The 142,140-nt window shown below is 43.3% G+C and overlaps 8 protein-coding genes across 11 annotated transcripts; 4 read left to right on the top strand and 4 right to left on the bottom strand.

Moving 5' to 3' along the window:
• Positions 1-1,507: 1,507 nt before the first annotated feature.
• Positions 1,508-12,878, bottom strand: LOC137877221 (serine/threonine-protein kinase 38-like). Its single transcript, XM_068716974.1, has 14 exons — positions 12,529-12,878; positions 9,526-9,665; positions 9,372-9,423; positions 9,141-9,263; positions 8,935-9,018; positions 8,719-8,842; positions 8,430-8,584; positions 8,242-8,344; positions 8,039-8,100; positions 7,750-7,867; positions 7,028-7,151; positions 6,777-6,872; positions 5,677-5,768; positions 1,508-5,429 (listed from the first exon to the last, which is right to left on the bottom strand). The coding sequence occupies exons 2-14, from the start codon at positions 9,651-9,653 to the stop codon at positions 5,305-5,307; spliced, it is 1,386 nt and encodes a 461-aa protein (XP_068573075.1). The 5' UTR covers positions 9,654-9,665; positions 12,529-12,878; the 3' UTR covers positions 1,508-5,304.
• A 1,927-nt stretch (positions 12,879-14,805) lies between these two features.
• Positions 14,806-18,199, bottom strand: med21 (mediator complex subunit 21). Its single transcript, XM_068717257.1, has 4 exons — positions 18,152-18,199; positions 17,656-17,770; positions 17,192-17,292; positions 14,806-15,512 (listed from the first exon to the last, which is right to left on the bottom strand). The coding sequence occupies exons 1-4, from the start codon at positions 18,191-18,193 to the stop codon at positions 15,333-15,335; spliced, it is 438 nt and encodes a 145-aa protein (XP_068573358.1). The 5' UTR covers positions 18,194-18,199; the 3' UTR covers positions 14,806-15,332.
• Positions 18,200-18,267: 68 nt separating this feature from the next.
• Positions 18,268-21,239, top strand: fgfr1op2 (FGFR1 oncogene partner 2). Its single transcript, XM_068716973.1, has 6 exons — positions 18,268-18,566; positions 19,470-19,606; positions 19,785-19,902; positions 20,084-20,226; positions 20,393-20,506; positions 20,763-21,239. The coding sequence occupies exons 1-6, from the start codon at positions 18,542-18,544 to the stop codon at positions 20,898-20,900; spliced, it is 675 nt and encodes a 224-aa protein (XP_068573074.1). The 5' UTR covers positions 18,268-18,541; the 3' UTR covers positions 20,901-21,239.
• A 557-nt stretch (positions 21,240-21,796) lies between these two features.
• On the top strand, positions 21,797-35,080 carry tm7sf3 (transmembrane 7 superfamily member 3). Of its 2 annotated transcripts, XM_068716971.1 has the most exons (12): positions 21,800-22,071; positions 23,655-23,809; positions 28,902-29,052; positions 29,395-29,515; positions 30,376-30,547; positions 30,657-30,834; positions 31,389-31,475; positions 32,668-32,748; positions 32,895-33,047; positions 33,132-33,232; positions 33,739-33,901; positions 33,980-35,080. In XM_068716971.1, the coding sequence occupies exons 1-12, from the start codon at positions 21,822-21,824 to the stop codon at positions 34,231-34,233; spliced, it is 1,866 nt and encodes a 621-aa protein (XP_068573072.1). In that variant the 5' UTR covers positions 21,800-21,821; the 3' UTR covers positions 34,234-35,080. The 2 variants fall into 2 exon arrangements, with proteins under 2 accessions (XP_068573073.1, XP_068573072.1); XM_068716972.1 differs by lacking the exons at positions 32,668-32,748; positions 32,895-33,047; positions 33,132-33,232 and having other exon boundaries at positions 21,797-22,071.
• Positions 35,081-36,813: 1,733 nt separating this feature from the next.
• On the bottom strand, positions 36,814-60,196 carry gas2l3 (growth arrest-specific 2 like 3). 2 transcript variants are annotated; one of them, XM_068716960.1, is made up of 9 exons: positions 60,077-60,196; positions 48,284-48,339; positions 43,539-43,734; positions 42,438-42,556; positions 42,178-42,319; positions 41,306-41,369; positions 41,080-41,221; positions 40,020-40,124; positions 36,814-39,343 (listed from the first exon to the last, which is right to left on the bottom strand). In XM_068716960.1, exons 2-9 carry the CDS (start codon positions 48,317-48,319, stop codon positions 37,991-37,993), a joined length of 2,157 nt encoding a protein of 718 aa, XP_068573061.1. In that variant the 5' UTR covers positions 48,320-48,339; positions 60,077-60,196; the 3' UTR covers positions 36,814-37,990. The 2 variants fall into 2 exon arrangements, with proteins under 2 accessions (XP_068573061.1, XP_068573060.1); XM_068716959.1 differs by lacking the exon at positions 60,077-60,196 and adding an exon at positions 50,652-50,804.
• A 7,635-nt stretch (positions 60,197-67,831) lies between these two features.
• On the top strand, positions 67,832-97,557 carry arid2 (AT-rich interactive domain 2). 2 transcript variants are annotated; one of them, XM_068716956.1, is made up of 21 exons: positions 67,832-68,298; positions 68,422-68,515; positions 69,461-69,558; positions 78,460-78,593; positions 82,424-82,642; positions 83,049-83,116; positions 84,204-84,273; positions 84,613-84,863; positions 86,302-86,398; positions 86,488-86,697; positions 86,894-87,058; positions 88,445-88,523; positions 88,631-88,765; positions 88,959-89,170; positions 89,721-92,023; positions 94,395-94,546; positions 94,634-94,772; positions 94,897-94,982; positions 95,131-95,254; positions 95,652-95,743; positions 95,983-97,557. In XM_068716956.1, the coding sequence occupies exons 1-21, from the start codon at positions 68,207-68,209 to the stop codon at positions 96,092-96,094; spliced, it is 4,932 nt and encodes a 1,643-aa protein (XP_068573057.1). In that variant the 5' UTR covers positions 67,832-68,206; the 3' UTR covers positions 96,095-97,557. The 2 variants fall into 2 exon arrangements, with proteins under 2 accessions (XP_068573057.1, XP_068573056.1); XM_068716955.1 differs by having other exon boundaries at positions 84,601-84,863.
• Positions 97,558-101,417: 3,860 nt separating this feature from the next.
• On the top strand, positions 101,418-112,304 carry scaf11 (SR-related CTD-associated factor 11). Its single transcript, XM_068716957.1, has 15 exons — positions 101,418-101,586; positions 103,785-103,830; positions 104,054-104,199; positions 104,663-104,746; positions 105,352-105,431; positions 105,645-105,724; positions 105,816-105,853; positions 105,968-106,038; positions 106,588-106,713; positions 107,183-107,268; positions 107,426-109,759; positions 110,300-110,622; positions 110,736-110,900; positions 110,986-111,105; positions 111,449-112,304. The coding sequence occupies exons 2-15, from the start codon at positions 103,812-103,814 to the stop codon at positions 111,542-111,544; spliced, it is 3,768 nt and encodes a 1,255-aa protein (XP_068573058.1). The 5' UTR covers positions 101,418-101,586; positions 103,785-103,811; the 3' UTR covers positions 111,545-112,304.
• A 2,112-nt stretch (positions 112,305-114,416) lies between these two features.
• On the bottom strand, positions 114,417-124,728 carry slc38a2 (solute carrier family 38 member 2). The gene is made up of 16 exons (XM_068716966.1): positions 124,376-124,728; positions 122,993-123,124; positions 122,790-122,871; positions 122,568-122,683; positions 121,066-121,139; positions 120,874-120,966; positions 120,429-120,504; positions 119,466-119,548; positions 119,237-119,295; positions 118,624-118,797; positions 118,433-118,512; positions 118,195-118,295; positions 117,016-117,140; positions 116,775-116,919; positions 116,580-116,677; positions 114,417-116,246 (listed from the first exon to the last, which is right to left on the bottom strand). The coding sequence occupies exons 2-16, from the start codon at positions 123,121-123,123 to the stop codon at positions 116,130-116,132; spliced, it is 1,554 nt and encodes a 517-aa protein (XP_068573067.1). The 5' UTR covers position 123,124; positions 124,376-124,728; the 3' UTR covers positions 114,417-116,129.
• Positions 124,729-142,140: the final 17,412 nt, after the last annotated feature.

The raw sequence follows: 142,140 nt of genomic DNA, 5'->3' as shown, positions 1-142,140 counted from the left end.
AGCCTGTTTGTTTAAAGGGGGTTGGTGGGTCTGGAATGTCCACCTCCAGGTGTAACTACCTATGCCTTCGGGTCTTCGTGTCGTCCCACCTGTGACCTCAGCTCCGCCCAAACATCCTCTCATAATTATAGGTCTACTACAACTAGGGCTAGGTCTGACGCCACCTGTACACTATACAGGTTTTGTCATCTTACTGACTGCTAATATTCAAATTAAAGGCAGTAGACTGAGTCGACCTCACACTCCAGTCCAAGTCTGTTTAAATAGCATGTCTGTGTAAGCAAACACAGCCTGATAACATCTCAACGTCAAGTGAAAACAGCAGAGCCCACGTGTGTATTTGACATACTATTTAAAGAGCAGGCTGCCAAAGGGTTCATTAGGAGCTGTAGTCAATAAGTGAAAGAAAATTAACTTATCTTTCATGTTGGTGCGTCCTTGTTTCTAGAATAAACGAATAAAACTGAAATGAATGAGTACAAATTATTTTCCACAGCCAAACATCAGACTCATATTCACAAAGAAGGTAAGTGAGGCTGGAAGTTCAAATGCTCTGACAGCATTACACAACCGAATTATATTTGTATAAGAGTGTGCGACAATAAACATCTAGAAATATAATGTATGAATATTAGGCTTGTTGTTATTGCTGTCAAATTCATTTTAGGAATGAATAAAAACGGCAATGTTTTTCACTGCAGCAGCATTTGATCCTTTATTATAAAACCATCAACCGACCTCGGAGATAGCAGGTTGTTGCTTTGACAACACTTGGAACAGCTGTGAGCCTCAGCGTTCATTCATAAGATCCCGACCAGCTGCACTCCTGTGCATCAGGAGCTCTCTCTAGCGGCCTCAGTAGGTCACAGCAAGACGCTGTGCTGCTTTAAAAACTCTTCTTTTCTCATTTATTTGTTTAATCAGTTTTGGAAATCCTTACTTTTTGTTCAAAGCCTTTCCCAAACTTAATTTTTTTTGTCATATATATTTTTCTCTTCCGTGTTTTTGCCTCTTTAGTCGATAGTCAGCAGTGTGGAGATAAACAGGAAACATCTGTATGAAAATACAACGCATCAGTTTGATCAGATCACCACAACACCGGATATGTTTATCACAGAATTAGGTAGAATTAGTTATTGTTGCATTTCAAAATAACATTGTTACAGAATATTTTTAAGTTACACACTCTGCAACAGAAATGAGACACAGTGACTCTTTATTGAATACGCTATATTATTTTAAACTCAATCAAGTGTCAGACTTAAGAGTAAATTGTGAGAGTGTTTTGTTGCATCAGTGTACTTTTTCTGTTTTGACTCTGCATACCAAACCTTAGATATTGGATTAATTAGTTTAGGACTGAAATGTGCTGTAAAAGACTGCTGAGTTAACACTTTCAAAGCTTTTTCCAGGCCTCCACACTCCCACGTGTTTATGGGACATGCAGTCTTAAGTTCATGAACCACTCCACAATATCCCCAACAACAAGAAAAAAGACTCTAAAGTGTTAAATTTCTATTGTTTTAAGCATTTTATCAAGATGAAAACTGATGAATGAGAATGAATATATTAATGAGCATTTCCTCCGTCACTCCACAGTCAGTTTCCTTCAAGTGTCTACAACAATATGTACACAGCGTTACACAAAATACCTCACGACACAGTCCTGTGGAGTTTTTCTTTTAAACCTTACACTTGAGAATCTTGAGACTGAATTGTTGCTTTAACAAAGGGGGGGGGGGGGTTTACAAATTATTAGCCAAGTCCCTGGGCGCTGAGGTTTCCGAGGCAGAGACCACTTCCATCTAAAACTAGACTCCATAGATGTGAATGGGCGTTTAATCTGCTTTTATCCTTTAAGTCTGAGTGAACTGCTTTTCTAAAAGGATAAATACACCTTTCCCTGCTGTCAGACGGACTTCTCCAAACATTAATCATGAAATAATGGACACTGTTCTGATCAACAACACAAAGGGTGAATTAAAAAGCTTGTTTGGTCCGTCAGAAATGAATTGTCCGGCTTAACTTGAACATTTCCTGAACTCTTCTCGACCTGGCGGAGAAATTAAGTCACAATAATTTAGCCCCCTTTAGATAAAGTGCCACAGTAATGATCTCAAGTCATCTCGAGCATATGCTGAATTGTATGGATGCCAAATGCAGTATTTACCCTCCAGTTTTCTTCTAATGTTGAAAGGAAAAAAATAAAAATAAAACTTCTCTATAACACAGACCACGAGTTTGACATTGAACAAGGTCACACATCACCTCACAACGACAACAAAAAGCACCGAAATCTACGTGGTGAAAATGTCCTCCTCGTCCCGAGACAGCAGCACTCATACACGCACACTCAGTCACACACACTCACTCGTTCCTCACGAACAATTGTAAAGTGTTTGGCTGTGAAACAGGACGCTATGAACACAGCGGTTTGGCCTCTCCCAGGGCGAGTTGTTGTGTTCCAGTGATTAGACACAACCGGGGAATCTGCAGCTGCAGCCATCAGCAAAACCCCCATCATGCATCTGTCGTGCTCCAGTAGGACCACATCTTCTAGACTGGTCTCAGCTTTGATTTGTATTTGCGTCAGAATTATACATTTGGATGTTTATTTTGTGTGTGTGTGTGTGTGTGTGTGTGTCTCTGTCTGTCTGTCTGTCTGTCTGTCTGTCTGTCTGTCTGTCTGTCTGTCTATCTGATATGATGTGTTGTGTGACCGTTTGCATTTAAAAGGGACACTCCACGCCTTTTCACATCAAAGTCAGTTCACTGAAGTTCGCTATCAAGTTGCATTGTGGGAAGTGGAGGATTCACTGTTTTGGGAACATACTAGGGACTAAAAGTCAACCATTCTTTTTAAAACATCTCTGGCTTTAACGAGGTGCAACACTAAAACACCGGAGTGCCCCTTTAAATCTGATATGAAAATCATCCAATTTAAATGCACTCAATATTAGGACAAAATCTCATCCATAAACCAACATGAAAAATAATAAATAATGCAGAAATAACCCTAATTTGTAGGTTGCTTTTTTTCAAACAAACAATGCAAGTCCTCATGGATAGAAATGGAAATGGCAAATTATTCCGTAGCCAAGTTTATCTCTCGTGGAACGGTGTTTTATTCAAAAGGTAGTTTAACGTTAGTGCAGTAAGCGACAGCTACATCTGAATGTGCGTTCAGACCGACGACGTGTGATGATCAGAGTTCTTTGGTTACTATATTTAGCGCTGTGTCCAGTGACAGTCACAACTCTGAGCAGACGTGGTGGTTAAGTGGCTCATTTTGTTGAGTAAAACAGGTCTGACGTTAGCTTTTTAGGGGGAAGGGGGTGAAAAATAACATTAAATACATCTAGAGCCTAACGTACATGTGTCTAACATAGCCACAATGTTAATCTAGTCTTATTTTATTTCTAGTTTAGCTTAATGTTCAACAAACACACTTTGTTTGTTGTGTTTGCCTTGAGGCATCGTTTTTATGAGCCCCTTGTTTAATTATCTAACCTGTACTGCCTTTGTTTCATCCCTGTTTTATCACCTTTATCACTTCACATGTGTTATCACTCTGCAGACACTAAATATAAGTGACACATCAGAGCTCTCTTTTTGCTTTCAGAGAAAATTGTTGCTTACTATGAAGCTAAGAATGTTTCCCTTTTCCTTTTCCCTCCTTCAAACAGCTTTCACATTTCTAAAAGTAATTGACACCCTATGATTAATCTCTGATAACATCGCCAACACATCTGGTTAAATATTTATCTGCTATTTTAAAAGGCACTTTGCATGTTTTGTCCATCTAAGAAGGAACAAGTCGGCCCTCTGGCTCGCTAGAAATAAGATCAGGGGAAATAACTACTGCAGCACAAACAAACACAACTGGCTCTGAAGGCTAGTGACCCACTCGGCATGCACGTGAATGGCCAACGCTCGGCGCCAACGGATATCAAGCACGGGGCAAACTTCTTATTCACGAGTTTCCTGGCAACAGGTTTTGCCTCCGCGAGAAAAGCGTAAGAGTTGTCCTAAAGAGCCGACACAGAGTCACACTGTGAGGGTTAAAGGAGGGTTCCAGCATAATTTGAGTTTTATTTCCTCTCCCTTTAATGTTAATTGTTACTGAAAACAGAGACACGTCCAATTCAAACTCCCCCATTACAGGCCAAAATAATTATACTACTGTTACAATAAAAATATTTACACTTAAAAAATTCCCAACCTGTTTTTTCTGTAAATAGATTGTTACATTTTAGCTAAAAGCTAACATTAGCATACTAACATCCACAGACACTGCTAACATGTTGATGTTAACCAGGTTTCCCATGTTCGCCATCTTAGTTTAGCGTGTTAGCATCGTTTGCTCGTTAGCACTAGTACGGCTGATGCTGATGGGAAAGTCAGCTGTTAGCTTTAGAAATATATTTGGTCATAAAAAATAATGTAAAAATAAAATATCGGACAAACTATTTTTGACCTGATGACGGCGCTGGAGGAAAAGTTAAGGGATCACAGAAGTTATGACACTTCATCTGATAGCAATAACTACGCCGCTAGCAGGGCTAACAAGCCTGTAAACCTAAGGTCTATAAAAACAATGTAGCTACCCTCTCAACATTCCTATTTGTCCCAGACTAATTTGATGCTAACTGACCTATTGGGATCCACTAGCATTTTGCTAACTACCACCACCACAAAGAGAAGATGTTTCACACTTGACCCTTTTTTAAAATGGATGCCACCTTTGTTAGTGGGAGTAACTCCTAAATACAAAGCAGAGAGTGAGCCAAAACCCTTGAAATCATGCTGGAACTTTCCTTTCAAATCCAGTAGGTATAACAGTACGGGCGAGAACAAGTGAGAGGTGTACCTGTTCTCACTAACTTATCATTCTGACTACAGCGAATAGAGCTCGTCTTGAGTATTAGAAATGGCGCGAAGAGTAGAAACTATCGCTGTGAAGATGTCCAAGCAGTTAATTCTCGGTCCCACTGTCGCCTCTGGGCAGTGAAGCGCCCTCTCCGGACTGTACATGCAGATATGCTGATTTAGTGTCCTAGTTAGTGAGCTGGCCTGAGAGCTGTGGCTAAAGACGGCACGAGTATACGATATAAACAACCGAGGTAATGCGGTAACGCTCCTTCATTTCAGAGCTCTTGGCGTTCTTGTGGCGGCTGAGCAGACCTAAATGACTTGTGATGAGGGTTAAATGTATACCGAGAGGCCCAACGGCGCAGCCTTTCAGCACCAGCGGGGCTCGGTGGCCCGACCCTGTGTCCGTAAACGTCTGTCTGTCTCCCCCTGTCAGGCCTTCCCTGCCTTCATGTATGTGGGGATGGTGCCTCGCTGAGTCAGACCCTCAAAGCGTTTGTACGTGTAGTTGAGGAACACCCAATCCTTCGATTTGAAGTCCGGCTCTGTCGCGTTGGCTGTTGATGAACACAGAACAAGAGGTGGTGTTATTATTTTTGCCACTTGAAGGGCACTGCATCATGTAAATGAAAAGGCCCCTTTAAAGTTTAAAGCCGTTATAGTGTAAAGAGAGTAATCATCGTTTAGAATCCGCTTCAGTCATCTGTCATGACTCATGTATAATCATGCTCTGTCTGAATCAAACCCCGGGCTAATGTTTCCTGGCTATCCTGCAGTGCTAGCGGAGGATTTCACTGGACAAACCTGGCTGAAGGATGTCCGATTCGGGGAAGTCGTCAAAGTTTGAGGTGTCGTCGATGCTCTTGATTTCGATGGAGATGGCTGCGGGACGCTCCCTGTGGAGGCAAGACGGGGAAAATGGTGAATGGCCACAGAAATAAGGAATGCTAAAACGTGTGCACCTTTTTATTTGAGCTAGATAATGGCCTCTATCCAGAACCTGCTCTGTGCATAAGCAGGGTTACCTTTCATGCAAGCGGAGTACGCAATGGTGCTGGCTTCATCTCTGTGTTAAAGTTAGGGGTGTCCCCGGCTAAGAATTTGCATAGTCAAATCTGATTGGTCAAGTCTTGCCTATATTGTCGACTGATCTTCAAATCATGTTTTTTTTTTTGTTATTTGCTCATTGATGGACGCTGTTTGAGCGGAGATCGATAGATTTTACCCATTATAGCAATTCATAAACAGAAGGGTGGTAACCACACACACACACACACACACACACACACACACACACACACACACACACACACACACACACACACACACACCTAAATACATTTAGTGCTACGTTGCTATGCGAGTGCTCTGATTAATACATGTATTCTTTAATTTTGAAATAGTTGTCATATGTTGTTGTATTTTTATTAATAGTTATATTATGTAGAAACGTACATTCTGTCCAGATATTAAAAAAAAAAAACATGGATGACTGAATTAGTTTCATATGAACTATGACTTAGCTAGAGTCAGTGATTAGGGAACTTTATCTCTCTTTGCATTTCTAGATGTATATTTTGGTTGTTCTGAATATGTGCATATATGTGTGTAATTATTCCAGGTCTTTGGATATCTTGCTACTAAAGCTAATAATATTCAAAGATATAAAAACTTTAATAACAAATACATTTGAATTAATAGGCTGATATCTAAAATCACTGAAGATATACATCATGATTTATTCGGAGAAAGAGCAATTCTGTGTAAAATCAGACATTCAGCACCCCCATACAGCCCCATTTAGACATCCTTCTTGGCTGTTGAATTAAAAGTGAATAGCGGTTATTCAGACATGTTGAATTGCCACCACATTAATGTCTGACAGGGGCTCAGAGTTCATGTACCTGATGTGCTCCCAGTCCACCGACTCAAAAAACTGATGACTCTTGATCTCCTCCACGCTCACAGCTCCAACCCTGTTCTCTGCATCAGTGCAATACCTGGAACACACAAACAGTGAACCTTCATTCAGTAGTTGGACAATCATTCACTGTCCACACCAACATGTTTAGCACACTGCTGTCGCGTGAGCTCGTAAAAAAAAAATAAAAAATAAAAGAAGAGAAAACTGAATTAAAAATGCATCTTCACATACTTTAATATCAGGTCTTTGGCCCTCTCTGAGATGGGGACTTCGGGTGGGAAGACGAGGGTTTCCTTCCAGTTCATCACCTTCCTGTACGTCTCCTGAGGCGTCTCAGAGCAGAAGGGTGGGTAACCTGAACACAGCCAACGAGCATTCAAACGTACGGCAGGACAACCTGCAGAAGTCCACTGACAGCAGTGGACTTCATGTGTCAATCATACATGCAACATGTAAGATGGCAAGTAATCTGCTGTCATTGTTCCTGTGTACAGCAAATATTAAGGGACAGTAGAGTGATGTACTGCTGGTCTACCGGTAGACCAGCAACTTCTGTGTTCTGACATGTAAAACTACATATTTTGTCAAAAGGAGTCCGGTGGCTTTGAAGAGAGCAGAGATAACGTTCAGTAAAGTTGTGAAAATATTCTAAATATAGCATACTTTTTTTTTTTTTTTTTAAATAGGTGGCAAAACACGTTTTTTTTTCTGCTGGTCCACAGCAGTACGTTGCTTTGCTCCTGTGCCAGTACTCCCCCCACTTCAAATAAGGCAAACCATCCCTTTAAGACATTTCACACATCATTTAATTTGTGACACCTGCAATGTTTTCAATATTTCTAAATCTTTTACACATTTAAACAATTATGCAAAATATCTGTGATTTCTATTTTCCAGCTTTATTTTCTTCACCTCTCGGTGTCTGTCTTACACACAGACAGATGCGTGCTTACCGATGAGCATTTCGTACATGATGACACCCAGAGACCACCAGTCACACAGCTTGTTGTATCCCGTCTGCATGAAGACTTCAGGAGCAATGTAGTCCGGCGTTCCCACAGTAGAATACGCCTGAAAGTCACAGAAAGATAGAAGGTGAGGGTTCTGGGTTGGAATATATTTATTATAAATAATTAAAATCAACATGTTCCAGTTGATTATTGATTACCAGGAAGCAAAATTTTAGATTTTTCTTTTCTTTTTGCCAGTATGACCACAATACAATTTAGTAAAAGGGCTTACCAGCTGTCTCCGGTTCTTCTTCCAGGTTTCTGCTTTCCTCTTGGAGTTCATATTTTGAAAGGCTGCGAGAGTAAAGCGAGGAAAAGCAAATGATCACGTAACAGTTACAGTATATGTTACCACTTACACTATTATAGTGCACATTGATATGCATCTATTTTCATCAATGCTTGGCTTTTTCTTGTTATTTCTAGTGAACTCACAGAAATCACTGGGCGGGTTGTGTGTCAGGTTCCTGTAGAATTCTGTGCGATGAGCCTTCTTCAGTCCCGTACACAGGCCAAAATCAGACAGCTTCACGTGTCCCTGTGAGGAAACACAAAAACATTCAATAAGTCTCCACATTGTGTGTGCGTTTACCGACAGTCAGTGAAGCGTGTGGGTGTCTCACCCTGGAGTCCAGCAGCAGGTTGTCTGGTTTGATGTCTCTGTGGATGAAGCCCAGCTGGTGGATGGAGTCGATGGCCAGGACCGTCTCCGCGATATAGAACTGGGTGGCCTCTTCGGACAGAGTGTCCTTCTTCATCAGCAGGGTCATCATGTCGCCTATCAACAAGGGCAGAGGTCGGCACAACATGCATGTCTGTCTGATTCATCCTGTTCAGTAAATTTCAGTTTTAAACACTCAACATACTAAATGACCACAAATGCTAGGGTCAAACAAATGGATCGGTGCAAACCTCCAGGCAGGAACTCCATGATGAGGTAGAGGTTCCTCTTGTCCTGGAAGCTGTAGAACATCTTGACCACCCAGGCGCCATCCGCCTCCACCAGAATATCCCTCTCCGCCCGGATATGGGCGACCTGCAGGGAGACAGAAGACAGCGTGAGACGCCTGAATGCAGCAGCAGCTTAAACAGCGCGTCTTCAACATTCTTAAGAACTGTGGTGCCGACCTGTTCTTTCTCCAGCATGTCGGCCTTTCTCAAAATCTTCATGGCGTAAATGTGCCCCGTGTCTTTCTTCTGCACCAAACGGACCTGAGGGAGACGACATCACAGTTGAGTTCATAAGGAGAGCAAATGGGATTAGCTGTGATAAAAATGGTTTTATTTCTAATAAAGATTTACAAGAGCTTTGGCACGCCTTTCTTCCACCGTACCTCTCCAAAAGCCCCCCGTCCGATAACTTTAAGGGACTCAAAGTCATCCAAGCCAAGTCGCGTCCGCTTCAGTCGCAAGAACTCCGTCTCCTTCCGGGCGTGCTGTGAGCGGCGCATTACTTTCTGCAAAACATGGACAGATAGACAGGGAGTCAACTGAGGAATTCGAAGAGAAAGATAAAAAAGAAAATCTTTTGTGGTACATAAACAAGACGACAGAGCGGACTGTACCTCCTCATCTGGCAAACCCTCCTCGTCCATGGCCTTCTCCAGCTTCTTCTGCCTGTGAACAATGCAACGTATTACACACAACGCAAATCTGAACGAGAAAACACCGTACGTCTAGTTGCTTTACAATATACAAATCACTTCTTCCTCTTCTCACCTCATCTCACGCTCCTCGTGCTGGGTGAGCAGGGTGCTGTAGAAGTTCTCCAGCGTCAGCTTGGCCACGGTCACCCTCTCTCGGGTGTGGTTGCTCATGGGAAGGGTGGCTGCAGTCCCTCCCGTCATGGCCACACTATCCTGCAAGACGATAGAAAATCAATTCAGTCCTCCATGAAGGATTCTCACCCGTCAGAGAGGAGTTTTACGGCTATGTGGTGTCTAATAAGTTATCCCCTGTACAGTAGCTGATGTAGGGCTGCATGATGTGTATCGTTTCAGCATCAACATTGCGATGTGCGCATGCGCAATAGTCACATCACAGGACGTGCAATGTCAAGTAAAGCAAATTAACTCAAACGCGTAATACTTTTGCAACTTTATTTTTGCTGCTTGATACGAAAGGAAAACTGTCATGGGTGTCATTTTCCATGACTAATCTACAAGAGAAGTCGGTTTGATATTACCTTGTGTGTGTCAAGCTCCAAAAACGCTGAATCCTACACTTCCCATAATGCAATTTCATAGCGTCTTTCACTCCATGCAAATACCTCTGTCATTCAAAGATAATATAAAAGTGCCATTCAGAAACATTACTACAACTGTTTTTACAGGCTGAGCAGTACCATGTATGTATGATGAATTAACTGATCTTAACGTGTGAAATCAGTTGAGTTCCCCTTAAATATAATATTAACGAAGTCCTTTAGACTTTCAGATTGAACATATTATCTAATGCTACAAGGTAACAGAGTGCTATCCATTTTTACATTTCAATGAGAACAGCTCTGGAGCAGATCCCCGGTACTAAAATATTCTTGTGACCCCCAGAGCAGGGACAGGGAATCATGTGCTGGCTGACTCGCGGTCTGCATTCCAGGAACTAATCAGTGAACTCTCCACTGATCTTTCTCAGTATGCACTCCTATGCATCGTTACTGTTCTCTGATATCATCAAAATGACAAAGAACAATTGTAGAACAAAAGTCACCTGAGGAGGACTGTCATTGTTTCTCGTTCATTCATGCGAACCACTTTCTCTAGAAGGGCACATATTGACATCTTCTCAGACCTCGTGTGGGTGGAATTAAAAACCCCAGAGAGCAGACGAAACAAGAAGCAAGAGGTTGTTTGAATAAAAACTAGATTCGTCAAAAGATTTCAGCAGAACGCCATTAGACAGAATTGATTAGCTTAGGCAGAGATAAAACAGCCCTGCAACTCAGAGACAAGACCCATGTTTTGTCTGGTCTCCGGTCCTTTTCCCGTCCCGGCCGCAACAACAAGATGCTTCCTGACTGCTGCCTGGTTTGGGAGGTTTTCGTTAGGAGACACTGGCAAACAAAACTGTTGTTGAGTTACTGAGGCCGGCGCAGATGAGTGCAACATTCTTCAAAAGCTCAGCGTAAAAGGGAGACTGGTAATCACCGATAGAGTGACAATCTCGATCAAACGCAAAGCGGCACAAGCAGGCTAATCGCAGTTCTTGTGGTCTCACTCAAGTAGCCATGTAGGCGCTATGAGAGGTTCACATTTCTGAGAAGGACTGGTGGTATTTTGGTCAACGAGAATGGTAGAAAATTTGACATATGGCATTGTTGACAGCTGTAGTAAATTCATACACTTTTTAGCACTCTAGCTTTTGGATTTGGGAGAGAGTTGTTCATGTTTATTGACATTTTGGGATTATTTTAGACCATAGGAATGACGTATATGAATATTAATTCATGGTAAAGCTCTTTAATGTTCACACCTAATTGCTTGGATGTGTTTTGTGCTTGTTTCCCCAGCTAGGTGGAAAACGTCAAGGCTCAGTCTGAAGGGATTCAGCTTGGACTGAAGTCCTCCAGATCCACCCCTGAGCTAAACAAACAAGGCTACACCGCTCAGGCACTTATAAGGAAGGCACTATAAAAGCAAGCTAAAGGATCTGTTGGGCCAAAACTATAATCTACAAATAAAAGTAAAAGATTTGGTCACAATGAATACAAAACGGTTTTAAAGCTCAGTGTGTGTGTATTTCCATACATCTGGAAGTACACACACACACACACACACACACTCCACCCTACAAGTATTGTAAGTGACTGAACAGGAAACCCTTTCCGTCCTGAATGAAAAGACTCAGTCATGACGCCAGAGAAAGGAATGGGACGCTCACATACACACACACACACACACACACACACACACACACACACACACACACACACACACACACACACACACACACACACACACGCACACACACACACACACACACACCTATAACAAAAATAACATATAGTCCCAAACGTTCCGTTTCTCAAGCTTAACGGCCATTTATGTTTTTAAAAGTCACCTTAACATTCTTTTAATGGGAACTTAATGGTGTGTAACATGTATCCCAAACATTGTGCAGTATAATTTTACACATAATAAGGAAATATTATATATATATATATATATATATATATATATATATTACATATTACTTCGGAATATGCTTCAGAATTGGAAAGAAAACGCCAAAAAAAGATTAATTTCAAATATATTGACAGGTGTGTTTTGTCAATGTTATTTCAAAGCTAAAGTGGGCAAAATAAATGTCAACGTTTGACTTATTTGTTTTGCACGTAACTGTAATGCTTTTAATTCAATGTGCTAAATTAAACGTCCTTCGTCCACCTGCGGAGATGGCGCGTTTACCTGCACGAGCTGCGGACACACATTAACGGTTTTACTCACCTCAAATTAAACTTTTAGTGCCCCCCTGTCACAACCTCTATCTGCCACCGCTGCTGCCTGGCACATGATGGCTGACACTATTTAATATTCTTTATTTTTTTTAAATACTAATACGTTTAATAATATCAGGTCACTTCATACAGACAGTCAGTTTCTTGCTGTGTTGTGTTAGCTAGCTAACGATCCGCTTTATTTCCTTTGCTCTGTCTGGCAGGTTCTATGAAAAAACGACAGCATTCAAATAAAGAGCCTTCTGTGGGAAATATGTTTCACTTACCTCCGTGTCCTGCTCCAGAGTCAATTATTGGCTTGCCGCCACCCCACGATATAACAGAAATATACTGTTTTTTCTGCCTGATATTGAGGCAGTGGTCGGCTCGAGACTCCAGAGATTGGCCACCCTTCAGAGGAACTTATCAGGCTGCACAGTAAACATCGCCGATATCAACGCCAAATAATAACAAATGTGCGCTGACGTTGACAGCAAGCTAACCTGAAATAATTTTAAATTATTTTGCTTTTTCCATTTGTGCTCCCTGTCCTCGAATTTCAGCGCTTAACCGCCTTTATTGCTAAAAAAATATATATGAAATGAGCAGCTGGGCTTCCTGGGACCGTCGGACTCATCTGACGCTCCGGCCACGTAACGGCGTAGCATTTGATTGACGTCGTCAAGAACCAATCAGCGATGAAGAAAGGGACCCGTGGTTTCCGCTGGCCAATCATATATGCAAAATTTATGAGAATGACATGCGTGTCAGCCAATGAGAATATCTAAACCGCCCCGCGAGGGTTTTGTTCCAGGACGCAGGTTCATTTGGCTAGGAAGCATCTGCAGCTATGAAAAGCTGGTCTGTGGCTACAGTAGTTGTAAGCGTTGTTACATAATTGTATTGGTTATGCTCAGTGCAAACCATTGAAACAATAACTAATATTATTATGATGCTATTTTAGAATCATGTGAATTAATTAGTTTCTTCACACTTAAATAGCAAATGCCATGTTAACTACAAGAGGCTATCTAAGGTCAATAAAAGGTCACGTTGTGATCAGACTACAAATTGCTGCTTTTTCATTAAACAGTAGTTGAAAACAAACGTATAGCAATGATTAATAATACAATTTCACTCCAATACAAATACAAAACTGTAATCAGTACCCATAAATATTTCATAGGACTAATTTTGTTTCACAATAAAATCATGGTAGATATTTCTATTAAGGCAAGATCTGAGAATTTTGGTAGAACATTTCAAGATGACTGCAGCTTGTTTGGCAAAACATGTGTAAAACACACTCGCTGTTACAACTAGACAGTGCAGATTATGTTTTCACGCTTCAAAGTGCCATCTAGAAATTCCATAGGAAACTGGCTTGTTTCCTGCAATCATCCCAGCAAGGACGCTTGGAAATGCATTTACCCTAATCTTTGATTTCCTATTAGTCAATAGGACAAAGAAGATGTGTATGTAGTAAATCAAAATAAAACTTATTACAGCAGAAAAAAAAAGATGAAAACAAAACACCAACAGGAAACTTGTGTTGACAGTTCAGGCCATGAATGTCCTCATTTGGACGGGTTGAGTGTTTTTACTGTAAGAGTCATGATGTCAACATGCACAGATGTGGGTGTGCCCTGCCAACACGTCTGGGTGTGGTGTCCAGCAGACAAGGCTGTTTTTATATTCCTCACATCAGTGGGGCCCACTGAGCTGTGACACAGCACCTATATTTAGATTTGGGCTATTAACTCTCTGGCCCGGAGCCTGGACTCAGACCACTGAGACACTTTTTGATTTGAGTGAAATTAAGGCCACACTGTTGTGTGAACAAATAGTTAGAGCTTGATTTTTAAACATTAACAGTTCAACCAAGTATCTTTTTTTTTCTTTTCAGACAGAATGGCTATTTTAATCAAATTTAAAAAGGAATTACATCAATAAACAGTTAACTAGTGAGGCATTATGTATTTTTCTATTCAATAGATGAGTTTGGGAGCACCCAGGTCCTTCAGCCCACTGGAGCTTTAGAAAACAGATACTTACAAAAAGATATTTTTCCACATTTTATAGACGTTTTAACTGTGCAGCACCAGCATATAAGGAAGCAGGAGTGTGCTCATGGAGAAAATTATATAATTTCAATAAGATTCAACGGAAGCAATGAGTGCATCATTCATCATATCATTTGTAGACTTCATACTTTCTGCCACATCATGATTTATCATCGTTTGTTTGCTTCTTTGATGAAATATGTGACGCTATATTAGCGTGATAAACAAACATCAATATAGGACAGAGACTGTCCAATAAGGCACCATAACTGTTTATGATTAAGGACTATAATGTAAAAATGTTGCATACATTTGGGATATAAATTGAGTAATTTATGATTTGTGGCAGGGAAACATCGCTTGTAGGGGGCACATTCAACAATAAACATCTTTCGTGTTCTGGAGATAAAAACACTTCCTCTATATTTTTCCCCAAAAACAATTCTGTGACCAAAAAAAAAAAATCAGTTTTAAAGATAGAAAAAGTTCTGAAATCTCCAGTGTTTGTTCAAGCTTTATTTAAAAAAAACAAAAAAACTTCAGAGTTACAGTGAGCTGAGTGAGTTTGTTAACTGGTCTGAAGAGTGCCGAGAGGCTTTTCAGTGGAGATGCTCCAAATTCATAAATATCTACAAAAACAGACTTGATCAACATACAACACAAACATGGTGACCATTCACACATTCAGACCAGTCTTTTGGAGAAATATTTTTGTACCAGCAGAAAGGTCCTTCAGCAAAATAGTGTGTACGTGAGGACACATTTTTCTGTATGACAACAGCATTGCTAAGCAACATCGACCGCACGCCGCCTCACATTTCCTTTACAGACATATTCTTTGAGTGTTTTGAAGCTTGCAGCTGATGTCTGAGGGTGAAAATAAAGAGTCAGATTGAGAATTGTCCAAGACTGCATTATCCACACACACACACACACACACACACACACACACACACACACACACACACACACACACACACACACACACACACACACACACACACACACACACACACACACACAGCAGGTCAGGATTCGGCCGGCGAGGGCTGGCTCGGTGCACCGTTGCGCGTGCGGAGCTGAGACTGGGCGATGTCAGCCAGCGCGCTCTGGATCTTCTCCAACAGCACATCGCCGCGGTAAACCACCTCCTCCAGACGAGCTGCTGCGTCATGGTTCTCCTCCTCCAGCTGCCGCAGACTGGCCGCCTGACGAGAGGGAACATGTCATTTACAATGATGGGGGGGGGGGCGGGGCTTTCTGTTTATCAAATGACTGATGGGAGAGTGTAAATCTTTTCTTTATATCTATCTATCTATCTATCTATCTATCTATCTATCTATCTATCTATCTATCTATATATATACTCTTGTACATTTAGGCTACTCAAGTACAGTTTTGAGGTACTTGTACTTCTCTTTTATATCGGATGACATATGAAGTCTCGTCACCAAACACCATATCGTGTCACGCTTTCATGCCACACAACACAAGTGTACATAGATTCACTCACTGTACAGCTATTTCCAGCACTCATGTAAGCAACTCCAATTAAGCACCTTTCTATGGCAACACAAGACAATATGCAGAACCAATAACACCTGCAAGCATGTTCAGAATATTACCAGGTACTACCTTTGTATATACTTAGAGTCATTGCATGGGATAGTTTAAAATTAGATTCATTTATGTTCTTAATAATGTTATTTTCTACTTCTTTGAGTCTCCTTTGGTTGTTTGTTTTGGATGTCATTACATAGTCTGTGTATTTCAGCTGTTGTAGACTAACTGGTGTAACTTTGAATCTATAATGATAAACCTCAGTGCTCCAATAGGACGCCGTGGTCAGCTGAGATTCATTCAGCTATCCTTATAGTCATTCCAGATACACATCGGGTACTCACTCGTATCACTTGCATTACTTTAAAACCTGCAAGGATGATTGCTTTCATCCAATATAACCGTCTATCTTTAGGACAGGAATCAACAGCAGCAACTTTTCCTCTTTATTTCCTTTGTAGAGAAAATAGGAAATTAACTTAAAAGGCTCCTTATTAAAACTCAGTGACCCTGGATAAACACATTACATATTGTTGCATCTGATCAGAGTCTAATTAAATCAGGGGGTCTCAAACTGTTTTTCATTTGAGGCCCACTTCTGATATTTATTAATGTTCCGAGGACCACCTTACCGAATAAATGAGAAAAAAACAAAACATAAAATGCCAAAAAGTGAAGAAAAAAAACTGGGATGTCAATAAATGTTCTGCCACCATCAGCTGTAATGACCTAAATAAATATTCTGATACCCTCACCGATGACTGCCTGTCATAATTTATCCAAATGTTATGTGTTCAGGGTTTTATTTATGTGAAATAATTTAGCAGTACCTCTGCGGCTCACTAAATGATGCTCTGACTGAGTGGTTGAGAATAGCCACTTTAACTGATCAAACTTTAAACTATCATACATACAAATTGTGTGTAACAATGTCGTAAAGAGATATATATATATATACACACACACACACACACACACACACACACACACACACACACACACACACACACACACACACACACACACACACACCGATTGATTAGTGTGTATGTGTCGAATCAAAAAAAAATTCTTCCAGCAGAATATTAATAACCTCTATGATTCATACAATTAGTAACTAGAAGAGATCCCTGAAAACTGACTGCAATCATTTGGTTATTTATTTTAAATCCATGAGCATACATCATTTTCTTTTAAATTGAAGAAAGCAGCTGTACAAGCGATCACTTGGCTCTCTCTGCTGACTAAAAGCTAGAAACACTAGCGGGGCTTTTCTATGCGTTTATCATGGACTCTGTAACCGAAAGTTAATTGTGCACGTGCTGACCTGCAGAGCTGCCGTGGACTCCTCACTGGGCAGGGAGTCAATTAGTACATCCACATCTTTGGCTGTTCTGGCGATCAGAGCTGCAAACAGCTGTGCATATTCTGGGTAGAGATAAAAATAATAGTAACAGAAATAATGTAATCTTAATGTTAACATTAAATCCTGTAAGTTGTGAACAAACAGTTAAGACAGATAACATTAATTGGGGAAGAAGACGGTGTTCAGTAATAGTGAAATTAAATTGTGTTGTTGCAAATTATGCCAATAGCATTTTATGCGTTATGGATCAATGTTGATCCCATCTGGCAATACCCCATCAATTTGATAAGTTCAACAGTTGACTGGTGTATTAATGGTCAAGAGGCAAAATATATATATATATATATATATATATATATATATATTAATGAGAAGACAAGGAAGTCACTAATGATGATAAAATAGGGAGAAAACAAATGATTCACCTTCGGTTGGGTTCGCTGGCTGATCTTTATTGATAGCTGTCTGGATGTTGCTGAAGGAGGCAGGAGGCGCACATTGCTGCAGGACGCCGATGGCATTACAGAACTGATCTGCGAGCTGGACACAAAACAACACCATTTGGACCTTACTTTCATTCAAGCAGGAAGCTTTACCGTTATTCATTAATAAGCCTAGCAATAGACCGTGCCAGTCAGCTACCCGTTGGCGTTTTAGTGACATTGCATCACTTTGAGACTCCAACACTGTGCCATCTGTGTCTGACTGTGTGCAATATAACCTGAAGCTAAACTTGTTCGTGGTAACGTACCAGGCCCTTGGTCGTTAGCTACCCAGTGATGTAGCCATGTTTACAAAGTTACTGAACATAATGGATATACTAGACACCACCTACCACCTTCAAATGACATGACAAGTCAAAACAGAGTTATTTTTCTTTAGCTAACGTTAAATACTCTAAATACTATAAATGTGTCCTACCGAGTTGACAGCGTCCTGGAGTTGCGTTAGCCTGTCCGCCATGTTTTCTGTAATTTAACAAAGTCCCGCTGTTAGTGTCGCGAGAATGTCCTGATATCAAAAAGCCTCGCGGGATTTTGACGGGATTTAGAAGCGTTGGTTGTCATATTATCGTTTAGGTTTAGTTGTAGCCACTTAAATCACAGCAAGACTGACTTTACAGCGTGTCCAGTGTTGAAATCAAGTGCATAGTTCATGTCTGCTGACATATCGTCGTGTTTTAAAAAGGAATAGCGCTGCATCGTCACCTCTAACCCTACTTGTTGCCTCTTGATGGGACTAATGTTAGCCTGTAGCTAACATTAGCTACTAAACATCAACAGGAAGTAACGGCAAACTAGCTAAAATCAAATGTCTTGCACTTTGAGTTCCCCAGGTACGATACTTTCTTCTTCAACTACATCTCTAAAGTTAATAAGGAAGACCTGTTTTTAATGTCAGTCGACTAGTTATAACATGTTTATTATACCAACCTGAAGTGGATTTGTATGACAGCTGAAGTGTGGGTTGTACGTCGGCTAATACGTTAGCAAAGACGTTGTGTTTGTGCTGATGGTTAAATGTTAACGTTACTCAGTCAGTTAACTGAAGCAGAACAACTTTGCGTAGTTGCCATGATGTTTACTACAGCTACAATAAATATGGCGTACATTAACTAAATATAACATTTATAGCAAGGCAGTGTTAGCTTGAGCGAATTAGCTGACACACAGCTGACGTCAGGGTTAGCGACGAGTTAAGAAACATGCTGTTTTGGTTAGTTCTTTGATAAGTCATGTCTTTTTACTTTATTCTGGACATTGTACTGAGCAATGAATTCTAGTTTCATTAACTTTAGTGACTCTAATCTGATCATAGTCAATCAAAAGGTGACGTAATGAAGAGCATGATGAGGCATAGTGTGCTTTATCGGCCCCAATCTATCTTTATCTGAGATAAAAGCCCGATTAAAATACAAAGTACAGACTTTGAAATGCCGATAATGAAGGCTGGGCAAGTCATATTAGATATAGATATATTTCTATGCAATAATTTTGAACCAATCATTAGGTATATGCATTCATTGAGACAGAGGGAAAGAGATCACAGTAGCCCAGCACACAATGATTTTATTGATCACAAAATGGATTAGTCATTGAGCTTATCTGGTATTTATAACACTGAAATACATCCCACCTCTTAATGGCAACATTACCCTATTATAAAGTAAGGAATCCACTCTTTTCTGTGGCCATTAAACCTTCGTAGTTCCTAGTAATGATGAGTTTTATTTCCTCAGGCATGAACTGCACCTTAGAAAAGGTTCTGTCGGATGCCAAATCATTGGTGGAGAGGCTTCGTAACCATGACAACGCGGCTGAGATGTTAATCGAACAGACGACCTCGCTTAACAAGCGAGTGGAGGCCATGCAACAGGTATGGTATCACATTATGTTGGTGCCAATTAAATAGGAGTGTTCTTTTTATACTAAAAATCTATTGACAATGAGTGTAAGGCAGCGACGTAAATCACTGTTAATTATGGGCTGTCTAAAATTGTAGACTGAAATCTTCCAGTTGTCTAATCTAATGGGGGGGGGGTTCTTGTTGGCAGTACCAGGAGGAGATTGACTCGTTGAACCAGGTAGCGCGACATCGTCCCCGTTCTAGTCTGGTCCTAGGAATCCAACAGGAAAACCGTCAGATCAGAGAGCTCCAGCAGGAAAACAAAGGTAGGCTTTTCATTTGTAATGTTACTCTTACTGTGGCTTGGCTGCTTTGTGGTCAGTTTCGGACTGGACTCCTGTTTGTCACAAACACAGAGATGGCTAAACACAGCAGGGCAACGTGAAGTTCTTGTGGAGGTTTTCTGCAGTGATGTCTCCTTAAAGCCTGTGTTTACCCTTCCTGCAGAGCTACGGACGTCGCTAGATGAACACCAGTCCGCGTTAGAGCTCATCATGACCAAATACCGGGAGCAGGTGTTCAGGCTTGTCATGGCCAGCAAGAGAGACGACCCCACCATCGTGACACAGCTGAAGGAGCAGCACACCACGGTCAGTGAGGCCCACTTAATCCTCCTTTCAGGGCCTGCTTATTGTGGGGGATTACTTGTGAAACTTGATCATAAACTGCAAAAAAATGTGACAGCTGATTACTAAAGACCCACTTTCCCAACTTCCACTGCCTTTTATTTATGTGTTTTGTTTTTCATCTCTGTAGGAAATGCAAGCACACATAGACAAGATCAATGAGATGGCCTCTGTGATGAGGAAGGCGATAGAGGTGGATGAGGGACGAATATGTGAAGATGAGGAGAGGATTAAACAGCTAGAGGTAAAAGAAAATGCCCCGATCTGTTCCACGTGTACTTCCAACAGTTGTCCAAAATAAAGTGATGGTGCAGGGTAGGGACTCAAATCCAAACTTGAGAGAAAAATCCTACGCCTATTCTTTTCAACCACGTGACACACTTTCTTTCAAATAATGGAAAAAATTTGGAGCCACCAACGTGCAAATATCCATTGATTGACATTGTGGTATTATTTCATCTGAATGCATGTCTGTACATCTTCTGTTTTGTGCATCTCAGCTAGAGAACAGCGGCCTCCGAGAGCTGCTGGGAATCAGTCGCGAGGCTTTCCTGGTTCTGAAGAGAGAAGACGCATCAGAGAACACGTCACTGTCACCGCTGCTGACCAGCGCCGACATCAGCTTACGAAAGAATTAAGAGAGTCCACAAGGGGCCGCCCAGCCGCCCTCCCCCCTGCTACTGCTGCCACTATTGTGTACAGTGTCTTGCCACATACCACTTCATCTTTCGCCCTACAGATTCTGTATTCTCTCCCTTCTCCTGGAGCATTTACAGCACGATTCTGCAGAGCTGCATCCCCGTCTGGTGATTCAGACGCAAGCAGTGTGAAAGATGCGTCTCATTTTTTGTTTGTTCGTACTTCTGTTGTGTTCGATCGGTTTGCCAGCATGCATGAGTCTTTGGTGCCTGCAAGGTTTTAATGTATGAATGGGTAAGAGAAGGGCTTGAGTTGAAATAAATCTATAAACATGTAAATTGTCTCTGTTTTTAGTTCTGTGTGGTGGCCTGAGCAGGAACTTGATTACTCGCTTTCACTATATGCGTTGTTGTGGCATTTTTTTCATCAGCAGCTTAAAGCAGGAATAGAATCATCATCCAACACACAGGATCTGCTGTAACGTCCAACTTCCCCTTCTGCTGCGGAAATGCAACGAGCATTCCTCCAACATTCCAGTGTTTATTTCAAGAATATTTCTGTAACTCAAGAACAGCAGTTTTTTTTTTTTTTTTTTTTTTTTTTTACTGCTTTCCATTAATTTTGTGCACATAAAATTGTGCTTGTTGTCAGCATAAATTACTTTGACGTTCTGATTAGCTATGGTCCGGGAATATGATGAGCTGCCACTTTTTCCAAGATCCACAAACATCCTTTTAAATGCCGTTAATAAACCCAACCCAACGTTTATGAACGGACTTCAACACACGGATATAAACGAAGTAAGACGCTCCAAGATAATGTTTTATGTAAATCACATTCAGTCGCTGCTTGTTTTAAAAGCTGTCTGGACAGGGAGGTGGAGCTATCGCGTGACCCGAGTGCGCGAGTCTCGCGGAAGCATGGTTCCAGCCGTCAGAGCGGCAGAGGGAGAAGGCTTGTCCCGCGAAACCCCTCAGTCCAATCAAGCATGTCGCTTCTGCAGAGACTTCTGCTCCCCAAACACCGGAGGCTGCGAGGTTACCAATGATTTCACCGAGCGGCGGATAGAAGCGCATTTGTCGAAGCAAAGGAAAATGTCTCGTTGGACTCGGTGCCCGCTGCTGCTGCTCTGTCTTCTCCTGGCTTGTGAAGTTCAAGCGCAAGTGGAAAGTGAGTTACTAGACAGCAATTTAATGTAACAGCTACTTTCACTTTTAGCGACGTATTTTATCTTTCTCAATCTTTAAATCCGACAAGTATTGAGTTATATAGTAGCTAATGTTAACAATGTACAACAGGTAACGTGTTAAGTTAGGTTAAATGCCGTTTAGTGACTCCTTGATACTGCATGTAAATCACTGGAGTGTCACTCGGTTGAACTTGTTATTGCTGTGTAGCTTTAGCTAACGTTAGCTAGCTGTGAAATGTCACATTTTCTCACAAACATACTCGGGGTCATGTTTATTAAGTCCAGTTTAACCCCCTAACAATTAAAAAAGTGAATTTAATTTAGTTATATAGGGGTTTTGAGAACGGGTGTATGTTTTACATGTTTTAACAGGCTATATGTCAGTGTAAGGAGATGTTGTGGGGGTCATCACAGAGCAATTCTAACAAGAATAGTGTGTGGTATTCCTGTGATATTCATATTGGGATGTTAATAGAATATCAATAACATGCCTACTGGACGCTCCAATGTCTCTGCTGGAGGGTGAAGTCACAGATGATGGCTTTGAGGCTCAAGTAACTGGTGATTTATGTCACTTTCTGCAACTAATTTCCATTTAGTCAGGGTGAAAAAAGCCTCTCTCAAACTTTTTGAGGCCCGCTGAAATCAATCAAAGTGAGATGAGGAAGTGTCACAGTGATGAGTGGAAGAAGCTGCTTTGGTGAAGTCTGATGTTTGTTTGACAGATGTTTAAGTCAGTTTAATATATATATGGTCAAACTACATGTGCGTCGTCCACGAGTGGACGGTTGCTGTTGCAGCATGATCATCTGAAGTGGTCATGGTACAGTGTTATGTGCTTTTCTGCACATTCCCACTTCAGATAGACGGTTAATGGTTACTTAAGAGTGAGTACATCCATAGTGGATTCATTATTACTGTTTGATCTGAATAGAGAGAAAAAAACAAAAAACAGCATTGACGTAAGCACATGATTAGAGGATGATGGGCTCCACTAATACTGGCCAATCCAAAGGTTTTTAGATAAAAGTGGAAGATAACGTCGAAAATCACAGAGGACTGACAAATGATTTTAGTTATGTTACTGAATGTCACAATGGTAATATAGGTTTGTATATATTTTGAAGTGTTTTTGACAACAAACCTCCTAAATGAACAGCTGACATGTTCTTTAAAGGCAAGCAGTTTTGTAGGCCAGAATTAAACATTTTAAATAATTGTAGCCCACTGCAATCTGGACGTTGAAGAAGTTTATACAGCAGTGTTAGATTCCTGTCAAGCTGTGAAACAACTACCTCGTTACTCAACACAGAGCGTACTTCTCCATTCAGCTCTTTTCTTCTTCTGTAACATCCTCCTTGATGGGCTGCTGACCTGTTTTCAGGTCACCTTCTTGGCAAAGCACCAGCTGCCATCTGTGACCTCAGGCAATAAACAGTTTACTCGATGTTGCCTGGTGTTGTCGCTCGGAATCACTGGAGCAGGTTTATAGGCAGCACGCTCCAACCAATTTGCCACAATAACGCCATGTGACCAATCAGACTTTTCCCCTTCTCTGTCGCAGACCGGGTGATTTTCCTGCCGGGAACCTTCCAGAACGTGAACGTCTCCCGCAACGAGACGGTGCAGGCCGTGGTGTCCCGGATCGCCTTGGACGTGGCCTACGTCACCCTGCAGTTCCACACGCAGCACCGCAACGCGACGCTCTCCTACACCAGGGTGAGAAAGTGCTGACAGACACTTTTTTTTTTTTAGCTCCTACTGTTGCGGTAGCACCTGTGACAGACGACTGACGGACATGTCTCTCATCTGAAATAGTATTTGCTTTCTTGCCAAGAGTTATGGGAGAAGATCGATATCACTCCCTTGTCTGTACACTAAATATGAAGCTACAGCTGGTTAGCTTAGCTTAGCAGAAATCCTTTAAATAAAAGGAGACAGATAAGGTCCCCCTGCATAGATAAAATAAAAAAAATAGCAACATAATGTGACTCTGTTCTTTTCTTACATGATAATTCCTTTATTTAAGAAACAATTAGGCTCTATCTTTTACCCGTCTACCATGATAACGAGCAAGACGGCTTTTATTTTAGTGAGCTGCTGGAGGTAAATATTTGGTCATCTGGAGGCAGGTGCATTGTAGTGCTGAACTGAATGTGATGGTAAATCATCTCATTGTTTTCAACCAGCCGCACCTTTTCAGTCGCGTTACCACTAGCTTAGCACCACTGGTCTGAAAGCACACACTGCTGGCTGGCATGTTCTTCATGGTGCAGAGATTGCACTGAGCATGACATTGCTCTAAAAGTGGATGAAAGCTCAGTGGTGTTAAGAGTATCAAATGTTTAATGTTCTGTTAAATCAGCAAATCAAAACGCCTCATCATTTTTCTAGAGTTTCTCCACAGCCTCAATCGAGTGATTCTTTTAGTGGTAACAGTTATAAAAAAAGCAAAGTAAACTGAGAAATTGGAGGTATGCTTCGTGTAGGAGCAGGCAGTTAGTTCTACCTCTGATGGATGAATGAGGCTTTGTGAGCGAGGTCGTCTGGCCCACTGAGAGGACTGGCAATCAGCTGATGTGCAGTCCACTGGTCATGAGCGGCAGACAGGGCGGCCCTGAGGGGGAAACCTGCTGGCGTCGGTCCCACAAGTCTCAGGGGACAGCTCGGTGTGAGTCCACGCTGCACAGACTAAATTAGTTTAGCTTTATTTTGTTTTCCTCTGGTGATGGAAACGTTGGAAAACAAGAGAAAGCCAAACAGTGGCAGAAAATGTCTCCTGCTGACGCAAATGGACGTCAATGCTTGAGATGGAGCCGATCAAAACGACCCAAATCTAAAGGACGTTCACAGAGAAAAAGAGGAAGTGAGTTTTCAAACAGAAACAGACGGCGTTTAATGAGTGAACGTGCACTCTATTCACTTTCCTTTTACATTGTTATCTCCATTTCACTTGTTTCCTTTTCCCTTTTATTCTTTTATCGCTCCCGCTCACTGCAAGTGGTAAACCACAAGATCCTTTTAGTGTTTGATGTTATTTGGTTTATTGTTGCTCATGACCATCCATTTTTACTTCCAGGTAACAAACTAGATGCATAAAACTCTACCAGATAAACGTCAGTATGTTTTAGATGGATATTATATGTGGCTTCATACTACATACAGTTGTGGTCAAAAGTTTACATACACTTGTAAAGAACATAATGTCATGGCTCTCTTGAGTTTCCCCGTTATTTCTACAACTCTGATTTTTCTCTGATAGAGTGATTGGAACAGATACTTCTTTGTCACAAAAAACATTCATGAAGTTTGGTTCTTTCATGACTTTATTATGGGTTAACAGAAAAAGTGATCAAATCTGCTGGGTCAAAAATATACATACAGCAGTGCTAATATTTGGTTACATGTCCCTTGGCCATTTTCACTTTAATTAGGCGCTTTTGGTAGCCATCCACAAGCTTCTGGCAAGCTTCTCGTTGAATCTTTGACCACTCCTCTTGACAGAATTGGTGCAGTTCAGTTAAATGTGATGGCTTTCTGACATGGACTTGTTTCTTCAGCATTGTCCACATGTTCTCAATGGGATTTAAGTCAGGACTTTGGGAAGGCCATTCTAAAACCCTAATTCTAGCCTGATTTAGCCATTCCATTACCACTTTTGATGCGTGTTTGGCGTCATTGTCCTGTTGGAACACCCAACTGCGCCCAAGACCCAACCTTCGGGCTGATGATTTTAGGTTATCTTGAAGAATTTGAAGGTAATCCTCCTTCTTCATTATCCCATTTACTCTCTGTAAAGCACCAGTTCCATTGGCAGCAAAACAGCCCCACAGCATAATACTACCACCACCGTGCTTGACGGTAGGCATGGTGTTCTTGGGGTTAAAGGCCTCACCTTTTCTCCTCCAAACATATTGCTGGGCATTGTGGCCAAACAGCTCGATTTTTGTTTCGTCTGACCACAGAACTTTCCTCCAGAAGGTCTTATCTTTGTCCATGTGATCAGCAGCAAACTTCAGTCGAGCATTAAGGTGCCGCTTTTGGAGCAAGGGCTTCCTTCTTGCACGGCAGCCTCTCAGTCCATGGAGATGCAAAACACGCTTGACTGTGGACACTGACACCTGTGTTCCAGCAGCTTCTAATTCTTGGCAGATCTGCTTTTTGGTGGTTCTCGGTTGACTCTTCACCCTCCTGACCAATTTTCTCTCAGCAGCAGGTGATAGCTTGCGTTTTCTTCCTGATCGTGGCAGTGACAAAACAGTGCCATGCACTTTATACTTACAAACAATTGTTTGCACTGTTGCTCTTGGGACCTGCAGCTGCTTTGAAATGGCTCCAAGTGACTTTCCTGACTTGTTCAAGTCAATGATTCCCTTTTTCAGATCCATGCTGAGCTCCTTTGACTTTCCCATTGTAGCGTTTGTGGGCGTTTGTATCCAATGAGCCCTATTTAAATGGCCTCAGAGAAGTCACCAGCTGTAGTCACTCATAATCACTCACAAGAAGTTAAGAGGCCATGCTATGAAGCTCATTTCATTGACACAACTTTCTAAGTCACCAAAATTGCTAATTCATGTTGCTGTATGTATATTTTTGACCCAGCAGATTTTGTCACTTTTTCTGTTAACCCATAATAAAGTCATGAAAGAACCAAACTTCATGAATGTTTTTTGTGACAAAGAAGTATCTGTTCCAATCACTCTATCAGAGAAAAATCAGAGTTGTAGAAATAACTGGAAACTCAAGAGAGCCATGACATTATGTTCTTTACAAGTGTATGTAAACTTTTGACCACAACTGTATAACTGGACATTCAGAATGCGGATCACCGACTATGTTTGCATATTAAAAATATTCATTTTTTTTGCCCTTATGACAACAAGAAAGGCGATAGAGTAACCGATGGGTTTACAGACAAGAGGCCGTGTGTCGCACTCTGCTGACTGCGCTGCATACATGTCCAAAGAATGCTCCTGAAACCTGGATGATATCGGCCTATCACACACGACTCGATCGTAAAAAGGCTCCATTCGAATAGGATTAAGGCCTAACTGTAATATCCAAACAGAATAAGCTGTTTACAAGAATCAGATTCTGAATATTGCCATACTCTGAATAACGGTGGAATGTTAGTGTGCATGTAAACGTAATCACTGTGGTATGCGTTTCCTGGTCATACTGCTGTTTTGCAGTTTCTCTCTGTGGCGTTTTTTTAAAAACAATCAGTGTAAAACCACAGCAAATGGAGTGTCACTACCCACTGCAGCGCTGTCTGACGACAACAACAACACGAGCTTCACACAATGGAGTTACTGTATGAGGGGTTGGACTGAGAGTCGTACTGTGTGTGTGTGTGCACAGTGCTTTCAGTGTCACATAACATGTAAGTCAGCTCATGCTCGCTGCAAAATATATGATTTGATCCTCGAAAATGATACCTAGCCCTCTGCTGTCTGTCACAAATATCACAGTTCCTTTGATACCAGTCATTTCAACCATTTTGTTTTTACATTAGGTAACACACATCCTATTGTCAGAGAGCTAGTTCATGTGAGCTGAGAGTTTACCAGTTCAGGATGTGGTGGACTGCGTCATACGCTTCAGACACACACAAACCCATTTGGTTAAATTGCTGATAATTAATAAGGTATGGCTTTAAATTAGCACTGTAATTTGCAAAACATTTTAAAAAACAATTTATTATATTTATAAATTGAAACAACTAATTTGTTTTGGAAGTTTCGTAACCCAATTTATTAGCATATTACAGTTGTTTATAGACATCTGGTATCAGTCCGATAACGACTCAAATATGTGAATCAGCAATCTGTGACAATGGTATTTAAAATAAATAAAAATTCTGCACATTTATATATCTATGTATTTCTTCTGGGTTTTTTTTTTTTTTTTTGAAGGGGTCTATTTTCAGCTGCAGATTAATACACCTTTGGTTACTAGCAAAAAAATACGTTCATCATGATAAAAGGAACATGTCACCCAATGCAACAGTGTGGCTCATAGACGTGTTTTCATAGTTTTTGAATAGCGATGGAGCTTTGTGTCACACAGGAAGAAGACACACCAGACTTATTGTTTGTTTTTCATGGGATTTGTTGACAACAGTCAACATCAGGTCAACTGATCTGTGAGCTCAACCCTTGGACTTATTTGAACTTCTTACTCGCTTTGCCAGTGAAAAGAATTAATCCACTTTATTAGCAACTAATACAATTTTTTCTGAATAAGATTCCATTTATTTTAGAGAGTGTTGAAGACGCAAACAGTCTAAAGTATGTTGTTGACTTTTTGGTCAGCAGAGTCTATTATTAATCAGTTATCATAAACTCAGCCGTTATAAAAACGTCACTGCCTTTAGGAGTGCAGTCTGCTGTGAGTGAGGTGTACTACGAGTTGATTACACAGTAATCAACCCTGGCTAGCAGGAGATTGTCTCAACCCCTTGCCATGAACTTTTGTACCGATACCCTTTAGTTACATTCATGTCCCCCTGAGGATGAATTGTAATGTCCTTAATCTTTCCTCAGGCACCATCGTCAGGTCAGAAATTGGTTGGTTTCTGACCAAATACTTGCAAAACAAGTGTGATGTTCCCATCAGCCTCGGCTGTACTTTGAGCCAACCAAAAACCCTTAAAAAAAAACCTGCTGACTTTGAGACGATGGTTCCTGCAGAACTCTATGGCCCAGGTCTAGCTGTACGCCGCCTTGTTTTTAAAGTGATTTTGCTTGTACTGTTTATTTGCTTTTGCATTTTTCCGCTGACGAGGTGTCGATGTGTCCGTGTGGTTCAGGTGCCGGGCCCGGGTACGTCTCTGACAGCGGTGGACTCGGGGCTCCTGTCGGCCCTCCAGCCGAGCCAGGCGTCCCTCTCCTTGTTTCTTTCTTCTCCCGATGAGGACACTGTGGCGGGCACCGGGGTCATCCTGCCGTACAGCAATAGCGGTACGTCTTCTGAAACACTGGATCATGCTAAGCTCCTCTTCTGATTTGTGCCACTCTATCCGAGTCTCGTGTGAGAAGTCAGAAAAAACAAGGAAGTTGCAGCTAGAAAAAGTTACAAAAAGACACTCAGTTGGTGGTTAACTTTTGACTTAAGGGAAGCTCGTGCAGACCATGAGTGAACGCTGGCATTGATTGAGCGTGGTGGCTCATATGCCGTCCAAACAACAAGTCATCCTGATATAGCAGGGCACCACTAAACCCTCAGGAGTGGTTGTTTTTTTGTCTTCTCTTGGCCTCACATGCCCGACGCAGCAACTAATAATGAATTTGATCTCTTTTCAGATCCAGTCCCTGGAGCTTGTAACACGGAATTCGACCTGGACATTGACCCAAACGTCTATATCCTCTACAACCTCTACGAGACCACCATCTGCTTTGCACCGGCGAACTTAGGATACGAGAGGTAACGCAATATTATGTGCTCAACTTCCTGTTAGGCTTGTTTAACCCTGTCCAAAAAAAACAGTACCTGTAGCCAAACCGCCTCGCTGTTTATTTGCTTTGAAATGATCTCGTGCTCTCTCTTCCTCCTCCTTCTCTGCGGCTCATAGTACTCGCTTCATTTTCTCAAGAACGTCTGTTATGTGTCACAAAGCCGTCTTGGTGCAGATAAACAAGAGGACTCGTTCACTCGTTGAACCATTTCCTGTTGTGTCATTCATTACCTGCCAGTGTTCAGCAGCACAGACTCCACTCTTGTTAAAACTCTCGTGAGGTTTGGTTTATCTGAATGACTACGGTTGAATGACTGCTTCCCTGGAGGAAACGGGTTTCTGATTTCTTGCTTGTTGGGGTTTGTGGAGGGAATATCTTGCCGTGGAACAATTTGAAAATGCCAAACCGCGTGCATAAATGTGTCAAATTTAGTTTTCGGCTCATTACCAACAGTGGTGTGGACAAATACTAGGCTCTTTGTTTGTTTTGTTAAGCAGTCGGTTCACTTCAGTTAAAGCTCGACTTGTTTGGCGAGTCTGACGGCAGAAATCTGCAATTAAATCAGGTGAGGAGTCCACATGATGACCACGACTACCACGCTTCCTCAATTCCCAACCCGAGCCGTTAGTCATTACAAAGCTTAACGTGGTTTTGAGAATCAGTCATATGTTCACGCTGAAAAGTGCACATGAGCAAGGCACTGAGCCTTTCCCTCATTGTAAATCATACTAGAGGAGAGCCTCAGACAAGAAAGTACATAATATACAATAACATAATGAGTTATTATAATAACTGAAGGCAATGTGATTTGTTCTGGCTCTCCATCAGGGGAGAAACTCCTCCGGCCTGCGACCAATCGACAGAGACCAACACGCGCTGGCGGCTGCGGTACGACGTCTACCAGTACTTCCTGCCTGAGAACGACCTATCAGAGCGCAGCCTGTTCAGTGGTATTCAGGCTGTGGCGGACATCCAGGGCATGACGGAGAACGGCAAACGGGTGGGACACCACGAACACCATCGTTTTTCTAGTTTAATGAAAGTAATGACAAGGGACAGAAGCACAACAGCCGACGTGCTGCTCGCTGACCCCCCTCGTCTCCCTGCAGGTCATGACGCTGTCGTCCTCAGACATGAGCACGGCGGTGTTCAACTCCATCCCCGGTCAAGGCGTCATCTACTCGGTGGTGGTCAGAGACCCGCTGATGAACACCTCGGCCTCCTACGTGCCCGTCCACACCTACGCCTGCAGCTTTGCTTCCACTCTGGACGGCTGTCAAACACTCGGTGAGCCCCCGCGTGTTCCACATCCCGGATGTGTTGCTCACTGGTTTATTATTCCAACGCTTGTGATCTTACATTTTCAGATTAATTCATTGTTTTTGCTATCATCACGCCCGAAACAAAAAATAGAAACAAGAAACAATCTGCCAAACGTTAGCAGCAGCTCAGCTCGCAGCCCCTCCGAACAGCATCAGAGAAACAGAATTCAGCAGTTTCACGTTAAAAATCAGAGTGTTTTCAGGTTTTAATCACCAGGTCTGTTTGTTTTAGAGAGGAAGAGACCTCTGCTGATAATTCGGCTCCCGTTAAAAACCTCCTGTACGATAAACACTGAAGAAATCCTAACTGGGAGAAGCTGACTGCAATGGTGGTGAAGACATCTCCCATGACCCCACACTACTTCAAACCGACTCTCTAGTTGATTGATTGATTGAGAGACCCCATGAGCTGAAATACAGAAAATCAGGAAGCTTTCTGCAGAGGTTAAGGAATGCTGTGAGAGAAGGTTTGACCTTTAGCTACTCAGTTAATGATTTATTTTATTATTTTGTTTTTAGGAAAGATCTCTACAAAGATTTTCTTCACCATCGCTGGCTTTGCAGGCCTGTTTGTCTGTTTCTTTGGTCATCGATTCTTTAAGTGTGGTGAGTAGCATCTCTTTGTGTCTTTATTGTTATCAATAACAATATGGTGGCTGATTATGAATAAGCCATTTGCCCATTCGTACATCCATTATCCGGGTCGTGGGCTTAGCAAGGTGATCTAGACGTCCCTCACCTCAGTAGCACTTTCGAGGCGATCCCAGCCCAGACGAGATCTAGAACCCTTCCTGCGTGTTCTGGGTCTGCCCGGGGGCCTCTGGGTCGACTCTGGGGGCCTCTTAAAAAGGAGGCATCCAGGAGGCATCTCCAAAGGCAGAGGGGTCCCAGGGGAGGGGCTGGACCAATAGCGATCCACAGACCCTTTATAAAATCGTCTAGAAAACAGTTGTAGCGAAACTGGGGCCCCCTTCTGGAACCAGACCTGGGAAAGGGAGCTAGGTGGTGAATCTCTGGTGGCTGGGTCTTATTAAATGGAGTGCCGCCCTGTGGGCCCACTACTCGTACGTATAGGCATTGGGATCAGGTGTATTGCTGGCATCACAGACTGGCACTCGGGATTTAATCCAGAGTGAGTTCTAATCTTGGTGATTTTAGCTGTATTTATGTGTGTTGTAGTTTACGTTTTCATCTAACAAAGCATGGAGGCAGCAGTGGAATCTATAAAGGACAGTTCAGCCAGTTCATTATTTTGTCAATGAGATTCAAGACTTAAGAATCCAGCACTGTGTTCTTAAGTCTGAGAAAACAGAGCTCCCTATTTTTACTCCGACTGAAGCAGTTATGTTTTGGCTTTTTCCCAGACACAGTTCACTTCAGGGTCAACAGAATAGATGAGTGGGAGTCAGATAGTCAGATGTCATGTTTGTGAGTCTTGAAGTTCCCCATAGGGCCGCAAAAAAAATTACTCGAATAGAAGCAAAGCTTTGGTGTGGACGCTGTTACTTAATCTCTGTAGTTTTCATCTGCAAGTATGTGTAGCTAGAATGAATATCAGGAGCGGCGCTGGCCTGCCTCTCATGTGGTCTCCCTCTCATGTGACGCCGAAACGTTTTTGCTCTGTGAACCCATGACTGTGATCTGCTGCCGCCGCTGCTGCTGCCAGTGGTTCTGGAGGATGCGGTGGGTTTATTCTGTGCAGACTGATCAGAGACATGTCTGTCCTGGTTCTACTGTGACGTGTGAAGCCACTGCATTTAGTTTACTCTCTCTCTGTTTCTGCCTCTCTGTCATGCAGAGCTGTTTTGCATGGGATTCAGCTTCGGGACGTTTTTTTTCTTTGTGCTGATCACAAGGACCACAGAACTGGACTATGACAGTGAGTCGTCCCACACACACACGCACGCACGCACGCACGCACGCACGCACGCACGCACGCACGCACGCACACTTTGATCAGTCTCAAAGCTTTCTGTCGGTTGGCATGATTAAAGCCAGTATGTGAGAGTCTGTGTCTCTCTGCAGTCTGTCTGGCCGTGTCGGCGGTGATCGGTGTGGTGGGCGGAGTTCTGCTGGTGATGAGCTGGTGGCGGTGGGGTTCCGTCATGGCCTGCGTCGTCGTGGTTGGACTGATGCTCGGCTTTCTCGTCGCCTCCATGGTCCTCTTCACTCCTCTCGGTAGGAAAAAGCTGCTGCAGTGACTTCAGCGTCTCTTCAACACTGTTGTGTACGATACATACCGAGTGCGTGTCTGTGTTCCAGGTGACCTCGATCTGTTCAGACAGTCGGATGCCGTTTTCTGGGTGACTTTCTGCTGCATCATGGTCGCCGTTCCGCTGTTTTTCGTGCGTTGGCCCAGAGAGGTAACTGATCTGAGAACAGTTCAGAACGGAGACGGCCCGCTGAGAGTCAGTGCTGTGTGATTTTAACATTTTACGCAAGACTGTTGTGCAATGGTTTAATCTAAAAACATATCTTGTGTGGTTTATAATAATGTTATTATTACAGCACATAAAGCTCAGTGAAACAAGACAGACAGAGTCACACACATTTCCACGTATATGTTCAAACAAATATAAATAAGTAGGTTACAGATCAAATCTAACAGGATGTAACCATCTCTGTGACTTCCTGTGTGTTTTTTAAAAGGCTGCAGAAAAGCTGTCTGACTTTTTGTCATGGCCGCCCCCTCACAGCCCATCTCCAACGAGCCCAAAACCGTTTCAAACCACTGAGGAGCTTGTGGTTGTGATTTTTTTTCATGCTTTACAGTCAACCGAATCCCTCCATCTAAATAAAAACGTAAGAATGAAGGAATGTTTCTCCTTTATCTTGACCAGTGATGTTTTTTGTGTTTCTTTGACATCAGGGAAACATCGTCACGTGCGGCGCCGTCGGTGCTTACGCCGTGATTCTGGCCATCAACGCCTACGTCTACACCAGCCTGTCCTTCATCACGCTGAACATCCTCAAGCGCTTCCTCAACAACAACTTCAGTGCCGTGTTCACCGACGTGCCCTTCCAAGCCATCGGTGAGTTTACAACTCGAAAAAATCTCAGTAACTGTTTGGTCTCAATCTCAACACCATCTCCTCCTCCCGTCGTTCCAGACTACGCCATGATCACGGTGTGGGTGGTGCTCGGCGTCGGCGGCGTCGTCCTGCAGCTGTACCGCGAGCGCACCCGCCCGTTCTTCCCGCCCAGCCCGTACCTCATGTGGCTGCAGGAACACGAGCGCCGCAAGACCAACGTCCTCGACCCGAGCCACCACTTCCCCCCGCTGCCCAACCGCCTCCTGGCCAGAGCGCGGCAGCTCACCAAGAGGATGGAGCCGGCCGGAGAGCACACGCCTCTGCTCCTGTAAGTCGTCTCTGGGGGTAAAGAGATCCCTGTGCTGCATATTGTACTGGAGAGTTCTGGGTGATCTGGAGGAATGTTGTCCCTCATAACCGGTGCTGGGACTTTAAACCCCAGATCAGCTGACTGAAAGACGGTCCCAGTAGGAATGCATCATAAATAACACGGAGAGGTTATACCACTGACACTCTGCTGGTGGATTTTTAAAATCCCAAAAAAGTTTTTTTGTACAAAGACTCTGACCTTTTGTTTTTATTTAACACTTAAAATGACATTTGAACAAATCACTGAAACTGTTCAAGAAGATGGTTAAACTTTTAACAGGTGAAAGTGTATGTGACGATTTTATGTTTTAGACTAAACTCTAAATGTGCCGTTTAGCCCTGAAAGTCCTACAGTAGTCACACAGGTCAGTAAACTGAGGATGCGCCTCACAAACAAGCCACAAAAGAAAAACTGACAAAGTGAATAAATATTGCACAGTTTTTACACGTTTGCCTTTACACAGAACAATGAACACACTAGGTCATTCACTGTGTGAGAATAGTTAGTTTTCCCCTCTTGCTCTCATGAGTGTCTTTGTTTGGACTGAACTTTGCAGTCTGGTCAGTCTTATTGTTATTTGCACACTGGATTTTAACGTACCGGCTGTGACGGTGCTGATTGAACGTCTTTAAACTGCCTGCGTGCCGTGACTTCTCAGGGTTTCACGCTCAGCTTTTAGACCACAATGCATCAAGACCAGACTCTGTCTTCAAGCCTGTAAGTATTTTATTTGTTTTTTTTTTTCTTTCTTTTTTTGTTTGTGGACTTTTTGAAATAAAAAAAAAAAATAAAGACATGTTTATGAAAAACACAGCCTATAGTTCTTTCCTTCAGAAAAAACTAATAATTAGGTCTTGTTTCTTTCGTTAGTTATCACAGGGATGAATAAAAAGGTTTGGCTCATGTGGTTTGCATTTTATGCAAGAGTGCATTTATTCCTCTCTTGCCTTCTATAATCCAATAGATTTATATTTATGCTCTGTTATTTTATTGTACTGTATATATTGTGCATTTCCATACGTAATATTTTATATTTTATTTTACTCTGTAAATTGCTACAACAACAAACTAATTTCCCCCTGGGGATGAATAAAGTTTATATCTATCTATAAAATCACAACGTTCATCCACCCGAACTAACTCAACCCTGGTGTAGTGTTTCTTTAACACCACTGGGGGGCAGCAGAGCACAACAGGCGACTATTGGAGGCCTGCACAAAATCACAGGTGATTTCACTTGTCCTGATTACTCAGCGCTCTTTGGAGATGTGGGTTCACTGGACTCGCATGTACAAACAAATCAATAAGTTATTTTACTGAGTCGTTCAGATTTTTTTGTCTGTAACTTCAACTTTAAGAGTAACGAGTAACTTTCTAAGTAAATTTTATAAACAAACAAAATGAGCAACTAGGTATCGCTCTACTAACCTCAGAGGCTGAAAATCTCCTAACGTACGTGAATTGTTTTATTTACTTTTCATGTTATATTGTCACTTTAACACCGAAGATATTTCTACTCCCGTTTGTTTTTGCACGGGTTTGCAATACAAACACGAGTGTGCACACGTCCACACAGTCCTGAGGTCCAATTAGCCTGAATTCAAATCACCTGTGAGGTTTCTCTATGGGTAGTTCAGGGCTCACTTTTTGTCTGCATATACAAGCAAACATTAGCTCCAGTCACTAGTGTTAAAGGGACTATACCAGACAAGCAGCACCACAGAAACATTTCATACACATTAAAACAAATAGCAGCGCCAGCGTGCTCGCGGCGTCAACAGTATTCAAGTATTTGACTGATTCATACAAATAATGCCAACAAATGTCTTATAATTCCAATTATCCGGTTCCACTTCTCAAACTGAGTAACAGCAGTGCTCATCTCCTATACACCACTTCTCATGTGCGTCAGACAGACACGTGAAATGTGCGCAAGCAAGTTCCTTCCATGAGGACTAAAGGCACATATAGCTTACCTTTTCACCCGCAGCCTCTTCTCTTTAGTTGTGCTAGCTAGCCGCTGCTAGTGGACTCTTAGTTCGGTGTTACCGGAAATGAAGGATTGAGTTAGTTTTTGCTCCTTCAGACTCTTTTGCCATTCATAGAATTACAATAATTCATGTTGTGTAAACATATTAAAGTGTTTCAGTTTTTTTAAATTTCTTTTCTCAAAGATAATTGAACTTGGGGTCAACAGGCCAGGCTGCCATTGGCTCGTGAGAGCTGGGGGCGGGATCAGGAGGCGGCTGCGTGATTGAAACATTCCTTAGCAATTAGTTGTAACACCGCGAGACTGCAGTTACTGCTATTGGCTACGCAATGTTGCTCCTTACTAATTGGCCCAAAATAATGTGAGGCATAATTACCTTAGTTTCTTTGACTTTTTTTTTTTTTTTTTCCTTTTCCTCTCCACAGTCTGAATCTGGAGGAATGTGTTGGGTATCCAGGCTAAGACCGTTTTGGGGTTTTAGAGGGGGAACAAATCCTCAAAAACACTTGGTGCAATAATGTGTTAAATAAGACAAATGCGACACACTTTAGATAGTCTTTAAAACACTTGTCCATTTATTAATCAAAATGACAAAAAGGTAGCCGGAACAAGAGACAGAATCATCATTCAAATTCTGACAAACATGGCGGTTCCTGTAAAGTGCCAAACAAGGAAAAAGAACACACACACACACACACACACACACACACACACACACACACACACACACACACACACACACACACACACACACACACACACACACACACACACACACACACACAAACATTAGAAACCATATAAAAACACATCTATATGCCAAGTAGATTCTGGAGTGTTTTCTGTTAAAAAGAATAGAGGCGTTTGATCAGTAGTTCATCTGCGACTCAGGCTTTTCTCCGAGAAACCGACGTCATGAGTGCTCGTACACACTGTGCAATTTTCATCAGTAAAAACCATTAAACCCCTCCCCCCAATCTAATACATTCTAATGCCGCTCAGAAACGAGACATTTCTGATGAAGGCACACGAGAGGAAGAGCCGTTCCTGATAACGCTTTGTCCGGCGCCATCGAGACGAACCTCCCACTTAGATATCAGACAAGTATTATGTCTGAATATCCACCAGTGGACAGTATGTTCTCACTGAGGAGCAACAATAAATCACCAGAAACCATGAATTATGTTCCAGTTTTGTCACTGACCTCCAGAAATGTCACAACTTTGGTAACCTGGAGAAAAAATTATCCGTTTACCTGCAAAACGTTCCCCGAAGTGCCTTTTACTAAACCATGGCTGTTTCCTGTGATGATGTAATGAGCTAAAATAAGCTTTGAGGTTAGTGTTCTATAAAATGATATCCTTTGTTCTGCTAAAGTCAGCCAACAAGTCATTTGTAAAGGCTTTACATGTAACGAGTGAAAATGTAAACAAGTTTTAGTGTTGACTAAGTTAGCTGACCGCCCGAAAAAAGACCACTCAATCACCACGGAGACAAGACGTACAAAGCATGACACCTTTGACCCCGGATTAAAAAAAAATATATATTAAAAAATAAAAGGCGATTAAATAACATACAAAAACAAAAATAAATTTGAAGACAAGAACAATGGACAACAATGAGAAGCTTTTTGAGGAGGGTTAGTGACGAGAAGAGTCTGAGTTCCAACAAGTGCTGCTGTGTGATCACCAGCCTGCTGACTTCGGCGAAGTCTTCGGACGCCGTTGGCTTACGTCCTCTGCCTCCTCCGACTGTTCATTTCAAAATAAGGGTCCTCGCTTTTGCCCTTGATCTTCTTGCAGACGCCGGGCTCCGTCTTTACAGCTCTGACGTTGGGGCTGGTTTTCCTCGGGGCCAGGGCGAGTCCTGGAGCCGCATCAGGTTTTAGGGTTGACTTCCCGTTGATGGGGTTGGTGGCGGCTGCTGCTTGCTTTCGCCCCACCCTCTGTGCTGTGGCTGGTGTTTTCTGATTGGCTTTGGTGTTGCTCCCAAGGACCCGCCCGGAGACGGCAGCAATGCCACGTGGTGGGGCAGCGGTGCCGCGTGGTGGGGCAGCGGTGCCGCGTGGTGGGGCAGCGGTGCCGCGTGGTGGGGCAGCGGTGCCGCGTGGTGGGGCAGCGGTGCCGCGTGGTGGGGCAGCGGTGCCCCGTGGGGGGGCAGCAGCCACCTTGTTCGGGGCCGGCCCCTTGGCTTTGACTGCGACCTCTTTGCTCTTCGGCAGGGAGCAGGTAGGCTTCGGCGGCGCCGGGGAGGCCGTCCGTGAACTGAGGGTGGGGGTCTGGGGAGCTGACGTCGCTGCACCTCTTGTGGCCGTCCGCACCCGCCTGGCGGCCTCTAGACAGAGGCGCGAGGCCGGGGAGCCCGGACGGTGCTGCGCAAGGAGCCGTGAGCGTTGGATGGCACCCGTTGGGGGCCAGGCATCTTTAGGGGCGGGGACCCGTGCTGGCGCGGTGACGGGGTGGGGCGCAGAGGCGGCGATGGGAGAGGTGCAGGGGCTGGAGGGTTTGGGGAATTTGGAAGACGGCTCGGGGCAGACGGGGCTCCTGGGATGAGAGGCGGGGCCGCGCGGTAACGGTCTGAGCTTCAGTTTGGAGGCGGGGTTCGGATCTGCAGGGCCACGCGATGAAGCTTTGGTGGTGGTGGGCAGGGGCAGCTGGGTGGGCTTCCTGGGGGAGGAAGGTATCGCCTGCAGGTTCTTCTTGGGCGCTGAGGCGGCGCCCTTTCTGGGCAACGTGGGAGTGCAGGCTGGGGAGGCGGTGTACGAGCGACACGCGGTGGTCCCAGACGCCGGCTTACAGGCCGAGCCGGAGGAGGAAGATGACGATGAGGCGGAAGAGGAAGAGGAGGACGAGGACGAGATGAGGTCGTTGACGGCGGCGAGGGGGTCCATGTCGGGTGGAGGGGGTGGAGCTGCATTGCCATGGTGACCTCCCAGGCCGGGGGGGCCTTTCTGAAAGGCCAGGATCTTCTGCTCCAGAGTGGTGAACTGCAGCACTCTCAGAGGGTCGTACTTCATCAGGAAGCCTCGCAGCGTGTCCCAGCCGCCACCGACGCGCACCATCACGTGTTTCCCATGAAGCATCTGTGTGGGGAAATACAAATCAGCTGGTAAATACGTTTCCCCCTCAAAAGACACGTTTGGTTGATCTTTGCAGGCAGTCAAACATCCACAGTGACGCATTCCTTCCCAAAATAACTGCTGCGGATCTATAAATGAGAGTCTGTCCTGAGGCTTGGCAGTGCGGACAGCAGCAGAGTAATTATGATGTAATCGTCTAACGCTATCCGCCACTACCGAGTAACAAGCTTACATGCGTCCAATCACAGCCTCCAGAGATGTGGTGAAGACTGCTGCACCTCTGCCCACACACACACACACACACACACACACACACACACACACACACACACACACACACACACACACACACACACACACACACACACACACACACACACACACACACACACACACACACACACACACACACACACTATCCTACCACGTATCTTAATAGGATGTAAACACAGTATTTATGGTTGTACTACACAGTACACAAATTGACAATTACAACTTTTGGCTGCATCTTTATTTATCTTTTCTGTATTTTCAGGATGGAACTAAATTCTAAATGTACTGCTACAATAGATATTAATATAACTTAAATACATTAATACTATATCAGTGTATTTCAAAAGCTCAACAACTCAGCGACTGACTAAATGATCTGGATCACTGACGTGAAGAGAGCACTCACCCGAATAAAGAGGGTCTTGTCTCCCAGTCGGTAGCGTCCCTCAGACAGGTACTCAATGGAGACTCTGTTGGCACAGTTGCAGGGTGGGTCGTCCATGCCGTGCTCCTACAAGACACACAAAAGGCTCATAAGGCAGCCATGTTGGCAGAAATACTGGAATCTCTTTGTAAACAAGTATGATTATTTTAAAACCCAACAGGAAAACAAAGCAAACATTTAAGGTTCTCCAGTTTTTTGCAATAACGCAATTGAACCCACTGAAGCGAGTAGTGACCCGTCTAATTAAAGCATTTTTTAAAATGCACCTCCCAAGAGGAGACACGAGTGACGAAGACATGAAGACACAGCAGACTAAAATAACTGGCAGCGTTTGCTACAAGCTGCGGCTCACAAACTGCTCATTTGAATGTGTAAAAGGAAATATGCATCTGGGAACAAATACACTAGTTGGATGCATTTAACCAAACCGCCTTCCACTTGAATAAGTTCAGTTATTTTTAGCCCAGCTGTCTCCTCTGGGAATAACCCCCCCCCCCCCCCCCCCAAAACATTGATGGTATTAGAGCCTCGTTTCAGGGAATGAACCCACCCCACACTGGCGGTGTTAGGATCACAACTTATATCAGCCATGATTTAGAAAAGTGTTGATGGAGGAGGCCCTGCTCTGTGAGAGAGCGGCACGTGAACAGTTCCTCCCTTGTGTGTACTCGAGGCTGTGTGTGCGTCACGGTGGCTGGCTGGTCTGAGCGTCACGTGGTCAGCTGCGATGTGTCACACCCCGCGGGGCGCCAATGAGCCGACCTAAAATGGGTCGCACGTGGACCGCCGCCGTGATCAGCTAGCTGTGGGGCCCTACAGACGTTCGCTTTTTGCTCGTTTTGTGCGCGGCCTACTGTGAATCCCGTCGTGTAGACCGAGGTTAGGCGACGGCTCGCCAATATTGCAAGCGTTCGGCGACAATGGTAGCAGCTAGGTAAAGATGACGGAGGCCGTTCTACTGCCGGTTAAAAAATAAAATAAAGTATGGTGTTTTAGCTTCCGTTCATGGGTCAGAACTCACCCCGGGCTGGTAGAGGCCGCCATGCTGGCAGCACACGCTGAAGGTTTTGACAGCCGGAGGCGGCTCCTCCGTCAGCAGCAGAGTCTCCTCCAGCTCAATCTCCTTCTCCAGCTTCACCAGCACAGGAGGCTCCACGCCGTACCTGAGGGACACACAGCAGAGTTCACAGCGTCTACCTTTAGCACCTTCACTACTTCTTCTCTTTCTTCTGCATTCAAACACTCACTTGGAGACGATGCGGCCGATCTCCAGGAGGCAGAGGCAGACTTGCCGAGGCTCCTTGTGCAGCACTGAGGCAGAAAACGCAACAGTTTAGGGTCAGATAACGTGAAGCAGCAGCTGCCATCTCAAGCTTTCTTCAGCAGAACGCGACCGAAATCGCAAACGAGGGGGATGAGGTGTGATAAAAAAATAAATCACGTGCTACATTCCGGAAACGTGACACTGCGAGCACGTAAGATAAAGTTAGTCGTTCCCTGAGGGGTGGTCGGGTGATTCATGCAGAAGAGGACAGAGCTTTGGGGAGGGGGCACAACTTTAAAAGTCGCACAAGGACGGTCGTTAAACATAAAGCATGTAGTATAATCACAGCAGATGTATGGCCTTTCTAAAATCGCCCCGATCCGTTCTTTTGGAGAGCCATTACTTGTAATGAAGTGATCCCTCGTACAGAGTACTCAGGGCGATTGCTCTCCACAACAGATCCTATCAAACCATTAAGAAGTGAGGCTTAAAGCACAGAGCTCTGAAAGGAGCTTACAGCCGCAGTCTAGTCTGTTAACATCCTCCACAACACTGTGTTAACCCGTAATAGGAGTTAGCCATGTTCATGTTAGCTGGTGTTCTTACTGGACAGATCAAGTCATCATCTGCTCTTGCATATGACTGCACAAGGCCTCTTATTTTTATTACTTGGTCTCAACTTCCTTTTGGCGTCTTGGACTCAAAAAAGGCAACAGGAGTTTAAGTAGAAAAAGTTCATTTTAAAAAAAAAAAACAAACGGAGATGGCAGGCTAATTTAAAAATGATGATACACACAGAACGGAGAATGGATGAAGGAAGTCGATAGTTTCGTTGACATCTGCTGCAGCTCTTACCGAGGCCCTCCGACTCAAACAGGTAGGTCTCCTCCACGCCGACGTGGCGGCACCAGGCCAAGAAGTTGGCGGTGTTGTCGCGAGCGAAGAAGGAACCTGGAGAGGCGTCCCGTTTGCAGGCGATCTTCCTCGTGGTGAACAGCTGCGAGGGAGATCATGATTAACGACACCAGGAATCTCACGTGTGCTGCTGACTGCACTGCATATGAATTGTGATTTGTCTGTTCCATGACCCCCCCCCCCCCCCCCCCCCAACTCACCTTGCAGAGCACAGAGGGGCAGCTCTGGGCGATCTTCGTCTGCAGCACGCCGATAAGCTGGCACAGCTTCACGCCGTTGTTCAGCTCCTCCATGAAGAACTCAGCTCTCACCTCCTCGCCTGCAAAAAGTGAAGAGACGCGCAATTAAAATTGACAGTACAATGCAACTTTATAAAAAGATGAGATTTGTCTGGCTTTGTAGGTCCAAACCACATCTCCAATACAAAATAATTACAGCCCAGATTTAATACAAAATTAGTCTTTTTCCCCGCTACAGTCTTTTGTTTTCCACACAGGACTCCCCTACGCACTCCTCTTATGGTGCTCCCACGACCCCTTGTTGTAAATCACCGCCCTAGGAAACTCAACAAAGGCCATGGGAACTGAATTGACATTGGGGACAAAATCCCCCCCCCAAAAAAAGCCATAACAAGCGACAAAAGAAGCATTTTTCTCCCCGCTACAACAGCCAGGCCTCAAGGCTTGAAACTCCATCCGCTGCACGCCACCAGTTTCTGCAGCATCCGGCCTCACGGGATCAACGATCAGATCGCTTTTAAAAAGTCGAAAAGGAAATGTGGGGTGCAGGTCATGGAGGTCACGGTACCAATAGCTAATGCTGAGTGTTTGGTACCTGCCCACATTCCTCATGAGGAAAAAAAAACTGCTTCTTGAAAAACAGTTTCACTGGTCAACAATGGAGTCAGTTTCCAGTCGGCTTCAGTATCCTCACTGCTCCATTGTATCATCGGGTACAATAGACGTCAGTATAATAGTAGAGGCGGATGAAATGAGGGATTTCGCTACACTCCCCGTTTCTGTTGTTTGCTGAGGCGCTGTTGGAAATGGCAGCATCCAAATCCAATTACATGGGAGTCGATTGCGCGTCGGTATTTTTCCTAGCCAGGAGGGGGAAACTGGAAGCATGCAACCGCCCAGTGTTGATTCACACATCAGGACTTAACAGTATGGGCTGCCAGGTCGTCACTGGCAATCATTTTGAGAAGCCAATCCTTGGCTTTTGGTTGTCATCAGTGGCAAGAGAGACACAATGAGAAAAAAACAAAACTCTGAAAGCTGTAGTCGACATGCAGCTCTTACCCAGCATGCCGCTGAGCCAGATGGCCAGATCCTCCTGCATGGGCACCAGGGTGGCTTCGTGTCGCACCGCCAGCCACTGGTCGTACTGGAAGACGTCTGCGAGACCGGGGCCGTGCCGCTGAGCCAGCGGGCTGCGAGGGCTCCTGGGGCTCCTCGGGCTCAGCAACGGGGCATCGAACTTCTCGCCGAACCACACCTGGAGACGAGAGGAGGGAATAGAGGACGGGAGATTACCAACCATTTATGCACACAAAGAAAAATCTATGCGTTAGCTGATCCGAGTGCTGTTCTGTCCGTTAGTCGTGTTTTTAAGACATTACACTTTTAAAGAAATGCAGAACCAATTCTCTCTCCTCATGGGGAGATGAGTCCGGGCAAATCCTTCACACTGTACAACAGAAACACGTCGTTATGGATGGCTTTTTAAACCCTGGATATAGGTTAGCCGGTTCTCCACGTCCAACACATTATCATACTCCAGTTACCATTCAGCCTCGCTCTGTGAGAACATCAGAGGATGTTTAGGGGACACATCCGTGCAGAGAGGACGCGTCATGGACGCCATCAAACAGCGCTTCACTTCTATGCTCTACTGCAGTACGCTCCGAGTAAAAACCACAACCTCAGCTGTATCTCCAACCACAGAAATGTTTGTTTTCTTGAACGTCTTTCATTGTGCGCCGAAAGGCAACCCATTTCTTTTATTTTGCTGCAAATCTAAAAAGGGAGAACAGAGACGACTGAATGCCGTCGCACTTGACTGCTTAAATGGGTGTCTCCCACTGGTTCACGGTCCAGGGCTCGGTGCCCGAAGCGGGTGTCCCATCACATCCATGTCTCTATTCCATGTCCTCTCTCGTCTTTTACACACAGGACTCCACCAAGTCTTCCATATGAACGGAGAGATGGAAAATGATCCCGTCTAGCGCCACGTAGTTTAGTGAAAATATCATCAAATAAAACATATTTTTAGGGGGAACGTAGAGACAAAAGGAGGACAAATTATGCAGGATTTTAAAACCAAAATTGTTGTAAATACCTTAAATTATTCAAAGAGGTATAGAACGACAAAGCTTCTGTTCCTCACAAACAGCATGATGTTATGCACATGTTTTGTCTCAACTTTTTAATTGTTCCCAGGGAACAGGAGGGGCCATCTAGAAACAAGCAGCAGATGTGCACTATGACGACTTGTCCAGACATTACATAACCCCCCCCTCCATTCTGTTGACATCTGTTTGAGATACAGCCTGTAATCTTTGTGTCCATCACATGTTGTCGAGCAATAACGAGAAACAGTGCGTCCGCTGTAGTGAATGGGTTATTGTGATTAAAACAAGGCCCCGGTCTTGTTGGGGCCTCGAGTTCATCGTGTTTTGTTCGGCCTACAAACAGGAAACCTTCTGGCCACTCCAACAGAGAGGCCATTATACAGTGATGTACTGCTGAAGCCTCGACAGCACTGCTTACGATACTTTTGACTGTGTGCGATGTAGCTTTAATGAAGCTTTAGACCAAGAGGTTTAAAATCTCTTTGCTTACTGGGACTATGTAAAGGGAACTGGGCATGGAACAGCAGGACTAAATCTCATAATGCTAAGTAGAAAAGATTACGACTAATTAGCAGAGCAACAATAAGTCTCAATTCATTATGACTGCTTAAGATTTGGCCATAACGCTCAACCTTGAACCTAAACTTGTCAGCCTAATGAGGGGATTTTTTTTTTTTATCCTAAAAGAAAAAGGAAAACTTAAATCTTTCATGTAAGATTTGCAACTGCAAACTGCAAACATTTTAACTTCTTGGTGCAGTGATTTAATATCACACCCTCGTATAATTGGGGGAATTTCAAGCGACAGATTGAAAAACAAATTGAAATCGAGGAAGCAGAAGTCAAGATATGCTGACTTTTGGGTGTGGGTCAATCCTACAATTCCCATGATGCAACTCAACAGCATCTTTCTTAGATCTACCTGCATCCAAAGTGACCACTCCTTCCAAACCCCACACTCCAGTTTGCAACGCAGGCTTTACCGAGACCCAAGCAGACATAACCCTGGTGACATCATCAGGGTTATTTTTTTATTTTACTAGTGGCAAAAACACCTGATGTTCCAAACTGCAAAAAGGTTACCTCACTTCAAAGGGGATGAGCACACACACACACACACACACACACACACACACACACACACACACACACACACACACACACACACACACACACACACACACACACACACACACACACACACACACACACACACACACACACACACACACACACACGGCGCGCTGTAGGTTCACAACAGCATATGCGCCTTTTCTCCACATCCAGCTAATTAGAAAATAAAGCAGCGTAGTGTAGCGTTTAGAAGTTACGCAAAAGACGATGGGACAGAGAAGTAATGCAGCATGGCACTATGTCACCTGACTGAGTGCAGGTTCACAGAGCGCATTAGGCTTTTACAGCAGCCTAGTGTTGTGAACTACAATCTGCATTGTCCATAGAAGGTTAATCTGTTTTTCTTTCATCGCTTCTGGAATGCGGGTTGGTAATCCTGCTACGAAATGCAGCAAGATGCCTGTATGTTATTATTTACGTGGAAGGGGCTTATCAGATGCTCTTAACCTGAGCCACTTATACCAAGAGCTCTGAAACAATAGCCAATAGCAGCGAGGTCAAAGGGAACAGTGGGAAGTAGCAATGAATTAAAAATCATCATGTAAATCTGGTGTTGATGTTCAAAATGATGTTCATGATCCTTTGTCATGATTGTGATGTTCTCTAGCTAGCAAAAGATTCTGTCTCATTACATAAGCTGCTCTCATGACTGCATCATCTGTTCATATCATTACAAAAACCTATTCTCCACGTCATGCGTCAACGATTCATGTATATGAAGCCCGCAAGCAAGTGGGAGACATGAAAAACCTCACTGTTCTTTTCTCACGGTCGCTTTGTCCGATGTTCAGCGACAACAAGTTACATTTTGATCAAATTAAATACTACCGTTTCCCCATCTATGCAATGGGACATTTGCATAGATTTATATTGACTTCCCAAACTTCCCATGGCCTGGTTGTTGACCTTTGCCCTCATGAAAATCACAGCTAAACCCAGAGCTGTTTGGTTGGACTGAACTAACGGGGTCATGTTGCTCTTTTCAAATACTTGGAGAGCATTCTGCTTGGTGAGTGAGTGAGTGAGTGAGTGAGTGAGATCCCAGGGTTGAAATGAAGGATTATGTGTTGAGAGATTCAAAAACCCCATCAAGTAACCTCAGAGGTGGCAAGTTTTTAGCCCCTGGGCGACTATTTGTAGCCATGACAGAAGATGTCTGCTGTTTGCTCAGACATCCGAGGCACGACACCAAAACCTGCAGACATTATCGTTTGCAATTGCTGTTGCATCAATAGATCAACGTATGCTACTTTAACTCCCATGAGTGCATGCGTTTTCAGCACGGATGAACAGGGCAGTCAAGAGTGTGACCAGTTATCGAATGTGACCGTGCTCTACATGAGCAGTGAAGCTCCGAGCTGAGCTCTATGAGCAGTCACAGTCTCTGCAGAGTCACCGCGGCCTGAGATGGATCAATACCCTCACAGGGTGCCTTCGATTACACCCAAAACTCACCCGCTTTGTTCTAAATCTACTCTCCTGTTTAAGCAGGCTTTACCAAAACATGTCTGCACCGTGACAGACAATCGAGAGACTGTTTTATTGCATTTGCTCTGTATCTTTCAGACAATGCCAATTATACACATATTCTCTCCGAGGCATAAGAAAAAACAGGAATTGTTGTTGAAGGGTTATTCATATATATGTTAAACTAGCTGTAGTCACGTTTTAGACAAAGTAAGGCAGCGTACAACCAGTCAAACTTTCTACTGGCACAGACCAACCCTTTAATTAACACCATCTTTTTAGTGCATCTGAAGCAAGAGCATCAACAACTTCACAACCTTGTCAACACGTTGGCATCCGCCCGAGACGTTTCCCACCACATGTTGTGCGCACAGCACTGGGATGCATATTTTTGAATATTCACAGTCCAAGACGGGGCGAGCCGAACTATTCCAAACCAGATGACACACAGAGACAGAGAGAGAGAGAGAGAGAGAGAGAAACGCCTTTTCTCAGCGAGGTGCTTGCCATGTGACAAATCTGTAACACGATACGTTTGTTGTTTTGGGATGGCTGACATTTCGTTGCTGGGAGGGAAAGTGGAAAAAAAAAAAAAGAACATTCCACCCACTAAAAAAAAAATTAAAAATGTGCGGAGAAGCTCCTCAGGGTCCAAGCAGTGGAACGTCTGACATGCACAACAACAACAACAACAACAACAACAAGACGGCGTGCTGAAAACACAGGTGGGCTCGCCGCAGTTGTCGAGAGGGAGACAGATGTCTGCACTTCTTTATTTAACCGGAATAACTACAGTCTGTGAAAACTTTCCCCCTAAAGTGACACACATATGTGACTCACTGCTTGGACACTAACAATGATACTGATTGACCCAAAGAGGGCGGTATGTTAACGTCAAGTCAATGTAGATATTTGAAACTGATCCATTTATGTGTTAAAACTTAAAGAAAATACAGCCATGTGACATTTTCTTCTTCCTCCATCTCCAAACTGTACCACTATCCACAAGGGACTTAAAAAGGACTAAATGTCTCTACCGGGCCAATAAAAGTGCCCCTAATACAATCTAGATGATGATGATGATGAGCCTACCTGGATGCCAGTCTGGACAGCCATGACTGCAATCATGGATGCGTCACTTCTTCATTCTGTGGAGAGATAAGACAGAGGCTTGGGTAAAAAAAAAAATTATATATATATATATATATATATATATATATATATATATATATATATATATATATATAAAAAGGCATGTTGTACATCAATCACATTACAGTTCAGAGTGTGAATGAGGAGGTTCAGATAATCGCCGGAAACAGTTTGATATTTTAACAAACATCCTCTCTAAGAGTTCAATGAGAAGACACCATCATGTCTGTGTGTCAAACTGAGCCACGATAGGATGAGCTGCATAGCTTATTCTAAAGGCTAAATGCAGGATATTTATTACATACTGCAACTATTTATTGGTGAACAGCAGCTTGGAGCCGGGACGCCCAGGAGTCTTGTTGTCACCTTGGAGTTGCCGGACAACCAGCAGAAATGCTGCGCGATCAGATAAACTGAAAGTCCCACCACCGTAACTCTCCAAGGCCGCAAAATATTTTTTTTAAGATTTCCATCAATGTACAAACTAAAACAAAGAGACACAGCGTGTGAATAAGCTGGTGGACAGATTGAGAGACATGAGAAGGACATGAGAAAACCCTCTGAATGACCCACAACTGGTTCCACATGCAAGAACATTCTCTTACTCAGATCTTAACCGTCTCTTGTTTTGCTTTCATACGGTGGACCCCTGCGAGTGTGCCACAACAGATTCTGCTCCTAAATTCAGATAACGACCAGCAATAAACATGGCGAATGGCACCTGTGCATAAATGAGCGAGCTGTCATTAGAATGGAAATCAGCAACCCCCAATACTACTATATAAGGCTACGCGTCCTGCACCATACATCCTATATTGAAGTCCTGCATTCAGAGATCCATAAATCATTTTAACAGCGTCAATCAAAGGACCTGCTAAAGTCAAGGGATGGGGAACAGTAAGTGAATAGCGTGTCACCTGAATGTCACACTGAAATAAAGAAGAAATGGTTCCATGTGACAATCGTCTCACCACAGCGAGGCCATTGATGACTGCTACGGGAGGGGGGGTCAAATAATTTAAGATGTACATAGTAATATTGGAGCGTTTTACAATAGCATCATCTAAATGAATGGTGATGTCGTTAGGCTATATGAATACTTTTACAATCATATTGGCCTATAATTCAAATCGCAGATTCAAACAGGATAAAAGTCAATGGAATTATTAAGCGTAATCTATGTAATTTTCAATCTCAGATTTGCAATCAAATACACAAATCATTAGCTGGATGAGCGAATGTGGCAAGTTATCACTCGTACAAGACGCTTAAGAACAAATCTGTTGTTAGAAGTGGTTCTTGCGTGAGGCCCAATGACTTTTAAGCTCCATACAGAACATACTCCGATTATCCCATCTAGTACGAGCAGTTCTTTGTACCATCTTCAGACATGTGGCTCTTCCACCTACTGTACACCTTCATTGTCATAATGATTCCTCTGCAAAAAGCCTCAGTTATCAAGAAGGAAGACAAACACTACCGTCTTCCTGTTTTCACTCCGTAATCAGTGTGTCATCTTTGCAAGACAGTAAATATAAAATTCCCAAGGCGTCCCGATGAATCAGCTGGAAGAGTAGAATACCATGTAGCTACCATGTAGTGCCGAGTAGTGTGATAAAGCAGTAACGGAGGAACGTTAGAAAGGACAGTTGAACATTGATAGAAGCCGCAAACGAACACTCAGGATGCTGCGAACGACCCTCTGGGTAAAAAGCGGCCGGGATGTTGTTGTTTTTCCCCGACTCGCAGCGAGTTTCAGAGGATTGGACTTTCTCACGAAGAAGTGATGAGGTTAGTCCCACACAGGATGTGAAGGATTACCCCGACGCTCAACTGTCCCCGAGGGTGTGCATTTGACAAAGAGAGGCAGCGGGTGGGGGGGCAAAAGCAATCACAAGTAAGTAGATCCTAATAACATTGATAATTTGGTCAACACAGCTGAGGCAATAGTCTCCTACCACCACCACCACCATCCCCCCCCCTTCATGCTCCGCAGACACACAAACATCACCTCACATAAACCCGACAGTGTACACCAAGATGGGTTTGTGAAACTTCTAGCCGCATGGTGTTTTATACACATGTCATCCCGCACAGAGTGATGACATTTACATAAGAAGCAAAAAAAACAACTCCTGCATCCTCATCTAGAAACGCATTAAGAACCATTAAGATCACATCCTCTGTTGTTCATCCTGCCTCAGAGTGCTGCGTACCGTCATCAGACACCAAAAGCTGCAGCTCGGGGAGAGAAGATGCAAAGTCAGCGGCCGAGGACGGGACAGGACGACAACGCAAGATAACTCACCTCAGGACAAAAAATTAAAAATAAACAGCGGTACGTTTGCCGAGCGAGGTAGCTCTGCCGAATAACTGCGATCAGCCTCAAACGCACATCCTCGTCGTTGCCGAGTCAAAACCCCTTTGCGCTGCGCTCGTTGCTGACCTGCCAGAGCGTCTCTCTTCCCTCTGTGGCTCCGCGAGTGAGCGACGAAGGAGAGGCGGCGAGAGAATGACAGGGAGGGAGGAAGCATGGGAGGAGGAGGTGCAAACAGAGAGCCCTGACTAATGAAGTGGCGACGCTTCGCTAAGCCCTGGCTGCCCACCCCCCCCCAACAATCCTGTCACGGCGGGACCCTCTCACAAAGCCTCCATTGTTTTCTTTGCTTGCCACACTCCCCACCACACACACCTCCTTCTCATCTACAAGCCAGCAGCCAAACCAGGAACTCCCCAACCAGGACGGATGAAACTGAACGAGATGGGATGGTGAGGTGTGTGTGTGTGTGTGTGTGTGTGTGTGTGTGTGTGTGTGTGTGTGTGTGTGTGTGTGTGTGTGTGTGTGTCTCAAGAGAGAGGACAGCTGCACCATTAACGAGGCCCGCTCTGTGAACGCACCGTGATGGATATTACGTCAGGTGTCCCGGGGCACCGGATCTCACACACAAGACTGAATACCCAGGTACATGGAAAGAAGTGAATTCTTCATTGACGTTTGGTCAAACGAAGGCAGTCAATGGAAGTCTTTAGAATCTGAAACTCTCGAGCATAGAAATATTAAATTAGAAAAGATGTATGGCAACGGACAAATTTGCTAAACTATCCGCAAACGCGGAAAAAGTTTGCTTGAGGTGTTTTTTTTCATCTAGAACGAGCCTGAGAGGATTTCAAAAGGGTCAGTGAAGTCTTTTAAAGAAACGTCCTCAAGGCCTCAAAGGGGAATAACCAGAAACAGTGACCGAATGGTGACACTTAGGATTTGAAAAGAGAGAAACAATCCAGAATGTCTCTGCTTCTTTTCAGCACGCAGGCGTGCGAGAAGGCTCCCTCTGAACAACACGGGACAAAAAGGGCAAATCTTTGGCTCGGGACTCCAGTTGTGTGCATCTGGACACACACACACACACACACACACACACACACACACACACACACACACACACACACACACACACACACACACACACACACACACACACACACACACACACACACACACACACACACACACACACACACACACACACACACACACACACACACACACACGAGAATCTGAGCCAAAAAAAAAGAAAGAAGGGGAGGCGAAGACAAAACACGTTTTATAATGGTGGTGAACTTGGGAGTAGCACGCTGGAAAGGGCAGGGCGCGACACGGTGACACCGAGCACGACCACGCACATTCCCCAAACAGTTGCCAGGAGACAAGTCGGACAGTGCCGGCACTCTTCTGTCAAACGTTTCCTCTGCCGCCTCCCCGAAAGCAAGATGTTAGCATTCCAGGAGATTTGGCAGTTTTTCAGACTACGTTCTTAGATTTCTATGCAGCTGTTACTCCATCATCGCTTGGCCGTTCTAAGAAAGGCCCGTCCACACAACAAGAAGGGAATTCACAACTTTCCGAGAAGCCCAATTCCCCATTCGGTTTGCTCAAACATTAGCGCTTGTTCCGGTGCACATGTGAGCCATTCCTGTATTTCTAAAGACACGTTGGGATTAACTGAGTCAAAGAGGCACAGAAACCCAGTATACAAAAGACCCTGGTCAGGTTTGGGTTGATCAACCTGTATTTCTCGTTATGAGCAAAATAAAAAGCCTTGTTGTGGGTTTCATCCCCTCAGGAAAAAGCACCATTTCCACATGGAATGGACTCAACCACCTTTTAAAGGATCAACTTCAGATAATGTTTCCAGATGTTTGTGTAAAAAAAAAGAAAGAAAGAAAGCAAAAGCATTGCGATGTTACACATGTACAGTATGCAATTAAATAAACTGCAGATTAGTTATGCAATATTCAGATTTGATACAGATCATAACTGCATTTCCACTAGTGGCAATTAAACTTCAAAGTTGATGTGGTACCAGATCTGCAGTGCAGAATGTAATGACGACAATTTGTCGCAGTGCATCCACAAATTTTAAAAAGGGATGTATCAATGTAAACAAAGTGGCCCAACTAATTTAGCTAACCTTCCTCATTAAGAAGCCAGCTTTCTCCTTAAAGTGCTCAATACACAATCCCCTTCCTCCTGAATAAATGAAAGGAATTGCCTTTGTCCCAGTACAAATGAGCAATATAATAGACTGGGAGTCCATTAAAAAGGGAAGGGATCTCGTATGAGCTTCCCTTTAGTCTGAAACTAAACATAGATGCTGTGTGTTTTGTTGAGGGTGGGGGTGAGACATCTGTCCGCATGCTGCCCACGCAGGTCGCCGCCCCCCCCCCCCTCTGGTCGCAGCTAGTAATCATTTAAGAGGATCAGCACTATTCCAGACAGCAGAGTAGCATCCACCTCCACGACGCTCCGTCGTCACAACACACACAGCACGTGGCGCACGCATGCAGCCCCGCGGTGCTCCGGCAGTGCATGCGAGCACCCGTGCATAAGTGCAAATAAAAAAAATAAATTAAAAAAAAGAACGCATTATGTAATGAGTTAAAAGTAGAATGTTCGGGCACTGATGTCCTTTTGATTTTCCACTACATGGTACTGTGCATTTGTCAGGGGAGACATGATGAGCAAAAAAAGCCATGTGCAGTTTTAAGAACATTCAGTGGTCCCTCAGGGGAAAAAAATATTGTTTTATTTCATCATTTAATTCTCTAGAATTAAAGCATGGCTTACAGATGAGTTGTTTGTATACCTAACCAGTAGCTCTGGGCATGGAGGTTTGAACACCTAAAGGGACTTTAAGATAGAAAAACTTTTCTATACGCACGTTTCTCATGATATCCTTCAACTAATTTTACCTGTAAGCTTTTTTTCTTGAATAGTTAGCAGCTCTCTTTAATAACTCAAAAAGAACTTCTTAAAAAAAATAAAAGGAAAATTGGCTCTACTGTACATGTGATGGAGTCTTGCCAGATCATCGGGCAAGCTCCTGGACACAATCTTTTTTTTTTAGGTTTTCGGCACGAAGAAGAGGCCCTATTTCTAGGCCTTTCATTTGATAACTTGAGCAGACAGAAACGGATGAGTAATACCTTTGTGTACCCAGTACCCGTGGTGTGAAGTGGCCAGTGAACCTCCTGCGCCCTTCCCACTTCGCTGTAGTCCAAAAAGGGTTCTGCTGGGCCAACCATCCCCCCCAGAGCATACCAACTCCTCCTCTATTAAACTCCTTCCTGCTGAGCCCTTTGTGTCTGGACTTAATTACCCTGTCGATGGATCATTTCATTTGTAGCCTCGGCTTCCCCCCTTTTCATTGCAGATGGGGCCTGGCTGCAAGAGGGGAATTCATTCAGTTGAGCAGAATGAAAAAGTAAATATACGGCAATGGAGCACATCTTCAATGAAACTTTACTTTCTAAAGCGATTCAGTCCACCTGGGCCTGTATCAGCTTGCTCATCACGGTGTTCCATGCTAAAACACCCCCCCCCCCCTTCAAGCAGGATTAAAACATTTCTTGACGTCCTTCCTCTCGTCCTTGTTGGAGCGGTCTTTCCTTAGAGGTGAGACACGGTGACTAAAGTCCATCTTAAAGGCTTGAATGAGTGGGAGCCACCTGCCAATCCCATTTTGATTTGTGTGATGCTAATCCACAGCTCAGTAACGCCACCGGGGTCATCACCGGGATTTCAAAGCCCCTCGCTGCTGACTCGGGATCAGGCTCCCTGCCCTGCCTTCAATTACCTTCGCCAGTGAAGGAACCGACACGAGCTGATTCAGGATCAGTACAAACAGGACAATCAGCTTGCATGTGAGCCGCCACACAAGACTGTCCTCGGGTCAAACAGAAGATACAATCAGACACGTCTGTATCCAAAACATGTCTGTCCATTGACTAGCCCCTTTAAAAACTCTTGTTGCTATTCAAAGGACATCTTTATCCAATTGAATCTTAACGTCTGTCCTGCAGCCTTAGAAACTAGAAACATGTTCATCGTCCCTCAGCAGAAGATACAAGAAGCTAACTGAACACAACATCTAAGATGAGCGGATATGACAAAGATTCCTCACAACATTTCAAACCTTATATAAATAATACTTGCCAGTTTAGGAGAAGACATCCAAACGGTGCCTCCAATGTTTAACAGTAGCTTTACGAGGTGCTCTATGCTTTATATTTTGCCGTTCATGAAAACATGAATGAATGGGGGCTGTGTGATGCAGTCAGGTGACACATCATATGCACTGGTTTGCATGAAACATGCAGAGGCTGGCGATAGCGTGTCTCTGTCACTGCTTCCCACTGATCCATGTTTGGAGACACTTCCTAACTTTAACTGAAAACATTACATCATGGAGCTACGGCCAAACCACAACTCGTCCGTTTCCCAACCACCACGGCACCAGTCTCTGCCAACTGCAAAGCATGAACCTACAGTTTGAAACTTTACATTTCCACAGTCATCTTCCTCATTCTTAAATACCCCCACACACGATGTCAGCAGTCAGTTGGTTGAGTCAATCAGCAGTGTCCAACACAGGCAGGCACAGCATCCTTTCAGCTGCAGCAGGCCTGGCAAGATCTGAGCCAATTCTGCCACACACACACACACACACACACACACACACACACACACACACACACACACACACACACACACACACACACACACACACACACACACACACACACACACACACACACACACACACACACACACACACACACTTCAGTTGCAGCGCAGGCATCAAGCAGGCCAGCGGTTTGAAATACCTGAGCTCACTAGCGTGCCAACATGACCGTTGCTCTTTCCTCTTCTGATATTTTCAAAAGTTTTGCAACTGACGGTCATCCCATAATGAACCTTGCATCACACCATGTGTTCATTTAAACGCACCGAGACATGAAACTGTTGACAGAGAGGCGTAGCAGGAGGGAACAAACAGTCTTAGGGACATTTTCATTGCAAACGTCACTCCGCCAGGCCAGCACAATGGATGTCCATTACTTTAAACCTACCGCTGTTTTCGGGCTCTTCCTTTTTGGTCAACATTAGTTAATCATGTGAACACTTCCTTTACGGATAACACCTCAAGTGGGATATTTTAGATTCAGTCAAACCAAATGATGTTTGTCTTTGTGAGCCTATTTTTAGGCCTCAGCTCAAAAAAAGCAAACCCATACAAAAATGAGTGTAGCATTGCAACTGTAAGGGCTATTTTAATACTTTTTACTGGTTAAGAGCATATTAAGATGGCAAACAGCACAAAATTTAAAATTCTAACTCTCGCTTGAAAAAAACAGCAATTTCAGGATTTTTTTTTTGAAATTATGGAAATCCAAGATTTCAATTTGTCCCAGCTCTTAGAACTATATATTGAGGGTCTCTATACACATGTATACATAGATACAGTGAATCATTCATAAGCTAGAGAGGATACAGTGAAAAAAATTCAAGCAAATATTCCAATATTTGCTTAAATACACATTTTGTAAACTAAAGAAAACTATATATCACTTGCATATATCACTAATGATGTTCAATAAATCTAAAGACAGCAGTTTGGGCTTTATTTGAGGGTTTTAAGCCCTTTCTAAGCCCTTTTGTGTTCATTCAACTGTTTCAGATTCAGCCCACTCTCTGTTTAGGGCTGTATCTCAGCCCCCCTTTCTCCAATTTTCGCCATTGAGCCCTCCTTCGAACCGTAGAAGCCAATATAATTGCATGGAATTGAAAGTTAGATGATTGACAGCACTATTAGCCAATGGGAATGAAAAACGTCCCATCTGATGTCAGATCTGAAATCTAATTTGCTGAGCTTCCATCCCTCCCAAGAAGCCAAGGAGTGTCGGAGAGACGCGAATCGAACGGATTCACACACACAGCACATGTAGCTGGACACACAGACGTGGAAGTACGGAGATATTTAATTTTTCTGCTGAGATTTGACCAAAAGTGAGTACAATATTCGATAAAGCTGTGTGACTTTTTGTGTTCGAAGCTGAATATCTCTGCGATGGTTTACCGGGGAGAGAAATGGCGCATATGTCCGTAATCTCCGTCAAGCGGACATGCTTTTTCATGCTGCATGTTCGCAGCTGTTTTCTCCGGTCTTTTCCAGTCATATTGAGTTATGATATTTTGTTATTTGTTTGCTTGGCTGATGGGAGACGCGTTTGTCTCATGTAGAAGTGACCTAGTTCATGTTGTTGCCAGGTCGCTGAGGTTTCTCCAGAACTATAACATCATTATATTCGTTCTTCGTGGGTTCTCTGGCAGTTACTTTTAACACAAAACTCTCTACATTTTTATGTACAAGGTCCCCCAATTGGGGGACGCTCGGGCTTATATAAGCCTCACCAGTGCTAAGACATGGTGGGAGAAACATGTGCACCCTTTGATCTTCAGTGAGCAGAAACACAATCACGCTTTCCATGAAGTGGAGAATTACTCACTGGCTGTCATCGGCCAGTTTGTAAAACGTCCCATCAGCGCCAAATAATCATCAAAAATGATAAAGCAGTCGGTCTCTAAATTACAACCCCATACACACAGAGAGGTTAAAGCACGTCTTTGGAAGTGACACTAAAATGGAAACTATGGAAAAATAAAATAAAATATGACAGACTGAGGATATGATGATGAAAACTACTGAATTTGTGATTTTAATGTCAGGAAATCTGACTTAAATCAACCTACTAGACATTTTTCACCAGCCTCCAGATGAGGATTTTAGTTCTAAAATGTAAAAATATGACTGTATCCACATTAGGACGCTGATTAATCAGTTATCTTACATCGTAGAAATGTTTCTATGTCTATTTCTAGGCTTTACTCTGCAACTATTTACAGTATCCACACACAAAATAACAACACCCCATTTTCTCACACACACACACACACACACACACACACACACACACACACACACACACACACACACACACACACACACACACACACACACACACACACACACACACACACACACACACACACACACACACACACACACACACACACACACACTGTAATCCAAGATTTCATTATCATCTCCATTGTGTCCACACACGCAGCCCATATGTGGCCATGTGCATTTTTAACTCATTAAGCTTCCTTGGGAGCCCTGGCAGGCCCAAACCGCGAGGCCTGATGCCAAAGATCAAGCAGATGGTCGTTATGAAGATAAAGTTGGAATTGGGGCTACTACTCATTCACTGAGAGCTGAGCAGTGACAGCTTGGTCTGAAACAGAGGGCCATGCTGTATCTACAGTGATCTGCCGACAGATCGTTGTTCAGTCTGAAGGACGACTTCATCACGACGAACTCCGGTAAACAAGCGTTACAAAAAAAACAACAAAAAAACCCGGCAAATTATACATTCATTCATGTGCAATATCAGTATCAATATATGTACAGTATGTGCAATATAAAGAACCTGTGCAATAGAAACACTTTACTTTTTACAAAGTAGCTGATTTATCGGATACTTTTAGTGAACACTTCCTGCCCACAATCAAACAAAACAGTCACGCTGGTTAAGTTCAAATGAATGAACGCACCCGCAGGATCTACAAAGACCTGTATTATTGTACTGCTTTCATCATATGGTCCTACAGAATATGAAATAAAAGCTGCACTAGGGTAGTTTAGATACTGCACGTTGTATGACTGCTTGAAACATTTGATCATCAACTTCCATTCATGTTTTGGCCACTTGGGGGCAGCTTTCCCATTACAAACAGTGATTGTTTCCATTGTTCAAGGTAAAAATATCAATATGTAGCTTTAAATATTGTTAGCTCACAGAAATTCACCAGACGAAACTAAACAGACAATAAAAATTAACAAAAATTAAAAAAACGCTGGGAGATTGTTCACTAAGAAAAAAAAAAAAGTTAATTTTGACTCGTGACTTCCCGTGGTTGGAGTAGAGACTGACAGCAGGATCTTCTTCGGCAAATAGCAATAATAACTAAATTAGCTGTTAACGCGGGAGCACATTCAACCTCAACATCTCAACAGCTGAGCAAGTGAAAGCCAGCAGAGCTGATTGCCATTTGGGATCAATAGTGGAAACTATTGGACGGTGTGCTGATTAGTCACATAAGTGTGGGATAATGTTGTCGTCATGTTCTGTGTAATGGTGTAAAAGGTAACATCCAATGAACAAGTGGAAATATTATGTGGAAATATTAATTTATCCGTCTGGTTCAAGAACCCCCGACAACACTGCATCTCCTACTTACTAAGCGATTATATACAGTATTGTTCTAGATATGTATAGAACGAATGCAGTGAAAGGATCATCAAGCTAAACCACAAGGCCGTGCACAGAAATATTGCTGTGGTGAGGACAAAAAGTGCATGGCCAGTGTGAATAGCAATTCCCTGGTGTGACCCTTCTTTGCAGGAAGCACCTGCAGAGCATTTACTTCCTCCTCTTTTCTCAGACAGGAAACAAGGATTGTCACATGTTAATGTATCCCTCTTTATTGTGCTGACACACAATAGGAAAAACCCCTGCAGGGTAAAGCAGTGCGTGTCTGCTTTCATTCCATAAACAACAGCTTAAAAGGGGGAATCTATTTCACCCTCCGTGTCTTCCTAATGCAATCACCACAAACACTCACTTAATCCCACGATCAGCCACACATTATTACCATGCAACAACTCAGAGACCACCTCACACATCTGCACCTGCAAACTACTGATCCTCTTACCTGTTTATTCCCACCTGTCAATCAAAGGCAACCGCGTACAGGTCTGTTTCACACACACCAGAAGCACTCTCAGACCCGTCAATGTCAATTAAGTGGCATTACGTAAGAGTGGAATCGGTATAGGGTAGTGTTGTGACTTTAAACTGCAGCCCTGTCGCTTGAAATGGGGATTGTGTCTCGCGCATCGGTTTTTTATTACATTTGAGCCACAAACAGAACCACCGCCTTTAGATGATAGTGACGTGACCGTCACTGAAGAAACTCGCTAGCTAGCCGCGTATTCGATTTTTAGATCAAAAAAGCAACAACAAAAATATATATATATGACGCATACTTAACGTCCATTATACGTCAAATACTGCGTTTGTCTGAGTTCCTGGCAGCTTGCCAAGACAAGTATCTATAAATGAATGGGACGTAATAGCTTAGAAACACACTGGTAAACAAAATAACGGTATTTTCAGCATTTTTGCTCGCAGCTTCCACGAGGCTCCCTCATGGGTTTTTGGGGAGAAACGGAAGGAAACCTTTTTTTTCTCTCCTCACAGGGCGAAAACTTTTCGGACAAACTTAACCCGTTTATTTCCACGGAAATTAAGCAAAAGTTTGAGACTTACCAGCAGCACTGAAGAGTGTGGAGTTTTCAAGAAGACAGTCTGAACAGTTTGTGTTAATTCAAAGCCTTTTTCTTTCTCCTTGTGGAAGTCTTGAGTTGACTGAACTGGAGTACCATCCAGTTGTCGGGAGTTACTCGTGCTCTCCGCTGCTGTGTTGTTGGCAGCGCTGTTCGAATCAGCCAATCAGAGCGCCCGGTCCACCGGGGGCGGGACACGAGCTCACCTGAGTGACATTTTACTGATGACGAAAACCCACTCATGTAAATGAAATATAAGTGCCTAAATAAAACTATGAAAGCATCCTAAATCTTAGAATAAGATTGCTATACGAATTACGAGTGAGATAGAGATTTTAAGTTTTTTTCCCCCCTTTTTCACGTTGTTTTTATGTACTCATTTACTTCTCAGCTCCTCCCTCATCTGTTTTAGAAATCCAACCACTTTCTACTATCACTGTGTGCTCTTCACTTGTTTGGTTTGTGTGCAGTAAAAACGCACTCCCATACAAAAACCGATGACTGTCATTTCTAGCCCATCCAACATAAACATTTAGAGTGACCTTATTTGGCGCAATAACAATGCTTTATACTAATTTTATGTATGTTGTCACCTTTGACGAATGTGCAAGTTCAGTTTGTGTCAAAGGAAAAAGTTGCTACATCCCAAAAGAAACCAAATATTTGATGAAAAATAAGATATTATTCTTGGCTTTAAAGCACAAGGGTTGATTTAGGTATCAGCCCACTGCCTTTTGACAGGATTGTTGTCCAAGTGCAACATAGGTTCATGGGGACAACCACCATGCTTTAAAGAAGATGGACAGTTGGGAAAGAAGGAGACATATATGTAGAAAAGCAATGTATAAAGACCAAGTGTGAAATGGAAAAATTATATTAAATTCTATAAAATAAAATTAGGGTGAGGGTGAGGCATGGCTTTTTGTGGACTTCTGGCTGTTTTTCGGGTATGTAATAATTCAGGGACACCATGACGGCTGGTTGAATTTAAACCAGTATCACCTTGACTGTCGTAAAGGCCCCTTGTTGCTTGGGGACCTCTGATAATAGTAACTGACAGGAATGTAATGATGTTGACGTCCACAGCTTCGCCACACAAACATTACTGACCCCTCGTCTCCAAACACACAGGCCTGCTTCATGTTTACAAATGAGGAGGATGAGAACCTTTGCAGCCAGCTATCTCTTCAGGGGCTGTCCACAGCTGCTTCGTCCCATGAGGGGGGAAGGACAGGTTCGTGTTGAGTTTCAGCCGCACCCTTTGCCATTGTGGTGTGAAACCATGGCAGCCTCCGCTTCAACCTTTTTATTTAAAAACCTTATTTTAAAAACCTTATTTTTGTCATAAATACTTCAGGAAACAGCCAGTCTTCCAGCTGCCTCCCTGCTAGTTGACCCCTTTTAAACTCCCTGACACTGGATATAGTAGTAGATGACGATTAACAGAAACTTTAATTGTGAAGAATCTAAACTCAAACTTCGTTGGCATACTGTGTTGGTGTGCAGATTAAACATTCCCCTTGTGTGCCTGAGCTCACTGAACTGCAGGTTTTCTTCTAAACACAGTGTTCAACCTCACTGACCTGATAAGCTGCTAATAAGTAACTGTATGGAAGATAAATAGTGCATTTTTAACAAAGGACTCTGGTTGGATTCTTGATTGAAAAAAAATGCTGCTGGCAAATCATAAAAATTAACCACATATGAAGATTATTCAAGTCTTTCTTTATCATTTAAGTGCATGGATTTAGTCAACATTTTAATTAAATTTAACTCACTGTCTTTACTCATATAGATGAAAATAATCAACATGGCTAGCTAATGTAAGAGTGAGACACATGTTATGAGTGAGATATTGTCAGTGCATTTTTTTTTCAATAGTCACACAACCAACTCTGAACGCAGCATTACAAACTACACATCTTTCATATGGTCTTTATTTCACAGCAGACATTTTGACTGGTTTAGGTGTTACACAGGTGTTCATAATAACACTAACGAACATTTCATGTGTTGGTTTCCAGAAACCCTGTTTGACATATTTTGACTCACTTTTTGGTTAATAAATCACTTTGTTTGTTAATTATTCCCGTTTTTTGCCACAGTTTTGGAGCCGGGGCTGTGACAGTCATGACAGTGTGAGCCAGAACGCACCCAAACCTGGACCCTGAAACTGGAACAGACAATTGGAATTCAGCCATCGTTAATTCTATTTTCTACACCTGTGCTTTTCCTACTGCGACCCGTCATCCTGAAACACAGAATCCACTCTGGCCTGTAAACCAGAAAGGTTCACTGATAGACACTGAGACTGTGTTATATCAACTGTGGAGTCAGCTTGAAGACATTACAGAACTGTGGTACCATTAAAGGTGGAAGTAAAACCACTTGAGTGCATTGAACTAAAAGTGGCATTAACTTATCAAAGTATGCCGTTTAGTTAAAATCCTTTGGTGCGTGAATTCACATATGGCCAAATCTCTGGGCAATTGCAGTTGTCATGTTACCATAGAGTACGTTTTTTGAAAAGCATGTAAGTTTATGATGTATATATGGGCTGGATCACTACATGTAAACCCCAATGTGGTAAATAAAAAAGTCAGTAATTACATTAAAAGTAATGCCAGTAAAAGCCATATTTCATGAGCAACAGCCTTGCTCATCTAGCTCCCAACCTTTAAACACAACTGCCACCTAGTGATGAAAAGCACACACAGAAGACCTTATGACACATCAACATAGGACAATCACAAGTTTAAATATATTCAGGAGTAATAAAATCAATGATGGCTACTACTTATAAGGCAGGTCCACTTAATTAAAAAGGTGGTGAAAATTAATATTTCAAGCAATCAGCAGAATTATCAATCAATTTTACATTCATACACATAGTACAAACAATTAAAACAACAATCTTATATTTCTGAATCGGCTCATTCATTCTTTTTGCAATCACAACTAATTAACTAAAAATTCTGCTTTTTTTAAATACTTCTTTTTAATGATCCTGGTTCAATGATTTATTTATTTATCTATTTATTGAAAGACAAAAGTCCAGTAGTAACTGAACTGACTTCACTGACTTCTCATGAGGGACAGTTTGATTTAAGGCTGTCCTCTCTTTAACAGCACTGGTATACTGTTATACGTCTCTTACTGAGAAACTGCTGTTTGAGACGAGCTCAGGGCAACGAGCTCCAGTTAACTCACCAGGCATGAAGCATTATCTCTGATTCTGCAACAGTGATACGGACAAGATAGGATCTACATTGGGGAAATAGTTGTTTTACACTTAATAGAAAGGAAATACAGAAACAGAGCACAAGTTCCTAAAAAAGCACACATCTGTACGCTTGACAGCACAGTTCAAAATGTGATCATGTAGATTATTTTACTGTAATTTATCAATTTGAGATGAAGATTACAATGATTCGTTATTCTGTGGCATTTATGAGAGGCATTTGTGTCTCCTTGCATGCTAACAATAGCAAACTATTTTTAAAAAACAGCATAACTGAAAGGGGCAAACAATGTTGTACATTATTATTAGTATTGTGGCATTTCAAATAATTGTTGGCTGTCAAATATCAATCATTCAGCTCCAAGCGCAATTTTTATGAAGAGGCATTTTGCTGTTTCTCATGAATAATCTTGCACTTGTCATTGAGTCATAATTTCATTGCATCCTTGTTTGTGTTTTGTGCTGTTTTGTATTTATACTGAGTTTTGTGTATTTTCATAGCGGACAGTATTGCTTTTGTGGTAAAGTAAACATAAAATACATATATTTAATGCATGGCAAAATTGTATTCATTTAATTTATTTATCAATATTGAATCCACAAAAATCTTAAGCAAATAATATAAATTAAAAAAAAGTTCCAGCACTCAAAAAAAAGTTTTAAATGACATCACCAAGTGTACTGTACTGCTGTATTAGGATCACCCACTGCTCCCTCCCCTCATCTCCCAGCATGCATCTGTTACTGTAACCAGTTTGAAAAAAAATCTCTCAACTGATCCCTCCAAGTACAATGTGTTCCGAACGCAGAGAGGCGGACCCGTCCCATCACTCAGGACGTGTTTCCCGCGCCCGCCAGAAGATGGAGCCATTTCCCACCAAATGACTCGACGTCGGGGTGGGGGGGGGGGGGGGGGGGGGGGGGGGGGGGGGGGGGGGGCAATCACTTCAGAGAGACACCGACCATCGGGCGTGGAGGAGACCGCAGGGGAGCTGGGAGGTGTAAGGACGTTACACGCACTTAGCGTCCCACTGGGATCTTTTTGTCCGGGTGCGTGGAGGCAGCTTGGGCTTACTGGCCCCGTTTGCGCCATATGCCACGAGAGGCCGGGCTGTCACATCCGATGAGGACGTCTGCGTGATGGCATAACTGACCGTGCGGCTTTACAAGTGCACACTCACAGTCACCGCACAGCATTCGTCACTTTAAAATAAAAAAGAAGCGGTTTAACTGGGTGGTGTCAGTGATGGAACTGAAGTTAAAGCTGCTTTTTGTTTGCATATTTTAAGGCGTACATTTCCGGTTAATGTGTACCTTTATGGCATTAGTTCGTATTATAGGTGTATGACTGTCATATTAATGTAACATATATGATATTTTAAGGATAAGTGCATTGACTAATGCCTCTGAAAACATATCTAATTCTTTATAGATATGGACAGGATGATAATTTGCTGGAAGTCAGTTAATACACCTGTTCATTCCCTACATACTAAGATTATTGATTTCAAGGCCTTCTGTGAAACTGTTTGAGCATTTCTACATGAAAAGGTCAGACTGCTGTGCATTAAGGCATTCATCTAACACTTGAGATCTCATATGGGAATTTTATTGCTCGCAACATTTCCATGTTTTTGCCCCTGCAATATGCCTCATATACAGCATCTTCATTGTATCCGTGTGCATGGAGCAAAGGGGTTTTGCTGTACAATGCAACATCACCCCATTACATATTACATTCAATCCAGACAGAAATTCCTTTAAAATATGTCAACAAGTTTAAATTCACAAGCTGGAATTAAATGTAATGTTTTTTTTAATGTAATCTAGGGCCCAAACGGTAAATAATTCAAGACAATAGAGATGTAAATCGTCATAAATGCATTTTCATCACTTGCTATACATCATTACTACATTGAATACTTTAAATGTATATACATATGTCAACTCAAGACATTCACAATCACACAATTGATGCAAAACTGAATAGCTGCATTGAAATAATTTAATAATCCCCAACTGCACCTTATGGCTGCTACAGGAAATGCCTTTATGTATGAGGTAGGCCATTTTATAGCAAAGCATAAATGATATTATCAGTGTTTCCCATTGTTGCTTTAACTATTACTGTATTCTATTCAACCAACCGAAGTCCTACTTATTAGTGTAGCGATGTTATAGCGAATGTGTACGTAGTCAAGAGTGGCAAGTAATAAAATAGGAGAGGTGAATAAACAGAAACGATGAATGTCTCCGTATGGCAATATTAATATCTGTGAAGCAGCCTATACAAAGATGGGTTTCACATAAAGCACGCCATCGTCCGACTTGTACAGCGTCACATACAATACAAAGGTTACACCGACAGAAGTAGCAGAGACGCACAATGCAGAGTGCTTATATCTTTTTACGACCTAGCGAGAAGTCACATCATTATTAAACAGCGTGGACTGTTTAAAAAAAAACTAACAACTGGAAGTGCAAAGCGAATATACGTCCACGTTACGCACATACACGGTGGCTAACCACCTTGTTAGCTAACTACAACACCAGCGTGCCTTAAACGATTTTAACGCCAAACCAACGTTCAATTAATTGGCAGTAGTATCTTGTAATGTTCAGCATTTGATGCTACATATAGCTAAATGACGACAACTGCAACATTATGTTTACTGTGGGAGCTTCTATGTGAGCTACACGTATCCGGAGGTAACCTACTTAGCAATATTAGCAGTGTTAATAAGGGACTGTAATCTGACATGCTAATGTGAGGCGTACAGCTAGCGCCCAAACGATACGCCTAGACTACGCCAATAAGGCGCTAATAATATTGACTAGTACCGACACGAATCAGTAGAAACGCTGTTTGTTAACGTGCTATGCTAGTGGATAAGTGGATTAAAACAAACTGCTGAGAACAGGTTCGTCGTAATGTTGCTAAGTTAGCTAACGTGTGCTAAGCTAACAGGCTAGCGCACCACCGACTCATTAGCCCAGAGTTCGGTTTGACGGGTGGGGGAGTCCAAACAGGCGCGAGGTGAACTCGCGTTTGCCGCAGTTTGTTTGCAAAAAAACGGATCAGTATTTTGAAAACCACACGCAAGGACACGCACTTTTCCGCTGTCTAATGTCAATTCCTCAAAATGGGGTCTGCTAACGTACGTCTCCGCCATTTTGTGACAGGTTTTTCATTGAGCAAAGGGGTACGTGTAATGGTTGAATGTAACCCCATCAAGGAGATATCCGCCTGGCAGTTACAGGAGGGATCAGGAGTAATTTTCAACCACCCTGTGAGATAAAAGTCGTGTTGAGGTGGTCAGCCGGGGGATAGCTGCTGCTTACCGCAGCGTTACATAGTTTACAGCGAGAAAAATACAAAAAAAACACCACGTTTGAGACCACATGTAAACCACCAGTAATGTTGACAACAAACAACTATAAATAAATTATTTGACAGATAGTGATCACAATGTGTAGTGGAAGTATACATTTTGAATTGACATCATAATGTAGCCTTTTTATCGCCTAGGATTTCCAAAATCAAGAAGATTGCAACACAAGTGGCACTTGATGTAGAAACATCCCAAATCAAGCTCGAAGGGTAATTACAATTGACGTCACGTTTTCAATTAAGAGTTCAAACCCCGGTTGCACTGAATTACTGTTTAATATGGCACGAGACACAGATATATCTGATTATTTAAGTCACTTAATAAAATATTTATGGAGTAAGTAAGACAGTCATAATGCACATGACAGCCTATGCAAGAATATACATATAATTTCCGAAAATGGAAATGCATGAATGTCAAGATATATTCAGTGTAGTGGTAAATTAGCCTTTAGACGATCATTAAAAAAACACAAGTAAACAATCATTACTCATGCTCATAGAAGTACTTTGCAGTTGTCCCCTTCTTAAATATATGAAGGATGTATTTATTTTGGAAGTCATTTTTCCCTTATATATCATACATTTTTTGTTGTAGAATAGTGGATTGAAAATATAATATGTCAACAGACTATGCTATTATTCTCCAGTGCTGGTTTTAAGTGGCTGCATGGTATTTTTAAATATTGCTGTGGAGTATGAAATTGTTTGTTTCCTATTGGAAATACTCTGTTGTCGTTCAACTAACAGGCTAGTGCGGCAAAGGCCAGTTATACAAAGGCTTTAAGTCAGCCTTGGAAAAGTAATATTTTACAGATAAAAAAAAAAAGTAGGGTTGCCCTCTATTACACGCCTGGTTGGGATAACAAGGGAGCTATGTTAATTAGTGTTATCCCCTCCCCCCACGGGACATTTCCAAGTACCTCCTGACCCGTTTTCCAAACAGAGAAACGAGTTGTCAGACGGTCCCTAAAAAAGAAAACAGTCTCTATTGTTCCAGCACCCGCTCTCCGCTCTGGAGGATGCAGTGCCGCCTGTGGCCGCAGAGGGCGCTGCACGCATGGCAGTCCGGGCTCCTCGGCCTCCACATCTTTTTGTCTGAGAACTGCATCCCTCTGCCGCTCTACAGTGTGCGATAGCCTCGGAGCTGCGTCCGTAACACACTGTCAAACCACTCCAAACGAATACAACCGCGACCAAAAGCATTCATTCTACACATTCGGCAATGGCGTCTGCAGTCTGCCGGTGAATCGGTCGTATTTGTGACTGTTCGTCGGAACTTAGTCCGGGGTTGAATTCGGGCTCGCTTTCTGTGTGCATCAGTCTTTATTAGCGAGCTGCCGCTCTTCTTGCTACCAGCTATTTCTTTAACTTTTTAAACACTCAGCTTCGCGAATGACTGAGCGCCGGCGGAGTATGGGATCCTTGGTGTCTTAAGAAGCGTCTGAAGTGGGGTTTAACCGTTTTTGCATGCAAAAACAATGGCAAATTCGACGGGGAAAAATCTACTTGATCAGCGAAGGAAAGGACAGGCTTTCCTGGACGAGCTGCGGCAATTTCACCAAAGCAGAGGGTGAGATTGGGGCGTCTTTATTTCCAAGAAATGCAACTTTAAATCTTAATTGCATTCGGCGGAGAGTTAGCCCAAACTGTTATTTAAACATGTATGCCTTTATTTCTTGTGTTATCCCCTCAGATCGCCGTTCAGGAAGATTCCTATCGTGGGTGGGAAAGAGCTGGACCTGAATGCTCTCTATGTCAGAGTCGTCGCTTTAGGTGGATTTGCTAAGGTGAGTGGGAACTAAAAGTGGATTTCTCTCCACACTCTGCGTGGACTCCCCGGTGGACGACTCTACAACTCGGTCGCGAGAAGCCCGGGACAAGTGTAAACCCTCCACACAAACGATAGTGGGTCTGCGTTGGCCTTGTGCTAGTTCTCCATGTATCTCTATGCAATGTGGTGGCTTGTGTTGTTGTGTGCTTTGAATCGAGAGTCCCGACCGCTCGGCAGTCAGAGTGCAGTCGGAGCGGACTCAAAATTAGCGGGCACGTTTAACATCGATTATCGGCACGGAGCCCGGCCCCGGGAAACACCGCTTAGCACGCGGCGCCTCGCCCGGGGTTTTTTACCGGTAGTTTCCACCCGGGAGGAAGCTTGATAGCGCTTTCTCGCCATAGCCATCTTTCTTTCGGCTTCATGGCTGATCACAAAATGTAGGCCTCACAGGCCCGTGTAGTGAACACGGTAAACGGTGCAAAAACCCGCTCCGACAACCGAACGGCTCTCCGCACTCCAAAGCGTTCGTGTTTAGGCGGAGGCGGCTGGTTTGAGTTTAGCCTCGGTCGGTTTTAACGCAATTTTTAAAAAAAAAAGTCAAGTTAGCTTGTTAGCTACGGTGCTAACTAGCCTCAATAGTAATGATACTATCCTAAAGGGAGTCAGTTGTGCTCATTGATGTGACAAATGTAAATATGTTAGGATAACGGGTATATTAGCAGCGAATTTAACGATATTCTACCAAATGCGAGCCACTGCTGGATAATTTAAAAGCCACTATTTTTTAAAGCTATTTTCAGCAGTTGGAGGAAGTTATTGATTAATGATTGGCCTCATTGGGGGGAACCTGTAGCCGACCAGATGGTTACAGTGAAACCGCTCTTTTTGTGTTGTTGTTGCCGCTGTAAGTGCTTGTTATCGCCCTAACGGACTCGTTTGCCCCCCTCTCTCCATCCAGGTCTCTGACAAAAACCAATGGATCGAACTCGGGGACGAGTTCAACTTTCCGAGGAGTTGCTCCAACGCTGCATTTGCTTTAAAACAGTACTACCTTCGGTAAGTTGCATGGCCACGCAGCTCTCCTCCTCCCAGGTAGCATGTGGGGAGTGTTTACAAAACGAGGAGATGCAGCCAGCAGGATCTCGAGCCTCTACTAGGAAGCAGCATGAGCGCGATATTATGACGTGCAATTAAAGCAGGGGCCATAATAGTGTGTGTGTATTTGTCATGACATGGTGGATTACTACCTCTGTGGCCAACACTCTGATCCATCTTTTATGAAAAATATAAGTGTATGGCCAAATGTTTTCTTCTGTAATTTAAGTCTGGAACAGAGTTTTGAAGAACACCTTTAAGGAGCATCTGTCCGGGACGACCCTACACCAAACACTAATGGCGGTTATTCCTTTCTGAAAACGCTGTAGCCCCAGGGTGCCTGGGTACGATACAGCTACTACGGACCGAGCAGCTCCGGGCTCTTTAACCTGTGTAACATTCAGGCTCCCTTAAAGTCTCCACACAGTCAGCTGCCGGTGATGGGAGTCGGGAGGAAATGCAGCTCTCCTCAACAGCTGGCATTTGTGGCTTTTTTTGGGCAGTCGCTGCCGTCTTCATACTCTCCTTTTTTCTCCTCCTCCCCTCTACCTCATGCAACAATTGTTCCCATCACTAGCACCTGCCTGCCTGGGAATTGCACCCCTGTAGCAGCCTCTCATGGATGTGTTACAGGCAACTGCAGGTTGCTGGTTGATATACAAGTAATCAGTGTATTTTTTTTTTACTAAGTTGGTGCGAGCTGTTGGGAGCGTAGCAGCTCGTTTGATTGCCAACTGGACGCGCAACAAAATTAAACATCAGCATGGTTGCAGGGGGGCTGAGCAACTCGGGCACATGTAGGGCATGCGATGCTGCTGAAGTTGGTGGAGGTCTTTCTGAGGACCATAATGGACACACACACACACACACACACACACACACACACACACACACACACACACACACACACACACACACACACACCACTATTTACCTGCCACATATTTAGTGTAAAGGACGGAATACTTAACAAAGCGTTTTTTTCTCTAAAGCAGAGGATTATGTAATAGTCTGCTTTGACGTCCGGACGGCTGACTAGACGGTTGTTTAGGTCTGTTCTCCGAGCGGAAGTAGCTGCAGTGCCATGGTGTTGAGTTTCTGTGATCTGATTCAATGTGTGAACTTACCTTCAACGGCTCAGTAAAACACTGATGTTAAGATATCCGTCTTTGTCTGACAGGCTTAGTTTTGTCAAAAGTCGCAGGAAGTCAACTGCTTTGTTGAACCTTTACAGTACTTAAAAAGTTGGACACAGTTCGGCCGCCTAATGCGTCGTTTATCTGACAGCCGAGACGACCGACACGCTGGATATTACCGATGAGCCGCCGGAGCTTCTCTGTAGGGTTTATCTGAGGCAGTGCGGTGGATGTCAGAGAACTAAGGCGAATAAATAGACTGTCCTCGCCTCCCCCATGCTGCTTTTTTTGCTGACAGAGAGAAATTAGGTGTTTCTTTTTCCCTCCAGTTTTTCTATGCATAAGCAGGCTAATAATGTGATCACTGTGGGGGGGGGGGGGGGGGGGGGGTCAGAGGTCAGCGGTCATAGCCAGTTCTGAGGTATATATGCGCTCAGGTTCAGATTCATGGTGTTGCTCAAGGACACTTAAGACAGGTGGATGTTTGCTAATATCATGTGTTAATCTTGATCAGCCTGCCGAATGACCATCTGGAACCGGGCTTTTTATTTATTTATTTTAAAGCTGTGTGTGCAAATTTGTAAGACTTTGTACTGCCAACCGAAATAATTATAGATGATGAGATCTCTTGAAAGCAGCATCGCGTTACATTTAATGAGATCGTATTTTGGCTCTGTTTTTTGGAATCTGGAATTTCAAGTTGACAATTTTATTTTTATTTATTTTAAAAAAAAAAAATTTAAACTGAGTGATTAAAATAAGGTAGCAGGAAGGACTGAAGGATACTCCCTTGCTGCAGGGATGCCTTTTCTGATGCGGGACGGTCTGTCTGTGGACCATGTCTCCCTGTCTGAATGGATCGGACGGTCACCTCCCACTCAGTGCAGAGTAGAAAGCAGCACCGGGGTTACGTGCCAGCTCCCGCTGCCGTCTACTTGATATCTGAATGTCACCCGGTAATAAGTGTGGGGCACTTGCCAGAAAATATTATTCCCAGCTCGTTTTCAACCTGTGGAAATGCTGCTCGGACACCAGTCCCACCAACGGAGCCGGTTTCACTTCCAGCTCCGGAGGGAGGAAGGGTTCAGAGTGTCGGCATCAAATCACGCCGACGCACTAAGGGCATGGTTTAAAGGCAGCTCTGTTTTTTGTTTTTGTGGCTTTAGCAAGATAGAAGTAAAAGATATACATTTAAATGAGAGGCTTTCAGGTGCGAGAGAGAGAAAATTGTCCATTTTAAAGGGGTATGTGTTAGATATAATAGTGGCCAGAACTTCCACTGGCCATGAACATGCTTTAAGGTTGGAAGAATTGAGGAAAAATGTAAATGGTTTTACAACACAGAACCCACACTATAATAGTCTGTAATGTTCAGGGACTGACCTGTTTCCCCCAGATCTATTCCTGTGACTCTAGAGAACCTTTTTTACATTTCCATAAGTCGACATACATTTATGTTCTACATCTGCACTCCGTTTCCACGGATTGGGTTAGAGTTACCGGCGGCTCCACTAATTTGGATGATTTTCAGTCGGTACTGTTTCACATCTCCACGCCTTTCCCTCCTCTATTAGTCGTTTCATATGATTTGGGGCACTGAGCTCTCAACCCACGTGGAGCAACGAGAGTCCTGTTTGTTTTTTTTCTCATTTTTTCCTCACGTTTGGCAACGAGGCCTCTGGTGTTGCTACAGTCTCTGACTTCTTTTTCCAAACTGCAGCACTCTTAAAAAAAAACACAAAAAAAAAAACAGAAGCCAATGCTCCACCTTGTTTACCCTCTTCGCTGCGTTCACATCGGGAGGAAATCAAGCCCAAGGAGGCACCGACATCTAGGAAACACGCCGACTTTATTCTGGTAGCTCAAATTGCCGTGACGAGATTTGAACACGCGGTCGGAAAATGTGCGGGAGACAAAACGGTTTGTTTTACCGTGTTTTAACAATTTAAATCTGGGCGATTTGTTGCTCTGTGATGTCTTGTTTTATAGCATCTGTTGTGAGGAATAACATTGGCATGAACTGAACTGATTTGATGAGGGCATGTAGCAGTGATCTATTCAAGGTGTTTTGATTCATCGGTGTTAGGGTGCAGGAGTACAGTACAGATCCGGTTTCCCCGTTTTAACCCTGCGCTGTAATCTGAGCAAGCAAGGCTTCCAGCTCTGCAGCCCAGGACTGTTTCTACTGTCCACAGTGATTACAGGAAAAAAACAAACCACCCTTTTGACTCTTTCTGCTGAATCAACCACTGCCAACCAAGTAATGTGGGGTTTTTTTCAGAGTAGAACATGCTGCTTCCTATACAGTGAAGTAATCACACCACACTTTTGTCTGTCATCCTAACTGTTTGCGGTATAGTGAAGCCGATGCAATCACATTCACGGGTTTACTCATTGCAGGCGATATTTGAATCTTTCACTTTGTTGACGTTAACGCTGGACTAGAAGCCCGAGTGTTTCTCTACCGCTTCTACCACTTTTAGGTCCCCCAAATTCTCACGACCCCGGCAATTAGGCGGTATTTTAGTTGCCACGTGATTTTGAGCATGACGTACTTTTCCCTCTTTATTTTCCCATCAGCTGCAAGTAGATTATAATTAATAGTATTTCAAACTTCTTGTGAAAAGAAAAAAGCCAAATAAGTATAATTATATAAATTTTAAAGATCTCCTGTGACCCCGTCCTCGTACCACACAATGACTCCAGAACTACAGATCGAGACACTCTGGTTGAACATTGAGGCTGCAGAGAAACAAGTTCAAATGCAAAGTGAACGTTTTAGTTAAGAGTGAGAGACACAAGGCAATCACTGAAAATGTATCTCAAGCATTGGAAATCATTCATAGGCCACTGTATCTATTAATGTGTCCACATCTATTTTCGTGCCAAAGTAGCACTTGAAGTGGACTGTGCAGGTGCAGCGTCAAAAGTCTCGCTTTTCAGATAACGTACTTTTACACCTGATTTGGTGGAAGACGACATGCAATATCGCTGTTTCTACTGGCAAGAAGAAAAAAAACCAAAACATTGAACTATTGCCCAGCCCGACGCCGCAGACACACTCTGCTACCTTTTTCTGATCAGCCGGTGTTAATTCTCACACCCGGCTCTGAGATTATTCCTGCCGGTCCCTCTCTGCTTCCCGTGTGCGCCGGTAGACTGTGTATGTCCCCCCCCCCCCCCCCCCGGCTGAAACATCTGGACGAAGTGGCCTTTGATCTGGCTCGCATTAGCCGTGTCTGTAGTCCTCCCCGCCTCGTCCGAGCTGCTGCTCAGACTTCAGAGATGCTCCGATGACGGATAGTTGTGGATAAAGACGGGGCTGTGTGGCCCAGCATGTGTCTGAGTCTGCCTTTTTTTTAATGCAGCAAAATAAGAGACCTTTCAACAAAATAAGAGCGCGAGAGCAAACTTGCTGTCAAAGTTAACATCTCTTGAGACTTGTGTTTTTTTCGGCCCGTCTGTAATCCGACCTGCCCTCCAGCAGCGTGGGCCCCCGCTGATAGTCTAATCTGCTTCTCTCAGTTTCCTTGTTAACCAGCAGATTGCTACATCCGCCTCGTGCTTGTCGGTGGGCCTAGAATCCGGCTCTACCGTTTCATTACGTGGATGATATGGTTAAAATGTTTGCTGTGGGTGTAATGTAAGCTCCAGCTCTTCAGTAGAAGAGGAGTCGCTTCATTTTCTAAGTGCATTTGACACATACCTGGAGTTTGTTCTGTCTGTTTAGTCTGTCCTAAGTAACAGGAAACGTTCTCTGCCAATCTGGTGATTGGACACATACTATATATGTGATTGGCTGAGTCCAGGAGCATCAGGGTTTTTTGGACACCGTCCTGTCCGCTACCACCACTCACCTTGTCGTCAAACCCAGAACGCCGAACGTTGTGGTCTTTTTTTAAATATTTTTTGTTTTCCCTATTCTCCTCACATGGGTGCATCCTGCTAAAATCACTTAATAGCTGGAGCTAGCTCGCCACCTGGAGCCGTGACATTCCCATAAAGTGTCACCATTAACGTCACAGTTTACAGGACCGTAGTGACTCAACACAACAGATGTAGGCAGCTATCGTCAACTTTTTTTGTCATGACACCTTGCACAAAAACAAAGTGATGGATCAGTCGCACAAAAAGGGAAATGGTGAAATCAACACACTAAACAGCAGCTGCAGATGGGCGGTATCGGCCTTAAATGTCGTCTGAGCACGCTGTCATGTCAGGAATGATATTTGTGAGGAATTAAGGTGGATTCGCTCCCCTAATATATCTTCTCCTAATATATAAAACGGATAGTCAAGGTTAGAATATACATCGAGGCTTATTTCCAAGGAGCGGGCGTACGTTCACGCTGAATAACGGTCGCACAAAAGTCCGGCTGGCACAAAGGAAAGCATCTTTTCCTTGTCGCGTGTCGGCGGTGTTGTGGAGGAACTTGTTCCTCTAGTTTGTACCCAGGATGTGCTGCTAACCACTGAGCCAGCGTGCCCTCCAGATTGACACGGCTGATAACTGGACTGGAAGCGCCTGTTAAAAGGGTCGAGTTGTATTGCAAGGGGCTTATTTTTTTATATTCATTTATTTTTCCGCGATCATGCATGCATTTGCCACATGAGTGATACAGACTACATGAGTCACAGGGATACCATCAGAGCACAGAGATAGTATTGCAGTCACTTCCTTCACACTGCACTCTGGTGTGACTTTTAAGTCTGCTTCCAGGCAACAAACGGTCTCTTCTGTCAGGGATCCGGCTTTTACAGTGTTTTCCTCCACTGGCTCTGCCTTCGGCAAACGGCCCCGTGATTATTGACAAATCCCAGCAAACATTTCTGCCCAGAAATTGGCGCGTGTGTGCATGCCTGTGTCCATGTCCAGCAGGGGGCAATGGACTCCCACACACCGAGGGCATTTGGGCAGCAATGGAAGCTGGGAGTACAACTGCTAGGCAGTAAGGACAGTGACTGTATGCAAATGCCCCCCCCCCCCCCCCGCACTTGTATTATTTTGGAGGGAAAACGTGCCTCAGTGTTGGCGATGGTGGTTTCTGTTGGTGGGTAGTTGCATGCTACTCAAGGTGTGTGTGTGTGTGTGGGGGGGGGGGGGGAATTGATGTTCCTCTCTTCATGCCTGTGTGAAAAAGGGGAAGTGCAGACATGAGCAGCTGCAGTCAAACACCCCCTCCCCCCAGGCCCCCACCTGTCTTTACCCGCAGCCTTTTTCTCTTGCTTGTGCCCAGACAGCGGTTGATGACGCTGCAGTCGGGGCTGGGGCCTCTTTCTCTCACACACCCCCCCCCTCTCACACTCACTCTCTATGAACAAATGAAGGCTGGGTGTATTTATAGTCTAGCGTGTCACCCGGCAGCCAGCGCACGGGGGATTACCTCGGCCACTATGAACAAGCGGAGCATCATTCAGTAACAGGCACTCGCTCTGTGACTCACGGCCACACAGGCAGGGTTCACCACGCTGAGGTATCTCTAGTGTGTTTTTGTTTGTGTGTCTCTCTCTCTGCATTGTTATGGGGTGTTTATAAAGAATCCAAGAGAGCGTGCTCAAGGAGAATAAGTGCAAACTTGTCAAGCATGTGGGCACGATGGCCGTTTAAGATGAGTTCTCTGCTCAATGTCGGCGCTGCAGTCGGTTCACTTGTTTATTCAACAACCCCCCCCCCCCCCCTTCCCCTCGTTTTACATAATTATATTCAAAGTGGCTTGAACTAACCCGGGCTCTTGCACCTCCATGACAAGCCAAACTGACCACAGCTGTAAACGTCTGAAAGATGTTGAATTTTTATTATTTACATGCATGAAAATCTGCTCTCTGTTTTGTGGCGGGTGACTCATGCCAACGACCAACGCTGCCGTGTGTGTGTGTGTGTGTGTGTGTGTGTGTGTGTGTGTGTGTGCGTGTGCGTGCGTGTGCGCGCAGCGACACTCTGTCATGCAAAGACCTGCTTATCTCATGCTGTGCGGTGCTCTTTTTTTTTGGCCTCACTTTCTGTGTGGATCATGCTTCACTTCACACCTTTGAGCCCTTGAAAGCACCGCGGGCTCGCTGCAAGTGATTTTCCATGGGCTTTGTCGCGCTAAAAAAAGCTTGTAAAGCGAGGTGAAAGCTCACCGTTGCAGCTATCGAATTGCATTTTTACAATGAAACTCCTGAGCTGTGTAATTTGCACTGGATGTGATGGTGTCGCTCTTGTGTAGTAGATTTGTGTTTTTACCTCGACTTAAAGGTGTACTTTTGTAGTTCCTAGTTTGACTGGGTTACCGTGGAATTGGTTAAATTCCTTCAGCTGATAAGTCTGTTAACATTTGTGCTTCTTATTGAATCATAAGCGGTACAGGAAGGGCTTTTTGACCTGCGGTGCCGGTGTCACGCCGAGTGTTCGTTGACGTCGGGCTAATGTGCGGCAGCAGAGTCTTTGTGACGGAGCTTTCTATAGAAAGAGGTGACACTCGGGTTGAGTATATTCTGGTTGTTTTTCCCTCCACTGCTGGGTGGGACATGTAATGTTCTTTGTTAGTGGTGGGACACAGTGGGTGCGCGGTGTGGCTTTTGTCCAGCTTTGTGAATTCAAACGTGTTTCTATTCTGTAGCTTTTAAATCACAGTGAGAAGGTTGGAGTTTGTTAAAGAACAACGCAAAATTAGCTTAACGCAGGGCGCACGATTTATTGTTGTATATTATTTACCATATAACGGTCAGTTTAATTTTAAATAAACAGAGTTAAATGTTATATGTGCTCTGTATCTGTATCTAGTACTTTGACATTTTGTGTTTCATGTTGCCGTGCTAGAGCAATAATGAATGTATTCTATCTCGGAGTAAACATGTTCTAGTCCAGATTCTAATAGAAATACACCAATTGCAATCTTATTGGCCAATTTTATAAAAGTCTGATCTGACATTTCCGATTTTCTTTCTGTCTAAGAACTATGATTGACAGTGTATGCAAACTGTTCTTTCATGGCAAATTCAATTGTACGTCCATAATAAGACATTGACTATTATTCTGTCTGTCACTCAGACATATCTCAAAATAAAAGTGCTCCAGGTGTCTGCACAAATGAAATGCAAGCTTTTGTCTTTTTCACTCATGCTGAAGAGATTACACACACGCACGTGCGCGGCTGTGACGTCATGGTCTATGTGCATGGTCTATGTGTTGGAAAAGGAAATGTACTTATGACTTCTGGTGACTAGTAGTTCTTTTGATTACCAATGTTGAATGCACTTATTGTAAGTCGCTTTGGATAAAAGCGTCTGCTAAATGACTGTAATGTAATGTAATGTACGGCGTAAAACCCGCCACGCTGCACACGTGTGTAAATCTGACCGGATACAGTCTGTTTCACAGTCGTAAACAATCCAAATGTGTCCCCGTTTGTTTCCTGTTGCAGTGAATGAGACGAGCTGACAGGAAGTAAACACTCAACCAAGCTGTTGCCTAGCAATGGAAAGCCGTTGAAACGGTCTATATAGGACCGACAACCAGCCAAAGCTTTCTAATTCTTAGTGTCTAGTTTATAGAAGCCATCGCCAATTTCAAAATGCTCTGACTGTCAGTGGGTTGTTTCAGGGATTGTAGTCAACATCACAGAGAAATGACGCTCCATCAACTTCAAAAGAAGGGAAATGTGTCGGCATAATTAAAAACAACAACATCTTAAGTTTTGGAAAGAAAGTCTGGGCTCATCGTCTGTTTCTTTTTTCCTCTGCAGATACTTGGAGAAGTATGAGAAAGTCCACCACTTCGGCGAGGACGATGAAGAAGCGCAGCCGGGGAATCCCAAAGCCTCTCTTCCAATCGGTGCAATTCCCAGCTCTTACAACTACCAGCAACACATCGTATCAGGTGGGCAGAGACTCTCTGTGTGCTTTTAGTATTCACAAACTCTCTCGTATTCTCTCTGTGTTCACCAGTTCACTCTGTCTGGGTCACGTCTGCACCGGGTTCACGGGTTCACTTTCTATTTGCATCCTTTCTGGATTTCTGTCTTGCTGCTCCTTCTTTGAAGCTCATCCCGTCTCTCTCTCTGTCTCTCCCTGTCTGTCTGTCTGTCTGTCTATCCACTGCTGTGTGTTAATGACAACATGTCAGGTCTCAGTGTGCTTTTTGTTGCTCTGACGTAACGTCTCATGAAATGTTGAGTTGTCCTCTTACTCTTTCGGTTTCTAATCTCTTGAACTGTAACGTGTTAATCGGTGAACTTTGGAGGAGCTTGTAGGAGGACTTTGGTACCTTTGGACTGAGCTGAGCCACCAGGCTTCATGTTTACTGAAGGGCTGGTGGCTCCAAATTAGTGGCTCCAAATTAGGGCTAAAATCTCACAACTGTTTTTATAAGCGAGTAATATGTTGATTGTTTCTTTGATGACGGGATACAAAAACAGATTTTATTTCCATCCTTTATATTAAAAAAAAACAATGTTATTCCAAATTCACAGTATTTACACAACAGACCTAAATGTGTGCTATACATCATGTGCAAATGACATGCTTATTCTTTTAAATGCAGTGCACAGAAAAGGGTTTTTTATTTGGCTTGAACAAACCTGAGCTGTAAAAAATGTTTTTAATTAATTACTAATATAAAAAGGCAAACGCGAAACACAAGAAACAGACAGTTTAAGTATGAATAATATAACAATTTACTTACTTAGTTTACAAAATAAACCCAACAGATCGACGATGAAATTCGTTGCAAATGAATTTCATCAAATGGTTGGTCCCCAAAACTGTTTCTTCAACAGGTTTAGATTGATGCTGTTAACAGTTCAAACTAGTATGAATAACTGCATCATCTGGAAGCCGTAAAATGTCCAAGGCTTTATCTATAATGTGTTGGTACAGATCCTTTATTCTTGCCTTTTGCTCTGGTCCTTTCTAACTTCTCTAAAAGTCCATGGGTATTTGTTTCTTGGCGCGTAATCGCCGCGGTGCTCTTTATTCATGACACACTGAGGCGCTCACATTACTCTGCAACACCAACTGTTGAACGTCCCACTCCCCTCATCATTACACTTTACTAACCAGGCCGAGGACCCCCGCCACAGCTGAGTATTCAGCCGTTTGCCCTCCTGTACTTCCACATTCATCACTTCTGTTACACCGCGACTCGCTTCATTCAGCTGAGCGCCGCTGTGTTTGAATCAAGGCTGTGAAATGCATTGTTTATGCCTTTTCTTTCTTCTCTGAAGTTGCCTACGCACACCCAAGTATTGACTACCGGTTAGAACTTTTGAAACCTAAGCAAAGAACTGCCTCTGAGGAACCGCATTATATTTCAAAACCTTAAAGTTTTGCTCGCCGAGGCCTCGACCTCTTGTCCGACGCCCGAGCTGTCCGTTAGCCGCCGAGTGCCGAGCCGCTCCTCTGAGGTGATCGACCGTTATTGATGAAAGGAAAGGAGGGAAGCACTTGTTGGCTTCCCCTCAGAGCCTCCAGACTTTTTTTTTTTTAGTCGAATAAACCATCCGTCTGCCGGCTGAGCAGAGGGCTGGGAAAGGACACGCGACAAACAGCGGTGAGCTTTTGTCTGTGAATGTTTTTTTTCTCTCATTCACTACCCAGATGAGTCGGACTTTGAAGAACACAATGGAGTTTTTTTTTTTCCCTCGTGCAGTTGAGTCTGCAACTCTTTTTGAAAGCTGGTTACTGTAGTTGGAGTGGCGGTGCTTGAGTAATGCTTTGCTTGTAGGAGCGCTGGAGGGGACCTTTTTTTTTCTTTTTGTGATTTTACAGTTTTTGCAGACAAGCTCAGGTGACACACACACACACTGCTGTATTATGGCTGAAATCATTACTTTAGTAATCTGAGGAATACAAACTGTAAAGCTGCTATAATCAGTGTTTTTACCCTCAACTACTTTTTACCGTTTGTGTTTATAAAGTGTTGAACAAATACTTCAGTATGCCCTCGTGGTACAGCTTGTTTTATTTAGTAAACATCATTTATAATAGCAACCAGAATCTTTTTGGGGTTTTTGACCAAAAAGCATCAAATCCCCGTATTTTAGAAGCATGAAACGGGAATATTTGACTTTTTTTTGGTCAGCTCATCGATTAATCCACTAGTCGTTGGGCTCTGATTGGAGTATTTACAGGATAAATAACCAGGTGTTCCTTTTAAAAGTTGGTGGGGACCAAAAGCGGAGCTTTTACCTGAAACCTAGCTTAGCATTTCTGTATATTTTCTTGTCACTCATCTTAAAGATGCATTGATATCGATACATCGACAGGAAGCTAATATTGGCTGATACATCTGCCTGGCTGATTTTCTTTTTTATTGGACTATTCCGGTTTCATAACTCACGTCTTTGTCTGCACCCCCCGGCTCTGAGTGTAAATGTCACTGCAACGTAGTCGGACAGCCAGGCTGGAATGTCTTTGAAAAGTTGGTCTGCAAATGTCTCCCACTGAGCTTTGGTGCTCACCGTTGTCTCGTCACATTTCAGATCGTAGGCTCGCGACGTTGTTTAATCCGCTCCACTCGTAAAGACGCCTCCGTCAAATGGTGAGCTTCAGTTCTGTGCACCTCTGGCTCGCTGCAGGAGCAGACAGCAGGCAGGTTTTTGAATGGAGCCGTCGCCACTCCAATACCAACTCTGCTGAATCACATTTGCCCGCACAAACCATTTTTTATTTTTATTTTTTTTTTATTTTTTAAAAGCATGGAAATCAAATTCACTCAGCAGGACTTGTCTGGGCTTTACGATTGGTTCCCAGAGGCATGAGTCTACTAAAGATGCTGCACCAAATAGAAATATCCACCGTTACGGGGGGAAATGACAACCTATGCACAAAAATGATCGAGGATGAGAGAAAAACGTGGGCTTTGTTGACGGAAACGATCGTGTTCTTGCAGACCGGATCGTCAGTCATTTAGAGCTGTCGAACACCATTCGAGTCGTGATTCCTTCTCCGGTATTTAGGATTAGAAGCCTTCTTAATTATGAAAGCCCATCGCGGAGGTGGACCAAGTCAAAAGACAAACACAATTAAAAGTTGGAGAGCGTTCCCGTTCATGCAAGTCTCACCTCATCAAGCCCGTTTGGACTGAAGGCTCTACGCCCCATTTGGTTCGCTTAAACTCGATAAAAAGGGGAAAAATAAATCAGAATTAACCCGGCTGACGGTGTGCGGATGCATCAGCGCTAAAGGGAGGGAACACACCAGGCTTTTACTCTGCAGCCCTACTGCTATGTTCACATGATGAAACCATTACTTTTAAAATCCTCTACAGCGAGTGTTGCTCCGTTTCTTCATCTCCTCCAGAGACGAGCGTTTTCAGGCCAAAAGCCACAACGATAGTTAATATTTCACATTGACATTTCCTGGAGATAACTAACGAGAGGCTTGTTTTGAAGAGGGGTTGTTCGAGGAGACCCGCCTTATACCCTTTTTTTTAATAGAATTCGTTTTTAGAGGAACACAAAGACAGCCAAACCGTGAACCCCTTTACTAGAGTAGAAAGCATGCGTAATTGTAGCATGAATGGAAACGCATGCTTGTGATTAGTATAAGTCGGGGGGAAAGTGTGTCTGAGGCTTAACGCCTTTATCTTTAAATGCAACGTAGATTAAATGTGTTGAGATTTGTTACGTGCTCAAACTTTAATTCATGAGCTGCATGTTGGAAAATCTATACGTTTATACTATGTGTGTTTTTCTTTCTCTTCTCCAGACTATCTCCGCCAAAGCTATGGACTGTCTTCGGACTTCGTTCCACCGTGTGACTACAACAAACTGGTGCTGTCCCTCCTCTCGGGGCTCCCCAACGAGGTGGACTTTGCTGTCAACGTTTGCACTCTGCTGTCCAACGAGAGCAAGCACGCCATGCAGCTGGACAAGGACCCCAAGCTGGTCACGCTGCTGCTGGCCCACGCCGGCGTCTTCGATGACTGTACGTTCCCCTCGGATTGTGCTGCTCTAGTTCACGTGCTGAACAGCAGAATATATATGATATACATCGGGAAAGTGGTTTGCGCACACATTAGAGCTCCAGACTACAAAGAAACATAGCTTTGGACGGTTGATTCTCTACATTTAAATAGCTTAGAGATTATCTGTTGAAAGCTGTCGTTTGATTTAAGGTATCCAAAGTGGATTCCGAACTTTATTGAGGAAAACCTAGTTTTCATTTTAATTGCGCGGCCCAATTTGCTGCCTGCCTTCTCCCCTCTTTGTTCTAGCATCAAAGGTCCTCTCTTCTCAGAATGTATCAAGAGGGAATTGAAGAACAAGGGAATAGAGACAAATAATACTGAACCGAGTTCATACTCTAACCCTCCCTCTTTGCCTTTCCGTAGCGCTAGGCAGCTTCTCCGGAGTTTTCGGGACGGACTGGAAGGAGAAAACCTCCCGGGACTTTGTCAGGGTAAAGTAGAATAAGAGTCTTTTTATTTGTGTGACCTTTGTGTGCCTTCTTCTAAATGTGTCTCTTGGTTTTGGCCTTTTATATTTAGATATCAAACACTGCTTTCACTGAGAAAGCCACAAAGCATCTGTTTCACTCTTCTCAGCGTGAAGATTGTCAGAAAATCTTTTGCGTTTTTTTCCCCCCAACAGAGGAACCTCAGAGAGCGATCGTCTCTGAGAGAGCCTTTAAATCAGAATGGAGGTCAATTCGCTTTGATCTCACTCAATTTAAGAGGCATGCATGAAGAGTAAAGACATGACTCAGAAATAATGCAATGTAGTACTTAATTTATCTCTTTTTCAGTAACGCTCTGACCTGCGTCTGGGGGAAGGCTGGTCTCCTACTCAGATTATTTTAACCACACAGTGCAAGTTTTTCATTAATGTGTGTATAAATGTGTTTAAATCCCCACAGATAATTATTAACAATGTAATGGTGCTGGTGCTACATTAAAGGGGAACAATGTCAATGTCTGTTTGGAGGTCTTCGGGAGCACTACTGCATATGTGAAAAAACATGTTGTGTAAAAGCCTTTTGAAGCTCCGGAGGGAGCTCTGTGACGTCTGATAAATGTCCTAAAGTGATGTCACTTGAGTCGGTGTCGGTTGGAGCTGAAGGCTACAAGTTTGAAAATGAAGAAGTGTGGAGTAGGGATGTCACTAGAACCGATACTTTGGAACCAAGTCAATGCCAAAATTCTGAAACTGAGAGAGTGCTCGTTTCTCTACAGAACAGTAGGTACCGGGGTCAGGGCTTCAGACTTAACACCGTCCCGGAGACGATGGAATGTTTCCCCGACGCTACAGTGTGAACAACAAATTGTCGTTGAAATCGGCAGGAGGAGAGCTAGTTAACGTTAGCTGTTAGCAGCCGGTGGGCAGCGCAGTCCTGCTAGAATACGTGGATTAAACAAGACTATTTCTCGAGCTGTGCTGCATCGATTTTGATCCTTTTCTAACTGGAGATTGATGATTTTGGCTGAGATTGAATTATTATTATTATTATTATTATCCATTCGATGCTAACAGCTGCTGTTCTTCTGCAGTTCTGGAAAGAGGTGGTGGAGGACGTCGAAGTCCGGGAGCTGATCTGGGACAAGAACAGCCCAGCACAAGGTAAAGGCGCTTGGTGCTAGAAGCCACAGGAAGCAATAAAAGGGCACTCTCCTGTGTGCTCGCACTGTGTATTTATTGACACTTCCAATGCTGTTACATGCACACATGTGCTTGCTTTGTTTACTGCGACTTCCCTTCCCAGTGTTGCTTGCATAATACCTGTGAGTGAGAAGTGGGATGTGTGTTTGTAACCCCCTTCCCCCCCCAAACGTAGTATTTTACATTCCTTTTTACAAAGGATTGGCACTACAAGATTTAATAATGAGATGCACCAGTTGGAGAAATGTTACACCAGCTCCTGATGAACGGAATCAATAAAAAAAGCAGTTCTCTCCGCAGGCGGTACGTCGAGAGAGGAGCGCTGGCAGAGCCTCTTCCATCCGCCGCGGAACCAGGGCATCAGCGACATGGAGGCCCAGCGGGTCCTGCAGGTTGCCGTTATCCTGCGGAACCTCTCCTTCGAGGAGGCCAACGTCAAGCTGCTGGCGGCCAACCGAACGTGCCTGCGCTTCCTTCTTCTCTGTGCCCACTGTAACCTCATCTCTCTCCGACAGCTTGGACTCGACACGTTGGGCAACGTGGCTGCCGAGGTTGGTCCGGTGTTAGCCGTCGTCAAATATAACAAGTAGAACGTCAAAAAGAGCTAGCAGATAATTTTGGGTTAGTTCGGTGATGTAGTAAAAAATTGTGTCTGATGAGGGGGATTTGTTTCCAAATGTAGTTTACTGTGACAGCGTAAACAGTCTTGTCTTAAGCCACCGTTTCTGAATTGGAGCAGTTTAGTTCATGTATGACATTAGTTTTGTGGGAAGGAAAAGTAAACCGTGTATTACACTATTCAGTGGTCCGAACCGATTTAATTGACCAGCAGCTATCCAATCATAGCACATCAACGTTAGCTGCCGCTCTGGATTCCTCCACATGTTGCATCAGGCTGTAGCAAAAGCGATGCTCTGTATTTGAAGAGTTTGGAGAATCTTTTATTTTGAGAATGGATTTAACGGTCTGTTCATCTGCTCTTTGCTTCCGCTCGTGCAGATCAGAGGCTTTGACCTTTTGTGAACATGAACAATGTAAATAAACTAAATAATGGATTACCTGAATCGCAAACTAACCCGTTGCACTATGCGTTGCAGCAAAAAAAGTAATCAGAGTACTGCGTTACCCTCAACACTGCTGCTAGGTTCATTTGCTATGTTTTAGAAACGCTATCAGCTGTAGCTGCACTTCATTTCCTATCAAATGCACTCCGTGTCTGCCAGGTGGTGTGTTGTCGCAACCAAGCAATTTTGGTCTGTTTTTCAGATCAAGTTTACATATTTATTTGACTGTGAATTATCACAGTTTCTAGCTGTTACAGATATACATTGATCTCAAACCTTCTAGTCCAGCGTAGTCTAAAAGGCTTAAACGTAGAGATGGCCGACGTTGAGAATGTTGGTGAAATAATAGCCGTCAGAGGGAGAAATGCATCACAGGGGCTCGCTCGAATGTTGATCTCACATTTATTATTATAAGATGCATGTAGATGAGAGCCGACATCTATTTTTAGAAGCTGCATGCATAGGGTCCCTGATAGCATCGGTTAAGCCTTTGATGCCATTAATTGGATGGTTGGGTTTAAGCCAGTTAGCACATTCGTCAGATACGATACTGCAAAGCCTTCTGTTGTAACATAACGACTACTAGAGCGCCCGTTTTAGTTGCCTATATGTTGAGACCAAGAACACAAATCATTAACGTCATGAAATAATTACTGTGGTTTGGCTTGTGGCCAACCTGCAGCTTTTAAAATAGCAATGGGGCCTTTCTTTTTGGTTCAGTGAGGTTCAGCTTCCGTCCGGGGACTACAGGTGGAAGTTAGCCTTTAGCTATATCTGGTACATTATATGTAGCGTGCATTGTCCCTGCTAAATAAACAATGAAATTGTTGTTATTCATGTCAGGTCTCATTGTCACATGGGAGGTTGTAATATGTATAGTAGATGTGGCGGATCGTTGAATGAATCTCGTCTCCTTTCACTGTAGCTCCAGCTGGATCCCGTTGACTTTCGGACGACTCATCTGATCTTTCACACCATCACCAAATGTTTGATGTCCAGGGACCGGTTTCTCAAAATGAGGGGTGAGTTATCCGGCGGTGCCACTACGGTGACGTCCTGGCGTCAGTATGCCGCGTGAAGCTTCTTATGTTGAATGCGTGTCTCGTTTTAGCCATGGAAATCCTGGGTAACCTCAGCAAAGCAGAGGACAACGGCGTGCTCATCTGCGAGTATGTGGACCAGGACTCGTACCGGGAGGTGATCATGCTCCTCACGCTGCCGGACCTCATGCTCCTCATGGCCTCCTTGGAGGTGCTGTACCTGCTGGCCCAGCTCGGAGAGATTCCCTGCAGCAAGATCGCCTCCGTCGACCACAGCATAGGTATGACTTGTCTACTGTTGTATGTTTTGTTTTGCTTTTAAACGCACCGTGGCCGGCAACTTGGATCAATGCCTTGAAATCTTAAAGGATCCGGTTTGCTGGAATGAAGCATTTCTTTGTTCTGCTGAATGGCGGATATGTGGCCAGTGCTGATCCTTGTGTGCTGTCTTCTTCCTCCTCCTCTTTCCCCGGTCAGACCTGTTGGTGCGGTTAGTATCTGTTGACCTCCACACGTTTGGACCCGACGCCCTGACGGCGGTGCGATTGATCGAGCATCAGGCCAGCGCCGACCAGGCGGCCGAGGTCCGACCACAGCTGGTAGAGCAGGTCCCTGCAGCCGTGCAGGGAGCAGCAGCACCTGGTGAGTGTCTGTCCGTCACACATCTCTCACCCCGCTGAAGGGATTTCATGTGTCTGTTTTGAACCTTGGGTATACTGTAGGGAGTAAACATAGCTTCTAAACCATTGTGGTTCACTGGAAATCTGTTATGTACTGTATCTTTACTAAAGTATTATTTTAAAGCTATGTGGAACTTGATCTACAGTTGCCCTTTTGTTAAGCCCCGCCCCCTGCTGCTACTACGTCAAGCTGTCAGAGCTACCATGTCACTAACTGCACTCCCTGAAGAAACATTTTGTCATTTTTGGACGAACAAAATTGCGATTTCAGAGAGAAGCAGACAGGAGGGTCTACAATATGAGTTTAACGAATATATTTAGGAGGTCAAACTGATTCAGCAGTGAAAACGGGTTAAAAGGGTAAAGATAAAAGCTGCAAATCACAGTGTTAAAGTGAACCACCACGTCACCCGGAGATCGAGACAGAAAACAAAGAAATTAAGGGACAACACTTCCTGTAAAGCCGTGTAGGTCTTTGCTACAAAAGCAAATCAGCATATGTATTCATTCAGTATACCTTCACTAGCTAATGTAGCATGGAAATGCTAATGCTAGTTAATGATGTACCAATGTACATGCTAATGTTAGCTCCACAGGTTTAAATGTAGAAATGTAATGTTTTAGAAACATACATCTCCTTCCACCCTCTCCAGGTAATGATGCTACGCTATGATTGGCCAGTTTGCCTTTGAGGTGTGGGTCAATTGAGTTTAAAAAAAATAATATACGTAACTTAAAGAGACTTTGCCCAGACTCCAGGATGGTAGGAGCATTTTTACGCAGATAAATTAAGAAAACCAATTAAATAAGTTAAAATCAATGTCAACAAAACCCATTGAATGCAACAAATACAGAATTGCTGACATTTTTTTATGGTGAAAAACAGTACATAGAGGTTGGCAATTTTCTGATCTCTTAATTCTTCGGTGGTAATTAATAAGGACGGCCAGAGTTTTCCATATTTGTGATGAAGTAGAAAAAAAAAAATAAGATTAAAGTTGGAGACTACCAAGAAGATGAACACCTATTTAGTTTTAGATCTCGCTCCCTTTTTAAGTGTTTTCTTATATTATGGTCGGCAGAGACAAAGTAATCAGATTCCAGTCCTCTCACTGCAGCACAAGTATTTAATGAACAGGTGTCCCTTGGAACCTGGAAGTAGCCATCCTTGTGCTGTCAGTGTGCTGCACAGGGCTGCAAAGATATTAGTTTGCTGACATCTAGTGGACACCCTGGGGAGTACTACAAACTTAGACAAATTCACCACGTTCTCTTGTTTTGAGCATTAAAACAGCTCTACAGAAGCATAAACCTCAATGTTTTTTTTTATTCTTTTTTGTCTTTTCAGTAACAAGGGTCCCGGTTCAGTCCACCCAACCCCCACCTGGTATTGTTGAACTCGACGGGGAAAAATTTACACTGCAGTGGTAAGATTAAGTCCCCTGTAGATTCTGATATTCTAGCTAAGGAAAAATACAGTCAAGGTGTTGTTTTTTTTAGCTTGCATAGTAACCGCTCTGTCTGTCTCCAACAGGCTAAACGCACACTTTGAGACAAACCCAGAGGGCTCCGTGTCTCGATCAGAAATGTACTCCGAGTACCTGGCCACGTGTAGTAAAATGGGACGAAGCAACATCTTGAACTCCACCGGCTTCCTCAAATGTCTGCGGTCAGTCCCGTTTCCTCCCCTCCACCCCCATGTCTGAAGTCCAATTAGGTTCCGAGTTTGTTTTCTGCAGCTTTTAATAAAACATAACTGCTTTTGAGTTTTAATTGATTGTGACAACGATCTTTCGGAAAGATACCAGCAAACGTTTCCGTTTTTGTTGATAAACCTGCGTCTCCCCCCTCTGCCACCACAGAACCGTGTTTCCCAACCACACAATGCGGCGGCAAGACGAGGCTAAGACCAATGGTCAGCTTCACATTCTCCTGGTAGGGCTGAGGCGCCGGGCGATCCCTCTGCCCATCCAGCTGTACTACCAGCAGCCCCAGCAGCAGAATCCGGCAGCAGCTCAAACACCTCCGGCAGCCCGGCACGAAGCCCCTGGCGACCCTCAGGCCCCGCCTCCAGGTAGAACTACTAGAATGAGTCATGTTAACGCTTTTTCATTCAAATAAATTAAAACTTCAGGTTTAGTCCAGTCACCGAATATGCTGACTAGGACAGACGAGGTCTAAATATCAGAAGCTAAAGAGCTATGGAGGAAAAGACGTTCCAGAAAAGTGTTATTGTGCAGAAGGATGCTGGCAGTCTTGCAGAGAGAGCAGAGCTGCGGAAAGCTGAGAGCAAGACAGTTGAACTAATTACAAAGGTAAACATATTGAGGAAATGGTTGCAGGAAAATAAGTTGGTTGAAGGAGCTTACTTAGGCTTCTAAGCTGCATCACATATCCTGAAACTAAACACAGAAGACATTTGGCAGAGTTTTGTGTCTTGAAAAATTAAAGATATTACATGGCAGAGGCAATGTAAAAGGTAATACTTCCTCTTTGCTCCACCTAAAATACTTTAAAGAACATTAAACATGACTGCAAACAAATAAAAAAAGAGTCTTTGTAGACGAGGAAAAGTAGCATCTTGGATCTGATCAGTTCTGTGTTTGTGTGTTACGTGTGACCAGGCTTACCTCTCGGGCCTCCCAGTCTTGGACCCCAGTTTGTCCGGGTGATGGGCCCCAGCACCGCTGGTGCCCCCTTGACTGCACAGGAACCTCCTCATCCCCGCCACCCGGTGCCCCTGCAGGCTTCACCAAATCCTCTGGCAGCAGTGCAGCAGCAACCGGTCCGACCCGGTCCAGTGGTCCAGATCCCGACGTCCATGCCGCCCTCCCAGAACCACAGCCCCCAGAACCCTGCGGCTCAACAGCACTCCCCCATGCTCCCCACGGGGACGCCTGTCACGCTATTTCAGCAGGTACCCCAGGGCCACATCCTCACCGCCAGGGTGCACGGCGTGTGCCCTCCGATCACCCAGCGCCCGGCCCTGTCTCAAACCCCTCCCCTGTCTGGGCCTCAAGGCGGAGCTCCCCAGGCGGAGCCTCAGGGTGTTGTGGCAGCATCGACTCTCTCTTCTTCCATCCAGGCGGGTGGTGGCGGTCAGGTGTTTAGCATCGCGGGTGTGGCCCAGGGGTCACGCGTCACATTTCAGAATATCGCCCCCAAGCCGAGCCAGTCGGGCGGACCGGCAGCCACGATGGCCACTCCCAACCAGCAGCAGTCGCAGAGCCTCGTAATAGTCGGTCCCAACCCCCAGCAGAACCCTGCCTACACCCCTGCCATACACCAGATCGTTCTTGCCAACCCCTCCGCCATCCCCGGCCCCCAGACGATCCAGATAGCAGGGCTGCCCGGAGCTGCTTCCAGCCCCTGCCCGACTCCTGCATCTCATTCCAACACCCAGGTCCAGCCCAATCAAACTGTCAGCCACGCACTGTCCTTGAAACGGCACCAACAGCAGCTCCAGCTTATTTCTCAAACTCCCCCCACTCAGCCTACCTCCACCGAGTCTAGCTTGATCAAACAGCTACTGCTTCCAAAGCGAGGGCCTTCTACTCCGGGAGGAAAGCTCATCCTACCCGCTCCACAGGTGCCCCCTCCGAACAGCACGATGGCGCCCAGTCCGCAGGTCATCTACCAGACGAGCTACAGCACCCAGAGTCCCTCTCCTCAGCAGCTCAATGTCCAGCTGGTTCCTGGTCAGCTTCCCGCTGCAGGAGCCCCAGCCCTCCAGACGGTCCAGCTCTTGCCAGGCCAGCTCATTTCCACAAGTAGCCCGGGAGCAGCTACCATCATCCAGGGCCCCACGGCAGCTGGACAAGTCACATTCACCGTGGTCCCCACCACTGGCTTCACCACCTCTACCGCCGCTGTTGTCAGCCAGGGTGCTGTGGCTCCGGGAGTCCCCCCCCCTCCTCCGTTCTCTACTGCATCAGTGCCCCACCATGCTCCTGCGGCTCCACCACCACTGCCAGCTCCCCTCAGAGGAGACAAGATCATCTGTCAAAAGGAAGAGGAGGCCAAGGACGCCACGGGGCTGCACATCCATGAGAGGAAGATAGAGGTGATGGAGAACTCGTCTTTGGCAGAAGGAGACTCCAACGGCAAAACCAGTAATGGAGACGTTGCTGCGGGTGCCAAGCTGCTAAATGGTCGGAAGTGCATGGAGTCTAATCTACCTCCATACCACTCAGGGAACAGCCAGGGGGCCCTCAACGGCCCGGCTACGGAGGGCCAACCTGCTAATGGGAAGCAGGCCCTCTCCCCCAGCCTGAACACCCCTCTGGAGGGCAACCCCGACCCCAAAAAGACCCTGGTCAACGGGGTGTGTGACTTTGATCGGGTTGACGGTGGCGGCAACTTAAACAAAAACATTCCAAATCACATTGCTTCCAAACAGTACTTGGGGAACGGGGAGGTGGGCCCTTCTGAGAAGAGTCCCGGGTCAGACCCCCCTCTTCCTAGTCCTCCTCCCCCCCAGCAGGACACTGCCAAAGCCCAGCAGGCCGAGCGCCTGGCGAACGGACCCCAGGCAGTAGGCAACAGGCCTCCCTCGGAATTAACCAACGGACCTTTGGGGCTGGGCCACGGCGTGCCTGCACTAAGACAGCAACTGCTCCCCAACTCCCCCCTCCCTCCCACTGTTACCGTTTCCTCCCAGAGTCCCGCCAACGGAGTGGCCTCCGAAGCCCGGGGTCTCAAGAGGCCCGCCGAGAGCGAGGACCGCGGCGGGGCGGCGACATCCTCGGGCATCCCCAACAAAGTGGGGGTGCGGATCATCACCATCAGCGACCCCAACAACGCCGGCAGCAGTGCCACCATGGTGGCGGTGCCGGCAGGAACGGACCCAAGCACAGTAGCCAAAGTAGCAATAGAGAACGCCACTCAGCAGAGAAACTGCTCGCCCACACTGGCAGCTGGCTCGACGGTGAGTCACTGGAGGGTTAGTCTCACAGTAAGCTGCATTTGTCTCGTCTTTGGGTCTGTCAGCATGTCTGTGACACTAGAGTCACGTACGCTGTCTGTGGCTACTATGTTTGTCTAATTTACTAACTACATTTTTGCCTCAGGACAGGGTGCAAAATGTACTTTGTTGTCCACCAGCCAAATGGCAAGTGAATGAGCCACTCAATAGATTACCATTGTTTTTTCTGGCCAGTGAGTGATGCAAATCTACTGGTAATCACCAGATCACATTATATGTTGACTTAACAGGCATCTCCCACCGTAAAACATATGCCAAGTCTTAAAATATTCATTATATATTTGTTTTACACATTCTAAAACAAAATGCAGCTGTAGCAGCTGGAAGCTGTAGTTTGTGGTCGTGCTCTGTGGTCTTACTTGAGATGCAGCTATTATTTGACAGCCAGTTTTTTTTTTTATTTTTTTTTTTTTTATACATAAACCACATTATAACATGATTCAAGACACCATGACCTCAGGTTTGTTTCTCCTCCCTCTGTCTTAATGAGTTGCGTACGTCTTTAGCTGCTTAACAGAATGAAGTTCCGCCGGCAGAGAGTCTGTGGAGAATACAGCAACAAAAGCCAGGAAGGGGCCATTGGTAGTTATTTGGCTTTTTAGCACTGAGCAACAATTACAGAAAGACATTTTATTCTTTTTTTGGTAGTGTGCCAACCCTCCACATCTGCGAGATGCCACAAAAGATATTGAAATGAGTATCATGGGTAAAACGTGGCCCACATCACACCATGCTTATCCTGTAAAGTCGGAGCATTTTACAGGATATGTTTTTAGGATGATTCATAGATTTGATTGTGAATTACACGGTTATGGAACTAATATGTTATGTTCTAGATGTAATAATCAAGTGTCAGACTTAAATCGGACATTAATTTGGAATAACAAATGTTGTTCAGTTAGGAAACGTGATCAGCTTGGCACTCGAATGAAGTCTGTTTAGGAGATGGAAGGAAGAAGTCTGTTTTTGTTCAGGACTGACTAAGACGTGTGTGTGCTGCAGGTTGGAGTAGTAATATGCTTTTCATTACAATATTTTTCTGCTGCTTTAATTTAAGATTACAATATAGTTTGGTATACTACAGTAGACTATTACTGCATTATGGTGTGTCAAATATCAGAATTCAGTCGGTGTTGGTGGTGTTACACCAGAGCTTTCCACAACAGTATGGAGGAGTCAGCCAGTAGGGAAATGTGGAGAAAGATTTTAGTTGTAAAAAGCCAAATTTGGTTTCTCTGATGCATTCTTATGCCATTATTCCATCATACACACTGATCTGAATTATTTCATATTTTAATGAGTTTGCCTACCCGATTGTAAACGTGGAGTGAATTATTATAAGGCAGAAGGCTTCTTGTGTATTTGTTAGTCCATTTAGTCCACACGGTCTGTAAATAGCTCTAAATATGTGAAACAACGCCTACCTCTGACTGAAATTAAGAAGCTTATTTCTTTTTTTTGTATCTATTTATTGACATCAGCTGAACCAATGAATGAATGAATGATCTTTATCTCTACTAACCCATCTAATTGCTCCCGTAGCTGCGTCTACGGTGTGTAGATAGATACTGAATTGTAAGTCGCTTTGGATAAAAGCGTCTGCTAAATGACTGAAATGTAATAAGGATGTCCACTGAATGTGCAATCAGTCTAATTCTTAATGCGCTTTGTCAATAGTTTCACTAACGATTGTCAAACCCTGAAGACGACTCTCCGCTCTCTCTACTTGTTTTCTCTATCATCACGCTCTCATTGTTTTAAAGCTCGTTAAATGGACCCGCAATGCAACTTGTTTGTAAAGATTATTTAATTAGAATCAAATATGAATATATGAAAGTAGCCGACTGGATTTAAATGAGTAGTCAGCGTTTATGGAAAGCTCTATTTACACTGGAGACGATCCTGGACAAAACAAAGTATTTGTGATTCTGCCGCGGGCATCAAAAACACATTTTAAAATCAATCATTTGTCTGCAATAATGAGTCAAAATTCCCAAATCCTCAACAAATATGCACTTACTGCACATTACTTGTGAGTCCCTGTTTGGAGGTTTAAGAAGGTGGGGCCAGTTAAGACCATGTGGCTCCCACCGATACCCACCTCCTATAGCAAAGCAGCTGAGAGAGCAACTTGTGCCAACAGACAGGCCCGGGTTACATCTCAGCCAACAGGTCTAGTGTAGGAGGAGATTACCATTCCAGCTGGTACTTCTATTTTTATAACTCTTAATTAGTGACTCCCCTATTAGCAGGACAAACGTTTATTTTATGCTAATTCATGTTTTTGTGTTTTTTTCCCCCGACTCTCCCACAGCCTGCAGTTACTCCGCCCCCTGCGTCCCAGCCCGCCCCAGGCGGTAACCACAGCCCGCACCTCTCGGCGCAGCAGAGCCCCGCAGCGCTGCCGCCGGAGCAGATCAGGAAAGCCGGGCAGAACTTCAAGTGTCTGTGGCAGTCCTGTAAACGGTACACGCTGCAGGCCACCGTGCGTATTTGTCCTCGGCCAGAGCCACCACCGAGCGTCCGCTGATCACGTCTCCTTTCTCCTCTTAGGTGGTTCGAGACGCCGTCGCGGGTGTTTTACCACGCCGCCATGCAACACGGCGGAAAAGGCGTGTACGGGGGGCATTGTCAATGGGAGGGGTGTGAACCTTTTCCCCGGCAGAGACTGTCCTTCATCACGCATCTACAGGTGAGACTCCCTCCTCTTCTCTCTGTGGGTGGTCATACAGGAAGTTGTGTTTTTGTTCCCAAACTTTTTTTTTACACTACAATTGCCAACATGAAATAATCTTTTTCCACTCGTTCTTTTCCAGGACAAGCACTGTTCTCGAGAGGCTTTGCTGGCTGGACTCAAACTAGAGGAGCAGCAGGCGCAAAGTCCCAATCAGACTTCTTCCCAGTAACTACACCTTTTCCTTTATTCATTTTGATGCATGATTGGTGCCTGAGAACTACACAAACCAGAAATACTGCATGTGAATATCCGGGAATAGCGGTGTGGTATTTGACAAATAACCTTAATGACGTGCGCTTGATGTGTTATTAAGGACTCCGCCGGCAGCAGGCAGCACTCCAACACCGCGAGCACCGAAGGCAATCGTGAATCACCCGAGCGCAGCTCTCATGGCCCTTCGCAGAGGCTCTCGAAACCTGGTCTTCAGGGACTTCACTGTGAGTACAACAAGCCCACCATTCCCTCCTTTACCCCCGAACTTTCTTGAATTTGGTAATTTCCAGATCTTTGTTCGGCTGGAATCTGCACAAAAAGGAAATGTTACAAAACTCCATCAGACTGTACATACTGCACAATTTCTGCAGGTTTAGAACACCCATCGTTCTGAATATTCTGCACATTTTCTACTGTAAAAAAATACTTGTTTGTAAGTGATATAACATTTTTGGGACAAAAGACAGAACCCTTGTTTCCATGTTACTAATACAACTACAAAAATGGAAATTCCTCACTTGTCCACATGTCCAAATAAGTGCCCGTTTTCTACTGCCCCTCCTTCTCCTCACTCATCTCTAAAAAGTGGAAACCATGAATATTTTTGTTTTCCTCTCCCAGGATGAGAAAGAGGGACCAGTGACCAAACACATACGACTAACTGCTGCCTTAACGTTAAAGAACATCGCCAAGCACTCTGACTGTGGTCGCATGTAAGTGTCCTTCTGCCTTTGAGGATGTTCCCTTACCTTGTGACCAGAAAGATGTCGAGCTGAAATGTTACATACATTGTGTCAGAAGTGATTCATCCAGTTATGTGTTCTATACTGGATTGCATTATATTGTTCGCTGTGTCAGTGTTTCAGTTTTTAAATAAGGATCTTATTGTTTCTTTGTGCAATATAGCAGACTAACTTTAGTTGTGTCCTTCTTTCTCCCCCCCGTCTCTCAGGTTGGTGAAGAGGCATGAGACGCACCTGTCCGTGCTGGCGCTAAGTAACATGGAGGTTTCTACCACGCTCGCCAAATGCCTTTACGAACTGACGCGCTCGCTCCAGGCTTAACGCTTAAAAAAAGGACAACCTCGACTCCTCTCCTGAGACGAGAGGAGGAAGCCACCGCCGGTGAGCTGTAGTGGGTCTGCGGGGGGGGGGGGGGGACCCTCCTTCTGCCGCGCCTCACCTCTTTCCTCGCCAACCTGTGTTCTCACCCCCTGCCCTCCCCATCCACCCAAAAACACACACTCACACACAAAAAAACTGCCACGGGGGTCTTCCACCAGCTGCCCACCAGGGGGGGCTCTTTAAAACTGCTTCCCCAGCGGGACTCCAACGACGAAACCCCAAACATGAGCACATTTCGTTTCGGTTCTTTTTGTTCCGTTTCCTCTTCGTCCCGTGAACTGATGTGTGCGCTGGAGTGAGTGGCGGTTGACTGAAGAGTACGGATGGGGGGTGGGGCCAATGTAGGTGTCCCACAGGGTTGGGTGGAGGAGGACTCGGCTGGCAACTGGCACAGATGATTTTTTTTTTTTTCTTTAGAAACTTGGTAGCTTGGTTTTCTTACTTGAGTCAATATATTTTCACTTATTTATTATTGAAATGAATACCATTACAATTAATGAAAAAGAATCTTGTAAATATGTTGTGAATATATATAAAGAAGATCCTCTTTCATGCCGATGCAGCCACTGGAGAACTTGCTCTGTGGAGTAATAGAAGCATTACTTTGGTAGAATTGAATAAAGTAGTATGTTTTTGTTTGTTGCTTTTTTTTTTTATGATCCCTGGTCACTTGTATCTAATGTGATTCTATACTCAGCAGTGGATGAATGTACTTAAAAACCTGTAAATAATTCTGCAAAGGTACTGATGCTGTAAAGCTTAGGGAGGGGGTAAAAAACAGTTTTTTGTGGAACTGTGACATTTTTTGTATTATAATACCTTGTAGAACTCATTTTGCTGGCTGAAAGAGTATGGAATAATATATCATGTCATTTTGTAGAAGAAAAAAAAATATTGAAGGTATTCTCTTCCCTTCCTCTTCCCTCACACGCCCCTCCCCTCAACACACGCACACACACAAGTAACATATATCCACTGTAAGCGTTTTGTCATTGTACGGGCCACAGTGCGCGTACCAAAATTTTTTTGTATTTGTAAATTGGTTTAAATACATGGAGTTTTTATACAGGTTTTCTCCTGTGTTCTTTGCTTTACGTGCAGGTATGATATTTTCTTCACTACTTTTTTCTATCTTAATATAGTGTGGAGTTTTATTGTACTATTTTTTCATTCTTAATACCATGCCACATTCCGGCTCACGTCCTCAGACTGTCCTCTACCGTGTGTTGTGTAACATTTATGACTGCCTGTCGTATTAGCATCTGACCGGGGCGACCCTACCATCCTCATTTCTGCGGTGTCAGTAGGATGTGTGACTATACATAGACCTAACAGTCTGTTAGAGATTGGCTTTATTTACTTTGGTGACTGTTTATAGTTTTTAAATAAAACACTGAACATTTTGCTTTGGTTTTTTACGCTTGTTTCTTTACCCCTCCAATTTCTCCCAATTTCCTGTCAATCAAAGCACATGCAGGAGTCAATGAAGAGCAGGGATTCCTAACCAGGGGTACTTGTATACCACCAGGTATTCATGCAGCAGTACATGGAAAGTACATCAACTAACTTTTTTACTAACACCTGACCAACTGTTGCGATTGGCAGTGCAAGAGAAGTGAGTTGAGGTCTGAACAGTCAATAACAAATAATTCAGACTATGGGCAAAAGGTTGAAATGGTCTGCTGAAAGTAATGAATACACATTTGAAGTAGTTATAGCTAAAAAGAATGAATAAACGCTTAAAATATTTTGCTTAAAGTAACTAATAAATAGATTACTAAAAGTATTAAACCGTTAAATACTTAGCTAAAAATGCTATATATACATTCAGTGTATATCCGTTACTTTAAGCTTTAAAAAAAAAAAAAAGAAGTTAAAATGACTGGTTGTAGAGCTACGTAATGGATAAATGGTTTAATATTTGGGTAACTGTTAGCTAAAGGTAGCATAATGAATACATGGTTGTAATAATTGGCTAAAAGTAATGGATTAACGGTTGAAATAATTAGCTGAAAGCATGAGCTGTTGAAATGTTTTGGTAAAAGTATTGAATAAATGGTTGAAACATCCAGCCTTCATCGCTCCAAGTGGTAGTGGTTCTAATGCGAATGTGTCCAAACCAACCGGAACATTGAACAGTTCATTTTATAAAGACATTATTGTAACAATAGCCACTTTTATAGAGACGTTTAAAATGAATTCAAATGACCATGTTTGGAAGATGTCGCCAGCTGAAGTTCCTCTGACGGGGTTTTCTGACAAAAAGAGGTGGAGGATCTCCTGGTGTAGAGAACTCCAACTGAATCGTTGCCAGGATTCATCTCGGCTCCCTGTGTTGTGTGCTAAATAAGAAACGTCTGAACAGACGCCAGTGGTTTTAATATTCAGCACTCATTTTCCATGGTTGGTAGTGGGGACTTCAAACCGCCCTCTTTTCTGATATGACCGAACAAGCTCCATTTGCTTCCAAGCTTATCCTTTTGTTCTGCCTAACCACTGGACGCTTTCCTTTGGCTTGTTCCTTTCAACATAATTGAAATGTTAATGACTTTACTGAGCGCTCCACTTCCCACAGCTCCCTAAACATACTTTGTGCTTAATCTTACATTACACAGAACTTTTGGAAATTCATCAAAAGACTTTACAGTCTCACGTTTTGTTAAGCGCTGGAAGCACAATGTGAGATTCTGATGTTGGTTTATTTTTGCTTCTGTCTTTGATCAGCGGCCATTGCTGTTTGCTGAGGTGTGGTTTAAATAGCTGGTGTTCTCTTTTCTGTCATGGTAGCTATCACAGCTAATTTAAACAACCATAGATTTAAGACGTGGTTTGTGTCTCCATAAAATCCTTGTGTTAAATAATGGATTAAATTCAGACTTGTTGTAATAGTCCTTCTCTTTTTTGACAGTGAGCCAGCATACGCAATACCAGGACCCTGAAACTGGAGCAGCTAAATGGAATTAAACCGTCACTAACTTTATTGTTTTCACCTGTGCTTCTGCAGCACTTTCTACATTTAAACTATCAAAATTCTGATACCGGGACCCACAAAGCATTTTAAGGACTGGCCTCAATTTTTTGGAGTGGTGACCTTTTTTTTAAAGTAAGTGAAAGACACTAACCTCTTACTTCGCGCAACTTCTCCCAACCAGTGGTTCCATCCCACGTGAGCAAGCAGCTACACACTGTATGGCTAATGGTCCAAGGTGATTGGGTGTGGAGCAGGTGGCTTGCATTACTTATGAGCATCAGTGCACCCCCTGGGGAAACTAATGAAGTTTTGCATACTTTTTGTTCAAAATAAAACAATCAAAAGAAACAGGCATTTAAAAAAAAAAAAAACGCGTGACTTTACGTGGATTGTCTTCATTTAGTATCTCAATGTGACCACCGGAAGACAGTGAATGTCAGGGGAAAATTGGTTTCATGTAAGTTCTAATGATTATTTCTTACTTAGATTTGTTGATCATGTGTTTTCTATCTAGTTTGAACTTTGGCCTTTGGATAAACTGGCTCATGGGAACAAAGGGGGGCAACTTCCATTTGATAGGGCCTTATAGAGAACAGATGGTTACCTGATTTATATAAACATCCATAGGCCACATGGAACTGGACAGCTGGACTTTGATTGATACGTAGTTTCTGCTGAGGAGGATGATACTCCGCTCAGACAAGCATTTAAGAAGGGCCTTCTTTACGGAGAAGGCAGAGTCTTCCTTTGTTCTACCATGGGTGAAGGAACGCGCTCTGCTACACAGCTGTATCGTAATCTATGACTCTGTTAGATTAATCTGTTAATTAATCTGTTCACTATTCTTTTATAATTTTTCTATATCTTATCCTGTAATAAATCCTTAAAAGACAGAATGCTTGAGATACTTTTTAGATCTCTCACAAGGAAATGCTTTAATTTCCACCACAGTGAACACCCGCTGACGTGGTTGCATGATCTCACAAATAGGTCATTTAAACCAACCTAATGGGCCTTTTTCCCAGCAGACATTTTGACTTGTCGTAGTAGGAAAAGCACAAGTGTTAATTAATAAATCTAACGACGGATCAGTTATGTTCAAGTGTTCCAGGGAGAGTGACAGTGAGCCAGCATGCACAAGACCAAAGAACCCAAAAAAGAAGGAATGGTCATTACGTCATCATGACAGCATTGTAATTTTGCATTGGTGCCAGACTTTAGTGACAATAATTGTATTAAAGTGAATCTCACTATAACCAATCATATTTGTGTTGTTGCACCTTTGACTTAAAAATACTAATACAAAAAAACACATGTTGAATGACGTTTTTATATATAAATATATGTAAATATAGGACTTGACCGTATGCTACATTGCCTGCACTTTGCCTCAGCGATTTCCATTCATGCTAGTCATCTAGCCTATATTATTAGCTAGCATATACATAAGTCATGACTCTATTAAGCTAGAGAGGCTGTTAGATTTGCTAACGCTCACCAACACTGCAGCTCCGCTAACATTAACGGCTGTCTCCAAATTTAATTAGCACATTTCAACAGTTATTGCTAGCTACGTTTGCTAAACAAAATGCAGATGCTAACTTAGTTCATTGACAAACAAAGTACCAAATACCAGTATAAAGATACTGATTTATATAGATATAATGTTATAAAATATGGTGATTAGCGCCACCCCCTGAAAATAATAGAAATAACTGGCTAATGTTAGCCCTCCTGAATATTAATATCATTAACAGTTTGATGGTTGGTTAGTTATTGACATCAAAGATGCTCTATTACAATGAAATGTGTGTAGAATACTACTGAATTGGCAATTCTGTACGTAGCAACCTTTTCTTCTTTTATATAGTCCTTGCACAAGTGCAGGACCCTGAAATCAAAGCAGCTAAATGGAACTCAGCCATCATTCACTTTATTTTTTAAACCTGTGCTTTTTTCCTTCTGTGTCAAGTCAGAATGTCTTCAGTAAAAAAAAGGACAACTAATGCAACACAAAAATAAAAACATTCTTCCTCAGGTAAAATGAAGACTGAATGGTTGAAGTCAAACCATTCATATAAATTTGCTGACGATTTACCTCATCAGCAACTTATCTGTCAAATAAATCAGCAGATTTAGGGCACAACAAATAAAGCAAGTGGAAGTTAAATGCCCTTCTTGGCTACTCTGTCACCTGTTGCTGCATTTCTCTGTACGGTAAATACCACCAGAAGGATAAATCTACTCTGCTCTATAATGCTCGCTGGTTCCGGTAGGGGGCGCCAGCTGCACCAACTCTCAACCAGACCGCGAGACATGTGGCTGAGACTTTCTGAAAGCTACGCTCCGTTTTTAGCTAAACATATTTCCCGGATAGTGCGACTCGTCAGCATTTCATAGCACTAGTTTGGACGCTAAAAACAGACTACTAGGTGCAAAGCAGCTGCAGCAGCACTTAAAGGTGAGTAACGATACGCTAGCTAACTCGAGCTAACGCTAAATGCGGCTAACGCTAACTGCTAGCAAGCTGAAAGGGACGTAAGCAGGTGCTGTTGTTCAAAGCGGCTAGATAGCTTTCGGCTACATTCGCTTGCTGCTAACTAGCTAGCTAGCTGGCTAACTTGTGACCTTCAGTGTAATTATCGTGGCTAATATTTGAAACTATTTAGCCACGTTTACTTTCGCGCTAACAACAACCAGCTAGCCCTTAGGTAGCTGTGTTTTTAGCTAGCAATAGCTGCCTGGCTAACCATCAACAATCATGTTGTCATCGTCGTGTTGGCACTGGTTGATCAAGTTGGTGCTAATTTTGTATCTCTGGGAGCCAGGCCGTGCTGGCAACAAACAGCAACACGCTTTTATGAGTTTCTGCCCACCAAATGATCTGACACGTAGCCACACCAATCACCCAATTCAATATACATTGACATAATAATTGTATAGGCTAACTCCTGGTGGAGGCGTAAGTTATCTGGCAGTGTTCGGTGCACAAGTTAAAATGACAGTTTGAGTTCAACGTCTGTTGAGAAGGTTTCACCGTCGACAAATTCTAAGATCGTCATAATTAAAGTGGCAAAAACCAAGACTGGTTCCGGATCAGATGTCACACTCTTTTTAAATCTTGGGTACAGACTTCCTGCTCACTGTCAGACAGTCAAGAGCAGTCTAATGGTCTGCTGGGTCTACTAGGTTAGTTCACGGTGGCTTTGAAGGTAAATAACGGTAAAGTTGATATTCTGGACGTTCAAGCCTGTGAAGCACAACTGGAAATGGTACCTTGATCACAGACAACTGATCACAAATCTTATCAGTATCTGTCTCTATTGGTTTTCGGCTACTGTTATCTGTCCCTGTAGCCTGAACAAAGAGTGAGTGAGTCATACATAAAATATTTCACTTTCACTTTAAAGTTTTACAATTTCCAAATGAGGACTGCAACAAAGAAGGATTTCCATTACATCCATTGATATTTTTGTTCTGTGTAATCAATTAATAGTTTTTAATTTATAAAAGTCTCAAGCTGTAAAATTGTTTCATTTTAGAAACTGTTACCATGATATTATTTGTCTGCTAAGAAGTTTATTTTTTATTATTTTTTCAACTATAAATTAGAGGTCGACAATGTAAAGGCTGGTATAATGATAGTTTGGAGCAGTAAGAAGGTGATGGGTATCGGCCCATTAATTAATAGGCTATTAATAGCTAAATACACTGAAAACGGGTCAGATATGTCTTGTCAGCTTGCTGTAAAATCAGCTGTTTTTGACCCTGTTGCCAGAAAAATGGGTTAAAGTTTTTTTTAATGAAGTGGAGGAATACTTTCCGCAGCTGCTGGGTATGCGATACTGAAAAGGAGAGGATTTCTGAGTCTCTTTAACTTCCTGTTTACATTTTTGAGGAGGCAACATCAGCTTTATCATCGGCATTAGGTACAGTGGCTTTGTGGCGTGAGCTCTTAACACCCAGGTACAGCTAGCTCACAGGTAACGTACAGTTGGTACATTTGCTGTTTGAGGAGAATTAACACAAACAGTCCAGCAGTCAAATTTGCGCTGATGATCAAGTGGTTATTAGTGGAAACTGAGATTGAATGCTTTGGGCTGGCCTATATTAGGCTGAATGGTATTTCTGCTATAGGATTGTAGCATTAAAAGTTTTTTGTAGGACCTCTGGGTGCTAGAGCTGGACAATTTATTAATACCATCCATCCCTTTCCTGCTGCTTCATCCAGGTCTGGGTTGCAGAGGCAGCAGCTTTTGCAAAGTCTTTCTTTCCCCTTTTGGTTTTCTCAGTAGTATATTTGTTTTTGTGACTCAGTCATGGAAGCAGTTGCATTACAACCTCACCTCATCCAAAATGGAATAACACAACACACACACCGTTCTAAAACTCTATAGTAAGTAGTGGAGATGATGTAAACATTGCCAACCACTAGCCACTTTGGAAATGCAAACACACCAATCTAACACTTTCAAATCACAAAAACAAATTGGTCTTTTGCCGTATTTTCTTTTGTGTCTTGCTGTTGATATTGACATTTTACTTGAAGTTCCCTGTGGGCTAGACAGAGTGCATAACATAGTGTGTATCAGCTGTACTTCTCTCCTTTTGAATCAACAACGACTTCATCCACATTTGCTCTTCTTCTCTGTGTTGTAGCGGTGATCGGGACAGCCCGGGGTGGACATGACTGGAGCTGGAAGTGGTGAGACTTGACCCGGCACAATGATGTTTTAGGTCAAATGTTGAGATGATATGTTGTGGTTTGTTTGCATGAACAACATGACCCACTAGTTCCGGTACATCCAGGTATCCCCACATTGAAAAACCTTTATCTTTAGTGCAGCTTTTTTTCCCCGGTTCACACCGAGTAGAAAACATCAGATGTGAATCCTAAATAATTAAAAACCCTGTGTTTGTGTGTTCAGGTGGCCAGGGCCCACCGGATGGGACGGATGCCGAGGAGGCAGAGAGGTGTCCTATCTGCCTCGGCATTCTGGCTGGAGGCGAGCTGGCCATGCCCGACAGCTGCTGCCACGTCTTCTGCCTCAGATGTCTCCTCACATGGGCAGAGGTGATGCTCAATGCTGCTACATAAAATCTTACATTTTTTTAAATCTTTTGATAATATAGTGGCATTAGCAGTAGTGAATTGGTGGGCCAGTTTGGACTTCAGAACATAATCTAGATGGGTGTGAAAAACTCTTTGTTGGAGTCATCTTTGTGGCTTATAAACATGTTTGAAAAATTCTAAATTTCTCGACTGATGAAAGAAATTGAACTTGTATGTTCATTCTCACATAAACGCGAAAATATTTGTTTCAAGATTCGACCAACATAGTAGACTACTTAAGCCTATTACTGATATTGGCCTTGCACCAAAAAAAAATAATTACATTTAATTATTTTTATGCTAAAAATATAATTTAGTGTTTCCTCCAGAATGTGATTCATGTCAGAATGGAAAAGCCTGTACAGCATTTAGACAAGCTTAATTAGTTTTGATTTTCTTTTAAGCTGTTTAATTTACGTTACAGTTGCAGATGGCTCCTTCCTGCCCGGTGGACAGAAGACCTTTCACTAATGTTTACAGATGGGATGGGAATTTCAGCTGTGTGCAGGTCAGTCACCCGTGTTTTCTCTGTCAGAGCAGAGGGTATCATGGCTGCATTTGTCGTTCAGAACAGGCCATGTGCTGCTGTTCTTTCTTTTCGTAATCCAACACTGTGAACTCAAGGAAACTTTCAAGGAAAAAAATCATCTTCATTTAAGCGTTGCCTTGTCTGGGCATTCACCTGTCTGCGTGCTGTTTGTAATCTGGCTCTGTACAATGCTTCCCACAGAATTAGATTGTACTTTACTGTTTACTTTATATCGTACCTTTCTGCTGCTGTGTGAGTCCGAGCAGAAGCAGCACTGTTGTGCCGATAAACTGGCTGTACACAAGAGGGCGTTACCCAGCGCCGCCCACTCCCTCAGTCTCTCTACATCCGTGCAAGCACGCACGCACGCGCACGCACGCACGCGTGCGTGTCCTGCCACCACTAGTAGGCTTTATAATTGATTGCGGATGGCGTCATTTTCTCCAATGGATAACACAAAAGATAATTTAAATTTGGGCATTTGTCGTTGGTTTAAATGAAGCCGGGTCAGCTGTCAGTCAAACCAAGAAATCCTTGACTGACCTCTGTGTGAATGAAATGTGCTTCTGTCATCACGTTTTAAGGTTCCTGTGAGGAAACTAGTGACTCCACCTGAAGCGGAGAGTTGCTGCTGTAGAAACCCTGAACAAAAAGTCTGTCTCAAGTGAGTGTGGGCCTATTTATTTTTTTTGGTAGGATCATAAAGTTAGTATTCGTCTCAAAGGTCTTCACAGAGATTATAGAAATTACTTAATGAGAACTACTTAGTCAATCATTAATGAGGGAAAAGTGATGAGGTATAAAATTCTGTGTCATTATCTGGATTTTGTTTCCTATGAAATCAACTTGAACAATTTCGCTGTGGGTTTATTTTCAGAAGTAAGCCTGCGAGAAGACTGAGACGGCAAAAGCTGGAGAGGACGGCAGACGCCAAAACAAAAGGACTTGTGAGGAAATGTATGTTAACACACCTCTCCCTCCAGAAATATGCGTGACCTACTCATATTTTGTGAACGAGGTCCAACAGTCTGTTAATGTCTTTTTCCAGGTAACGAGGACGACCCCTCCTCACTGAGCAGAAAAAAGGTGTTTTTTTTATTTGTTTCTTTGTCATTGTCCCATGGTTGCAGTGTTTGCTGTATTGTGAATGAAATGTTCTTCAGTGTTTGGTCTCATCAGTGTTTGATGTGTTTCCTCCAGGTGAGAGGAACAGGGTGCTGTACTTGGTCACCGTCTCCCTGTGTCTCATTAACAACATCTACTCAGGACATGTAAGTCACGCTTCCGTCTGTGATGAATTATTGTATTACAATGAATTATGGCCAATACAGTAATACACTGGTTAATAGGTTGATTAGCCTAGTTTACCGGGAAAACAAAGGGTCAGGGGGGACAGTGCATTTTAAGGAGGCCCCCTGCTGGAGTTCAAGGCAAATTACATTAAACGGTCTGATTCAAATTTTAAATTTAAATATTTTCTAGCAAATATAAGTGTAATTCCATCAGTGGCAAATATTTACATAATTTATGCAAGCAGAGTAAATTAGCCATCTAGTTGAGGAGGGATGTAAGATTTGTGACTATAATTTTACAGTGTAAGTGGTTCGGCCTTAAAGGGATGGTTTGGATTATTAGAAGTTGGGTTTTATGAGTAACCTATCCACACAGTAGACGGCGGTCGGCACCATCTACTGTAGGTGAAACAATAACCACGGAGAAGTAGCTCATACAGTCCCACTTCAAATACATCCAACCTATCCCGTTTAACATTTGGAAGTCCTTCATAAACAACTCTCCTCTTTGTTTTTCTTCTCCTGCAGTGCAGAGCCTGTGTGGGTGGCCGAGGACATACCATATGACATCGCGTTCAAACACTGCAAACCCCAGACGCAAGACTGTCCGTGGCTTTCTCCTGCTGCTCCCATCCCCGTTAACGGCACCTCAAGGTAATGACATCCCAACTGACCACTAATGTTGCTTTGTTTGTCCCTTCTGAGGCCGTGTTCACACCAACCATGTCGGAAGCAAGTGTGTCCTTTTATGTCCAGTTAAATCTGGATTTATTTAGGTCTTTTATTGCGTTTTATTAGAGCAGCTAGAGGAAAGGAGAGGGTAAGAAAAGTTAAATAAATGAATAATGCTACACGATAAATAGAAATAGACCCCTTGTGGCTAAACAAGTGCCCTTTTGAAAACTATGGTAGGGATGGTAATTGTGCTGATAGTAACTGTCTGTGGTGTTGTAAAGTAAAACTGGTATTCCAGCGCACAGTTTTTGTATCACAATGATAAAACATGTGTTGCAATACGACGTATGACTATCCCTTACTGTGTTTTTCTTTCATCATTGACAGAAATGTAACCAATGGCTTGGTCTCTTTGAGCTAAGTTGTTTTGTGTTGGTTGGTTTTACAGGCAGAATTTCCATCCCTCTGGTTGGAACCACAGCCAGCTTCCGTCTCCCTTTACCTCCAGTTCACCATTTGGCCCCGGTCATTTTGGTGAGTCTTTTGTCTGTTGCCGATGTTTGTTTTAAATCATGTGAGATTGGTACTTGCATGCGTAAATTTGTTTAGATGATTTATATTTAAAAATGTTTTAACAGCTGAATGTATCGGTAAATATTGGGGCCCTGCTCATGTGGTTTCTCTCCCACAGTGTTTCAGGGTGTTGTCTGCGCCATCACGTGTCCCAAAGGAGGCGAGAAGAGAGGCGGTCGAGCTTCGACCTCCAAAGCTCCCACCAAAGAGGCCAAGTCTCTGCCATCCAGGCGATCTGGACGCAACAGTAAAAGCCAGGAGGAGGCTCCCGCGTCTGATCCGTCATCACCTCCACAGTCCAGTGCGTCAGACTCTGACTCGTCTACCGGCCAGTCCGCCAAGCCGGGCAGGGCGGCCCAAGCGCCAGCCAAGAGGAAGGGCAAACGGGTGACAAACCGAAAGGCCAGTGGGAAGCGGAAAGCCACGACAAGAAAAAAGAAATCTCCCCAAGTCGTCAGCAGCCCGGCAGCAAGTGAGGATGAGGAAGAGGGGGACGGATGTGACAACATGGAGAAGGAGGAGGAAGAGGACAAAACCGATCAAGAACCGGATTTGAACAACTCAAAGCAGAAGGAGTCTGATGCTGAAGGGAGCCTCAATGAAGACCAACTCAACTCTGCCGATGAGCTCGGAGGCGCTGCACCCTTGAGCAACGATGTGGGACAGGACAGCGATGAGACTCAGGAACGATCTAATGAACGTGAGCTGAAACCAGATGAGGGAGACGAGGACCTGTCTTGTCCCTCGGACTCGGCTCCTGACAGCCCTGGTTCGTGCTCAGTGGGCGACCAGAGCAAAAGGGAGGAGGAAGAGCCAGCAAGCCCTGTTTCCTCTGGAGGAAAGGACTCTGAGAAGAGGATGTCACCCTCACCCTCTCACTCTGAGAAAGGCACCTCGCCATCAAGCTCTCACTCTGAGAAAGGCGCCTCGCCATCACCCTCTCACTCTGAGAAAGGGGCCTCACCATCACCCTCTCACTCTGAGAAAGGGGCCTCACCCTCTCACTCTGACAATGCCCTCCTGGACAACTTGATGTCTCCACACTGTGATGACCAGGCAGAGCAGGAGGATGATGATGACATGAAGATTTGTGCAGAAGAAGCCACCAACGCAGAATCTTCAAATGCAGTGACGGCTGAATCTCGTGAGAGTTCTCCACCACCGGCTTCCCCCTCTGCTAGAGAGTCGGAGGATAATTCAGCTGTCTCAGAACCAAAAGCCTCTGAGGACGCTGATGTAAAAACGTTTGTATCAGAGCGTGATCCTTCAGTAGTTGACGGTTCTGGGGAAGGAACCAAGGATGACAGTCCATCCAAGGATGACACTAAAGTTGTCCCCATGGACTGCAGTTCACCCATGAGCGAGCAGGCCAACAGTCCCGTTTTGGAACTGCCGAAGGAGAGTGCTGCATCAGCCTCTGCGGAACCTGCTGGTTCCACAAGCCACGTGGCCAAGGACGAGAGCGACAAGGAGCAACAGGAGAGAGAAAAGAGTCAAGAGAGGAAGAACGGCAAGCAGAGGCGCTCTCGCTTCCACTCCCCAACCTCTACCTGGAGGGACTCCAAGCGAGAACAATCCAGGCGCTCGCGGTCTAGAGAGCGAGACGGCAGTCCGCCCTCTAGCCGCTCGTCCCGAGCTCGCAGCAGAGAGAAGGACAGGGACCGGGACCGGGACGGTGAGAGAGACTATTCTAGGAGGGAACGTAGTCGTGAAAGAAGGAGGAAGCGATCCCGCAGTCGCTCTAGGTCCAAGTCCCGGTCCCGGTCCCGGTCCCGGTCTAGATCAAAATCCAGAACAAGATCTTACAGACGAGGGCCCAGCCCCGAACGGCCGGCCTCCAGAGAGCAGTCTCCCCAGAGAAAGGAGCGTAGAGGCGGCTGGAGGTCCGGGCAGGGCAGTGGGTCTGGTGTTGAGGGACGGAAGCATCAAGGAGGCGCTGGGCGCTTTGAAAACGGTGTGCCCACAGAAAGTTCCCCTGAACGCCAGGGCTGGTCGGAAAATCCAGACTGGGTTACGGAAAAGAGTCGTGGCGAAGCCGATAGCAAGAATTCCAGCGGTGGCTCACGCTGGGAAGACCGCAACAGTGGGGGGAATAGAGGGGAGTCACGGGGCCGTGGAGAACGCAGTCGGGGGGCGGGGAGGGGCAGCCGCAGCTTCTACAGCCAGCAGGAGGAAATGTCCGACAACCGCTGGCAACCCAGAAACAACTTCTCAGGTACAGGCAACAGTTCAGGGACTGACGCGTATAGCCGCTTCAATGAAAACCGAGGTGGTGGCCGCAGGAAAGAGTCCGAGTCAGGAGACATGCTGGACCGGTCAGGCTGGTCATCGGCGTCCAGCTGGGCTGTCAGGAGGACACTGCCCGCAGACGTTCAGGATTATTACTCCAAGAGGGAGCGGGGAGGACCAGGAGGCTGGAACCGACAAGAGGAGGAGCAGCCGGCAGCAGCAGGTCAAAACCCTCCTCAGTTTCACCCCACATCTATGAAAACCAGCCTTCTCTGTGCAGTTATTTATCAGCACTCCAAAAACACAAGTGCTACTGCTTGAGGAAAAGGAGATGACAAATAGCAAGTAATGAGTCAACCAAATGTCCCTCTAAGATACAAGCCGTAGTCATGGTGTTTGGGACTAATGTTCTCTGAGGCTAATAGCTCAACTGTGACACAAGACAAAAATCACCCTTGGGCACCGGCACTTTATTACATTTGAGAGGAAAGAGCAATGTCTTTAAAGTTTGTATTTGACTCCCTTAAAAGTCTCCCATTTGTTTTACCAGAACATTTATCTATTTGGACTTGTGTGATTCTACCATGCATTGTGTGAGCCACCTTCTGTGAAGTATCTTATGCACATTTTATGTTATGAATTAATTTAATATCTCTAAACATTAATAAATATACGGCACTTAAAATCAACTGCAAAATATAGCTATTCTAGCTTGCATACATTCATAGATGAGTTCTTAATTTTGTGTCTTCTTGTTCTCCAGATCCCACTAAAAGCGAGCCTTCTGCCCAGGCGGTCCCAGGTAACGCTCCGGGGCCTGTGATGAACGCGGCCCCCCCTCAGCTGAATGTCCTCCAGCATCATTACCCCGTGCAGGGCCCGCGAGGAGCCCTGCCGGTCAGCTTGCAGCCTGCGGCGCCGTACGCCATGCCTCCTCAGGTCCCCGTGCACCTCCACCCTGCCGTACCGCTGCTTCAGGTCCCTGCTGTCGGCGCTCAGGGCCTCCCACCCCCTCCCCCGCCCCCTCGGCCCATGCATCAAGGCGGCCAGACGGCAGCGGCTCAGCCCGATGGCTACGCGACACAGGTATGGTATACTGGGACGTGGACAGGATTAGAGACTCTGTATACCCATTAGCATTTAAAATAAGATAGAATTAAATCTGCAAGTACTGTTCTGCCTTCTCTGGTTCGGCCTAGATGGCGAATACAATGGTGGGTTATGGGAAACCTGGCCTTCTTCCCACCCCAAGCAAAGCTGGAGTTGCGACCTACGGCCAGTCAGCACCCAGCCAGTTTCTACCATCCTCTACGACTCAGCCGGGCCAATATAAGGCTCAAGCTGACGGCTCCAAAAAAGAAAAGGTAACCTGCTGTCACCGGTCTACATTTCCTTGTGCGTTTCTGTCGATTTCTTTCCAGCCACCTTGATTTCCCCTTTCTGCTTTAGAAGCAACTGATCCAAGAGAGAGCTGTCAATGAAGTGAAGACGGCCATCAAACCCTATTACCAAAAGAAGGAAATCACAAAGGAGGAGTACAAGGAGATTGTCCGCAAAGCGGTAGAGAAGGTAAATGCCTCTCTGTGTAAGCCCTGCCCCCTTAGTTACTGTTTCTATGATGATCCAGTTGTGAGCAGCACTTTTCTTTAAATCTAGCCTGTAATGTCATTTCTGATGAGCCCCATAGCCTTTAAAGTACCACTGTAGGCTAGTTAGCCAGGCATGCTAACAATTTTAGCTTGTCTTAGATAAACACGGTATTGAATTCACTCTGTACACTTCTGCTCTTGTGTTTTTGGTTTTGGATAGGCAAAGAAGAAAGGCACTTTTCTCAGAATGTAGCTCTTGTGACATCCCCATGCTCACTGTTTTGACACAGTTTGTTGGGCCTCGATTGTGTTTATTTCCTCAGGTGTGTCACAGCAAGAGTGGTGAGGTGAACTCCAGTAAGGTGGCCAACCTGGTGAAGGCCTACGTGGACAAATACAAGCACGCCCGCAAGAAATGAAACCGTGCCCTGCTGCTGGCGTGGCAACACCCTGACGGACCCATTCAGCTGCTCAAGTGCAATTTCCTCTGGCTGGAATTTAGCCTCCAAACTGAAATACAACGGAGAGCCAACATTTTCTTTTTTTTGATATCTCTACCTTTTATTGAATGATGGAAGATTTTTTTCTATAGATTTTCATATTTTGTTAGAAAAAGAATTACCCAATCAGAAATTGTAATGCAAGAGCCCTTTATTTTGCATAGATCATGTGACTTGGGGAACTACTGTAAGGAGCGCAGGGTAGCGGGGGACGGTTGATGCAAAAGATGAAACGCTCGGCGAACGATGTCTGCTCCTGTAGTGGAGAGCCTCTTCCAGGGTGCCGGCTGGTACGATGACTTCCTCCTAAATGGCATCCTGATCGCATAGCTTATTAATTGAATATTGTCAACGTTCTTTTTAAAAAAATATATAATATTTCAGATGAGGCCTAGTTTAAAAAAACAACAACAGTGCATTGCCTTTATTCATCTCTGTGGTTCAATTAAGGGCTGGAATCTGATGAGTGCGATTGTAATCAGGGCCCTGATTGGTTGAGGAGATGCTGAGCGGGACGGCCAATCAGAAGTGAGTTTGTAATGTAAGGCACGGGTCCCAGGGGGGCAGATCAAGTGAAATGAACCCCACCCTTTGCCTGAATGTGTATTAAATGTCAATGGGTGAACACGATCTGTGCAAAGTATCCAGAGAGTAGTGAAATAAAACAGCTGCTGCCTGATCTGCTGTGTGTTTGTGGGAGGCTTCATGAGACGGGAGGAAGCTACACAGGTAGGTAATGTAATTTCTCCCTTACTTTACAGACATCAAGTGAAACGCATCAACAAATTGGATGTACAGTCGGTTGGAACACCGGTAAAAATATATATTTGTTTAATACAGTTGTATAACAATAATACTTAGTCACTTGTTCACTAGGGGGCAGTACAACAACCTGGCACATCACACCATGTGCTATGGCAAACTAATGAGCAAACAGCTACCCGTTTACAAATCAACAGTTAACGAAGAAATATGAATTTGGAGTTTTTTTCTGACCAGACAGTGAGTTTCAAGTGTTTATGTATGATATAATTCTATCCTGTCTCCGGACTATGACTGACACTGTTTTTCACTGGAGACACTTTGACATGTCACAGTAGTAAAAGCATATAAATAATTAAAAGCTATGTCTGAATTCTGTTTAGCTGCTTAGGTTTAGGTTCCTGGTGTCAATGCTGTCTGAACATGTTATGATTTAGTAGGATACTTGAATGCAACAGAGCCGCTATTAATGTTATTAGTAACACCTGTGTTTGAGAGCTGTCAGTCAATCATTGTCCGCATGCCCACAAATTCCTGACGACGTCTAATCTGCCAATTAAGTGATATCACCTGTGCAGGTTTACGTGGTTCGTGCACGACATTTCACAGCACGACAATAATAAACTTGGTTGAACAGATAAGAAAAAAACAGTGGTTAAGGGGGAGGCAGAGTGAAACATGTTAAAAATGGAGCCAAATTTACGGGAATTATAGCTGTGCTGTTAAAACAACTAAATGGACCTTGTGATTTGTCTCCATGGTCAGTAACGATTACGATTACGAGAAAAAAAAAAAAAAGGGTTAGCCTGAGGGTGTTGCCCAAAAAAAAAAAAAAAAACTAGTCATAGATGAAGCCTTGAATGTAAGAAGTTGTACATGAGCTGAAATGTTATGTCAGTGTGTTTCTTTCTGGCATATCTCATTTGAAAGTACACTAATTGAGTCGACCTATCTTGTGTCAGAGTTCTATAAATATTTAATCTGTGTGGGATTAAAAAAGGTTGGAAGAATTTGCCTCCAGCTGTGGAGTGTCGTCTGATGACCACTAGAAAGCAGCGTTGTCTAAAGAAAAAGACGTTCAGCCCAGGAGAAAAGGCATTTCTGAAGAGATTCCCTGTTTGTCTGCACTGAGTACATATTCGTTTTACATTTTAGAAATCTTAAAAATGTATGAGTTATTGCTCTATGAAAAAGAGAAATTGATGGGGAAAAACATGACTAAGCAGGTTTTCGTAAGCATTCCGTGTTTGTCTTTAGTATATTTTAAATAGATTGTGGAAGTTTAATACAGGGTGACCAAAGCTTTAAAGGTATAAAATTGTATGTGTTCAGGCGAAAATAGTAAACTTCATGAAAGCAGCATGTAAAGAGATACACAGACACATTTGACATATTCTAAAACAAAATTGAAAAGCATTTTCTATTAAAAACTGTTTATTAACACCCCCTTGTGGCCTTCCTGAGGTGGACTAACTCAGAAAACCATCTGACAAGACATTCAAAGTCCCTGTTAATTGCACGATGGAGGTAACCTGGTAAAATGTGAGTTTCTGTCCTCATAAACCACATTCACAAACTTTACTGCTTATGTGGAACAATAGAAAACCAAGGCCGAAAATGGAAGTGACAGAAAGCGTAGAAAGTTTTTTTTTTTTTTACAATCACAATTGTAAATTTGGAATGATTTATGATCAGTTTGTCTTTAGTATATTTAACTGATATGTAATGTATACGTTTATGGGTCTATACAGCTTTTAAAAAGTGATTTATGCTGTATTCAGGAAGAAACTATAAACTAGATCAAGAATGCAACAAATAAGTGTTTTCCTTCAAAAACAATATATTTTTTTTTAACATAATTTGTGTTGTGTTTGACATTAATGAGTGGCCTTTGTTGTGGTTGACTAGCATTCTGACAAAAATCTGACCAGACAATTGTCTGACCAGTTGTAACTCCTCATAAATCACATTCACAAACTCTTCTCAGACTAAAATGAGCTGGCACATGGCACAAAAGGACACCAACATGTTATTAGTTTATCTTTTATCTATTTTATTTGGACATTATTTACAGGATGTACATAATGTTTCATTGAAACAAGACTGTAACACTGGTGGGCATAGCCCTCTTTGCACCTGAAGTCAAGAGATGGCTGACGTACTCTCCAACCAAGATGTGCATTAAGAACATTTTGCTGATGGTTCTTGTTCAAGGGCCCAAAAGGAAACAAGACTGCTGCTGCTGTATCAGTGGCTTCCACATGTAACACAGTTTTTACAGAATCGATGCAGTAGAATAATTCAGTCTAAAGAATTCAGAGATGAAAAGTTCAGAGATGAACAGTTGGAGCCAATTCAATTCACCAGTTTGGGGATTTTTCGCTTTTGTTTTACAGCTCCAATGCATCGTTGTAAAAAAAGAAATTCAAACAAAACAAAGCGTATATACAGTTGAACTCAATAGATATATATATATATATACATATATATATATACATACAATATTTTATAAATATAGTAAAATAGATTAAATTACATTGATTTCACGGTCTTCCATAAATAGATGTTGGACAATAACAGTTTGGTGATGTGTTAAGTTAGTGTTGGAAGCACAGTGCACTGTCAGATGACAGGTTCACGACTCGACGGGGAACTTCCGCGTCGAGTCATCAAGTTCTTCTTTGTGAAACATTTTGAAAGCAGAAAACTGCACAACTGTACACAAAAACACTCAAAATATTGTGACAGACTGGTTCTAGTTTCTTGTTTTCTTTTCTGCAAGTTTAACAGGTATATTACAACCACTGCATGTGGTCAAATTCAAAGTATTCTCCTGTAAAGACAAAAAAATAGTTTCTCTGGAGGCTAAGTGGCCTCCAGGTCTCAAAGCAGTAGTGTCGTCACTGAACGCGCTTTTCCAACGAGATATTCAGCAGGTTTTTAAGAGTAAATACAGTTTTGTGAGAGTCCTCGAATGAGAAACTCTATAGCTCCCAGTGTCAGGTTTGAAAAGGCAGGTTCTGTTGACTTATATTGGGGTTTACATGGAAAGCTGACACTAAGTAAGGTCACACAGCCTTTGTACGAATACTCAAAAGGCGGTGTCGTAGGCCTCGCCTGTGAAAACTGACATTGTTTTTCTCCAAGTGTGCTGAACAGTAAGTGCTTTTCAATATACAAAGATGCTAAACAAATACATTTTTGGCAAAGTGAAAAGGGAAAACAAACGACAAATGTTGGAAGGAACTTTGAGGAGGATGAACTTTCAAGTTACCTCGTCGATCTTCAGGAGGTTCACGTATGTTTCTCAGCAGGATTGGTTGTTGCTGAGCTCTGAGGTCACAGCCACACCCATACGCCGTACCTGAGTGTAAGCTTCATTTTGAACTCTACGACTATGTCATCTCTGCTTTGAGGCACCTTCAACTATTTGTTTTCAGCTGTACCATAACTACAAATGAACATTACAAAAAAAAAAAAAATTGAGCAAAAACAACAATGAAAAAAGTTACGATGAAAAGAGAAGAAACAAGTAAAACACCAATCTTTGTGGCCTATAACAGCATACTGTACAAGTTCAATACATTCTCTTGGAATGGCATGGTTTGTCGCTCAGGAAGTCAAAGCAGAGCATCAAGTGAGTTCTTGTGTTTTTCTTCTTTTACAATAGGTTTGATCTTTGTCGGTTTGCGCAGTCGTAGCAGTCCAGAGCTTCCTCTCTCCTTGGTGGAGAAGTGGAGCTTTAGAGTCCGTCGGCGTGTGCGACCGGGCTGGCTGTGGCATTGTGGATCCAATCCAGGATGATCAGGGTCATGCTGCCGGTCATGACAAAGAAGCCTAACAGCAGGAAGGCGGTGGCCTGGTGAGGAGAACGATTTCACATTTAGCTAACATGTTCACCCCCAAGCAACTTTAAGGAAGAGCTTGACATTTTGGGAAACTCGCTGATTTGCTTTCTTGCCAAGAGTTAGATGTGAAGATTAATTCTCTTGTGTTTATGTTCAATATAATATTGTTAGCTTAGCTTAGCATAAAAATAGTAAAAAAACATATAACATGTTAATCAGTGAACTTTAGAGATGATGGGTGGATGGTGTCACCAAAGCTAGCTGTTTCCTGAAATATTCAGTCTTTATGCTAAGCTAAACTAAGGGACTGCTAGCTACGGCTTCACTTTGAACTAACTCCTTACCCCGATCTTTTGCACAGACTTCATGGACTCCTTCTTGACCAGTTTGATGTAGAAAGCCGAGGGCAGGATGAAGATGAGCATGGCAGCAGCAGAGGCGCCTGAGTGAGGGACGGAAAATTTGGCATTTTAGTCACCATTTTCTATTTAAAAAAAGCTTTTTATGGCATTATCATACACATTAACACAGACACCCACCAATGAAACCAAAGATGTCCCTGATGGTGGGGACAAAGATGACCAAGGCGTTGGTGCCGGCCAACAGGACCATGGTGATGATTGTGTGGCGGATCCAGCTGAACTCCTTGGAGGCGCACAGCAGATGGTTGACGGAGGTACGAATCTACGGAGACAGAGAAAAAAAACAGAGGTTATCCTACATGGCCCACTAAATTCACTTCAGCACTGACAAGATCAGTTAGACCTCTTTGACACTTACAGGGAACAGCACCACGGGGACGGTGAGCGTGACAGCGGTCAACACAGCCAGGCGGACGATCAGCAGGAGCACATCAGACTCGTAGACCTTGGAGTAGGTGTGCAGCAACTCAGGCTCCACGTGCACTGTGTAGAAAGACAGCAAAGGGCCTTTAGACCTGAAGCACACGCTGCACGATTCACAAACGTGTTATCATTATAACATTTATAAAAACATGCTTTTGGGTCAAGAACAGCTTACATGAAACTGAATCCAAAGCATTTATCGGAATGAAGAAAGTTTAAGTTAGTTAGTTTAATTAATAGTTTTTTATATTTTCCTTTGCCTCAGCTGTACTTTGTGTTTAGTGCTAATTAGCAAATGTCAGCATGCTAACACATGTAGACGGTAACCATGGTTAACGTAGTCTGTAGACTTATTTTTGTGAAAAGGCACATTAGAGTGTAAAAGTTAATATTTTTTCGCTGTTTGCCCCCAAAAATATCTGAAGACACCAAACCTTCTCTGACTAAAAACTTGTATGTGAAACATTTGATCTGTGCATGACTTCTTCACGTGCCACATCATACGTTTGAGTATTTGTATTTCTTTTGTCTCCTCCAATTCAAAGTCTTTGTTTCAGTGTCCTGAAACTGGCAAACCCTGACAAGCAGGTTAGGACAGACGTCACACCAATTTCTCAATCACTACCTGCCCTGACTCTAACTGTGCACCACCCCCACATCAGGTCTTCGCACTAGGACGGTTGAAGAAGTCTGTTGTTATTATCAACCTCTTGTAAAACCAAATGTTCCTGCCATGACAAACAGGAACACAAACATGGTGGCACACTGTGCAGCTGCGTCAGGTGGATTTTATTTCTTGCGCAACAGGCCTTGAGTCCTGCGTCCTTTAACTTTGAATGATTGATCTGCTCTGACATTTTGTATCAGGGACAATGGCCGCTTGTAAACCCCACACTGTAGTCACTCATCTGTTCCTGAAGAGTTTTAGCATGTTTTTAATGCCATATTTTTGCTTCATTTCAAAATTAAAAATGTCAAATTAGACAAGATGAATTTGATCATTTATGTATGTTTTAATTAAGGAATTGACTACATGCCAAAACTGTTCCACCGTGCAGTCCTTTTATATTTCTATAAATTCATTACATTGATTGTCCATGTGAAAGCGACTCACCGTTGAAGGTCAGATATCCGAAGAGGGCGGCCAGCAGGTACATGATGAACATGGCCAGGAAGGACACATTGGCAACGCCCTGCATCTTCTGGCGAGAACGGCTGTTTGGGACGGGAGAGGACGGGGAGTTCAATTTAGTTTTTATACAAATGTGAGATAAACTCGCGGTAGACACATGATAAGAAAGCAGCTGTGGTTTGTAGTCCGAGTCGAAGAAGTGAAAGAAGTGCACACTCACTCTTTGAGCTCCTCGTACATGGGCAGGATGGCCGGGTGGCACACGAAGGCGAAGGTCAGGATGGGAACGGCGTACACAGTCTGGGAAAAAAAACGAAATAACATTAACACCCAAAAATTCAATCACACTTTTTGGTGGGTTTTAGCACACATTTCAATCCTTCAGATGTTCTGCGTCTCATAGAGCTTTACCTGAGAGTTGAAGACAAAGTATTTCGGAGTGCAAATGTCCTCGTTGTAGTCCACGGCGGTGGTGTTCAGGTGGGACAAGGTGGTGTTCAGCACTTTGATTATCGTTTCGTTCAGAGCGCTGAGGTCCTTGGGGAGCGGGAGCGGGCATGGGAGCTGGAACTTCTTGATGATCACCTGGAGGACAAGACAACAGGTTTCAGGTTAAATCAGCTGACATACAGTTGATCTCCAAATCTGTCTATTGAGTCTCGTTGAGAAGCCTTTGAAACAGCGTTCAGCCCATTATGGGAAACAAGACGCACACTGAAACCACACCATTGTGAGAAATCTGTTTTTTTTTAAAAACCTGTCAATATCGAAACCAAATCTTAACAGTTAACAATGTTGCAGCCAAATTACTGTATCCTACTTCCCAATAAGTAAATCATACTCCTCTACTCTGCAGAAAGGATTTCATGGAAAGAACTGAATATTGTTCTCTGACTAAGACTCATCTGGCTGGCTCATGTGCCAAAAGCATGTGTGTGCATGTGTTGTGTGTGTGTGTGTGTGTGTGTGTGTGTGTGTGTGTGAGTGTGTGAGAGGAATGAGGAAACAGGTGGGTTTTACTCACCACAATCAGGAAGAACACCATGCAGAGCAGGGACAGACCACTGGTGTAACCAAGGTAACCTGAGGGGGTGACCAAAACAGAAGCATGAGCTACAGTTTTTGTTTTCCTTTTAATGACTTCGCTCTGAATTGTGCCCAATCTGAGACGCACATGAACGTCACCAGCCCCACACCCAAACACACACACACACACACACACACACACACACACACACACACACACTGCTTACCCAAGTTCCTGAGCAGCGACAGGGGCAGGATAATGACGACCGTCACCAGCAGCACCAGGTAGTCACCGTTAGTGTACCATTCTCTGAAATACAGCAGGACAGAACAAGAGCAAGTTAGTGATACTGTGTACTTATATTAAAGGGGCACTCCACCACTTAATCCTGTTTTTAATTGCCAAGTTCAGAACAGGTTGGCTATTTTGCAACGTTTGCCAGCTCTACCTTGTAATATATATGATAAATTCAAAAAACTTTTATTTTTCCATGCATCCTCGTCTAATTTTAACGTTGAAACAACTTCATACTTCCCTCTCCAAGCTGAAGTCACGCTGCTCTGTGTCTTCTCTGCTCAGAAAACGTCATATTAAATCCCCTTTTCTGTCAGAATCGTCTTTTACATTTTCGGGCCAGATCAAACCTCCCCTAACGTCTGCATGTCAGCTGACGCAAACCGGCCCTTCGTGGGATGACTGCTTCGGTCCCCAGAAATAGATTCAACAAAGCCGCACTGAGGAGCCGACGCCACATACATTTTTCAAACTCGAAGCGAGGTCGCAGTGAGCTCATGCCGCGCTCCTTCTCGATGCAGCACTGGAGTCTTCTAAAAGGGCTCTTTGAAGGGCCCCCGCTCGCATAGACTGAGCACTGTCCTTCCCCCCCCACCACCACCACCACCACATCTCCTCCGACACTCAGCACTTCAAAAACAACCGGCAGCCATTTTGCTTGATGTGCCACTTCACCTCGAGTGCCTCAGCCGGGCCTCCCTGCTCTTTGTTTACACCTCATTTTAAAAAATCCTTCTGTTTGGAAATGTTCTTTTTTTTCCCCTACAATAAAGCCCTAAATTAACCTTTTAAACAAATCACCTTAAAGACACCTTCGTTTTCATCTTTTCAAGACCTGCAGGTTATCAAATGTTATTTATAAGTTAGGAAGCTACTAAAACATTTGGTCACTAACCCATTGTTGGCTCCCACAAAGGATTCGATGACGATGGGCAGCTCGTATTTGACGATGTAGAGGTAGCTCGACATGGCTGTAAAGACAAAAACATCTGTTAGTACATTTGCCTGTAAAATGAGCCAAAGCATGCCCAGGAGGGGGACTCCACGACAAAAATAGTGATGACTAATATTTGGCGAGGGGCTGAGCTGCTCCAATGCGTGCTTGTTGAATGACAGGTTTTTACTGGTGGCTGCTCTATGTTCCAAAAACACACACTGGTTTCTGTTTTCTGTCCTTTCTATTTTTTCCACCCAGGCAGTCAGTTTAGCTACAGAGGTACAGTGTGGTAACACGTGGAATAAACACAGGGTGGATAAATACAGAAAAGTAGTTCAATTATAGTTGCGCAACGCTTCTAAAAATAAGTTGTTTCTGCCGCTAAAATGCCACAGTCTCTCACCTCCGATGTTCTGCATGGTGATGGAGCAGGAAGCGGCGAGCTTCCCCGGCATCCCGAAGGCTTTGTAGCCCAGCTGCTCGTACACCAGCGCACCTTTAGAGGAATACACAAAGGGAGATTTAGCATTCAGAGAGTACACCTTCAGAAGCCAGAGGGGAGGTTTGGACCCACACGACCGCCTGCAAGACTCACCTCCTTCGTTGGCCGTCTTCAGCAGCAAGTGGACAGAATACAAGGAGAAGATGGCGACGGACACGAGGAGAATCCTGTGAACAGACGAGAGGGATCGTTAGCTGAAATGTCGACCAAGACGGTTACAAGGAAAAACAGCAGAGTCAATGACCAACTGGTGCTCACCGTTGCTGAAGCGCTTTGCTGTTAAATGCGCTGATTTTTAGACTGAGTTAGTATTGAACAAAAGGCTTTAAAGGCCAATTCAATGACAAATGTATTTTACAAACACATTGACATTTAGTGAAAGTCAGACGCTCCTTACACCAATGTACCGTTGTAATGACTCAGATGGAAGAATCTTTGGACGAATTCTGCTTTTTTCAAGAGCCTACCTCGCCTGCCTCTGACATCCTGTGTTATCTCTTCGCACGCTGTAGTTCAACAAATATATGCTTTGGATGACCTTTTATGGGGGGGTGAGTTTTGTTCTGCAAGAGGTTACTAAACTTGAACTTCAATTGGTGATTGGGAAGTGCACTGTGCAGCATTTCGCAAAACAAACAGACAAGCTATCTTTCACTGATGAACAGGTTTTTTGTAATCCCTGACATCCTTCCGATGCAGGGCTCTCATTGGTCAGATGCTTGCTGACGGTGAACCGCGCCCCGATCTGTGTGTTGGCTTACATAACTCTGACCGAAAGGCAGCGGGATTAGCTCGGCTAAGCCGCTTCCCTCGCCGCTCCCTGTGTTTGTAAACTGTCATTTGGTGAAGCCCAATGTAATCTAACCCACTATGAGAACATATATTTATACTCTGACTTCACTGGTCTTTCTTTAGCTGGTTTCTGCCTCCCGAGGGCTTCAGCTTTTGTTTCAGACGGTAAACTGTTTGGGGTGGGGTAGTAAAAAAAAAACCTTGCCCTGGTAAGACAGGATTTCTCAAATGTGATTGGAGGAAAAGCAGTATTCTAACTGATGGTTATTCCTCAGAAATGAAGACACTAAAAAGAACTGATGAAAAAAATTAAGGAATCCAGATCACAAACAGGGCAATGAGCATTTTTAAACTTTCGACCCTGGTGTAATCTGCTGCTCAGGGTCGAGCGGCTGTAGAGCGAACACACACACACACACACACACACACACACACACACACACACACACACACACACACACACACACACACACAAACACACAAACACACTGCTGGCGGGAAAAAAAAGCCCTTCAGAGGCTCAGTACATCATGAGCCTCGACCTTGATGCAAAAGACAAAACAACACTTGGATCCATATCATGAAACTAAACCGAGCTTGTGTTGAGTGGTGTTTTTTCCTTTACTTTGAACCACATCCTCTAAGATGACTGTGTTGTTACACCGAGATCTGCCTTTCTCTGATGCCTGGAGGCGCTTCGCTGTCGTTGTCGCCCCTTAGCATCCAACCAACCAAATCACCATTTTTTAAATCCCGCTTTCAAGGTGAAGAAATGCATTGGAAGAGGATTTTAAAAGACTTACACAAACAGGGCGATGCCAGTGTTGGCCATCGCGTAGGACAGACCCAGGATGCCACTGCCCATGATGGCGTTGCCCAGGTTGAAGACGGACATGCCGAAGGAGGCGTTGCCCTGGTGCTGTGGGGGGGGGGGGGGGGGGGGGGGCAAAAGGTTTGCGGTTAGGAAACGAGGACGTGAGTGATCAACGATGATCAACTTGTCAGAGGAACAGAGAAGCTCTTACGTATTCGGTCTCATACTTCTTCTTGCCCAGGTTGTGTTCGGGGAGGAAGTTTTGACTCTCTGCTTCTATGTCAGAGTATTGGCTTCACAGGAGAATAAAAGAGAGGAGGATTTAGAGACAATGATGTGCAGTACTTCAAAATAAGGGTTCGTTTTGGCTCATATTTTTTGCATGTTCAGACAACATTTTAAAGCCTGTCTCACCCGCCCAGTGGGACCTTCTGTGGACAGTCCGTGGGACAGTAGGTGTATTCGTTGCTGTTGGCGCTGCTGTTGTCGTCTTCGGGAGAGATGTTGAAGCGGCTCATCTCAGTTCTGGTAGATGGCTGTTTCATGCTGTTCATTTCAGATCAGAGAGAGAGAGAGAGAGAGAGAGAGAGAGAGAGAGAGAGAGAGAGAGAGAAAAAGAGACAAAGAGCACATTTAAATTATGTTTATTTATTAATTTGTATGCATTCCTGTCAAAGCCTTCTTTTTTTAATTTGTTTTTATTTCTAGATGAGCGCGTTCACGCTCCCTTTGGATAGAACACAATTGTAGAGAGCAGGCGCGCGCCGCTGCCCTCCTCATGAGTCTCTCATCATGTGACTTTACTTTAGAAGGAGGAGGAGGCGGAGGCTGAGGGGGGGGGCTGACGCACCGGCAGTGGAAAAATACCAGATCGGCATCCGAGTCCACCCGACATCGCCTCAGTCCCGATGTAGACGCTGAATGACAACAACAAAAAAAAGCCGCAGTACGCGCGGCTGACTTTGCGCACATTTCCCGAAATCATTTGAGAAGTGGAATGAAAACAGGGTGTCGGCGTCTTCACCCTCACCATGTCTTCAGGCATTTATAAAGGATGAGTAGCTGACAATAAGGCAAAGCATGTGGATGTTCTAAATCTGACATTCCTAATATATCATATTTGATCTATTGACTGAGTAGTGCGCACTTGTAGATCCACACAGAGTGCAAAAGGCGTACTCCAGATCTATTTAATTACATTATGCCCATGGCCGACTCCGATTGGAAACAATGGCACGTGCTGTGTTCTCTTTATGGGGGGCATGGCTCTCCATTTTGCGCAGAGGCTCGCGCTCCGACTCGTTGGCAGGTTTATGATCACAGCCTTTGCAGATCACACACAGAGAGAGGCGTATTTCCATTATTTCCCTTTCTACTCAGCTTGGGTTTCATTACCTGTGTGCCCGTGACACCCCTGTGCCACCTCCAGACACGAGTCCAGCACTGCGCAGCATCACTGTCACACCGCTTTGTTTATTAATTTGGCCTGCTAAGAAATAACGCCTTGGGACTCCAGCATAGGACATTTCTGTCTCTTTAGAAGGAGACCAACACAACTAATATGGCAGGAAATAGTTCTAATACTCACTAATTAGCCCAAAAGAGCTGGCAGCCGCTTTTCTTTGAATGAGATTCAAAATATAAACAACAAAACCGACATTGGGCTCATTATTCGAAGAGTAAACCAAAAAGTCTGACAAGTAAAGGCTTATAATTATCTTCCAAACACTGCGCCGCCTACATCCGGTAATTTTAATGACAGACAGTCGGTAAATGATGAGATGTCGGCAGTCTTACCTTGTGAAGATGTGGCAGGATGCCTGTAAAATCCTTTCAGCTAAAAAAACCCCACACACAAAGCAAATGTCCTGACGATTTCTTCAAAAACCGGGTTCCTTTTGGTGTATTTAGGTTTATGAATATGAATAAATTGCTCAATGAATGGAAGGGCCTATTACAGACGGGATCCGATTCAAAACGATGGCTGAAAACCGTTTCAGTCAAGTAATAACAAAAGACACGCTTAGAATGAAGAGAATAAAACCGAGGAAAGAGAGTTTAGATTTGCGTCTAATTACACAAAAACATTCCCAGAGATGCGTTGCGCCCGGAGAGAAAAGCCTGTTCTGCTGGAGGAGGGGTGGGGACTCACCCTTTTATAAAGATGAGCATTGCATCAGCCCAGACCTACAGGACAGGAGGGAGGAGGGAGACAGAGACAGAGAGAGAGAGAGAAAGAGGGAGGGAAAAGGAGGCGCGGCCTGAATGGAGGAGGTGGAGACTTCTTTACGCACAGCTGTGACGTGCTTTTGTGTACAAACAGAGCGACGGCCTCAAGACTGGAAAAACCACAGGCCTCCTGAAGTACATTTTCATAGTCATTTGGTTTTGTTATCAAGGAATGCCATTTAAATACTACAATAGTGTTATTAAAATGTTCCAAATGATTCTGTGATCATAATCAGAGCATCAAAAGTAATATGATGATTAAAGGATAAAGCCTTCAGTTATAGGAGGGTTTGAGATGAGGCACACACTGCAACAGGGAATAAACCAGAACCCATTGGTTGGTGTCAGATGAACTCAACACCACCCGTCATTTTCCCTTCTTCACCTTCATCACAATTCCTTTTTAACTGGGCATTATTTAACACTATTCATTATTCATATATCTAATTTATGTTCCTGGTAACTGCAGAAGTGTGCTGGGAATCACCTCTGTGGACCTTTTAAAAGTATAAGTGGACTCGAGGGGTCTAGGATGTGTGTCGCTCCGGATCAGCCTGTGAGCGGAGCTTCAAAGCGGACCTCCCTGTCCCGAGGAGATTACGCACAAACGCTGTCATGTGACAGCGGCCGTCCTGATCCTTGCTCACACCGTTGGCTCTCCTCCACGGTCAGGTGTGTGTGTGTGTGTGTGTGTGTGTGTGTGTGTGTGTGTGTGTGTGTGTGTGTGTGTGTAAAATCTTCCACAGCTCTGGTTTCCAGTTTATTATTAATGCTGAGATAACTGAGAACTGTACAGTGTGTTAACCATCAGTGTGACCTTTGATCCCACAGGTCTCATAAATGTAACACTTCTTTCTGATGCAACTGCTGCTAATACTACAACGTTTTACTATTACTGCTACGTGTACTCTTCTCACTGTCTAATCCCTTCCACTACTACTAATACTACTACTATTACACTACAGTAACTGTTACTGCTCTGCATACTCTTTTCACTGTCTAATCACCACTACTACTATAGTACTTTTACTGCTACTAAACTGCTAGATTTACTGCTGAAACAGAATTAGTAATACAGTTCTTATACTACTATTAATACTATTACTACTACATGAAGTAGTTCTAGTGATGTACTATCACTACTACCTCTAGTACTTTTACTACTACTACCTTTACTCGTTTGACTTCTAGTACTTGTACTACTACGACTGCCACTACGACCGATACTCATTTTACTTCTAGGATAGAATTGCTATTATTCTCCCGTCCGGCATCCAACCTCTACTTTGGATATTTGAGATAAAAAAACCTACGCTACAACCATTCCTGTTATTTTTTCCAGTACGTGTTCTACCACTACTACTATTACCATTACTATTAACTTTACACACACTACAACAAGTACTTGTACTGCTACGATTTTGACTGCATTATGAAGTCCAGTCATTATGTGAAGAATGAATACAAATGAAGAGTTACATACATAATGCATATTTAAGTGCTGGAGGTAAAATGTCAGCTGCTGACAATAAAGACATCTTTCTCCTCTGACACATTATGCAATGTCATTATGTCTTTGAATCTGAATCTGCTTCACAGAATGTTCACACACTCACAGTCACTCTGGCTTTGTGATTGTAGCAAGCAGTTTCCTATTTTATTTTTCAGGAAGATAACAATCAAAACCAGAAAGGCTGGTTTCTGTTGTTGTTGGAGAATCATTTTATTCAGCAATTGTCACATATGTTTTGCACAGAGCTCTTTTGTTTGTTAATGCATTCTCATTCACCTAAATATATATATATATATATATATATATATATATATATATATATATATATATATATATATAGTATAAAATGAAAATACTTTTGGTTAAAACAAAAGTGATTGTATTCAGTTTGTTCATGCAATTTTGTTTTCAGCATGACGAAAAAAAGAAGCGCCGTATATTTTTAAGCTCACATGCATCTCATTGCATTCAGAAATTCTCCACAACAGTGTGTAGATGAATGCAGATAATATTGACTCGTAACACATGCCCTGTAACCGAGTTACACACACACACACACACACGCACACACACACACACACACATACACACACACACACACACACACACACACACACACACACACACACACACACACACACACACACACACACACACACACACACAACCTTGTACTAAACTTAATTCTAACCTGAAACTTAAAACCAAGTCTGTACCCTCAAACACCTAGAAGGTGTGTTCCAAAGTGAGGGCAGCATAAAATGTCCTCACTTTGCAAACTCAAATTGGTCCTCACAAAGATAGCTGTACAAGGTACACACACACATACACACCCACACACACAGCGCTATCCACACACTTGGCGTAAAGAAATGAATAATTCAAAAGGCGACACATCCATGAGAGAAAGACACTTCTGTTGATTCTCTTGCTTGCTGTTCCTCATAGTCTCACTGTCGCACACACACAAACACACACATTGTGCATTCCTCTGCCCTCAGCCACACATGAGTCCGTTTGTGCGGGTCTCTTTCTCTCTGTGTGCGAGCCTTTGTTTGGGGCTTTAGCTCGACCCAGCAGATCTAAGACGGATCAGGAAACTGGAGCGGGGGCAAAGGGTGCGGTAGAGAACTTGGTCGGAACACCGGTGCCCTGTTACCCCCATCCACAGGCAAAAAAATACAGACATACGCAGCATTTGAGACCATGTGGTTTAGGGAGCATGGTCAGACAGGGAAAGAGGGCGGGGTCACATGTGTCAACAAGACCACGTGCAAAAGGGGAAAAAAAAGTAAATGGAAGGTGAAATGATCAGGCTAGCATTAAAACTACTCTGCCCGCTGGTGCCACAACACTTCTAGTCCTTTTAGCACTTCCACTACTACAACTCTGCTGTTTCTATTGGACCAATACTTACTACTTCATCTGCTGCTGCTGCTACACATAGCGCTGACTTTGTCACATGGTGCCTCACAAGTACATTGGGAGCCGATTCTGAGAAGTTTAAGAAACAAGGCTGCCACTGTAACGCTGTCAGCACTGAGGCTCTGCACTGTAGCATAAGTGAGCTGCCTCTGTCTGCGAGTCCACAACAATGGCACTCACTTAACACGTATGGGTGTGTACATGTGTGTGTGTGTGTGCTGAGGCTTGGCTGTAAACAAACACAAGTGAAAAATTAGTTTGCACACCCATGTGCAGGAAAGGATGGTACGTGTAGATGTTTGTTCGTTTCATTTGTGGCATTCTGTTACACTAGAAAGAGTAACCACAGAGAAGATGAGTTTGGGAAGAGAAGGCTTTTGCTTTTATTCATGGAAATTTCATTATCACACTTGATAGTGAGGGAGACACAAGAGCTGATCCGTGTTTGGAGCAGTTTGTTTGAACTCTGGACTTTGTGCTCAGGTGAGAACATAAAAAACTCTGCCGTCTGCACCCAAAAATTCTGACTGGAAAGACGAGTCTGCTGGCCCTGTCAGAAGAAATGAAAAGGTCATCCCTCCAGTAAACAACACCAAGCACAAAAAGCTTGGTCATCATGAAGAAGCAGATGATACAGTATGTAATGAATAGCCAGTGGTTCCTCGTGCTTTAACACAATGATGCTCTCAAAACTGACAGAAACGGATGAAGATACATTTAGCTTGGGGAGATATCAGGTTACTTACCTCTGATCACACAATGAGTTATTTGAGTTTGACAGATTTGGAACTTGGTTGCTTCCTTGGCGAGAATGAGTGATGATTGACACCATGTTCATGACGTACGATAAATATGGATCAAGAGACAAGGGACGATTAGCTTAGCCTTGCATAAAGACTGGAACCTGGAAACAGATAGCTAAATCGTTAGCAAGGAGCTATCTAGCTAACAATTTTTTGTGTACTCAGATTAAACTAATAAGATAATAACAAGTTAATCAGTGAGCTTTAGAGGCCAATTGTTTTTAGCTAATTGTTTCCCCCTGCTTCTAGTCTTTATACTAAGCTAAAAAAACATAGAGAAACACTGTTTAAGTAACCTTTTTCTTCATGTTTTGAACCAAATAAAGCAATGGGCGCTGGTTCCAGTGAAACTGTGGGAGCGTGTAGACAACTGGGAGGGGTAGATAGACGCCCTGTAGATATTTGCTTGCATGTGGTCCAAACATTTCCATACAGACGGCTACAGGGACAGCTCCAGTGCCTCCCTAAACAGGATCAACAACTTTTGTGTCCTCAGGTTAGTTGAACTTCTTTGTAAATTCTGGTTTGTTGTGGTTCCTGCTTGTGTTTATTTTCTCTATGTTACAATCATTGCCCACCCATCTTTCTCTTCACATTTGTCATATACTCTCATCTATATTACATATAGCCATCTTAAAAATGGATTACAAATCAACCACAATGCACAATTTTGCTTTCAGCAGCTCACCTGTAAAGGCGGGAACTACGCTCTTCATTGATGTTTTTAATTAGTACATGGAGTTTGGTAAAAAAAAGTCCCAGCACAGCTCCACCCACTTTCTGCAGAGGTGTAATCATCTAGAGGTGAAAACAACTTTCTTGTTGCATACTGTATATAATAACGAAGCAACATTTACTTAATTTTGACGTTAAAATAAATAATAAATAAAGTGGACTGTATGTGTACTTCAGCCCATGAAGAATTTCCCTAAGGCCATCGTAAGCCAGCCAAGAATACCAGGCAATGGTATCTGGGCTCCTCATGTTTTCAACCTGTTGAACTTAATGGAGCATTCAATAGCTAGCGTTAACGTTAGCCATAACTTAACTTTAAAAGCCAGAATTTCCAACTGTCTAACATCTCGTGGATGCCATGCTGTATGGGTTTATATCTATAAATCATTTCACATTGGATGTGGCATTCACCTACAATGACTATCTAGCTAATCACCTCCTCGGCAGCCGTCCATTTTCTCATGTAAATCCATTGCCCAAGCGAATACCTCTAAGTACATCATATTTAACTGTGTGCCAGTCCCCCACCAAGCTCCCCCCCCACTGCGTACGGACCAGATCGCTAACACCACCGCTCCCCACCTGCCCCTCTCCCCACAGCCTTTACTTGTTAACTTTTCATTTTCCCTGACTTTAGAGTGGAGATTTTTTCTGCTCCTCAACCTTACTCACCCCATCCCCACTGTGAGCGTTCTTGGAACAGTCAACCTCTGAGGAGGATCTTCATTACAATATAGACGGACAACTTTCTTTTTTTTTTACAAGGAGGAGATCTCATGATCGCCCTTTCTTTATTAGGAAAATAATGGTTGTTGGGTTTTTCTCCACTGGCTCGAGGTGTGAACAAAAAGTAGATGTGAGGATCTGTGGGGGTCAAACGTGTCGGGGGTAACTGGGTTTTTTCCACTACGAGAGAAAGGTTAAGCAGAGATGGAGACACTGGTGTTCTGATTCACGATGAGCCACCGGGGAACATTTTGGTCCTTTTCAGTAGTGATTTTACAAATTTGGCATTGGAAAAAAATATTTTGTAGGTGTGTGTGTCCTTTTTTTGATGGGCATTGGGAACGTGAATGCAACCGCCATATGACGCTGGCGACACAAAGGAGGTTGGTGGCCATTAGACTGAAAAGCAAACAAGTCACCAAAGAGGAAGTAAGTCTCGTCGCTCACAATCACACACACACACACACACACACACACACACACACACACACACACACACACACACACACACACACACACACACAAACACACACACACAGAGGCATAGTTGATCCTGATCGGACGTGAGGCCTGCGACAGGATCAGAGTTACTACGTAAACACGCCTTAGCTAAACACGGCCTCCTAACACAGTGGGAAAACCAACAAGGTCTAACAACCACCACTGGATTCTCTGCACAGTTTGGACTAAGCTCCAGCAGATTTACCTTCAATGTCACAAAGTTTAATTTTCCAGGCAGATTCCCATGCCAGTCGGTTTCTTCATTGTGCACAAATTTCCGTCATCATCTCAGCTCATAAACGTACAAATAAGCTGGTGCCAGCCATTAGTATTTTTAATACCCCAATAAACCTTCAACTTCTGCACCAGGATTAAACAAGGAACTGAATGTCCGTTTCATGCATTACCGTTTTAATTTCTGAGGAACCGTGAAGTGCTTGGCTACAGTCTTGAGGGAATTCTGCATCACCAATGTTTGGTACAGCGCACACAATTGGCGGTGTTCACGGGCGGGAAGCCAGTGAGTGATCATGTCCTTGTTACTGGTGTCTCCATGTGCATCACAGGAGGCACATGGCTGTCCATTCGCTTCCCAAGACAACAATAGAGACAAAGAGCACAACTGAATTCCAAACATTCCAAGGCAGTTATCACCACCAATTTAGATGTTTCCCTCTCCTTTGATTCAAAACCTGCCTCGATGACTAGCTAGCTAGCATCTCTAAGCTAAACGTCCAGGTAAGGCGCCCAGTTATTAAATTGAGCTTCCCAATGTCTAGATGTGCTAGAGCATCTCTTGATTCAGGAGCATTACCTTAGTAATCCTCTTAGTGGTGGGAAAGTGGTTTAGCAGGCGCATTCTTTATGATAGGAGCACAAATGGGGGGATCACGTTAGCCTTAGGGGCCCCAGAGGGGAGGGGAGGGGAGGCCACTCGTCTCACTCTCCAAAAACTTTCCATCCAGGATGGACCTCGGTCAGTCCCGTGAACCCGCTGACTCCCTGTTCGTCTCCGCTGGACCACTGTGGGATGTGCACTTTTACACCGAGAGAATGAAACTTAGACAGATGGAGAGGGAAGAGAAATGTGTCAGAGGTCACGCGACAATGCTAACAACCAAACATTTCTTTACTAAAAATGCAATTTACACAACTTTGCAGACATAAATATTATAATTTTATATTATAAATGGTAGTTAATAAGGTACACAACTTTTTTTGAAGCCACCTGTTACAACTGGGTGCAAATTTCATTTTAGAAGACAGACAACACTGTCTGCTCTTTTCCTCCAATTCTTGAACTTGGATGTATATAAATAATAATCTTATCTCTTCACTATCTTATATCACGACACTTGACTGTTAGCTTGTGGTTTGTGGTAGCTAGTAACATAAGAAGGAGCCGTGTGTTCTGTGGAAAAAATCCTACACAGAAAGCTGACCATTTATTTCTGCCTTTTAATTTAAAAAAAGAGACAAAGACACCAATCTTCCTTTTACATTTTTTTTGTGTTTAGATTATACCTGACCCCCTGGCTAGTCTGTGAAGTCAGTTATCTCAGTTTCACTACTCTCACAGCTCCAGCTGTTTGGCTTTGTGGCGCAGTACTCGTGCGTTTGTGTATTTGTGATAGTGTAGCTCTTATAACATGAAACCAGTCGTCTCACACCACCAGCAGGGAGAAGAAAAGTGAAATAAGGGCAGAGGGAGGTAATTCGGTTCACAGTGAAGGGTAAGGTCAGAGCACCAATGTGGCACAGGAATTAATGGAGCAGCAGTGACTGAGAGGATTAGGAGGACACACACACACCTACACACACACCTACACACACACCTACACACACACACACACACACACACACACACACACACACACACACACCTACACACACACACACACACACACACACACACACACACACACACACACACACACACACAAACACACACACGGCTTTTCCCCAGAGTTTCTGTGTGTTTCTGAAAAGCCTTTCCTTCCACGGGAACATTTTGACTCTACTTTGTCAAAACACGTAGCCGTCATCAGAGTCAAAATAGATGAAGAGAAGAGACTCGGGCTGTAAAGATAATAATTAAAGAGGATTTCAAATCTATTGGATAATGGATCCATTGTGGCGAGGGATGCCGTAGTTGAGTTTTGTTTTCACTCGCGAGCCTCTGCAGATGGCGCGCAAACTCCGACCACACACAGGGGCGTTCATGCTCAGCACGTCGTCGTTGCATTGTTCTCCGAAACGCCAGAGCATGTATACAAACAAAATGTACTGCAATGAAGCAAGGAGACGAAGAGTGTAACCGAATCGTAAATTAACTGTAAACACATTTCTCATATTCAGGGACTACTTTATTGCCTTAATTCAAGCCCTGTAAAGAAAGAAGTCAAGTAGTGAATGCATTATTAGCTTCCAAAGTATTTAAATCGATTTGGCCTTCATAGTAAAAAACATAAAAACATGTTTACAGTGCTTTTATTAGTTGTTAGCTATTATTTTGTGACAATCACGTCTGAAAAAGCCAAGTTGCAAAAAGAAAATGTATGCAACGAACAGAGCTAGTGACATACTGTAGTATTAAACACTGTAGTATTAAACAGTGTAGTATGACACACAGGGTGGGCGAGATTGGAGGTGGACAGGTCAAACAAACACAGCACTTTCAACAATAACACCGGTATTCGAGACTGTTGTTCCTTTCCCAAAGAGATGTTATTTTGAAGTTATGTTTCTGATGTTTTTTCCTGTACCTAACTAAGTATTTTTTTTTATTTATTTGCATAAACCCAACATTTGTTTTGCCTACACCTGCAATACATTGTTTCTGTGGAATGGACACGTGATATTTGCACATTATGTGCCACAACAACATATGCGCTGTTAAGAGGTCGTGGTTATTTTGCGTATTTCTGTGAGATCACGTCGATAATAATAAAGTTACTGTTTTGCATTGTTGTGTTTAGGTCTTATACAATGCTTAGAGTACCAAAGTGATGACAGACATGACAACCCAGAATAACAACACAAATGTTATCCCTGTCTTTTCACTGAGGTAAGGGACTGTTACCGAAAATGATTGGGTTGGCGGGTCAAAAAATGGGCAAGGTTATGTATTTGTACATGCGTGAGAGCCTACAGCCATAAACTCTAACATGCTGACATGTAGTGGTGTAATGTTAAGATGATATATTGTTTTAGTAGGGTGTTGATTACTTTGGTCTATAGTCAAGAAGAGGATTGAAAGAAAATATGAAATACACTCCCTCAATAATTATTTAGTTCGTAAAACAAATGAGATGAGCTTGTAATATTATCATGGCTTAGATTTCGTCATGAAACTCTGAAAAATGCCTATTCAAGTCGAACAATGAGAGATGAAAACAAAGAAAAAAGGGCACCTGCTTTTACTCAAGTGTCCAATGTGTAATTTCCCACCCCTTAAACAAATGATACGCAACTTGGAGACACATTTTTCAAATAGCTGCTGAATGAGGAACAAAGTCGGGTCAGTACATGATAACCTCCGAGTTCCTGTGTGTCTCTGCTTAAGTCAGTATGGTAATGTTCCTTTAACACAGGAAGTGTAAAGAAATGCCTTCACTGTGACAGTTTCCTGTCTGCAGTTGGAGGTGACGAGAAAGCAAACAGTGTCCTGATGCCGGGAAGAGGCAGTGCTGTGACGTGTGGCCTACATTGAGACAATGTTGTTTTTTTGGGATTTCTATCATCTGAAAATTATTTTTTTAGGATGTGTTGCTCTTTTTACTGGGGTATGTTGTGACAGCTGGTAGAAAACAAGTATATATTTTTTTCTGACACAATTGATTCAGGTTGCCTTTCTGAGCAGCCTGTCATCTCCAAAGCAAAAAGAGGAAGGTATTTCAACAGAGGGTGATGAACTCCTCAACTACTGACTCCCTCTACCCACTCATAATCTTAAAATACATAAGCCTTTCCAGAGAAAATTACTGGAAAGGCTGTAAGTTATTAAGAAAAGTAGGATGATTTACTGAGATTTTGTACAGTAAATATGAAACTAGATCCAGCAGTCTATTAACTTACCATAAACACTGGAAACAAGGGGAAACAGCTGGGCCGGAATTATAGAATTATTACGTAAAAATAGACAACCATTTTTCATTTCAAATATTTTATTTGATTATTTTTAAACAATACGTTTTGTTTTTCCCGTGCTTTCCATAAAGGTATTGTCCACCTACAGTCTACCTGAATCCATTTGAATGCAGCATAAAGCTCATTACTTTGCACGTTACATCTTGTCAGTTTAAACTGTACCAAAAAGTGTAAAAACAACGAGGAGTTATGTGTTGTAAATACTGCATGTCTTAGCCGAGCCAGGCTAGCTGCTTCCTCCTTCCCCAAGTCTTAAGCTAATGCTAAGCTAAACATCTCCTACAGCTCTCACTTTTTTTTATTCATTTACTAGTGTTAATTTGTTTATCTCCCTTTAAAAACAGTTGCATTGTACATACACAAAAGTTTAAGCGGAGAAAGGTAAGACAAAAACAAAAGTATTTAAAAAAGCCAACATGAAAAGCAGCTAGCCTAGCCTACAGGGCAGTGAAAGGAACAGCTCCTTCCTATCTCCAGGCCATGGTCAAGCCTTACACCCCCGCCCGACCACTTCGCTCTGCTGCCTCGGGGCAATTGGTTGCCCCGTCGCTCAGAGGTCCTGGCGGCCGATCGACCCGGTCACGGCTGTTTTCTGTCCTGGCCCCACAGTGGTGGAATGAACTTCCCACTGACGTCAGGACAGCGGAGTCGCTGCCCATCTTTCGCCGCAGGCTGAAAACCCACCTCTTCAGGAAATGCTACCCTGAGCCTTCCACTTAGCACTTATTGTTTTCATACTAGCTTGTTGCACTTATTGTATTCGTATTACTTATAGCACTAACTGTTTTTCTTTGTTTCTGCACTGTACTTTGGCTCTGAGTTATGCTCTGCTTCATGCTCTTAGATGCTTGTTTGGAAAAGGAAATGTACTTATGACTTCTGGTGACTAGTAGTTCTTTTGATTACCAATGTTGATGCACTTATTGTAAGTCGTTTTGGATAAAAGCGTCTACTAAATGACTGTAATGTAATGTCTTTCACTTTGGAAAGATTATTGACGTCTTGAGACGTAACACCACTTGTTTGGTTGTGAAGACCCAGACGTCTGAATACGTTTTTAGTACAACAGAGCTATTCTTGGAAATTACTTTTTGACTGTGGCGAGTCGCCACAGTTTGTTGTGCGTGTGTGTTACTATGAGTGCAGATATTTGGCAGAGCAGTGTGACACAGCACACATGACTAATTGATTTGTAGTGAGTATGCTAACCTGCACTCCTCCAACTACAGGACTGTTATGTTGAGTGACTAGAAACATGTTAGCATAAAGTTACACTGAAAATATATCATGTAATGTCTTCCATACACATATTAATAAAGGTCTGTTTTGAATCTGAGGGTCAGAAACAGAGTCGGAATTTTCCACCTGTAAAAAAAAAAGACTTGGAGTGTTTTTCCAGTTCATTAACTGACATCAAATGAAGATGGCCGCCCAGGTATAATACATTACTTTTATCAGATCACATGCTTCTGAAAACAGTTCTGATTCTCAGCATGGATTCTTTTAAAATCCGTTAGCATACAGATAAAGTAATACTAGTTGTTGAAACCAGCAATTACAAGCTCTGGTGCGCATTTATGCTGCTTAACAAAGACTTTCATGTTGCCGTCCATGTTTTGTTTTGTTTATCTATCATGGAAACTGTAAAGCACAGGAGAACACATTTTCCCTATGTAACTCCCCACATCACACAGTCCCAAAGAAGAGGAAGAACTGGGTTGTTTGCATGAGCGATGATAGCTAACATGGCTGATGATGAAGTTAAAGTACTGTTATGGATGGGTGATCTCTGAGAAAGCTGGTCTTCAGTGTTCATCCGCCATTTCTAATCTCATCTGACCTAATTTCAGCCAGGTGTGAATACACTGAAAACCGCTCTTTAACGGTAGCTAGTAGTATTTTGAAGCAGAAAGATCCTGACAAATTCCTTCATATACTGTCAAACACTGTTTTCTTATTGTTCGTTGATAACTAAAATATTAATGATATGGTATTCTGAATAATGTTGAGGAAAGTTTCCAAAATGTTCAAGCTTTTTATGATTTTCTAACCAGCAGTGGCAAGCAATTCATTCAAATCTTCTGACTTACACATGGTTGAGTGCTTCTTGTTTCGAAACATTAACCAAATCTTGCCTGAGTAATGCTTGAAAAACTCTGTAAATGATTGCCGAATCGCAGACAAATGCTGGATAGCATTCTGTCCTGTGTGGCACAGAACAGAACACTATCCACCTGTGACTGTGCAGACTGTTACATCATGTCGACCTGCAGTTATGTTGCAATGGAAAAGAAGGGGAAAAAAAGAGTGTAAAAACATCAACACCTGCAGCAGATCTCACAGAACCTGCATGCCAGGTTAGGTTAGCTGGCATATCTGCAACGTCATATCACAGAAATACATGAAATGACCCCAATCTTTAAACAGCGCATTATATGGTGGTGGCACGTAATGTGTAAACAATTAATTGGTTGAGGCAACAAAACTTATTTTAGGTTTAGGAAAAAAACTCACTGGTTGGGCTTTGAAATATGGAAAGGACCCACCCTTGTAGCAGCGAATTATGTAGTGGTGGATACGTAATTTAACACATTGCATGCCACCATTAACTAAGGTTAGGTTTAGGCAATAAAATGAACATTAGGTGAGGCAACAAAATGAACATTAGGTGAGGCAACAAAATGAACGTTGGGTTTAGGCAACAAAACTAACATTAGGTTGAAGCAACAAAATGTTGGGTTTAAGGAACAAAACTAACAGTAGGTTTAGGCAACATAATTAATGTTGGGTTTAGGCAACAAAACTAATGTTGGGTTTAGGCAACAAAACTAACATTAAGTTTAGGCAACATAATTATGGTTGGGTTTAGGCAACACAACTAACATTAGGTTGAGGCAATAAAGTTAAGTTTAGGCAACAAAATTAACGTTGGGTTTAGGCAAAAAAACTAACATTAGGTTAGGCAACAAAATTAACATTGGGTTTAGGCAACAAAACTAACATTAGGTTGAGGCAACAAAGTTAAATTTAAGTTTAGGCAGCAAAATTAACGTTGGGTTTAGGCAACAAAACTAACATTAGGTTAGGCAACAAAATGAACGTTGGGTTTAGGCAACAAAAAATACATTAGGTTTAGGCAACAAAATGAACATTGGGTTTAGGCAACAAAAATTAACGTTGGGTTTAGGCAACAAAATGAATGTTGGGTTTAGGCAACAAAACTAACATTAGGTTTAGCCAACACAAATAAAGTTAGGTTCAGGCAACAAAACTACATGGTTGGGATTCAAATAAATAGGTAAACTAAATAAAATATGTATGTTAATGTTGACATATAGACAACACCGGTCTCGTGGTTGAAAGTCCTGTTTGTTTGATCCAACCACTTCCTATGCTAAACATAAGTCGTCTTTCTCGCTGTTTATTCTACGTCACCAGCTCTGACAGTTGCATATTTCGTGGATGCATTTAATCCGAGTGTCCACCATGACTAGTTGACTCTCCAATGGCACTGTTTCCATGATGTACAATAAACTGGGAGAAAGACTACTTATGGTGGGTGGGAGGGGAGGTGCGTGGGATGTTTGTAACACGTTAAAGTATTTTATTTTTATTTTACATACTTATTTTAAACCCAACCATGATGAATTTCCAAAACCTAATGTTATTTTTGTTGCCTAAACCTAATGTTATTTTTGTTGCCTAAAGCTAACGTCAGTTAGTGTAAAATGACACTATGTGTAATTTGATGCGCTGGTTAGAGGTTGGGTCATTTTATGTATTTCTATAAGACCAGTCAGCTGTTACCTTAACGTTAGATACAAAAAATAACGTTCGGATCCCTGTTGCACAAAGTGATGATCTATTCCAGACTCCCTCATACCGTAGCTTGGCTTTGCCATGTTTTTTTTATACTTTTACTGGATTTTAAGTAGTAGGCCAAAGTGCTGATTTGAGTTTCTGGGGGAGTGAGAATGTAAAGCTGGGTTACCAGGTGCTGAGGAGCTCTGCAGTCTGTGGGACAGTTATGTAACATATGCTACAGGAGCGCCAAGTTAGAGAATCTGACACAAAGTCATCAAAACCTGGACCTACCTGCTTTGATGTGTAATGTTTTTTTACACAGAATATTTTCAAATACTTTGCTGTTATTACTGAATCGGTTTCTTTATTAAATACATGTTGGTTTTATCGTATTTAAAAAAAATCTTGAATAGTTTCCAATGCTTGTCATTGCAATCAGTTCCTTCAGCTGTACACGGTGACAATGTGCTCAGTGAATTCAGCTGTACAAGGGAGGAGCTAAAGATATAAGTTGTCCAATTGTTGTCATTTAAACAAAGAACTCTGATGACGGTCTGCATGGCACTGAAACATTAGTTTGATGTACTAATTACTACATTTTACAAATGTATGCAAATCAACTTTATGGGCAGTTTCGCTCAAATATGCAACATTGTGCAGCTGGTCTTTCAGAACTCGACTTGTTGCTGACTGATCTTTATCTTTTTATGTAATCTCCAGTCATACAATGAGACTTGACATGAGACAAATGTGTCCCCCATTGATTGACAGCTCTATTTATTGATTTACTTTTCTTGTCTTAAATTTACAGTATATGCGTTTCATCGGGGCTGCTGGAAACATTTCTGTCATCTGTGTTGCGTTACTTCAAATAACTTGCTGTTGCAATACACTAACTGAGGGACTCATCCTGTTACTCCGCACCAGATAGTGATAAAACTTCCTTATCTCACATGTTTGTGTCACATTTATGTGTTAATTGCAGCGCCTCATCATTTCCATCACTTTATTATCTTGTGTTAAGAGAATGACTATCTCGGCACAACGAGTATAATTAATTTATGGAACGCTTCTGTTTGCACCCATACAGGCCTATTTGCAAAAATGCTGCAAATACTCAAGAGATTCATTGGGTTTAGGCATTCCTTTGTATACATAACAGCATTTACAGAATAAGTCAGACTCGAGAATGGTATTTTAATGAAAGATAAACTTTTTGACCTGGTGTTTTAACCCTTCTGACCCTCCTAATGTCATTATTAAAGTGTGCACTGAATACATGCTGCTGCTGTTTGTGGAATGGATAGTGCTCATCATATCATTAACAAACTGTCTTTCGCCACACTTAGCAAGGTGAGGCCAATGAGCCGCACCAGTGCATCAGGCATTCAGCCCATTTTTGAGTGTGTGCGTTGTCTTCCTCTTTCAGTAACTTATCTCACATTGGAATCTGAACCTGGCAAAAGGAACATCTTGTTTGTCCGGTATCTTATCCAATTATTACAAAGCTGAAAACAGGATTATCATTTAAGACAGTGAGTTGGGCTTTTTTTCAGGAAATTCTGTTCCTCCTAACGTGTTACACTAATCTACCAGCAATGTGCACTGAGACCTTTCAGTTTTTGCCAAGTCTATCACATTTTGTCACGGACTGCACTTATTGCAAACTGAAAATCTGAGCTCAGAATTTTAGTCAACACTATGCGCTTTTGAATGCACTGAAGTTAAAATAAAGCTAATAAAAATAAATAAATAAAGCTAATAAACACCCTTTGACACAAAGTTGTCGATCATTTTAACCGTTTGCTCTCCCTTTAAATGCCACTTCCCACCTCACTGCTTTTCTAATCACACACGCTGCCAAATGTTCTATTTTGCTTTCATTCTTTTGTTTTTTGTTTGTTTTATCGCTGTACTTTATTTTTAAACTTTCCATATCATGTTTGATGTGTGTTGCTTTGTGGCCTCGAACATTGCAGCCTTGTCTTAACATGTCTGTTGTCTTCAATGTGAATTAATGTGATCGGTGCTCGACGTCTCAGATCTCTGTTTCAAAATCCAGGCGACTCACATTAGCTCCAAACCATATGAATTTGTAAGCTTAATTCAAGACAGGCTTTTTCACTATGGGACCTGTTTTGCAGAGCCACCTTTTATCAAACGCCCTTTCGCACATGTGCCCTGGCACACGACGCATTATGGGATACCAAGGGGCGCTTGTGAAGATGCTGCAGAAACACAACAGCCCAGAGCACTTAATGTGTCACCAAAATAAAAGCCCTTCTTTGTCTGTGACTTTTGAACACAACACAAAACATGAACACACTGGCGCCCATTGTTCTCCGGTCTCCACCCTCAATTATCTATTTTTTTCACATCAGCTCAGCAAATTGTGCCGTGTCATGCCCGGTTATCAGATAACTGAATCACCTAAAGGATATTTGTTTCAATAAAGTCCCGTCCGAGGCTCTGTCGCTCCATAGATTTACATTATGAATGCCATACTGACCCTGTCTGAGTCTCTTGACCCAGCTTGTACATTAACTTACATATTTCCTTCTGGCTGTGACCATCTCTTTCATAAAAATAACAAGACTAAGCCTTTTTAAATGACAACTGTACATTCTACCAAATCCGTCTCCCTTTAGGAATGTTCAAAGATATTGTTTTCGCCTCAAGGGTATTTAAGATGGTCTTTGTTCTCTTGCCGCCAAACATTTCTAAAATATCCAACAATGTCTGGAGAAGCTTCATAAGAACAAAATCTTTCAAGAACTCTCAACATTCTTGAAGATGGGAACATGTACATCTTCATAAGTAAAATTGACAGAAAGAGCACAATGTGTAATTTACATATTTAGATCACTTCATAAATATCAAAGCAAATCAAATACAGTTTTCCAAAAGAATGCATAAAATCTAAACTCTTAAACCTCAGGAATTACAATTTTTAATCTGCTGAGGAAGTGTGTGATACAACTGAAAAACTCCAGAGAAGCACTGATGTTAAGTATTTCTGATTACTTCATTGAGATGTGTCACATTAAGGGATAGGATACTGATAATGTTTGATTTAGCAAAAACATAATGACTTAACTGGAAATGAATTTGACCGGAGTATGGAAATACTCAAGTACAACTTTTACTGAAGTACAATCCTTAAGTAGCTGTAGACTTAGCTTTTTAAATGAAAGACAACTGCATTAACAGCAGCAACGCAGTCTTCTGGTAACACAGATCCTGATTAAGATACTATTTTCCCACTTGTGTGTTTGTTGTACCTTTGCCCAGACTGGGTGGCGTTGCCACATTGGGCATCAGTGATTTAGGTTAAAAATGTGTCTGATACTATTTGAACCTTGTTTGCACAACTCACACACCCCTTGGGGGAAAATGTTTGAGCAGAATGCTACCATATGAAGTTTGGCATTTGACGTGCATATCTAAACACCCTGCATGATAAAATAGAAGTGGCCCAAACAGAGTGCGGAAATCATTCTTCTTTATTTGGTGTTTCATGTCTTTACATGTCGATGGACTGTAGCCCTGATCGTGAACATCTCAAGAACCAACAAGTAGAAACTCTCAGACAAAACGGACAGAAACAACAGTCCAATGAAGAAAACAACATAGAACATCTACTTAAAAACAACGATTGTTGCTGAATAAACAATAAG

This window comes from Cebidichthys violaceus, unplaced genomic scaffold (genome assembly GCF_023349555.1).
Source record: "Cebidichthys violaceus isolate CVI_PGR_0920_01 unplaced genomic scaffold, fCebVio1.0.p SCAF_21, whole genome shotgun sequence".
NCBI classification, from domain to species: domain Eukaryota; kingdom Metazoa; phylum Chordata; class Actinopteri; order Perciformes; family Stichaeidae; genus Cebidichthys; species Cebidichthys violaceus.
This window is presented reverse-complemented; position numbering and strand designations above follow the sequence as displayed.

Bases quoted from the DNA above. Each gene is read 5' to 3' on its own strand.
- slc38a2 (XM_068716966.1), bottom strand. From the start codon at position 123,123: ATGAAACAGCCATCTACCAGAACTGAGATGAGCCGCTTCAACATCTCT. The intron at 122,872-122,992 runs GTGAGACAGGCT...TCTCCTGTGAAG, and splicing joins CAGAAGGTCCCACTGGGCGG to CCAATACTCTGACATAGAAG. The intron at 116,678-116,774 runs GTGGGTGTCTGT...TCCCTCACTCAG, and splicing joins GGACATCTTTGGTTTCATTG to GCGCCTCTGCTGCTGCCATG.
- gas2l3 (XM_068716960.1), bottom strand. From the start codon at position 48,319: ATGATTGCAGTCATGGCTGTCCAGACTGGCATCCAG. The intron at 40,125-41,079 runs GTGAGTTCTGAC...TGTGTCTTGTAG, and splicing joins GCGGCCTCTACCAGCCCGGG to GAGCACGGCATGGACGACCC. The intron at 39,344-40,019 runs GTGAGTGCTCTC...TTCCCCACACAG, and splicing joins ACAAGACCCTCTTTATTCGG to ATGCTTCATGGGAAACACGT.
- tm7sf3 (XM_068716971.1), top strand. From the start codon at position 21,822: ATGGTTCCAGCCGTCAGAGCGGCAGAGGGAGAAGGCTTGTCCCGCGAA. The intron at 22,072-23,654 runs GTGAGTTACTAG...TCTCTGTCGCAG, and splicing joins AGTTCAAGCGCAAGTGGAAA to ACCGGGTGATTTTCCTGCCG. The intron at 33,902-33,979 runs GTGAGTTTACAA...CCGTCGTTCCAG, and splicing joins CGTGCCCTTCCAAGCCATCG to ACTACGCCATGATCACGGTG.
- LOC137877221 (XM_068716974.1), bottom strand. From the start codon at position 9,653: ATGACGGGAGGGACTGCAGCCACCCTTCCCATGAGCAACCACACCCGA. The intron at 5,769-6,776 runs GTACATGAACTC...TTGCCTCCACAG, and splicing joins GTGGACTGGGAGCACATCAG to GGAGCGTCCCGCAGCCATCT. The intron at 5,430-5,676 runs GTTTGTCCAGTG...GTTCATCAACAG, and splicing joins ATCGGACATCCTTCAGCCAG to CCAACGCGACAGAGCCGGAC.
- arid2 (XM_068716955.1), top strand. From the start codon at position 68,207: ATGGCAAATTCGACGGGGAAAAATCTACTTGATCAGCGAAGGAAAGGA. The intron at 89,171-89,720 runs GTAGAACTACTA...ACGTGTGACCAG, and splicing joins CCCTCAGGCCCCGCCTCCAG to GCTTACCTCTCGGGCCTCCC. The intron at 94,547-94,633 runs GTACACGCTGCA...TTCTCCTCTTAG, and splicing joins CTGTGGCAGTCCTGTAAACG to GTGGTTCGAGACGCCGTCGC.
- med21 (XM_068717257.1), bottom strand. From the start codon at position 18,193: ATGGCGGACAGGCTAACGCAACTCCAGGACGCTGTCAACTCG. The intron at 17,771-18,151 runs GTAGGACACATT...TTTTGTGTCCAG, and splicing joins TCCAGGACGCTGTCAACTCG to CTCGCAGATCAGTTCTGTAA. The intron at 15,513-17,191 runs GTCAGCACGTGC...CCCTCTCGTCAG, and splicing joins AGTCCACGGCAGCTCTGCAG to GCGGCCAGTCTGCGGCAGCT.
- fgfr1op2 (XM_068716973.1), top strand. From the start codon at position 18,542: ATGTCTTGCACTTTGAGTTCCCCAG. The intron at 19,607-19,784 runs GTATGGTATCAC...TCTTGTTGGCAG, and splicing joins GAGTGGAGGCCATGCAACAG to TACCAGGAGGAGATTGACTC. The intron at 20,507-20,762 runs GTAAAAGAAAAT...TGTGCATCTCAG, and splicing joins AGAGGATTAAACAGCTAGAG to CTAGAGAACAGCGGCCTCCG.
- scaf11 (XM_068716957.1), top strand. The intron at 105,725-105,815 runs GTATGTTAACAC...GTCTTTTTCCAG, and splicing joins AAAAGGACTTGTGAGGAAAT to GTAACGAGGACGACCCCTCC. The intron at 109,760-110,299 runs GTCAAAACCCTC...CTTGTTCTCCAG, and splicing joins GGAGCAGCCGGCAGCAGCAG to ATCCCACTAAAAGCGAGCCT.